The sequence below is a fragment of the Carica papaya genome, chromosome 2 (assembly GCF_054855325.1).
Source record: "Carica papaya isolate Zhongbai chromosome 2, ASM5485532v1, whole genome shotgun sequence".
Lineage (NCBI taxonomy): Eukaryota > Viridiplantae > Streptophyta > Magnoliopsida > Brassicales > Caricaceae > Carica > Carica papaya.
Window position 1 is genome coordinate 5,398,280 of NC_142310.1, and position 141,981 is coordinate 5,540,260.

General features: G+C 33.8%; 12 protein-coding genes, 1 long non-coding RNA gene and 2 other non-coding genes across 24 annotated transcripts; 5 read left to right on the forward strand and 10 right to left on the reverse strand.

Moving 5' to 3' along the window:
• Positions 1 to 3,614: 3,614 nt before the first annotated feature.
• Positions 3,615 to 5,479, forward strand: LOC110824164 (expansin-A4). The gene is made up of 3 exons (XM_022054727.2): positions 3,615 to 3,852; positions 4,255 to 4,573; positions 4,951 to 5,479. Exons 1-3 carry the CDS (start codon positions 3,702 to 3,704, stop codon positions 5,258 to 5,260), a joined length of 780 nt encoding a protein of 259 aa, XP_021910419.1. The 5' UTR covers positions 3,615 to 3,701; the 3' UTR covers positions 5,261 to 5,479.
• Positions 5,480 to 14,983: 9,504 nt separating this feature from the next.
• On the reverse strand, positions 14,984 to 22,658 carry LOC110824059 (protein INVOLVED IN DE NOVO 2-like). 2 transcript variants are annotated; one of them, XM_022054581.2, is made up of 8 exons: positions 22,180 to 22,658; positions 19,802 to 20,736; positions 19,411 to 19,592; positions 18,842 to 18,931; positions 18,457 to 18,744; positions 17,445 to 17,660; positions 16,345 to 16,589; positions 14,984 to 15,272 (listed from the first exon to the last, which is right to left on the reverse strand). In XM_022054581.2, exons 2-7 carry the CDS (start codon positions 20,721 to 20,723, stop codon positions 16,347 to 16,349), a joined length of 1,941 nt encoding a protein of 646 aa, XP_021910273.1. In that variant the 5' UTR covers positions 20,724 to 20,736; positions 22,180 to 22,658; the 3' UTR covers positions 14,984 to 15,272; positions 16,345 to 16,346. The 2 variants fall into 2 exon arrangements, with proteins under 2 accessions (XP_021910273.1, XP_021910274.1); XM_022054582.2 differs by having other exon boundaries at positions 19,802 to 21,947.
• Positions 22,659 to 24,372: 1,714 nt separating this feature from the next.
• Positions 24,373 to 50,030, forward strand: PAT2 (protein affected trafficking 2). 3 transcript variants are annotated; one of them, XR_015816853.1, is made up of 13 exons: positions 24,373 to 24,813; positions 25,412 to 25,488; positions 25,718 to 25,967; positions 26,657 to 27,280; positions 28,135 to 28,308; positions 28,573 to 28,699; positions 28,815 to 28,894; positions 30,345 to 30,545; positions 32,046 to 33,043; positions 40,251 to 40,520; positions 46,678 to 46,925; positions 48,149 to 48,321; positions 49,629 to 50,030. XR_015816853.1 is itself a non-coding variant. In XM_088212921.1 (12 exons), exons 1-12 carry the CDS (start codon positions 24,598 to 24,600, stop codon positions 49,655 to 49,657), a joined length of 3,294 nt encoding a protein of 1,097 aa, XP_088069047.1. In that variant the 5' UTR covers positions 24,373 to 24,597; the 3' UTR covers positions 49,658 to 50,030. The 3 variants fall into 3 exon arrangements, 2 of the variants coding, with proteins under 2 accessions (XP_088069047.1, XP_088069046.1); XM_088212921.1 differs by lacking the exon at positions 48,149 to 48,321; XM_088212920.1 differs by lacking the exons at positions 48,149 to 48,321; positions 49,629 to 50,030 and having other exon boundaries at positions 46,678 to 47,256.
• On the reverse strand, positions 47,762 to 51,903 carry LOC110823922 (ternary complex factor MIP1 leucine-zipper protein (Protein of unknown function, DUF547)). 3 transcript variants are annotated; one of them, XM_088212922.1, is made up of 9 exons: positions 51,295 to 51,902; positions 50,746 to 50,862; positions 50,361 to 50,664; positions 49,813 to 50,233; positions 49,616 to 49,715; positions 49,464 to 49,523; positions 49,140 to 49,223; positions 48,763 to 48,870; positions 47,762 to 48,274 (listed from the first exon to the last, which is right to left on the reverse strand). In XM_088212922.1, the coding sequence occupies exons 1-9, from the start codon at positions 51,373 to 51,375 to the stop codon at positions 47,966 to 47,968; spliced, it is 1,584 nt and encodes a 527-aa protein (XP_088069048.1). In that variant the 5' UTR covers positions 51,376 to 51,902; the 3' UTR covers positions 47,762 to 47,965. The 3 variants fall into 3 exon arrangements, with proteins under 3 accessions (XP_088069048.1, XP_088069049.1, XP_088069050.1); XM_088212924.1 differs by having other exon boundaries at positions 48,167 to 48,307; positions 51,295 to 51,900; XM_088212923.1 differs by lacking the exon at positions 50,746 to 50,862 and having other exon boundaries at positions 51,295 to 51,903.
• Positions 51,904 to 52,013: 110 nt separating this feature from the next.
• TRNAK-UUU (transfer RNA lysine (anticodon UUU)) lies at positions 52,014 to 52,086 on the reverse strand. Its single transcript has one exon. It is a non-coding gene; the product is annotated as a tRNA-Lys (tRNA).
• Positions 52,087 to 52,185: 99 nt separating this feature from the next.
• On the reverse strand, positions 52,186 to 52,258 carry TRNAK-UUU (transfer RNA lysine (anticodon UUU)). The gene has a single exon. It is a non-coding gene; the product is annotated as a tRNA-Lys (tRNA).
• Positions 52,259 to 54,622: 2,364 nt separating this feature from the next.
• LOC110824255 (16 kDa phloem protein 1-like) lies at positions 54,623 to 60,103 on the reverse strand. Its single transcript, XM_088212925.1, has 5 exons — positions 59,946 to 60,103; positions 56,135 to 56,224; positions 55,911 to 56,049; positions 55,547 to 55,679; positions 54,623 to 54,908 (listed from the first exon to the last, which is right to left on the reverse strand). Exons 1-5 carry the CDS (start codon positions 60,010 to 60,012, stop codon positions 54,852 to 54,854), a joined length of 486 nt encoding a protein of 161 aa, XP_088069051.1. The 5' UTR covers positions 60,013 to 60,103; the 3' UTR covers positions 54,623 to 54,851.
• A 1,278-nt stretch (positions 60,104 to 61,381) lies between these two features.
• Positions 61,382 to 63,277, reverse strand: LOC110824224 (16 kDa phloem protein 1). The gene is made up of 5 exons (XM_022054800.2): positions 63,073 to 63,277; positions 62,736 to 62,801; positions 62,304 to 62,442; positions 62,043 to 62,178; positions 61,382 to 61,648 (listed from the first exon to the last, which is right to left on the reverse strand). Exons 1-5 carry the CDS (start codon positions 63,137 to 63,139, stop codon positions 61,592 to 61,594), a joined length of 465 nt encoding a protein of 154 aa, XP_021910492.1. The 5' UTR covers positions 63,140 to 63,277; the 3' UTR covers positions 61,382 to 61,591.
• Positions 63,278 to 65,127: 1,850 nt separating this feature from the next.
• Positions 65,128 to 69,969, reverse strand: SCL30 (SC35-like splicing factor 30). Its single transcript, XM_022054624.2, has 8 exons — positions 69,850 to 69,969; positions 69,340 to 69,511; positions 69,147 to 69,224; positions 67,562 to 67,726; positions 67,429 to 67,469; positions 66,240 to 66,318; positions 65,973 to 66,158; positions 65,128 to 65,550 (listed from the first exon to the last, which is right to left on the reverse strand). The coding sequence occupies exons 2-8, from the start codon at positions 69,501 to 69,503 to the stop codon at positions 65,424 to 65,426; spliced, it is 840 nt and encodes a 279-aa protein (XP_021910316.2). The 5' UTR covers positions 69,504 to 69,511; positions 69,850 to 69,969; the 3' UTR covers positions 65,128 to 65,423.
• A 1,766-nt stretch (positions 69,970 to 71,735) lies between these two features.
• On the reverse strand, positions 71,736 to 76,104 carry LOC110824287 (Radical SAM superfamily protein). 3 transcript variants are annotated; one of them, XR_002541524.2, is made up of 11 exons: positions 75,779 to 76,104; positions 75,425 to 75,500; positions 75,242 to 75,339; positions 74,371 to 74,472; positions 74,109 to 74,195; positions 73,764 to 73,880; positions 73,123 to 73,226; positions 72,706 to 72,845; positions 72,498 to 72,634; positions 72,104 to 72,380; positions 71,736 to 72,006 (listed from the first exon to the last, which is right to left on the reverse strand). XR_002541524.2 is itself a non-coding variant. In XM_022054874.2 (10 exons), the coding sequence occupies exons 1-10, from the start codon at positions 75,998 to 76,000 to the stop codon at positions 72,204 to 72,206; spliced, it is 1,260 nt and encodes a 419-aa protein (XP_021910566.1). In that variant the 5' UTR covers positions 76,001 to 76,104; the 3' UTR covers positions 71,736 to 72,203. The 3 variants fall into 3 exon arrangements, 1 of the variants encoding a protein (XP_021910566.1); XR_002541523.2 differs by having other exon boundaries at positions 71,736 to 72,010; XM_022054874.2 differs by having other exon boundaries at positions 71,736 to 72,380.
• Positions 76,105 to 77,429: 1,325 nt separating this feature from the next.
• On the reverse strand, positions 77,430 to 80,874 carry LOC110824109 (serine/threonine-protein kinase BIK1-like). Its single transcript, XM_022054647.2, has 6 exons — positions 80,654 to 80,874; positions 79,230 to 79,549; positions 78,961 to 79,096; positions 78,712 to 78,854; positions 78,485 to 78,608; positions 77,430 to 78,078 (listed from the first exon to the last, which is right to left on the reverse strand). Exons 1-6 carry the CDS (start codon positions 80,703 to 80,705, stop codon positions 77,621 to 77,623), a joined length of 1,233 nt encoding a protein of 410 aa, XP_021910339.2. The 5' UTR covers positions 80,706 to 80,874; the 3' UTR covers positions 77,430 to 77,620.
• A 5,308-nt stretch (positions 80,875 to 86,182) lies between these two features.
• On the reverse strand, positions 86,183 to 91,515 carry TPI (triosephosphate isomerase). The gene is made up of 9 exons (XM_022054777.2): positions 91,356 to 91,515; positions 90,776 to 90,851; positions 90,192 to 90,315; positions 89,179 to 89,263; positions 88,896 to 89,028; positions 87,549 to 87,643; positions 86,921 to 86,999; positions 86,504 to 86,586; positions 86,183 to 86,418 (listed from the first exon to the last, which is right to left on the reverse strand). Exons 1-9 carry the CDS (start codon positions 91,392 to 91,394, stop codon positions 86,368 to 86,370), a joined length of 765 nt encoding a protein of 254 aa, XP_021910469.1. The 5' UTR covers positions 91,395 to 91,515; the 3' UTR covers positions 86,183 to 86,367.
• A 922-nt stretch (positions 91,516 to 92,437) lies between these two features.
• On the forward strand, positions 92,438 to 112,962 carry PSF2. Of its 3 annotated transcripts, XR_015816855.1 has the most exons (10): positions 92,438 to 92,753; positions 92,877 to 92,951; positions 93,062 to 93,176; positions 99,446 to 99,545; positions 99,644 to 99,674; positions 99,758 to 99,847; positions 101,414 to 101,563; positions 101,758 to 101,847; positions 111,874 to 111,975; positions 112,740 to 112,962. XR_015816855.1 is itself a non-coding variant. In XM_022054751.2 (8 exons), exons 1-8 carry the CDS (start codon positions 92,706 to 92,708, stop codon positions 101,776 to 101,778), a joined length of 630 nt encoding a protein of 209 aa, XP_021910443.2. In that variant the 5' UTR covers positions 92,438 to 92,705; the 3' UTR covers positions 101,779 to 102,035. The 3 variants fall into 3 exon arrangements, 1 of the variants encoding a protein (XP_021910443.2); XR_015816856.1 differs by lacking the exons at positions 111,874 to 111,975; positions 112,740 to 112,962 and adding an exon at positions 103,589 to 103,853; XM_022054751.2 differs by lacking the exons at positions 111,874 to 111,975; positions 112,740 to 112,962 and having other exon boundaries at positions 101,758 to 102,035.
• A 1,772-nt stretch (positions 112,963 to 114,734) lies between these two features.
• On the forward strand, positions 114,735 to 118,072 carry LOC110824190 (cruciferin (DUF506)). Its single transcript, XM_022054760.2, has 3 exons — positions 114,735 to 115,120; positions 116,147 to 116,363; positions 116,975 to 118,072. The coding sequence occupies exons 1-3, from the start codon at positions 114,881 to 114,883 to the stop codon at positions 117,448 to 117,450; spliced, it is 933 nt and encodes a 310-aa protein (XP_021910452.2). The 5' UTR covers positions 114,735 to 114,880; the 3' UTR covers positions 117,451 to 118,072.
• Positions 118,073 to 125,857: 7,785 nt separating this feature from the next.
• On the forward strand, positions 125,858 to 126,936 carry LOC148268693 (uncharacterized). Its single transcript, XR_015816708.1, has 3 exons — positions 125,858 to 126,157; positions 126,600 to 126,705; positions 126,822 to 126,936. It is a non-coding gene; the product is annotated as an uncharacterized LOC148268693 (long non-coding RNA).
• The last annotated feature ends 15,045 nt before the right edge of the window (positions 126,937 to 141,981 follow it).

Here is a 141,981-nt window from a genome sequence, read left to right on the forward strand (position 1 = left end):
CTAACAAATCCAAAGAATAGAAACTTATTAATTGCAATAATTATCTATTGTCTAATTGCCACTTCTTTTTTTATATACTTAAAAGTCAGATTTTAATATAAAGTATTGCTTAGCTTTGTTTAGTATACATAATATTTCAATTAATTATAATATCACATGCTAATCATTTTATTTATGCCTATTTGCAAAAGAAGGGAAATTAGACACACTAAAATTACTTTCTGAAGAGGATATTTTTTATTCAAGTATTTAATTGCCCATTTAAGCTTCCAATATATTTTTTTTTAGAAATTCAAGTTATAATGATTATGGTATATAAGATATAATAAATTTTATAGAGATTACTATACATCTTTTGTTACTTTAACTATTAATTTTGATATCTTATAAAATAATTTAGTTTTTTGAGTAATTACTTATTTAATTGCCATGATTAAGATTTTGTAACATTGAAATTTTATTTTATAAAAATATCTAAGTTGAGAGAGAGCATGTGTTGTGATCTCTTGTAAATTTGAAGATTTATTAAATTTTAATTAATATATTAAGTATTTTTTTTTTACATCAATGCATAATTATCATTTAAAAAAATATAAATAATCAATATAATTATTTAAACTGCGAATTTATAAATAGAATATAAAGAATCAAGTTTCACGTACATTCTATAAACTCAAAATATATTAATGGATAAAATTAAATCCTATAAATTATACTAATAATATGATTAAAGGATCGTATCATATATATATATAATAGTAATAAAGTAGTTATAGTATTTTTAAATCTAAATATTATATTATTTTATAAAAAAACTTATCTTTAGTAAATTATTTTGAAAGATAAACAATATATATATAGTAATTGATGTGACTTTGACGTTAATTTATTCCATAATAATAATTTAATAAGATAAGATTTATATATATAATGTTAATTGAATGTCACTCGCATTCTTATGGACTGTCGTAATAAAATAAACCAGCAGTGTAAATGTATGTGCATATTTGTATGTGTAAAAGACAACAAAAAAATAAAAATAAAAATTATGGGCCACCTTTTTTTGTTACTTAAAATAATATTTGTTTTTGGTAAAACACGGTTGTATGGGGATTAGGTTAGGAAAATAAAACACTACTTTATTAACTTTAAGAACATTAATCTTGACTTTATATTTCTTACCTAAACTATGATACAAAAAAATATTAAATTACTGTATTGCCCTATATAATTGACTTTATTATATAGTTTGAATTCTATATATTTTAAATTTATAAATTTTTACATGATATAATTGTAATTATCATTTAATATATTTATTTTTTATTTATCTATTAAATCTTATCCGTTTATTGATATGATCGATAATTAATGTGAATAAATAATAATTAATATAGTAAGAAATCTAATCAAATTTGACAAGCACTATAAATCTTTTTTTTTTTTTTTTGTAAAATTGTATTTCATTTCCCTTATAAAACAATATTAATTCGAGTTGAATTATTTATTTTATACATATATGTTAAACGATTTAATTATAATTAGTATACGCATATTAAATTATTAATTAAATAATAAATATCAATAACTTTTAAACAAAAAACTTAGGGTAAAAAATTATGAAAATTTATGGGATGTTTAGAACTCTAAAAACATATATATATATATATATACTATAAAAATTGAATAGTTGTTAAGAATAATAAAAAGGCAAATAGTAATTATTTACTTTAATTAATAAAAATTATAGAATTTAGATTGTAATAAAAGTAAATTACATAATTACATGACTAGTTGCATTCCCTGGAAAGGAAGCTTGAGGAGGTAAGGTGTCCGTTGAAAACCTTGACTACCAAGCTTTTCTTCAGGTATATAATATCGTACGGCTAATGCACGGCGCAATACGTGGACCGATGAATGCGGAGCTAGCTGGGCCCCGCTCTTCCTTCTAATTCTACGTTCGTGCTTTTTTCTTTTCTTCTCTCTTTTTTTTTTTTTTTAAATAAAAATTTAAATTTCGCGGGTTAAAATAATGGCGGCAAATCGGTCTTTTACTCGCGTGATCTAGTTTCCACTTCTCGAGAGAATAGCACCAAGGATGAGAGTACACGTTTAACTTATACTCTCTTCTTCTAATTGACAAGTGTCCGTCATATAATGAAATTCATTTATTAACGTCCTTTAATCTTTAATGAAGTCCGTTTATTTAATAATATTTTAAAGTCATTTTAAAATATATATTTTTAAAAGATAAATAACATAAAAGCTATTTTTTTGGTTGATAGTTAGTTTCAATTTTTATTATATGCAATTTTTTTTACACAATGCGTTATATTGAAAAAATATATAAAATTTTGGATGTAATTATAATTAATTATATTATTTATTAGCCAGATTAGCGGCTATAACTAATTAATTTTATTAAATTATAATATTTGTTAAAAATAAATAATAAATTAATTTTTTTAAAAATTATGTTCATAATTAAAGTACTTTTTATATGTAATAATCTACGTTATAATAGTTATTTTCAATAATGGATCAATAGTTACTATTTTTTATTTAGTATTATGATTTTATGTAACATAATCTATATTTTTATAAATGAAAAATCATACCAAATTTTATAATTTTTAAATTAAAATGCTGTTAATTTGTACTAATTTCATCCATAATTTACAAATTTAACATGATGTTAAAATAAATTGTGGTCGGTTAATATTTTAATCTCTTTATATATTTTTTGTCATAAATTTTATTAGTAATTTAACTTGTAAAATAATAATGTTTAAAGTATGATCTATTGAAAATTAATTTGAATTTAAATCCGAACGTGGTTAATTGCTAAATCAAAATCCATTAGATCAATAATGTTGTACGAATAGTTAAAGTTATGATTATTAAAACGTCATTATATTTTTTTCCTATTTATACAGAGTGTTTAAATGTATTCATGGTAAATGTAAATATACCCATATGTTTTAAAAGGGTATAACTTTAGTTCAATGTATCGAAAATATGAATGATTAAGATTGTGCATTTGCTTTATCGGATAATGAAATATATAGATGTACCTATACATATATATGTGTGTGTATATATATATATATATGTATATTAGCAACAGGAATTTCACGTTTATGGGTAGAATGAAGTAATATATTATCAATGCGATATGCACATTTTAAATGCATTATTTTTATCATACGATGAACTGTATAATAAAATTTATATAGTTCCAAAAATTAAATATTTTCAAAAGAAGTACAGAAAATTTCAGAAATTGAAATTAAAAGATTTCGTAACAAGCTTTCATATCTCATTATTCCCTTAAAACTATTCATAAATATGGTTTAACCCTGATGGGTAAATTCGTCTTTACACCAGGGAGAAAAGTAAATTTTACTTGGTTGGAATTAAATAAAATTACCGCCAAAACTAACAATAGCATTTTAGGGAGCTCCTTTTCTTTTTTTTTTTTTTTTTGTTTTTTAATTGCACACTATACACACAGAACAGAGCAGCACAAATCAAGGGTGATAATGGGATTTTCCAACTTTTTTGACAATCTTCTCTTTCCCCATCTCTCTGCCTCCATAAATACCAGACACCGCTCTTTCGTCTTCTCCACAATCATCCTCTTCTCCTCATAAAAAATAGTCTCATATTTCACATAGTCCTAAACAGAGCAGAGGGAAATTATGGGGATTCTTCAGATGTCAATTTGTTTGGTTTCTTTAATGGTGCTTTTGACTCTTGTTGATGCTAGAATTCCAGGAGTTTATCCTGGTGGCCCTTGGCAGAGTGCTCATGCTACTTTCTATGGTGGCAGTGATGCGTCTGGAACTATGGGTATTTTTCTTTGAACTCTCATTTCTCTATTTATTTTCATTAATTAGCTTTGTTTTTCTAGTTTTGGTTTGAATCAAAGATTACCCACGATTCTTTTAGTGTAAATTTGGCATCAAAATCGCCAAAAACTAAACTTGAAAACACACACTGTTTTTCCGAACTCTGTTTTCAATTTGCTCTACTCACTCCTCGTTTGATCCCCTGCTTTCGAAATGGATTATATGCATACCAAAACCAGTACACACCCGTTGCAAAATCTTTAATCCCTAACCAATTTGATCCATTTTCAACCCTTCTGAATCCAATTCCATGTCAGTACGGAAGGACCCGAACTGGAATTCTATAAATGTATGATTAAAACCAGAAACTCCCTTAACCCATTTTCTCTTTTCAAAATTTTAGGAGGAGCATGTGGCTACGGGAACCTATACAGCCAGGGGTATGGAGTAAACACTGCAGCGCTGAGCACGGCTCTGTTCAACAATGGGCTTAGCTGCGGTGCCTGTTTCGAGCTCAAGTGCGCTAATGATCCGCAATGGTGCCACTCCGGTAGCCCTTCCATCTTCATCACCGCCACCAATTTTTGCCCTCCCAACTATGCTCTGCCCAACGACAATGGCGGCTGGTGCAACCCGCCTCGCCCCCACTTCGATCTCGCCATGCCAATGTTCCTCAAGATTGCCGAGTACCGCGCTGGAATCGTCCCTGTTTCTTACCGAAGGTTAGTTAAACTGTTTAAAAAATTTTCAAATGTTAAGTTGGATTAAACAAAAGAAAAAAACTAAATGAGGGTTAAAATCTAATAAGTCTAAATTACGGGGACGAAATTGTAATTTAATGATTCTTATCTTTTTTATAGCCACAAATACTGAAAATTTTCGTAAAATCTCAACCGTTCGTTTTCATTCGATAAAGTGGGCCCCTAATTTCACAGATCTGATCAAATGGGTATCTGATCAAGGAATAATATTCCCTAGACGACTCCCAAGACAAAGGGAATCAAATAGAAGATAGAACCTTGTCACAGGATAACACAACTCTTTTCCTGAAAATCACTAAAACGTTTTTTTGATTTAGTTTATATTTTTTAATGTATAGAGTGCCGTGCCGCAAGAAGGGAGGGATCAGGTTCCAGATCAACGGTTTCCGTTACTTTAACTTGGTTTTGATCAGCAACGTCGCGGGTGCAGGGGATCTCGTGAAGGTGAGCGTTAAGGGTTCAAGGACTGGGTGGATGAGTATGAGTCGCAACTGGGGTCAAAATTGGCAGTCAAACGCGGTTCTGGTTGGTCAGTCACTCTCGTTCAGGGTCACAGCCAGTGACCGACGCAGCTCTACCTCCTGGAACATTGTACCCGCTAATTGGCAGTTCGGTCAAACTTTCACCGGCAAAAATTTCAGGGTCTAAAAAGTAAAAGAACATTAGCCCTTCTTTTTCGGGGGGTTTGTTTTTTCTTTTTTCCAAAAATTTTCTGGGAAAGTGGGCGAGAAACTGAAGGAAAGTTTGCTTAGTGGGTGATACTTTTTTGACTTCGTTAGGGGGTGATTTGTTTGTTTGTTTTTTTTTTTTTTTTTTTTAATTTCTTTGTCTATTTTAATTTTGGGGGTGAAAGTCAAAAGGGTAAAAGTGTCAAAGTAAAAAGTTAAAATGTAAGGAGTTGAAGTGGCTAACCAGAAGAGTAAAAAAGCCCGCAGCTCATTTTATTCACATAATTATACTTCTTTTAATGTTAATGATTAGCGTTTTACTTTAATTCTTATGTTCATTTCATGTGTGCCTTTTCTTTTTCTTTTTCTTTTTTTTTTTCAATTTTGAATTTTAAAGCTCAAAATATCATATCATTCATGCATCTTCACCAATCCCATCACTTTTATATTTTGAGTAGCAACATAACTGTCTTAATATAAAAATCATAATATTGAGAATTGTAATTTCTTTCTTTAATGAATTAAAAAGGTTATTAGGTTTTCAATATAATTATCCAAACTAAAAGAATTTAAATATAATATCGTTATAATTTAATTCAATTTGATCATTGTAATTTTATTAAAATATTAGAGAATTAAAATTTTAGTTTTAGTGAATTAAACATTATACATTGATCATTCTCAGTGTATAATATACTTATAAAGTTGAGACTTTTATGTTTTCAATGAAATTAAAACTCGTGATTTTTAAGATAACATAAATATTTTAATCACTAAACTCGATTCATGATTAACTTAAGTTGGTTACAAGCTAGCTAGGAATATGAATGACATATTAGTTTCGTTGTACTTTTTTATTATTGAATAGATTAACATATAATAACAATATAAATTCTATTAGGGAAGATTTCAATTAGTTTTTTTTTTTTTTAATCAAAAGAGGGTCATGTTCCATGCAAATTCTTGATGAACAAAGAAGAGTTAAATAAATTAAATCTTTTTGGACTCCGTCTTGTTTAGATTTTCTCTCCTCAAATCTCTCTCTCCTTCCATCTTTCTTTCTTTCCTATATTAGAGATTGTACAATTATTGTAAATCTTTTCTTATTTAGTTTAGAGCTAATTAGTCTCCTTATTTTTTCTTCCATTTTTACGTCCTAGTTTCTAGCTCAGTTGTATTATAAATTCTCTTTGTAGGTTGGTTGAATGATATATTTTTGAGAGGAATAAAACCTCTCTTTTCAAGTTGGTATCAGAGCCAAACCCTTTAAATTCTGAAAAAAAAGAAAGATGAGTGAGAAAGGTGTTACATCATCTGGAAATAAATCAATTCTTGTAATTGTGTAATCTGAAGGTGTTTTCAAAGTAAAAATAATTCTTGATGAATCGAACTATGATGTTTGGTCTTAGCTAATGAAGATGCATATTGCTGAAAGAGAAAAACTCTCTTATATTCGTGGCAAGATGAAACAACCAGTTGAATTTGACGATGGATATGAAAAATGGTACGATGAAAACTAAAAAGTGAAACGATGGTTATTAATGTCCATGAAGACTGAAATCATGAAAAGGTATTTACGTCTACCTACTGCTCATGAGCTATGGAATGCATTATTAAAAGCTTTTTATGATGGAAGTGATGAATTACAAGTATTTTCCTCGAACCAAAAGGCTTTTACATCCAAACAAAATGAGAAATCTCTCTCTGCATACTATGAAGAACTAGTTGAGATTTTTTGAGAATTGGACCATCGAGATAAAGTGGTCATGAAAGATCCTGATGATGTAATAGCATATCAAAAATCCATTGAACGATTACGAGTGCATATATTTCTTGATGGCTTGGACAGCGATTTTGAACAAGTTCGTGGGGAAATTTTGTGCAAAGAGCCAGTTCCAGATTTAGAAGACTGTTATTCATTAATTCGATGAGAAGCAGTACGTCGTGTGACATTGAACACCGAGATTGAAAACACTGAAGTTGCAGTAATGATGACTCGAAATCATCCTAAGACCACCAAAGGTACTAAAAATCTAAATACAAGTGTACGCATTACGATCAGACTGGACATACAAAGGAACGTTGCTATGAACTTGTGGGATACCCAGAATGATGGGATCATAGTAGAGCATCTCGGAGAAAGAACCCCAAGAAATCAGTTACTGCTGTTGCTGAAATTAATGATGATACTATTAAAGCAGGTTCGGTGTTGATTACAACTACTGACACTCATGGTAAGGCCTTAAATGTTTCTGCACCTGTTTTTAATAATGCGTAGATAATTGATTCAGGTGCTTCGGATCATGTGACGTTTGATTCAAGACAGATTACAAATCTTAGAACCTCTTTACAAAAAAATATTTTTAGTGCTAATAGTAATGAATCCTCAGTTATTGGAGAAGGTTCTTTATCACTCACTAACACTCTAAACCTTGAGTCTGTGTTGGTTGTTCCATCTTTGGATTATAACCATTATTATATGTTTCTCAAGTAACCAAAGCATTATCTTGTATTATCATTTTTTGGCCTGACTCTTGTGTGTTTAAGGACATCCAAACAAAACAGATGATTGGTTGTGGTGTTAGGCGAGGAAAATTGTACTACTAGGACTTGACATCGAAAACCTCTAACAAGTTGCATGAAGTTTTGGCAGTAGAAGGCAGTAAAGAGAAGAAAAATGAATCTGAAATTTGGCTCTGGCATCGAAGGTTGGGGCATCCATCTTTTGGGTACATTAAAATATTATTCCCTAGTTTGTTTGAACATGTTGATCTTTTTAAATTATGTTGTGATGTATGTGCACTTGCAAAAAGTTATCGCACTTCATTTCCATTGAGATTAAATAAAAGTCCTTTCCTGTTTATGGTTGTTCACTCTGATGTGTGGTGTCCATCCAAAATTCCAACCTTAGGTGGTTTACGTTGGTTTGTTACTTTTATTGATGACTGTACTCAGATGGCTTAGTTGTGATTAATGAAGTCTAAAAGTGAAGTAAACTTGTTATTTCAGAAATTTCATAAAATGATCAAAACTCAGTAAAATGGACATATTCAGGTTCTGCGAAGTGATAATGGAGGGGAGTATCAAAGTTATGAACTTCAACAATTTTTAGAAGTGCAAGGAATTGTTAACCAAACAACTTGTGCTAGTACCCCTCAACAAAACGGAGTTTCAGAGCGAAAAAATCGTCATTTAATAGAAGTTGTTCGAGTTGTTTTAATTGAAGTGCATATGCCATTGCCCTATTGGGGAGAAGCGCTCATGTTTGCAGTTCACTCAATTAATCGAACTCCTTCAAGCTCCATTAACTTCCACACACCATTTAAAATGCTTACTGATGTTGTGGTTACTCCAACAATTCCTGATTTACTTCCTCATGTTTTTGGGTGTGTTGTATTTGTCCATCTTCACAAACATCAGCAAAATAAATTAGACCCACGAGCTTTACGTTGCATTTTTCTCGGCTATGCCCTGCATCAGAAATGCTACAAGTGTTATCATCCTCCGATACAACGTATGTTTGTAATAATGGATGTTGTTTTTCATGAAGATTCAATGTATTTTTCTGCAGATTATGAACTTCAGGGGGAATGTTAGAAAGAAATTTAGAATCTTGATTATCCTAATAGCAATGATGTTGCTTTAGACTTAGAAGTTGTTGAATCACATAATACAGGTTCTCCAAGTGAAGAGATTGAAGTTCCTGCTGATACACCACACCAATCGCCTACCAAGGATGTTCCTATTCCTGAAGCTGAGTTACCCAGAAAATAACTACCAAATTGTATCAATAGAGGTATTCATAAACCCACATATGAACCCAAACTCTCTAGCAAAGTTAAATATCCTATGAGTCATTTTGTGTCTAACCAGAACCTATCTGAATTAAATCAGTCATTTGTGAATCAATTATCTGCTATATATATTCCTAACAGTGTGCAGGAAGCATTAGTTGATCCAAGATAGAAAGACACTACGAATGAGGAAATGAGTTCTTTGCAAAAGAATAAAACTTGGGATTTGGTTGATTGCCCAAAAGGAAAGAAACCAACGGGTTGTAGATCGATTTATACTGTGAAATATAAATCAGATGACACTGTTGAACGATTCAAAGTAAGATTGGTGGCAAAGGGATATACACAAGAGTATGGTATTGATTATACAGAAACTTTTGCACTGGTAGCTAAAATCAACACTGTACGAGTATTGTTGTCTCTAGCTGCAAACTTGGATTGACCACTGCAATAATTTTATGTCAAAAATGCATTTCTACATGGAGAATTATCTAAAGAAGTTTATATGGAACTTCCCTCAGGATGTATGATACCAGAAAGACATAGCAAAAGGGTGTACAGATTGAAGAAATCATTATATAGGCTTAAACAATCTCTAAGAGTATGGTTTAGAAGATTTACAAAGTCTATGAAAGCATTCGAATACCACCAATGCAACTCGAACCATACTTTATTTTTGAAGAAACAATAGGGTAAGATCACTGCCCTTATTGTATATGTAGATGACATGGTAGTAACATGAAATGATGCAGAAGAAAGAAAGGCATTATAGGAATACTTGTCAAAAGAATTTGAAATGAAAGACCTTGGATCCTTGAAATATTTTCTTGGAATTGAAGTCTCTAGATTTAAAAAAGGTATTTTCTTATCTTAGAGAAAATATGCATTAGATTTATTACAAGAAACCGGTATGTTAGCATGTCAACCAGCTAATTCTCCAGTAAAAGAAGGCTTGAAGTTATGTATTGAAACAGATCAAGTGCCAACTCACATAGGAAAATATTAGAGACTTGTAGGACGGTTGATGTACTTAGCACACACAAGACCAGATCTTGCCTATGCATTGAGTGTTGTAAGTCAATATATGCACAATACTGGTGAACAACATATGAATGTTGTCATGCGTATTTTGAGATATATAAAATCTGCTCCTAGAAAATGAACATTGTTCACCAAAACTACGAACTATCAAGATATTGTGGTATATACAGATGCTGATTGGACAGGAGCAATAGATGATAGGAGATCGACCTCAGGTTACTTCACATTTAAAAGAGGTAATCTAGTTATTTGGAGGAGTAAAAAACAAAAGTTTGTTGCTCACTCAAGTACAAAAGCTGAATATATGGGTATGGCATTTGGACTTTGTGAAGCTTTGTGGCTGAAGCTCCTTCTACAAGAGTTAGGTTATTCGACTCAGCGACCAATTCAATTGTACTGTGACAATAGAGCTGCATATGGCATTGCCCATAATTCAGTCCAACATGACCGAACAAAACATGTTGAGGTGGATAGATGTTCCATCAAGGAGAAGTTAGAAGATAAAATTTTGGAATTACCGAAGATTCGATCTGAAGATCAATTGGCCGATATTCTGATTAAGGCGGTCTCAATTAAAGTATTCTCAAAATATCTAGACAAGTTAGGCATGTATGATATCTATGCACCAGCTTGAGGAGGAGTGTTGAGATTTTCTTTCCTCAAATCTCTCTCTCCTTTCATCTTTCTTTCTTTCCTATATTAGAGATTGTACAATTATTATAATTCTTTTCTTATTTAGTTTAGAGCTAAGTAGTCTCTTTATTTTTTCTTTCATTTTTATCTCCTAGTTTCTAGCTCAATTGTATTATAAATTCTCTTTGTAGGCTGGTTGAATGATATATTTTTGAGAGGAATAAAACCTTCCTCTTTTCAAGTCATCTTCCCTCTTAAACATAAAAATGGTTTTCGTAATATCACATTCAATTAAAAAATTAAAATTGCAAATCTCTTTTAACAAGTTGATCTTTATAATTCTTTTTTTCTTTCAAAAAGAATCATTATAAAAGTAATAGATTTATGACCATACCACATTTTGAATATGTAGGATTCAAATATATGCCCTCTATGTAAATTTATTGTTATCATGATGTGCATGATCACACTAAGAAATGATGGAGAATTCATGTTCAATCTTTAAATTTAGCTTTTTGGTAAAAGTTTACAATAAAATTTCCATGCCCCTTAGTGATGCCTCGCTTTGAATGGTTAAATTTTAGTCTTATAATATTTTTTTCTAACTTGGTTATGATCATTCGGTAGCCTAAATTAATATGTCTATGTCGTCGAATGGGTGTTTCTGACTCTTGTTCTTTATTTTTTTGAACCTATATTCTTTTAAACATATATCAATACATTGTTTGGTGTCTAACTCTACCATAAATGGGTTAATGGGTATTCCCATCTTTTTGAAGAATAAATTTTATTTTTTGAGGAGTTTTGGTCCTTTGTTAACCATATTGTGTATAAAGGAGATAGATGGACTTGGATTATAGGGATTTTCAAAATTTTAATATGGTCTTACTAGTAAAACAAATATGGTAATTAGTGAACAAATCTTGCTCATGTTTTTTTTAAATATTTTACATGCTAAATATTTTAAGAATAATGATTTTTTTTTAATACTCAGTTGGACCTAAAACCAGCTAAACATGGAGAAGTTTATTGGTTGGGAGGACATTATCAAAATAAGGGCTTTGGTATTGCATTGACAATGGGTAAAACACACTCATATTTTTAGATATGTTGTCTCAATTCACCAAATGGTTAAGAATTTGATTTGAATAATATGTTAAGATATACCCCCTACAAAGATAATGCTTTAGGGTATTTAAGCATATATATATATATATCATATGCCATAAAGATAAAGAGATAGTGGATCATTTGTTTAAGTCTTGTATTTATCCTTTTGTACCTTATTCTTATTGGTTGACAAAAGGTATGTTTTCCCTTCATACTAAAGCTTGAGATTGGTTCGTGATTGTACTATGAGGGATTTGATGGTGTAGAAATCAATTGATATACCATAATAAACAAACACGTGTGATGATTGAAATGTTTCAGAAGTTATATTATGAGTTAAAAGGGAGCTTTAAAAAAGTAGACTACAATATAGCGACGAGCCTGGTTAAACAAAGATGGGCCATGCCAATAAAAAGTACGTATAAGATTAACTTTGGTGCCTCCATTTTTTTATGGCAACTATATAGGTATTAGAATTGTTTGTTGAGATTGGTAAAGGAGGGTGTCTTTATTAAGGATTCATCATATGTGGTCTTTTAAATTAGTGGGAGATAACAAAGTCACAGATCATACTATATGAACTCAGGGGACTTGAGAAATTTAAAGTATGAAAGCACCTCGCAGCCACTCATTGGTGCACTTAAGCATCAATTACATGTTTCTTTGGGGTGTAGATTATTGTTGGAAGTTATTAAATCTCTTTGTAATGTCTAGTCCTACTTTTTTTCCTCGAATTTCTGGACATTGTAATAAGGTTGTACACGTTTTTGTTAGAGAAGCAATTAATATACTTAATAGTGTAGGGTTTATCCAATTTTGACCTCTTAATGAGACAAAATGTTTTGACTTTTTTGTCTGATAGTTTAATATTTATTACCTTAAAAAATAATATAAAAAAAAGATGTATCTTCAAAATTTTTGATTGGATGAGACTTTTCAACTTTTCATTTATCTTTTCTTAATTTTCAGACAATTAATTAAAGTAAATATAAAAAGTTTGAAGAAAAATTCTGAAGTTTGGTTTCAACTTATATTTTGGTTGAGTAATTGGGCTTGTGTCCTAAGCCCATAAGGGGAAATGCTAAAAATTATGCTGGTCCCCAGGCATCTAAATAAGTCAGCCCACGCTTTACCGAAATGGGCTTTCGATATTTTGTTTAGAGGCCCAATATATGATGAAACCCTAACCTATTTTCTATCTTTGCCCAAGTAATATACCGAGAAGAAAAAGAATTATAAATTATATAAATATTTAATTATTTATTTTTCTTCACACAATTTTTTATTAAAGATTTTTTTATTAGCAAGTGAAATTTATTAATTGGTAATATAATTAGTTTGTAGTTGACGATACAAGCTTCTATAAATTAAAGAAAAAAAAAGGTGATGATTTAAATTTAATTTATAAAAAAAAACAAATAGTAAAAGGTTTACCAATGAAACATTATTCAATTGTCTACTTGCTAAAAAGTGAGTGAGGGATAACACAATATTACTTTGTAATAGTCAAAATACAGAACGATGAAAATGTAATTTGCTGATTTTTTTATTGTTTTAATTTATTTTAATCAGTAAAAAATTAGTTTAATCTTTAAATTGTATAGAGTCCAAAATTTTAATTTAATAGAATTAATTTTAAAAATTTTAAAATCTTGAATATGAAAAATGTGGGAAGGAATCAGTAGACTAAAGGGATGAATTAACCCCATCGTCTGTGGATACCATCTCTACGGTTGTCTGGCCGCTGCTCAATTACCATTTTACCCCTCTCAATGTTTTGATTTACAAAATCACTGAAAAGCAGTAGACTGATAATGGAGCCTTCAATCTACGCACCGTGTCTAAACGCAGAGAAAAAGAAGATACCTCTCTCCACAAAAATGAGCAGTGCGAAAAAATAAGATCACCCAAAAAATAATTTCTAAATTATTTAGATCGAAATTAAAATTTAAAATTTAAAATTTAAAATTAGAGCCCTGAAATAAAAATTAAATAGTTTCGAGGTAAAAATGAGGGCTCATATCAAGTGTAAAGAATTGGAAGATCTGTCATTGGGGGAAAAGAAACCAGAAAAACCCTAATCGAAAATGGGGAAACAAGAAGGAACTGTAGATGGAGTAGAAGTTTGGAGACACTAGAACTACCGCCATTGAAGAAGGTAACTAGCATCTTCTGTTTCTTCTCGATCTGTTTCCTTCAATTTCTTTGTTTCCTTCTGCAATTTCGATTCTGGTTTTCCTAGTTGCGTTCGGATCCCCACTCTAGCCCTCTCTCTTTGTAATCATTGCCCAAGAGCTAGAAGAAGAAGAAGAAGAAGAAGAAGAAGAAGAAACTGAGACGGAAAATTTGGAAGATAAACCCTAGCAGCAGCCTATAGGGGAGATTTGTGTTTATGCGGGTATATATAGTGGATGTGGGGTTAGGGTTTTTTTAGTATCAGGTATGGGCTAGGGTTTTGAAGCCCATTGCTCTCTCCCTCTCTCTTGATAAGATAATAATTTCTCTTTGTATTCATTGCTAAAAAGTATTCAGTTTTCATCTTTGTAATCATTTTCTGATTATTTTAATTAATTTTTAATTGCCAAATAGTATCATCAGATGTTAAATAAATGTAAAGCTTATTAATTTCTTTATATATTTGGCAAATATAGTGTATAAAATTGTTAATTACACCCAACCTAATAAGAAAACATCACCCTTGCCAAACTCATTTGCAAATTTATTATATTCATTTTAATAATAGTTAAGACTATATATTGAACTTCGTAGGTATTGAAATCATACATTATAAATTCTATCAATTTAATAAAATTTAAAATATATTATTCTACTTGTACATGAGCTTTAATATGATGCTGATTTTTTGTATTCTAATTGAAGTGTCAAATCACGAATATTTTATAATTTTATCTAAATAATTCTTTGAAAATTAATGTAGAAATATGAATTTTTCTTCTAGAAGGCACCACCATTCAACACTGGATTAGTAAGCCACAGAGTTTCCTTTAACCAATTTCTAATTATTAGCTACATAACCAAGCTATCTACGGTGAATAAAAAATGTCTGACTCTAATTAGGCAGTTGTTATGAGGATTCAAGATTCAGCCAAGAATGTGATAGAATCTTGTACAATAACTCGTAACCTGCATATTATTATGCCTTCTTCCTACACACAATCCAACAGCTAGTCATGTTACATGTTACATGTTAACATGATGTTCCAGGTTAACAAAAATGCAGTTTGATCCCAGAATAAATACCTAGGAAGAGATTCCCAAACATCAGAATTATTGTCAAAGAGAATTCGTGCCCTGAAAGCATCAAGCAGTAGTGTGTTCGAACTACTGCCAATAGGTTTCCTCCATTCCAAGAAGGTCTATTTTGCTCTGTTTAGAAACTGATACTTCATTCCCCTGTAACCAAAATTGAAGTTAGAAAATGCTACAATCCATCTATTTTCTCCCCTTTAATCAAAACATCAAAATTTTATGCATGTTGCTCTTGTCGGATAAGAAAAACTGGATTCACAGGATGACAATAAAAAGATGAGATGCATGATAAATCATTCTCAGTTTTAAGTATTCCTAATGGAGTGTTTGGTTTATTCCTCATCCAATTCCTTTAATAAACACCTTTTATTGGAAAATAAATGCTATTAATAGATAGAAGAAATAGTTACAAGAATAGATGCCCATAAAGGCCCCCCCCTTTAAGTAACGAATGGAAACCAAAGATAAAGAATTATCTTTAAAATAACCAAGTGCCTTATCCAATAATGAAGCCAAAAAGGTTAATCTCTCCCAAAGAAACTGAGGAAAATAATGATCCTTAAAGGATTCTATCATTCCCCTCCAACCATAAAAACAGTAGCCCTACAAAGTGCACCACCCTCCAAAGCATCCTAGCTTCCTTATTCAACCATCCCTTTTACCGAAGAACTTAAAAATTCATGATAGAGGGAAGGGAAACCCACATCAAACCAAAAACTTGCCATCTTACATTGAAATCTCCACTAGTAAGAATTTAATTCCCACCTTGTGAGGGGTGGAAAGTAAACTCTTCCCACCAAAGAATTCAAGTTTTGATGATGATAACTCAAAACAACAAATTATATTATAATTATGCATACCACGATTAATATAAAAACTATTATTAGGAGTTAACTAGTAACTAGATAAGCCTAATGTAATCTAAATGCTTTTTCCTTGTGCTTTCAAATTGAAAAAAACTTGAATTTTAGTGTTTTCTGGCACAATGCAATAGCCTCAAATCTGAACGAAACAAAAAATTTCTCCTGCAAAATAAAATACCTAAACTGCCACGACAAAAAAAGAATTGCTAATGCAGCTTCAAGTAATAATACACTCTTAATTTATTGTATCTTGTCATAATCCATATCCATTCGTTCCTCAAATTGAAATGTTGTCTATGAGTTAATAACAGATGTAGAAAATAATGTTAAAAAATAAAACATAATTCTCTAACCTTTAGGACATTCCCCTCTTGCGTTTAACTCTATTCCACCGGTCCAGTAAAAATGTAACTCCTTCCTGTAATGTGGCCTTTCTTCCTTCCTTATAGTTCCACAGTTCGGAGATTATATACCTGCCGCTTGGATTGTATTCATTTATTTCCATTAAAGCTGTAGCAACCGCCTTGTATGCTTCCTCACCCATTTCCTTCCTCAAGTCTTTCAATTTTTCATCTTCTTCATCTATTACTTCCTGAACCTGAAAAAGTGAACTTAATACTGAATGATCATATATTACAGAGAAACAATAACCATGAGTCAGCCAACAGAGTCTTAGAAGGAGGATAATAGAACAACTAAAATACAGTCGCAATTAAGATCAAGTATATGGTAATATTCAGAATTTGTACTTCATCAACTAAAATATAGGATTTCTGTTTATGAGTGCACAAAATCCAATTAACACACACACAACAAAAATCAATTGCAACTACCCCAAAGAGTACTATAATCACTGGCCAACACAGAGCGGCAAAGAACACTTACAGACAGAAAGAGCAGGGCACAGACTGAACTTAAAACATTTTATCACACAAGTACTTTTCTGAGAAGGTTATCAACAAATTACTTGCATGCCATATAGAAAACTATCCAGCAGACAAACTTGCATATACCTAACCAATACATAAAAACCAGCAGATTGTCCCCAAACTAAACCTTGCTAAACATAATAACACATATGCTCAGTGCCAATCCAGGATTCAAGCTGAAGAAGAGGGGAACCGTGCAAAGTAAATATTATTTTAATGTGTTTCTTTGCACTTAAAAACTGCGGAGAGAGAGAGAGAGAGAGAGAGAGAGAGAGAGAATATGTTGATCACATTGAGGCAAGTGGTATAGACTCCTGTCACATCGCGACAAGAGACTGTTTATGCTTGTAGCACCTTGGACCTTCTCTTCACTTGAGTTTCATTACAGTGTGACAGTCACAGACAAAAGGCAACATTAAGAGGGTTACATCATTACAAAATCAAGTTTTCCATCAAATAAAAGGAGAAAGCAATGAGAACAATAGCTAGCAAAGTGAAGCTTAAGATATTTATAAAAAGAGTACCTTCTCTGTCCCTTCCGTTTCACCCTTAATAACCTTGAAAGGATGCCAATCAGGATCTTTAAGATATTCCTCCCATAATGAGCACAGTTCTGATGCTCTTTCCTCTGCTTCTTCCTCATTATATTTCCTCTTCAATGCTATAAGGAACGGTTTGTTATCAAGTTCTCCCATTCTCTTAACACCAATATCAGCATTGCTTGATATTTCTTTCAAGCCCTACAGAGTAAAAACTATCAGGTCTTCACAATCAAGAAAGGGACCATAATACGTTCTCAAAAAAGAAATAAACATAATAGCTCAGTACACCCTCAACAAGGTTTTGGACTCGTATGAAATCATGAAAAATCATATCTCGTCAGTACCTGTAAATGCATTACGTTAAGAGAGAGAACCACAGATCTCTGTCTCTCTTTTTTTCTTGAGAAAAGAAGAAATATATCATCAAAAGGGAGGAAATGAAATACAAACTAAAGGAGGATAAGGCTATCCTCCAGAACGAAAAAAATCAAAGTAACAAAAGAAACAAAATAAAAGGACTACTAACGCATTGATAGCAACCCAATCCTTTTTTAAAGTAGATAAAGAAGTTCCCTTAAAGAAACCAAGGTCTTTAGCCCAAAGGGAAGCCTAGATGCTTCTTTTAACTTTGTAATTGGCTTCTTGATTAAAGTTTCAGAAGGAAGCAGCTAATGACTCATCATATCACCTCACAACTTCTAACTTCACCAAGAAATAATTATTTAACCATGTACAATAAAGTTTTTTGCTTCCCACTTCAAACCTATAGAAAGTCAACTAGTTAGCTTTGTTTTGTATTATCTTCAAGACACTCGAAACTATTGTTGTTGTCTTTAGCAGCACTAATTTGAGACACGATCTGAATTGCGGATGATAAAAAATTCATAACTTCACTGAAGTTGTAAGATTGTGTAAAATGGCAGATGTCCTCTCGGTTATAATGCAGAAGTTAAATGATCAAGTGGACATTTTAAAAGAAGTAAGAAATACTCACATTTATCAATTCTTTACGAGCCTCCTGCAGCTCATCATTGCTCTTCCGCTCTCTCACAATAAGAGTTTGATTCAATGCTTCCACGTCTTCAAGGTCCCCTTCCTTCTCTCTCAACTCTTTAAGAACAGACTCCGTCTTTTTTAAAATTTCTATATCATCATCATCCGCCATGTGCTTCATCACATTCAGTGACCCTCTCAACCGTTCAATTTCCAGTTCCAGTGTTTGCTTTGCATCCAGTTGTTTTTCTAGTTGAATTATTCTATTATGTAATTCCTGTTTTGCCCTCTGAATAAAGTAAAAGCTGTAGTGAATTAGGTTGCTCTTAATTTTTTTAACATGAAGAATTTTGGTCATTTTTTTAAAAACGAGAACAAAAACGAACCTGGTGATCTTCAGCCAGTTTCATTACTTTTTCGTCGGCCTTTTGTTGCTCCAAAGCAGCCAACTGAAGTGAGGTATTTTTAATGGCATTCTGAAAGAACACTAAATTGTGTTGTCAAGTAGACCATGAAGTCTTACCTATTCTGCAATGACAATTACAGTTAAGCACGGATTGCTTTTGAAATCTTTTTGTTATATCTTTCATTTCTCATAATTAAACTGAGAAATATCTTTAGCCCAAGCAGCTCATATAGAATTGATAATGTTTACACATATTTGGCCTTCTATCATATAATTATAGAATGGAAACCCCAACTAACTTCCATTTCATGTCCAGGATGTGATGCTTAATCATACAATTACAAACTAAGAAAATAGCAATACTTCTGCAACTGGATGCTTCCCAAATATCTTTGAGTAATTATCCACATATAGTTAAAGTATCTTCTCAATGATTTCAGACTATGTAAACAAAAGTGAACTCAAAGAACTTCTTTTCCAATCTCTAAATTAGATTAAAAAAGGGGTGCATGGAAATTAGAACTAAAACAAAGGAGTTATAAAAAAAACCTTTTCAAGCTCTTCAGAGAGCTTTTTCCTTTCACTTTCATTATGCGCCTCACGCTTCTCCAACTCCACCCCACGCAACTCAAGTTCTCCCTTCAGAGATCCCAGTTGCAGCTTGAGTTTTTCATGGTCATTAAAAATTCTCTGGAAATGATCCCTTGCACTTAGTTGTATTTTCTTTATCTCTGTGAATATAAACATAACAGAATAATCAATTTCACTATTACTTCATGACATCTAAGTTATAAGTATCAACGAACTATAAGCGAACTATCAGGACTGCTGGGCAGGGAATTGCTAAACATGTAACATAACTTTAGTTTCACACAAGGAACTTTCAGTCAAAACCTGATTAGAGTGCTTCAAAGAAGCTTAAGCTCAATATAATACGCACCTTCATTATAACCTTGAAGAAGCCTATCTTTCTCTTCAATCAGTATATTCAAGGAGCTTGACGTCTCTGTACATCTTTCCTCCATCTCCTTCAAGTGCTTATTCTTGACCTCAATGAGATTTGTTAGATTAGATACAAGCTTGTCCTGTTTTCGTGATTCTTCCTCCATAAGTTCAGAAATGGTCCTAAGGTCTCCGATCTTGCGCAAGTGGTCTCCAACAATATTGCTTGAATTGTAGTCATCAGCACGGGCAACCCATGCATAAAGACCAGATTTTTCGACATTCCTAGCACTCCAATGAACTTTTCCATGACCATCTGCTTCATAAGCCTTCTCAAATGACATGGCATTATGCAATCCCGGCCAATCTTTCTTGAATTCCACAACAGCACATCCTGAATGACCTCGATAGTTCCATAAAGGGTGAACTCTTAAGGGGTTGAACCCTCTCCTAATCAACTCATCCCTCAACTTAGATCCACTTTCGCCTACAGACCGCCCATTCTCCACTTTTCTAGTTGGTATATTGACTACAATACCTGTCCAAGGCCACACAAACTTCTCATCATGATTACACTCACTGAGAGGATCCCCTGAATCCATGGGTTTTGATGAGCTTGCAACATCCACAAGATCTTTTTCCAGGTACTTGACCAAGGCTATGTGATTTGCCTTCTCTTTGGCATTTCTTTTGTCTGAAGTGCTGTTACCCACCCCAGATGCATGCTGAAGGAGTTCCTTATACAGATAATCTCGCTTTTTTTTCTTTGGGCAATAGGGGCAAGTAAAAGTGTCATTTGCGATTTTTACTTGGTGATTTCCGCTCTTCAGTTCTTCATATGATTTTTCCTCATACTCATCCATTTCAGATTCACTAATATCGCTGTCTTCCATTGAGTCATCATCCATTATACTACCCATTTGACTCTCTTATCTTTAAGTTGAAACATCAAAATATATTAACAATGTTCATCCGACTATCTTGTTATGGATAAGAGTAGAAGTAGAGTTTTAATTCAAAATAAATAATAATAGGTCAACTTAGGATAAACATGATAGCAACAAATTCAGGTAACTGCACTAACAAGAAAATGTATGCCCACCAAAGGGGAGATAGAGAACTTTTCTGGTGCTATAAACTGATAAATGCCATATCAAATTGCAGATTGTAAGACTGTATCTAAACCAGGAAATCATCCCACCGATACTAACAAGTGCTTCTCCAACACATTCTGTATGTTGTATACAGTGAAATGTAGAAATCATCACTGCCAGCCATTACCTAGCATTAAGTCCTAAAGCTAGCAAAATGCACAAATTCAAAAATCAATGACTCTCAGGCCTCTCAAAAGCATTAAAAGACTAAATCTACTAAAAAATAGCAACAAGGTTTTACCTGGGCAGTTTAGCCCAATGGTCACTCATATGGCAAACCTTAGAATGCGGGGTTATAATCTTAGAAAGGGCTATGCTCTAAGCCAGAAAAAGGCGGCAACTAATATTTTTCCTTATAGATAAAATTAACCATCCGAACCCTAAAGCAAGAATAATAAATGATAGAAACAACTTACCAAAAATAAAGAAGTAACGCAATTAGATAATTCAAGGGTAAATTCCAGCAAAAAGTTCCAATTCATGTATCAGTGTCTTGGACTAGAATCCAAACTCTCACTGTATCCTCTAACTATGAACAGTTTTCAAATGTCTCGCAGTAGGACCAAGTACTCATTTTTCTGGTAAAACACACAGGAATTGACGCTCACGCATTCCACGTGTTTGGTAAATTACTTTAGCTATGAAATCAATTATTACAATAATTTCAGCTAGAAAATACGCTGGAAATTGCCTCTCACACATTTCACACATTTGTTAATTATCGAAAAAAAAAATAAGGGGAAAGCATGTATCAACAGAGGGCACAGACAACAAAAGCAATTGCTAAAAATAATAATATACAACAATGAAATTCTTCTAAAAGCAATATAAAGAATATAATAAAAGATAATGGAGGTTACAGAAATTTCTACAACAAATGGTAACTTGTTTCCTTCAACAGTTTCAGCTAATCCCTGCATATTGGTTGGCAATTCCACGAAAACATGACAGAACTAAACATTTCCCATTTCTTCACGATTCACCGTCTTTCTAGCCAACCAAACAGGCATAAAAGTTGGTAAAGATAAATTGACACGCACAAATCCAGGGCATAAAATCGAGCCAAAACAGAAAGTCAACTTTAAAAGAAGGAATAAACCATAATCAGACACTTAAATATAACAAATGCACTTCATACAAATTATCCAGACCAACTAAAAAAATCAGAGAAAAAACAAGAGCACTCATGGCCTTGGTTACTAGAAATGTACAGAAAAATTACCTAAAATTTGGAAATCACGCAATATCTACTTCACAAACTGGAGCTCCTTTGGATGATTATTAACTCTTGAGGTACAGATTTAAGAGCTCCAGTTTGTAATTGAGGATCAGTGAAGAAACAGGTTTACTAGGGTTTTGAATCTGGCAGCAAGATGACAAAGTTAAAACCTCTGTGGGTCTCTGTCGATTTCCGATGAGTCGTGACAGTACTTAGACGCGCCATGAAAGAGCGTGTACACAGTTAATGTACACAGGCCGGTGGGGCCAGTCTGCAGGCAGCTCCATTAACGAGTTTTACAGTGGATGAAAATGGGGAATTTGAAGTTTTGAAATATGGAGGTGATGGTGGGTGTGGGGTATCTCGATGGTAAAAGCAAGCACTCATCTTGCATAATCTTCAGCCTTTGCTTTCTGCTCTACCTGGTTCTGGATTCTCGGATTCGGACTGGAGAGACGCATTGTACTGTGGTTGACTGCTGACTGTGTAGTTACAAATTTATAAAATAAAATATATATTTGTTTCTAATCATATTGATTAAATGTTTTTTAAGAACGTAAAATGAATTATTATTATTATTATAAGAGAAAATTAATAATCGATTGCTTATGGTTGTGATTGAAGTTAAAAGGGTCTGATCTACATAATAAATATGATAAGATCACAAAGATATTTCTATAAAATTATGAATAATAGATGAGATGTTTCATATAAGTTGCAATAAATTTTTGGGCAAAAAATTAAGTTACTAAATATATTAAAAATTAAGTTACTATATGTTGTAATAAATATATATATTTTTTATTATTTCCTAAAAAAATATAATTATATTCTATATTTAAGTCCTACTCTCATGACCAATTAATTTACCGTGCTTTAATATGAAAATCACAGTGAGATTCTTTCTTTTGTCAGACTGATAGATTGGACATTGAGTGCACCATGTTCCGTCGTGAACTTTTACCCTACTCTATTGGTTCTCTATGCAATTTTCTTTCGTACGCCCACCTTCATCGAAACGACTTTAACATCTGAGTTTTGGTCGCATTCAAATTCAATAAATAAAATTTAAATTACATTATACATATTAAACATATGAATAAAATCATCAGTTTCTAATTCAATTCAATTCATGTTATGAGTTTTTTATAATTTATTTTTAAACAAGTTAACATATGAATTTATGATTATGCACAAATGTGTAAATTATAATTAAAATTCAAATAATAAATACTAAAAGTTATGAATAAAATAAAATTAACTTATATTTAAATTAAACGTAACATATGTTTGTGCTATAAAAATACTAATTATACTAACAATTGATTTAGATCACACTATTTTATTAGGGTATGACATGATTAAATACTCGTTTTTTAAATTTTATTTTTTAAATAAATTAATTATTAATTTATTATGACAATCCTAATTAATATAACTTCAACATAGCGGCACAATCACAATAATTTATTAAAATAATGTTTAATTTTTAAATCGTGATTTTATCAATACATTTAATAAAATTATAAGATATATATCATCAACAAATTTTAAACTTGTAATATTTAAATAAATATTAAATAATTAATCATTAATCTAATATACTAATGAGATGATAATATTTATTAAATTATAGTTTCGAATCCCTATATTATTTATTAATAAAAAACAAAAAAAATATTTCAAGTAAATTATTTTTTAATCTTAATCTTATTTTAACAAATATGTCTTTATAAATTTTTATTTATTTTTATAATAAATGTCGAGATATATATTACACATATTTTTAAAAAAATTAAAATATTAATCAATAATTTTAATTCATTATGGTTATTTCAATTAATAAAATATAATTATTATAAAATATTTTTTTGTTTAAATATATTATAATTTATTGAGATAGAATTCAATTTAATCATTATAATTTTATTATATTAATAAATTAAATTTTAATTCTGTTAAATTAAATATTATAAATTAATAACTGCAAATTAATGTTTGAATTTCTGACTTTGATGCAGGAAGAAAAAACACTATATTGTTTATATGTTTTATTAAAATTAAATAGAAAAATACCAAACAGCAAAATGAATTATTTGCCTAACCCTATATTAGTTAGTTCAAAATTTATGAATTACGTGGCACGCTAAAAAACTGTGTTCAAAATTTCAACTAGACCATTTATGCTCCGGATTAACTTAACCCCGCAGCCAAACGTAGTTACTGCTCAAATCAGAGTTCGTTATCGAAACGGGGGCCGATCTTCAGTTGCGAAGCGAAAAACTGAGCAAACTCCCGTTAAAGAACAGTTCACCTCCAAAAGGCGCAAAGTCCTTTTTCTTTTCTCTCTCGAACGCAACATGGAATGTAAAAATAAGAGAGAGTAAGAAGAGAACAGAGGAAGCTGAAAGAGAAGGGAGAATGTTTCCTCAATTCGGTGCAACGGCAGAGACGCTGAGCAAGGCGTCGACGCTGGTGTTCCGTATTGGCACGGACGCTCACCTGTACGATGATCCAGAGGACGTGAATATAGCGCCGCTTCTCGACAGCAAGTTTGATTCTGAGAAATGCGAGGCTCTGAAGCGCCTTCTCGCTCTCATCGCTCAGGGCTTCGATGTCTCCAATTTCTTCCCTCAGGTTTCCCACTCTCCATGTCCTCTGTCTCAGACTAGCAAGACACCCGCATCCAAATGCGCATTTGTGTATTTGGCGTAAGCGATTGGATTTGGACAGTAATCAGCTTGGTTGCTAAAAAAAGTGTGGGAAAGAAGAGAGATCGAGAGTTTAGCTGTCAATTGTGTCATCGATGTAGCTTAGTTTGTTTCAGTTCTTTAGATGCTAAAACGATGAGATAGGTTGATTGAAATTTTAGATGGCTTATTTTCATTGCCAAGACGTCCCAAGACCATCTTGGGGTATATGCCAGGAAAGATGTGAGATCGATTGCGTTAGCTGTTATTTCTTGCATGAATTTAGCTTAGTTTGGTATTTTCTGTAGTAAGAACGACGAGATGTGTTGACTCAAAATTAGATGACTTAAGTTCATTGTTAAGTAGTCGATTAGCTAATCTTGAGGAAAATGGCTATTATGTGGATTTAGTCAATACTTGCTATTGTTTTCTTTTCCCTTCTAGTATTTTTGCTTTCAGGATTTTGAATTACTAGAATATGTCACATGTTACTAATTTGAGTATTGGATGTTTCTTCTTGGTATTCCTTGTTGATGGAATTGCAGGTGGTAAAGAATGTTGCATCTCAGTCGCTGGAAGTAAAAAAGCTGGTTTATGTGTACCTGTTGCATTATGCTGAAAAGTATGTTACTTTAAGTCTATTCTTATTTGTTAATTTGTTTTGGACGAGTAGTGGGTTCTATGGTTGATTTATGCAATGTCCTTGAGAGAAGTTTAATTCAAACAGATGATCAGTGATAAATCTAAAACAAATCATAAAATGGGTGGGACAATTGGATGCTGTCCTATTGTGTTTGAGGATAGAGGTAGTAATTTTGAAATATCTATGTTGACTCTTGTTGGTTATATAGGCGTCCAAATGAAGCATTGCTATCAATTAATTGTTTCCAGAAGGACTTGGGGGATCCGAATCCATTGGTGAGGGCATGGGCACTGCGTACCATGGCAGGAATCCGTCTACACATAATTGCGCCTCTTGTCCTCGTAGCGATGGGAAAATGCGCGAGAGATCCATCCGTTTATGTCAGAAAATGTGCAGCAAATGCTCTTACCAAGTTGCATGACTTGCACCAAGAGGAACATACCTCTGCCATTGAGGAGGTTTGGTGGATCAACATTTTAGTTCATAGTAGCTCCTACATTTGAAATATTTTTCATTGGTCTGTTTTCTATTTTTCTGTGATGCAAATTATGCGATATATAGTTAAGTTGCCTTTCACAAATTTCATTGACGAGTGTACTAGCAGATTCCAACTTGTTTCTCCAATGGTAGAGATGTATGAATCTTCATTCTTTCTGTTACACGCACACATCCTTGATGCGTTTCTCCACTTTCTCTAGCTTTTTAGTTCTTTTGAGGAGTTTCTTGAAGCAAGGGATTTTTGCATAAAATCATATTGAAGTTCCCAAGTTCCTGTAGTGTATACAATTTTATTTTATTTTTTTTGAAATAATGTAGTGTGTACAATTATAAACACATGCATTTGTGAATATTAATTAAAATCACTTAAGAATTTCAGCACTGTGTTTTAATTATCAAAATATCTGTTGGAAGATCTGTCTTACTTTTCCTACTTGGACATGGTGATGAAGTTAGAAACACTTAAGGCATCTGCATTGTATAATTTGAAACCCTATGACTGCCTTTTTCTTACTGAAAACAATATGTTCCATGGTCTGAGCTTTGGAGACATTTTGCCTGTATTTATTTTATAATTTTAAAGGCCAGTATATGTTCTAGTAGGATATTTTCCAATGTCAAATTTATAAAATTTAAAAATGATCTGCAGCTTGTTGGAATCCTGTTAAATGACAATTCCCCTGGAGTAGTTGGAGCTGCGGCAGCGGCATTTGCTTCTGTATGCCCAAAGAATTTCCTTCTCATTGGAAGAAATTATAGAAGGTTATGTGAGATCCTTCCTGATGTGGAAGAGTGGGGTCAGATAGTCTTAATTGGGATCCTTTTGCGGTATGCCATAGCAAGGCATGGGCTTGCACAAGAATCAATTATGTTTTCTTTGCATTCTAAAACAAGTTCCCCTTCTGTTGAGGATGGTTCAGAAGAAAATTTTGTTGTAGAAGATACTGGGGACATAAGTGAGTCAATTAACTCTGTATTAGTCAATATGGTCTCCCGGTGTTATCTTGAAGGTCCAGATGAGTATTTATCACGGCCAAATTATGCCAATAAGGTTTCCTCTGAATTTAGTTTTGCACAATTTACATCTGCCAAAGATAATGATGATGTGAAGATCCTTCTTCAGTGTACGTCACCATTGTTATGGAGTAACAATAGTGCTGTTGTACTAGCAGCAGCTGGTGTTCACTGGATTATGGCAACAACTGAGGATCTGAAAAAAGTTGTTAAGCCGCTTTTATTTGTGCTCAGATCATCTACAGCCTCTAAATATGTGGTAATTTGCATTTCTCTTACTTCTTTATTTGGTGTGTGCCACTTCTACTCCTCTCCATCTATCCTCTTATATGCTGATATGTTATTATGTCCTCTTGCATCTGGTGTTCTAATTTATTGAAAAATTGGTCCCGTTCATTTCAAGTTACAATATACTCTTTCTCACATTGAATATACTGATGAAGTGTTTTCTAAGAACCTAGACAGACACATTTAGATACTCTTAAAATGGCGTTACTGAGCAGGTCCTGGAAAGAAGCTTGGTTAGTGTAAGTCTCTATATTAGGTCTTAATATCATCAACTTCAGAGTATCTAGAGGGGATGAATTAGAAGAGAGAAAACGGAGGAAAAAGATTCAAAATTTGAACTCTTATTATTTCTGATTGAGCAGATATGTTTCATCAGCAAATATGGTGTGTTGGAAAATTTTAATACGAATTTTCTTGTTAGATTTACTTGTTTGCTGAAATATCTTTATCAATTCATGGTCCATTTTGGATTATCTCTGTGTTGGTTTACCCACAGCATGGAAATGTTCATCTTAATTACTGCGAATCCAATTTGATATTGTCATTACTGGTCCTATAACCAGTCAACAGGGTGGGGATGGAACCTGTGAGGTCAAGGGTGGGGTAGGGCTGGTTGCACCTGTCCTACAACCTCATTGGCTGGTTTGAGCATACAAGTATTTGGTACTACCCCAGTTAAACCATCTAGTTTTTTATTTTTTATCCAGAATTTGTAATAGTTCTTTGTTGGCCATCATGTATTTGACTGCGCATCCAAGTTCAGAATTGGTTTACCTGCTTACATTTTACTATATTGTCAGCTGGGTTATGATTTCACAATTACAGGTTCTCTGCAATATTCAAATGTTTGCTAAAGCAATGCCTTCTCTATTTGCTCCCCACTTTGAAGACTTCTTCATATGTTCTTCGGATCCATATCAAATTAAAACTTTGAAGCTTGAGATACTTTCCTTCATTGCCACAGATTCATCCATTTCATCTATTTTCAGAGAGTTCCAGGTATGGTCACTGTCTCATTCTCTTTTGTCTTGTCCAAGGCACCATCTCATGCCAATTGTAAATAGATGTTCATTATTTGGAAGGTAGATTTTTCCTTTAGTCTTTGATTTTTCTTCCCATATTAAGTCCAAGTATTATATGAGAAGTAATTTTGCTCGTCTCTCATGCATGCTTGTTTGTATATTTACGATATCTACACTATTTGCATAATTGTCAATAAATTAAAGTGCATGAATCACGGCTTACCTCCTATTTTTCTGCTAGGATTATATTAGAGATCCAGACAGGAGATTTGCTGCTGATACTGTTGCCGCAATAGGTTTATGTGCAGAGAGACTTCCAAAGATGGCAAGTGCATGCATAGATGGACTGTTGGCTCTTACTAGACAGGGTCTGTTTCCTGCTATTTGTCGTATAGTGATTTTGTAGAAGACTTTCATCGTTTGTTTACTCTGAAGTAATTCCCACTATTGCAGAATTTTTGACTAGTGACTTTGAGTTTGCAGATGGGGAGGCAGGTGTTTTGGTTCAAGCAATATTGTCCATTAAAACAATTATAAAGCAAGATCCACTTGGTCATGAGAAGGTACCGTTCTTTCCCCATTTCCTCTTGAAGTGCTGCCATGTACTTCTCTGCTTTTGCTTTTCTTTTTAATTATAATTTTTTTTAGGTAGTATAGAGGTATGTTAGCCAAAGAAAAAAAAAAGAAAGAAAAGGAGAGAAAATAAAAAACAAGAACTTTAACAAATGGAAAAGAAATAAATAGCTCTAGAGTATTGACAAATTAAAGTCAGTACAAGGGTTGCATAGAATGTATTATAAATTTTGTTGCCTATTGTCTGAGTTGCATCCTAAATGAAGTTCGGCACTGTGTTTATTGTGATTTTATATTTGTTCTTATTTTCTTTTGTTGCCCAGTTGGATATCATGGAAACTGGAAATCAATTTTTTTTTTCACTCCTCTCCCTAAAAGAGAAAATAAATAAAAAGGAAGGGGGAAAGGATACCTGGGGAGGCCGTGCTTGCTTTTTTTTATTATTTTTTTTATTTTTATAATTCAGCTTTCTGTCTACTCTTCTGTCCTTCATATTCTGGGCGCACTCACTTACATATGGTGAGATTTTTGACACTGTTAATGAAAATTTTTTAACTGGTTTAACAATTGGATGCTTTGGTATTTGTTGCTACTGGTAAATGTGATTGCAGATTTCCTTTTTGTAACATGGGATTTCTGCAGTCATCATTGTCATTGCTTCTTTAATATATAGAAACCTATCAATGCTTATTTCAAAAAAAAAAAAAAAAAAACCTATCAATGCTGCAAAGTGGCAACGGTAACTTCTGTTATCTTGCTGAGAGTTTGTGTAGATATATAGAACAACTTGAACTACATTTATATTCCATGTTTAATGTTATTTTTTTCTGGCTAAATGCTAAACCTTAATGCTGTTACATGCAGTCCAGGAGTAAAAAAAATTTGCCACCTAGCCTCCTATTTTTCTTTTCCAATATATTTGATTATCTTTTTCAAGTTGTCTGTCATGCAATCTTTATGTTTGGAGGAATGCTTTAGTTTCGGATGGAGGAGGCTGCTTGGATGAATCTTTTTGCATTTAAAATGATATAACCACTTCCAGAGATTGGGAGAAAAACACAATGGTGTTTTTAATTATGTGGAATCAAACAGTATCTGCAAATTCTTGAAACATAAAAGTTATGAGGATTATTGTTACAATGGACATCTTTTGATGGTAGATATAGTTGGAACCAAGATAAGAATTTCTAGATGTTGAATACTACTGAGAAGTACTGTTTATCCTTGAAAACCTATTGTGCCCACAAGCTTCCGCATTAAGTTTACAAGCACATTATTTGAAGTCGAGGATATTTTAATTTTGAAGCTGAAATTAACACTTACAAGTTGGGGAACCAGTATTCATTTCTGGTGTTAGAAAAATTTTAAAGATTTCCTTGAAATATTTTGTTCTTTTCTTTTTGTTATTTGACACATGACCATTTTGTTTCTAATTTAAAGGTAATAGCATGGTTGGTTCGTAGTTTGGATTCAATCAAGGTGCCAGCAGCCCGGGCAATGATTATTTGGATGGTTGGAGAATACTGCTCTTTGAGTCCGATGATTACATGGATGTTAACCACGGTACTCAAATACCTAGCCTGGTGCTTTAAGTCAGAGGAATTAGAAACAAAGCTTCAGATTCTTAACACTACTGCTAAGGTACCATTGGCAGCTATGAAATTTGGTTTAATAAGTATCTTTTTTGGCACTACCATTTGTGTCCTTCTCCTGTAATTAAGTTTCTGAATTGTTCATTTAAGGACATGGACAATTTTTTCTCGTTTGGTTGTAAACTGTTGCTCAACAGATTCTATTCAGTTCACTCTTTTCAAGCTCTTTTTCTTTTGTTTTAGATTTGTAAAGCTCAGAAATTCTTAACTGCACTAATTCTTCCTTGTTTAATCTATCATCTTCATTTATTTCTGAAAAGGCTTGATTAATTTGCTTTATATCCCATTAAGGATGAGTGCTTTAGCTGTGGTTATTTCTGATCTTTTATTATTCCCTGACATTTTGCAACATGTAAAACCTCAATCTCATTATTAAAATGTAACTGGTATTCCTGGTTGAGTTATGTGTAAACTACAGCTTCTATAGCTGGCTGCTGCTTCAAAACATGTTCACTGAAACAAAATATGTAGATAGTAAACTAGAAGCATACCCCTTCGAAAGGAAAAAAAACTAGAAGCATGCCTAGTTTCATGGGCTTGTCTGAAGTCTGATTGGTGGTAACCTATGTTATTTCCTATTTGTATTCACTGCTTTTGGGAGAATGCGCTATTTTTATAACATCTTTAACCATAAAACCCTTTTTTGGGCTCGTATTAGGGGTTTCACTTTAATCTATTTTCCATCCGTAGGTGATTGTTTGCTTTTATATGGCAACTCACCAACTCAGTGATGTGAGTCCAAATCTTTCTAGATGTTATGCAAATATTTTTGGAGGTTGGAGAATCTATAGGCAATGGAAGTTCATTGTGGTTTATGTTTAAATGAGAACAACTATACTTGTTTTTAACTAGGATTTGTCTTTTAGAGGACATTAAGGTAAGATTTTGAAAATTAGCATTTCAGTCATGTGTGAAAGTTTGCTTCATAAAGTTATGCTTTGTTTCCGCACAAGGTAACAACTAGTAGATTCTTTTCTCCCTTGAGCAGTTGCTTTTTGTTTGATGATTCTCACCTTTTCCAAAGAGCAATTTTGGATGCCTTGGTTCAACCTCAGTATTGTTGCAAATTCTTTCATTTTTTTTACTATTAGTCTAGCTGCTAGTCTCTTTCCCTTTGTCTTCTTTTTTCCTAGACTTTTTAGTTTTATCACTTTGCTCATAAACCATGAATGAAGTTAGAATTCAAAGTCAGGTCTCTGGATAAGTTGCTGCAATGTTCAACAATGTCTTTTAGAAGCTTTTATGTTAAAATTGGAAACCATCTTTTGTCAAACATCGGATGTTAAATAGCTTTCTTTTGATCTAATTCTTTGATTTCCTCCTGCAGTCTGTTTTTAAGTGTTGATATTTACAGTGGACGTTGTTCCACATATCTTGTACATAATCTTCTTCTTGCAGACTGGAACAGTAGGATCATTTTTGCTATTTGAGTCTAATGCTTGATTGAAAATAATGAATTGTTCATTTCAACTGGCCTTTATGATAACAGGTCCTGTTATGCACAAAAGGCGAAGATCTGCAGACAACCAAGACAGTTTTAAGCTATGTACTTGAATTGGCTGAATGTGACGTGAACTATGATGTTCGTGACCGGGCTCGTCTCCTAAAGAAACTTCTCTCTTGCAATTTAAGTTCTCATACACTGGAGGGAGAAATGGATTTTCTACCACAAAGCGACAACATGCCATATGTTGTTGCAGAACACGTATTGGGGAGAAAATTGGAGCCAATTTCACAAGAACCTAGTAAATGTCGCTTTTATCTTCCTGGCTCTCTCTCACAGATAGTTCTTCATGCTGCCCCTGGCTATGAACCTCTTCCAAAGCCTTGTAGTTTAGTTGGTGATGACCTTGGCCAGTTCCTGCATGAAAGTAGATTAAGAGATGGAGCCAATGACAGTGACTTTGATGAGACAGATGATCATGATACATTATCTGGATCAGTGGATGAGGAAGGCTCTTCTGATTATGGTTCTCAACATTCTGTTACTGGGTCAAGCCACAGTGCTGGCAGTGATGAAACTGGTTCTAGAAGTGAAGCTGATGATACTGCTGATCCATTGATTCAGATTTCTGATGTTGCCGATGCTTGTGACAATGGAGTTTCTCACCCTAGCTCTGCTGGTTTGGATGGATTAATGTCACAAAGGGCTCTAGAGACATGGTTGGATGAGCATCCTGGTTTCTCAAACCCGAGCACATTGGAACATTGTCAAGTTCATAGCTCTTCAGCAAGAATATCCATTGGTGACATTGAAAGCCAAGTTAAACCAAAAAGCTATACTCTATTAGATCCAACCCACGGAAATGGCTTGAAGGTCGATTATTCGTTTTCATCTGAACTTTCAAGTTTTTCTCCTTTACTTGTTTGTTTGGAGGTTTTCTTTGAGAACTGTTCCTCAGAGCCCATCTCCAAAGTAAATGTAGCAGATGAGGAATCTACCAAAGCTTCTGATTCCGTTGAGCACGCAACGGCTGAAAATGAAAGGTTATCTCATTTATTATTTTAGTAGAGACATGTTATTATTAAAATTGATGTTTCTTTCTTCTTCTGAAGAAAGGCTGAAAATGAAAGGTCATCTTATTTTTTCTTTTGATAGAGAAAATGAGAGGTGATATTAATGTTTGCATGCATTTAAGATGCTTGTTTGTTTATGCCTTTTTGTTCACTTAATGATTTTGATTACTTAGTTGTTTGGAAAATTATGAATGTGCTGATTCTATGGTGCCAATATTCTTTCTTATGATATTGACTTCCTCATGGTGGGAGAGTTTAGACAGTTTATGCCCTGAAAATTTCTGTGCTGGCTGTCCTGCATATCTGTATGAAGTATGATTATGAATTATTTTAGTCATTACAGGGTGGAAAACCCAATGCCTATTAGCAGAAAGTTTTCTATGTGTTCAAGAAATTTATCATTATTTCCTTATGAAAAAGTCAATCACACAATTTTGATTGTATATGTTAAAATCCAGGTTTGATGTGATTTCTGGAAGTCTTAACATCTAGGGGGAAACCCTTGTACAGGATTATGTTACATTTCCAATTCTCAAGTTTTTAATTTATTTGCACGTATAGTGTTTTCGATCTTTCATCTTGATGTTATAGCTTCCATTTATCTACTTGTATTTTTGTTGTTTCAACATTTGAGTAATCTAACTCTTTTTTGAGAAAAAAATTAATTAGGTATTGTCTTACTATTCCATGGATTGAACTTGAGTATGTGATTTTTTGTTGTTTTATTATATTATGTGTAACATCCCGTTTTTTTTTTCCTTCTAATGGTATAAGATAAAGCACTCCTACGACTCGACATGCAAATCCCATATCATTCCAATTATGCATAAGAGAAATTTGTCCACATTCATTACTCCAAATCAATTGTACATACACCTCCACCTCTACATCACATGGTAACACATTATCATACATTTCCAGAAATTCAATACCCATACTAAGACACCTTTTACAAACTACTTTATGCCACAAACAAAACTTGTGCCCTATGGCACTACCGACTGGGCTCCGTTACCAGCCGCTCGGATCCCGACTCCGTTCTTACTCCACCTGTAAATGATGAGAAGTGAGTTCACATAACTCAATACGATAAAAAACAAGTTGTAGGTGCAGTATGCAGTGACAAGAATTTCAGAAATGTCTACATGCAGTTATCCTACCCAACCCAAAACAACTCATAACCCCCTCCCTACAACTAACCATCAAGGTCCTACCCCAAGGGAACAATACGGGCAAGCAACAGCACACACACAACAACCATCCATTAGCTCACGTCACCAACATCGGCGACTCATACTCTCTCTTCCACCGCCCGACCTCATGAGGCCACACACACACACAAGCACCTTCATTCCACGTTACCAATATCGGCGACTCACATCCACTCCTCCGCCTTTCGACCTAAATAGGCCACGCACACACACAAGTACCATCATCTCGCGTCACCAACATCGGCGACTCATACTCACTCCTCTAACTCTCGACCTCGTTAGGCCACGCACACACACACGCATTATCACCTCCCGTCACCAACACCGGCGACTCATACGCTCTCCTCCACCTCTCGACCTTGTTAGGCCACACACACACACAGGTATCATCACCTCACGTCACCAACACCGGTGACCCATATTCTCTCCTCCACCTCTCGACCTTATTAGGCCACACACACACACAGGTATCACCACCTCACGCCACCAACATCGGCGGCTCACACTACACCCCACCAACGTGCTCCAAATCTCCCATCCTAAACCACACGCTACCATCTACCCTTGCGCCATGCTAATCCCAAGTACTCTACACTCTCCGCCCCCCCCCCCCTAACTTACTAACCCCTACTGTTATATTACCCCTCTTCCCTCATCCGAACCCCATTAATCCCTGGTTCCTATATCCTAGTCCCCTCCACCGTACCATCCAGTACTCTTCCCTCTCCCACCGCCCTTACGCTCCACTTCCCCTATCCTTGTGCCTCCTCCCGCTTCCTCTATACTTTTGCTTCCCTAGGGCGGTTAAAACCTCTCGGCTTGCACCGTCTCAATCCGTACACACACCCTTACCACCGTGCGCTCAGTGAACACGTCGCCTCCTATTCGCGACTCCCTCCGCGCCTCCACCCACGCACACACCTCTTTCTGTCATCTCGGGTTTTTCTCCCATCCGCACTCACTAGATTGCTCTCTCACTCTTCCTCCCTCTGTCCTACACGCACAACCTCCATTTTTCCCCCATGGCTCCCCGTACGCCCGCAAACATCGCCATACTTTCGTTCCCCCCCCGGCCTCCTCTGCGAACGTGCGGAATAACCCCACACTTTACTGCCTACCTCCACCTCTCAACTCCGTCGCGCCAACTACAGACTCCGGAACCTGCAAACAAAATTCACAACTCACACCTCACCAAAGCAACTGAAATTTTCACCGTACCTCCCGTTTCCATCTTCCTTCCTTCTACCGGTATCGTCGTCCGTCCACGGCCTCCTTCCCTCTCCCTTCTCGCTCTCCTCCGCTCCGACCTTCTCCTCTCTCCTTCTGGAACTTTCCTTCCCTTCTTCTTCTCCGCTCTCTTCTTTCCCTCCTTTTCTCTCTTTTTTTTTCTTCTTTTCTCTTCTCCATTTCTTGACCTCCCTTTATACCCTACTAGCCTACCCAAAACGACGTCATTTTCCTTCATCCCAAAACGACGTCGTTTTTTCCCTTTTAAAACGACGTCGTTTTTCTCCTCTTTAAAACGGCGTCGTTTCCTACTTCTTGGGCCATATTGTGTTGAGAGATGGGGTATCAGTAGACCCAATGAACATAGAAGCAGTGGTAAAGTGGGAAAGACCAAAGACTGTCACAGAGATCAGGAGTTTTCTGGGTTTAGCAGGATATTACCGCCGGTTTGTGCGGGGGTTTTCTAGTATTGCAGCACCTTTTACCAAGCTGACAAAGAAGAATGTGAAGTTCGAATGGAATGAAAAGTGTGAGGATAGCTTTCAGGAATTGAAACATAGACTGACTACTACGCCAATATTGGCCATCCCATCGGGAGAGGGTAATTTTGCAGTGTATAGCGACGCATCTCATGTTGGGTTAGGCTGTGTATTAATGCAACAGGGGAAGGTTATAGCGTATGGGTCGCGACAATTGAGGACACATGAAAAGAATTATCCAACACACGATTTGGAACTAGCTGCAGTGGTCTATGCTTTAAAGCTGTGGCGACATTACTTATACGGGGAAACATTTGAAATTTATACAGATCACAAAAGTTTACAGTACTTGTTCACACAGCGGGAATTGAATATGCGGCAGAGGAGATGGATGGATCTGTTGAAAGATTTTGACTTCAGAATCAGGTACCACCCCGGACGGGGAAACGTTGTGGCAGATGCTCTCAGCCGTAAGAGTACTGGGATGTTATCTCACTTGATGGTGTCTGAATGGTGTGTACGGGAAGCCATGCAACGATTGGATATTCAAGAGGGGGACAATGGCAGATATGTGGCTAGTTTGAGGGCACAACCTACTTTGGTTCAGAAAATAAGAGAGGGACAATTGGGGGACACTGAAATGCAGAGGATCCGGGAGGGAGTGGAACAGGGTACAGTGGGAGATTTTGGGGTGGGGAACGATGGGATACTCAGATTTCAAACCAGAATGTGCGTTCCCAGTGATCGTACAATCCGAGAAGAGATACTCAGTGAGGCTCATGACACCAAATTTGCTATACACCCGGGAAGTACTAAGATGTACAAAAATTTGCAGAAAAGCTTCTGGTGGAGGGGCATGAAGAGGGATATGGCCGAGTATGTATCAAAGTGTTTGATATACCAGCAAGTCAAGGCGGAACACTAGCGGCCTGGGGGTTTGTTACAGCCCCTACCTATACCCGAGTGGAAGTGGGAACATGTCTCCATAGATTTTGTGACCGGGTTGCCAGGTAACCGTAAGAAACATGATAGTATTTGGGTGGTGGTTGATCGTCTAACTAAATCTTCCCATTTCTTGGCAATGAAAGTGACCGATCCAGTGGAGCGGTTGGCGAGACTGTATGTCAAAGAGGTAGTGAGATTACACGGCATTCCTGTGACAATTGTCTCCGACAGGGATTCCCGATTTACCTCCAGATTTTGGAGAGGGTTGCAACAGGCTTTGGGTACTAAATTGAGCTTTAGCACAGCTTTTCACCCACAAACGGACGGACAAACGGAGAGGACGATACAAGTATTGGAGGATATGTTGAGAGCCTATGTCATCGACACGGGAGGAGATTGGGAAGACATACACTACCCTTAATAGAATTTACATACAATAATAGTTATCACACCAGTATCAGCATGACTCCTTATGAAGCTCTGTATGGTCGACCCTGTAGGTCGCCGGTGTGTTGGAGCGAGGTGGGGGAAAGACAGTTGTTAGGGCCGGAGATGGTAGAGGAAACCACGGCTAAGGTGCGGGTGATACGACAGAATTTACAAGCTGCTCAGAGTAGATAGAAGGGGTACGCAGACAATCGTAGGAGAGAATTAAGCTTTGAGGTAGGGGATCATGTGTTCCTGAAAGTTTCTCCCATGAAAGGTTTATTGAGGTTTGGAAAGAAAGGGAAATTAAGTCCCCGGTTCATAGGGCCGTTTGAGATTTTGGAGAAGGTGGGAGTGGTTGCGTATAGGGTAGCGCTTCCTCCTCGGTACAGTTGGGTTCACAATGTATTTCACATATCACTACTACGAAAATACTGTCCGGATCCCAATCACGTTCTAAAGTATGAACCGTTGCCATTGGAGAAGGATTTGTCTTATAAGGAGGAGCCAATCCGAGTTCTCGAACTACAAGAAAGGAAGTTGAGGAGCAGAGTGATACCTATGGTGAAGATACAGTGGAGACATCATGCTAAGGAAGAGGCAACCTGGGAACGGGAAGACGAAATGAGACGGAATTATCCGAAATTATTTGGAGGTAAGGTAACAAAATTTGAGAGACCAAATTTTCTTTGTAGGGGGGGAGTGTATGTAATGACTAGAAACAAAAAAAAAAAGAAAAGAAAAAAAAAATATAAAAAGTAGGAAACGACGCCGTTTTAAAGAGGGAAAAAACGACGTCGTTTTGAAAGGGAAAAAACGACGTCGTTTTGGGTAGGCTAGTAGGGTATAAAGGGAGGTCAGGAAAGGGAGAAGAGAAAAGAAGAAAAAAAAAGAGAGAAAAGGAGGGAAAGAAGAGAGCGGAGAAGAAGAAGGGAAGGAAAGTTCCAGAAGGAGAGAGGAGAAGGTCGGAGCGGAGGAGAGCGAGAAGGAGGCCGTGGACGGACGACGATACCGGCAGAAGGAAGGAAGATGGAAACGGGAGGTACGGTGAAAATTTCAGTTGCTTTGGTGTGGTGTGAGTTGTGAATTTTGTTTGCAGGTTGCGGAGTCTGTAGCTGGCGCGACGGAGTTGAGAGGTGGAGGTAGGCAGTAAAGTGTGGGGTTATTCCGCACGTTCGCGGAGGAGGCCGGGGGGGAACGAAAGTATGGCGATGTTTGCGGGCGTACGGGGAGCCGTGGGGGAAAAATGGAGGTTGTGCGTGTAGGACAGAGGGAGGAAGAGTGAGAGAGCAATCTAATGAATGCGGGTGGGAGAAAAACCCGAGATGACGAAAAGAGGTGTGTGCGTGGGTGGAGGCGCGGAGGGAGTCGCGAATAGGAGGCAACGTGTTCACTGAGCGCACGGTGGTAAGGGTGTGTGTACGGATTGAGACGGTGCAAGCCGAGAGGTTTTAACCGCCCTAGGGAAGCAAAAGTATAGAGGAAGCGGGAGGAGGCACAAGGATAGGGGAAGTGGAGCGTAAGGGCGGTGGGAGAGGGAAGAGTACTGGATGGTACGGTGGAGGGGACTAGGATATAGGAACCAGGGATTGATGGGGTTCGGATGAGGGAAGAGGGGTAATATAACAGTAGGGGTTAGTAAGTTAGAGGGGGGGGCGGGGGGGCGAAGAGTGTAGAGTACTTGGGATTAGCATGGCGCAAGGGTAGATGGTAGCGTGCAGTTTAGGATGGGAGATTTGGAGCACGTTGGTGGGGTGTAGTGTGAGCCGTCGATGTTGGTGGCGTGAGGTGGTGATACCTGTGTGTGTGTGTGGCCTAATAAGGTCGAGAGGTGGAGGAGAGAGTATGGGTCACCGGTGTTGGTGACGTGAGGTGATGATACCTGTGTGTGTGTGTGGCCTAACAAGGTCGAGAGGTGGAGGAGAGCGTATGAGTCGCCTGTGTTGGTGACGGGAGGTGATAATGCGTGTGTGTGTGCGTGGCCTAACGAGGTCGAGAGTTGGAGGAGTGAGTATGAGTCGCCGATATTGGTGACGCGAGATGATGGTACTTGTGTGTGTGCGTGACCTATTTAGGTCGAGAGGCGGAGGAGTGGATGTGAGTCGCCGATATTGGTGACGTGGAATGAAGGTGCTTGTGTGTGTGTGTGGCCTCATGAGGTCGGGCGGTGGAAGAGAGAGTATGAGTCGCCGATGTTGGTGACGTGAGCTAATGGATGGTTGTTGTGTGTGTGCTGTTGCTTGCCCGTATTGTTCCCTTGGGGTAGGACCTTGATGGTTAGTTGTAGGGAGGGGGTTATGAGTTGTTTTGGGTTGGGTAGGATAACTGCATGTAGACATTTCTGAAATTCTTGTCACTGCATACTGCACCTACAACTTGATTTTTATCGTATTGAGTTATGTGAACTCACTTCTCATCATTTACAGGTGGAGTAAGAACAGAGTCAGGATCCGAGCGGCTGGTAACGGAGCCCAGTCGGTTGTGCCATAGAGCACAAGTTTTGTTTGTGGCATAAAGTAGTTTGTAAAAGGTGTCTTAGTATGGGTATTGAATTTCTGGAAATGTATGATAATGTGTTACCATGTGATGTAGAGGTGGAGGTGTATGTACAATTGATTTGGAGTAATGAATGTGGACAAGTTTCTCTTATGCATAATTGGAATGATATGGGATTTGCGTGTCGAGTCGTAGGAGTGCTTTATCTTATACTATTAGAAGGAAAAAAAAAAAACGGGGTGTTACATTATGTTTTTTGAACTAAAACACAAAGTCTTGATTGCAGGTTGTGCATGGTTTTGTCACTTAAGTTGCTGTTACCTTAATGTTACTTGTTTTTCTCATAAAGCAATTTTGTTTTTCTCCTAAATCAAGTATTTCATTATATTGCAGTTTACCAACATCTCATAGTAATGTGCCAACACTAGTTCCCATGGATGAGATTGCTTCTCTAGAACCTGGTCAGAAAGCAAAAAGAATTCTCCAGGTTCACTTTCATCACCATCTACTTCCTCTTAAGCTGGCCTTATACTATAATGGTCAGAAACTCCCTGTTAAGTTGCGGCCGGATATCGGATATTTTGTAAAGCCGCTTCCAATGAGCATTGATGTCTTCATCGAGAAAGAATCCCATCTGCCGGGAATGTTTGAGTATATTAGAAGGTAAATAAATGGACTTTCTTTCACTCCTTAACCTTTGTTTGATAGAATCATTCTGGAAAGCAGTCTTGCCTCATTGTTGATAAATTGGTCACAAGCTCTCCTCCTTGTGCTTGGAAAGGAAAGTGATAGTTATATTGGCACAATGTAAAATAAGAGAATTATTTGCAAAATGCCAATCATACTGCATTAACTCCAATAGTCAATTATTTTTTTTAAAAAAAACCAATAGTCAAGATGCACGTGTCCTCTCTCTTTTTCTTATATGTTCTTCTAAGTTTCTTATTTATGTTAAAGGGAAAACAATGAGGACAGACTAGGATATTGATTGCACTTCATGTCTTGATAGCACATTACTTCATAAGAGGGTTGTGAGTCAGAGAACGTAATTTTCCTTGGTAATTGTTGCCTATGTTTTAAGGCTGTAGAACTATTTATTTTAATTTGAGTCTGATGAGTCATGCTGGTAGTGTTGATAATTGTGAATGACAATACTGAGTAGAAACAAAAAAGATGTGATTAGTTGAGACTGACATTTGATTTAGAAGGCACTTCTAACATGTCACACTAAGAAGTTGGGGGGTGGGGGATAGCAGAGCTACTATTTTTTTTAGAAAAATTAATTGAAATGATGATATGTTGGATTCTCGCATCTTGACTAGCACACATTGCCATGGATTTATGCGGGACATAGGTGGATCTGTGAGTGACTGGGCTCAGCAGATCTGTGAATGACTGTGCTTCGCAGTTGCCGATGCTGTGAGTGGGTGAGTGGAAGTTAGAACAAAAAGAGTTGGATGGACGTAGGCTGCGCAGAACCGCACGGCGCAAGACATTTATCCTCAAATGATGATTGGATTAGTCGCCAATGACCAGAAATTTCTGGCTATAGAGAACAAGACTTTCGACATTGTTAGTGAAGGAAAGCAAGCGGAGGACTTGAGGTTGTGTGAGAATGGGAGGGGATTTAGAGTCTCAATATTGTTCTGGGAAGATAAGGTAGATTGGTTGTTCGATGCTTTTTAAGATTTTTACTGGAGTAAGGGAGGGAGATTCTGGGGTTGGAACATGAAGGGAAGATGACACAATTTGTGGGTGGCTCTTGGTAGAAACAGGAGTGGATGATTTTTGGTAATAACCGAGGAAAAAGGGGAGGTAGTAAGTAGAATATTCAGACTGGAAGGCACTGAGGCTGGTGGATGGTGGAGGATGATGGTCACAATGTTTAAAGTAGTGAGAAGGAATTGTCAGTTTTCGGTTAAGGTTGGACACTCCGACCACGAAGAAAACAGAGAAGAGATTGGAGGAGGGCTACAAATGTTCACTGTTGAAAGTGAAGGGAGAAAAGAGTTCTACTGATGCAGTGAAAGGGAGCTCGAGGCAGGGGAGTCGGTTAGGGAAGATAAGATCCAACATGGAAAGGGTCGGACGAGATTTAAAATTCAAAATCATGACAGTCAAAATGAGGAGAGAGTGCCGTTTTCATGAAACCCAAAACGCGGATAGCAAATTGCATTTTGGTCACCATTTTTATTGAACTGGGCTTCACAGCGGAGGACCCAATTTAAAGAGGTCGTATGGGTTGATAGGAAGAAGATTTTTATGGCCGAAAAGGATAAAGAGGTAAAATAGGTCGATCTGGGCTGTCGGGTTAAGAAGATGGGTCACAGGCTAAAATGGGTATGGTGATCCATGACCCGGAGGAAAGCGAAGGGACCTGCGACTGCCAGAAGGGGATGTCGGTTAAATGGTCGATCAGCAGTGGAGGAGCTGGTTTTTCAAATTCTAAGGGTGAAAAGAATAACAGAGGATGAGGAGGAACCAGGGGTGAGGGGGAGGGAGTGTCTTTAGGCAGCAAGGAAGAACAGGTAGAGGTTGTTTCTATGGTGCCACAAATGTAGGAGTGAGAATGGAGGACCTGATTGAAGAGGAAAGTTCTAGATGGAGTCTCCAAAATATCCAGTGAATCAACACCGTGTTAGGAGTTTCTTTTGACAGGCTTGAGGAGCGTGCAATGGAGCTCTTGAAGGAAATAGAGAAAAGAAGAGAGGAAAATGTGAAGAAAGAGAGATTAAAAGTGAAAGGGAAGAACAAACAGGGATAGAGGAATCTAGGGAATTGAAAAGATTACAATTTAGTATTTACTATAACAAATCAAGAAAATGAGGTAAGAGGGAAGGGGGGATTATGGGAGAGACCTAATCATGTTTGGTAGGATTCGTGGAATGTTAGAGACTCTATGAAGAGACAAATGATTAGGGATGTATGAGTAGATGGAAATTAGACGTGATTTGTTTGCAAGAAGAAAAATTTGACTCCATATTCGACCGGATCATCCGTAGCGTATTGAAGACAAAAGAGATAGAGTGGAAAGCCTAACTAGCTAGAGGACTATTTGGAGGAATTATAATTTTGTGGAAGGAGGGGTATCTCAAATACGAGGAGATAATGTTAGGGGAGTGTTCTTTATCATATCTATTCAAAGAATGTAAAAGTGGGAGGAAATGGGTGTGTACGGAGGTCTATAGCAAAGGGGAAGGGCGGGAGAGAAACTCACTTTGGAAAGATCTGGACGACTGTAAACAAACATGGTCTCTTCCGTGTGTTATAGGAGAATATTTTAACATAGTGCTAAGTAGATTTGAAAGATCCAGAGAACACTTTTCAATAGTGTGCCGATGAATTCAATGAGACTCTTGATAGCCTAGATTTAATGGGTTTACCTCTCACGGGAGATAAATGGACTTGGTATAATCAGTAGACTGAACCCATCCTGTTTACGGATTGATAGGTTCTTAGTGTTGGTTTCATGCTAAATTCAAATAATGGATATATGCCAAAGCTTCTACACCATACTATGTCAAACCATTTCCTAGTCTATGACGAAGTTGAGGGGATCGAGTGGAGTGCTTTTGCCCATTTAGATTTGAGGACAAATGGTTGAAGGATATTGCTTTCTGTGACAAGATTGGTAATTGTGGAGAGGATCTGCGGTGAATGGTAATATCAGCTTTAGAATTGCTTACAAGTTGAAGGCTGTAAAAACTTGAATCAAATTATGGTGTAAGGAGGAGAGAGAGAAGATACATACATGCAATATTTGTTAGAGGACATTGAGGTAATTGATGGAAAGAATGGAGAGAATGCTTTGTCTACTGAAGATTTGGCCCACAGGGAGTCGTTGAAGCCTGAATTGAGGAATAGAATGTAAATGGAAGAGATTTTTTGTAGATAGAAATTGAGAGCCAGGTGAATCAAGGAGGGGGGATAGAAATACTAAATTTTTTCACAATATGACAAATCACCATAGAAGGATCAATTCTGTGTAGGAGACAAATATTAATGATCAGATCGTGCAGGGCAATGCAGGGTTGAGACAAGGGGTCAGAGTTCTTTTGTGAGTTGTACAGGGAGGAGTTTAGAAGGACGAAGTTGGATGATCTTAATTTTAGAACCTTGGATGAAATGAGTCGTGTTTCGTTTGAGAGAGAATTTACAAAAGAGGAAATTTTGAAGGATTTATGTATTGGAACCTTGGACCTGATGGTTTTAACATGAATTTTATACAAAAATTTTGGCATGTTATGGAAGGAGGACATTTTAGAAGTTTTTAAAAAATTGCATGGTGCAGACATTTTGGTTAAATCTTTAAATTCCTCCTTTTTGGTTTTGATTACTAAGGTGGAGAAAACTATTAACATCAAAGATTTTAGGCTTATTAATCTTGTTGGGAGCATCTACAAGCTTCTTGGGAAGATGCTAACCAGAAGAATGGCCAAGATGATGTATAAAGTGGTAGGTGAATGTCAACATGCTTTTGTGGAAGGTAAGCAAATTATGGATGCGGCTTTTGTGGCTAATGAGGTGATGGATGAACTATTATCTCGAAATTGAGAATGGGTCCGCTGCAGACTTGACATGGCAAAAGAAAACTATTAACATCAAAGATTTTAGGCTTATTAATCTTGTTGGGAGCATCTACAAGCTTCTTGGGAAGATGCTCACCAGAAGAATGGCCAAGATGATGTATAAAGTGGTAGGTGAATGTCAACATGCTTTTGTGGAAGGTAAGCAAATTATGGATGCGGCTTTTGTGGCTAATGAGGTGATGGATGAACTATTATCTCGAAATTGAGAATGGGTCCGCTGCAGACTTGACATGGAAAAATTCTATGATTATGTCAATTGAGGATTTATTAAGTACATATTGAAGAGAATGGGATTTGGAGATTGAATGTGTAAGTGGATTAATTTCTGTATTGCTACAGCTTCTCTGGCAATCATGGTGAATGTGAGCCCATCTTCGTTTTTAAGGCTTGCAGAGGTCTTAGACAAGATATCCACTATCTCCACTACTTTTTATTGTCACCATGGAAGTATTGAACAAATTTTTAGTGAGGGCTAGGGAATTGAATTTGTTTAGAGGACTTAAAGTAGGAGTGGATAGACAGGTGGAGGAAATTACTCACTTTTTTTTTGCGTATGACACCTTAGTATTTTGCAAATCAGATGAAGGGGCACTACTCTATTTTAGATGTGTCTTGTTGTTCTTTCAAGCGATCTCTGATCTCAATATTAATTTGATTAAGTTTGAGTTAGTAAGAATGGGTGGCGAGGATGATGCTACTAGATTGACAAATGTTTTGGGTTACAAAAGAGTAGAGTTGTTGATCAAGTATCTGGGCTTGCATTTGGAGGCTAATTTAAAGATGTGAGGACGTAGGACTCGTTCATAGCAAGGTTTAAGAGGAGGTTAGTGGGATGGAAGAGAAATCTTCAATCTAAAGGTGGGCGGCTTACTCTAATTGAAAGTACATTGGCTAACTTTCCTATTTATTACATGTCTCTTTTGACAAGTCTAGTGGGTGTTGCAAAGAGATTGAAGTCACATTCATTGCAGGTTTATGTAAAGTGACTTGGAGGATAGAAGGGGATACAGAGTGGTTTGAGGTTAAGATCTTTAGTGGACATGAACTGGGGTAGGGTAAGTGACTTTGGCGGTTCATGAAAGAAAATGGTATTCCATAATTTCGTCAAGATCTTATGGGAAAGGGATGTGAAAAAGAATTTGTATAGGGAGGGATAAATTTCATGGATGCATCAAGTGAAAGGTTGGCAATGGGAAAAGAATCAGTTTCTGGATGGATCCTTAGGTCAGGGATGGAGTGCTTAGAGATCAGTTTCCATAGATTTTTACTACTGCACAATGCAAGGACATCACAGTCGGTGAGTCATTCAGAAACATTAGAGGGGCTCAGGAATGACATGTGGAGTTGATGAGAAACCTCAATTATCGGGAGGTTAATGAGTATGAGCCGCTTCTCAGGTCAATATCCACAGTCTATCTGGATAGAAGCAACAATCAATCAGCTTAGAGCCTCAAGGGTTTGGGGACATACATGGTGAAGTCTTTCTACAACTACTTGGCTAACAACAATTCCACTAAGATTAACTTTCTGTATAATCAAATTTGGAAGCTGGGTGATCCCACTAGAATTGCTTTTTTGTTTGAGAGGTAGGGAGGGAATGTATCCTCACTATTGACAAGCTAATGAATAGATGAAAGATTATGGTGAATGACTATTTCCTACTTAAGGGCGTGGAGGAATCTTGTAATCATGGCTTGCTGTATTGCCTACGAGTACATAAATTATGGATCATAGTGTATGGGCTATTGGGAATCAATTGGGTGATGACAGGTAATATGAGGGATGAAATTTGGATTTGGAAGAGTATTAATAGTGGGAAGAAACAAGTGGGTTTCATTCCTCTTGCTATTTTTTAGATTGTGGAGGAAGAAAGAAATAAGAGAGCTTTTGAGAGGATTGATGCCAATTTCGATAGAATTGGAGATGGATGGTTCCAAATCTTGAGTTCTTTGATCATGGATCATTCTTTGTATTCTATGGAGAGAATTTTGGGGATCTTATTGATATCTTACTTGAATTGTAAGTAATTTTGTACATGAGTTGACACCTTTTTGGTGCTTGTAACTAATGATACAGACTATATTTTTTATTTCATAAAAAAAATGTTGCCATGGATTTGGTAAAAAAATGTATTGCTTGTGAATTCTCCTTTATCCTTTGCATTCTGTTTTGGCCCCCTATTTTTGTTAACCTTTGTTCTAAACTGAATTTCCTTGTACCATCTACCACAGATGCACATTCACTGATCACATTGGAGTTCCAAATAAGGATGGTGTTGATGAATTGTTAAACAAAGACAAATTTCTTGTTATTTGTGAGTGCATAGCATTAAAAATGCTGAGTAATGCACATCTCTTTCTTGTATCTGTGGATATGCCTGTTGCTGCAAACCTTGATGATGCATCTGGCTTGCGCTTGCGATTCAGCAGTGAGATCTTGAGCAACTCGCTTACTTGTTTAATTACCATTATGATTGAAGGTAAATGTTCTGAACCGTTGAATGTGTGTGTAAAAGTAAATTGTGAAGAAACTGTTTTTGGCTTAAATTTGTTGAATAGAATTGTGAACTTCCTGGCAGAGCCATCGTTAAGCGATGTGTGATTGTTAAGAGTGGTAAAAATTCATTGCCTTGGAAGAAATTGATGGAAATCTGAAGAATGTAAAGTTGACATCATTATTCAACATGTGTTGATGCATTGTTTAGCTTAATCTATTCCTTTGTCTAAACATTCCAGAGGATTGTATAAATGTTCCAGATGTCCCTTTATGCTTTCAGTGTAGTAAAGTTGTCAATGGAAGTTTCTAAAGCATATACATGTTATTGGAAGATGACCTTTTATGTGTTTTCTGTATGCAACTTTTTCTTATAGAACGCTATGCAATTTCTCTGTTAGCTTATAGAAGATGGATGCTTATATGTTGCATTTGCTAGGCAATGTCGCATCTCTCTTTGATGGATTTATCAGAATTTAATTTTGAGCTGCTTAGATTGCAGGATGCTTAATAATGGAAATGAACTGTTTTCCTGTATATGCATAGACAATGTCCATATATGAGTCTTATATTACTGAGTTGTAATTTCTAAACCGCATCAAGTACTTTACCCTGTTATCTTGAGGCTGAGTTCTTATATCCTTCAGTTAATGATGTCCTGTTTCTTTTATCGAAATGGAACATAAAAATTATGCAATTCAGATATTTATAGCATGTTGACTAAAACATTCAATAGACCTTGTAGTCTTTATTTTTTGGAAGAAAAAGAAAAGAAGGCCTTGGCACCTTGGTAAAGAAGCATTTAACAATCAGGACGTGAGATAGCTTCTTGCAATAGTTCTGTGTTATTTCACTGCTGTTCAGGAAGATGTTTTGCCTATTTATTAGTTCTGGTGTCTAGTATCATCAGTTATTCTGTGTGATTTTACCTTGTATTTATATGTATCAGTACAAATATATTTCGCACTGCTGGGGGCAGGGTGGTGGGGGAAGGGGGATACGGTTGGAGGTGGGTCCATTTTTCACTTACAAAGGCAGTAGGTAACGGAACTCAGATTCATATGGTTGAATTTCTACCAATTTTCTTATAGGAGATCTCGTTTCCCCATTTAGGCACTCCATTATCATTCTTCTCAGCAATCTAGATTGTGGCAATTGGCTATAAATCCATTCCACTAGTGATTCCATATCATCTGCAAAATCGTGCAGGTGCCATTGCAGGAGCTTGGGTACTACAATCTTTCTCTTGCTTGTAACTCCTATTGAAGCTTCCAGATATTCTACTCTTGCTCTCCCCAATTCATTGACTACATTCTCTGGAGTATAAACTCTTAACTGCAGTCCAGTTCATCTTTAATCAATGTGCAGCTGAAGTCAAAAGGGTGAATTACAAAATTACCTGAATATCTCAATTTATAAAATATACTTAAAATTGCAATTCTGTTAGAACTTTCAGGTTTTCTTTGGAAACCTGAAAGTGAAGTCCTAATATAAGATCTTTAAGGTTTTAAATGTCTTATATTAGGACTTGCTCGTCACTTTTATGGTAGAACATACCAAAATTGACTTTTACACACTTCAAACATCTAATTAAGTGGTTTAAAGATCTCATTAATTGTGATAGTCAATATCTAACTTGCTTTATCAGAAAGAAAATGATTGGCATGTTCTAATCTGGGACATCTAAAAAATCATAGGTTTCAAAATGATGCAATTGAAAGTGTAGGTCATAGTTTAAGATATTTATAAAAGTAGATAGAACTTTTAAGTAACCTATCCAAGTAGGTGAGTGACAGGGTACATATAAAAGAATATATACTTACTGCAGGTGAGGACCACGTTCCTCGGCAAAGGGCAAACGTTATATTGGGTTCTGGAAAACCCAAACCATAGGCATGCCTTAGTAGCGTTTCCTTCTCTTCCATTGGGCCCTTTTCAGTGAGTCAGAAAATTGAGAAGACATGTTATTACATGGTATTAAATTTGATCATAATATTTGTTTTTGTCCTGGTTGAGATGGAATTTTAAAACTTTATAAAATAACCTTGGTGATGAGAAATTGTAAAATTCCTGCAACAAACAGTTTGAACTGTGTATGCTAATTGGTTGTTTAGAATCTGTTTAGAACTTTAGATGGCCGGCAGCCACAAGATCTTGAAAATATTCAAGGCCAAGTTATTAGTAGGTTAGATTCACTCACATATTCTGATTCACATGGATGCCGTAGGATAAAATGTTCAATGGCCAGAGCATTTAGCACTATACCGCCTACATTCATTGCAGCCTGGAAGGCAAAATAGTCATGTAATGTCAGAAGTTGAAATAGTTTATTCATTGTTGTGTTGCATTATTATGCTAAAATCAGTTGTGTTTCTAAACGGTAATTGGCCTGTCGATAAGTTGTGATTATCCTGAAAGCAGACAACATAATTTCAGACTTGGTAAGATCTAGAACCATTGTAAATATAGATGAGTGAGTTTTGGGCTGCTTATGATTTCTTTAGTATGGATGGCAACAACATACCTTGTTCATCAAGTCCAGCAGTTTATCCTGTGTTGAAGGTAGTCCATGCTCAAGAAATGCCTGAAATTTGATAGAAATGGGCTAAGTTTTATATTTTGCTACATTTGATGCTCATCTTGTTTTCCTTGATAGCTTGATATGTCTTACAGTACATGCATTATGCAGGCATTGTAGATATTGATCCAAAATGCTAGCTTCTGCTTGTAGGGTAGGAAACTTAAGTCAACGCTACATAATTTCTCCATCAAAACCCTGAAATTTTATGGTAAGCACATGATCGTGTAAGATGGCTCTGTTGTTAGTAGCATTGTGAATAATCATTTGTATGATGAGGAACTTGAGAGGAAACCTCAGCTTATCAATGGATGATGAACACTCTGTAAAACGATTGACATCTAATGAACATCGTGTGATGTGGATGAAGTTCTTGTACGGGCCAATGTCCCTGATCGTGCCATGTATATCTGGCAAGACGCCATAAGGATCAAAATTTGATGCATTGTAGTAGAAAGAAAACTGGGTTGCTTTACAGTTCAATGAGGTCTTGGCTATTAAGCCTTTAGAATTTGCGGATGGAAGACCAAGCTTTGGCACAACTGTTGATCTTTCTCTTTCCGGTAATGCTCCATTTAATTCCAAAAATATGCTTATCAGGCATTTAATCAGTTCTTCAGAGATCAAATTAGGGTTCTCCATGCCAGTTCCATTGATGATTTGGAAGTGGTTTTGGATTCTGGTGGCATGCCTCCTTGACCTTTCTTGCATTTCTTCTGTTCAGCACCCACAGAAACACACAGAAAATTACACTCATGCATGTTTATTTAGCTTGAAATTCTTCAGAACTGGTGTGTTCATAGTTCATACTCATAGTTACTGTTTAGTCAGAGCTTAGCTTACCAGTTGATTCTCTGGAAAACATCTTTAAGAAATCTGCCGCAGAGCCTAAAGAGGCTCTTCTGTTACTTCTCAGTTTCTGTTTTCTAAATTCATCATAGTTTTGTGACCGTGATGGTGGTTGAATATCATCACTAAGCAATGATCGACTGCTGGTTATAGGCGGTGAGGTCTTCCTCTGTTGTATTTGCCAATTGTCATTTTGTTTCCTCTCATGGTATAGTCTTAATTTTAGCCCGTCAACTTTTCTCTCTAGCAGAAGTATCTCTTCCTCCACGGTCGCCAGCTCCATAAATAGCATTCGCACCTGTATTTAGAATATCACGTGAGGTGGATGCAGATTAAGTATTTGTAGTTACTAGACAAGTTGTTTTGTACTGTTTATTGCCTGTGGTGGAAGCAATGAGAGAAGGCAAGGGTGAGATGACACAGGCCCCTGCAGTGCGCACTGCAAGACCCTGTTTACTTCTTGTGCGCGATCTAGTTCTGCTTGCAGTTTCACAACCTGTACCTTATAGTGACAAGGTTATTAAATTGCTCATGGTGCCACTACTAAGACGGATTTTCATGCTCTAAATAGTAGTGTTTGAGAGTATGGTTATGAAGCTTGATGTTTTTAATTTTTCGTTTTGAGGTTCAAGTTCTCAATTAATACAAAGGACATTAAGATTAAATTTTCTTTAACCTATCGGTAAGAAGGTAAGTTTTGATAAAGGTTAAATTTGAGCACGTATTGGAATTAAAAAAATGAATTTTTTATTTGTATTTTTAATATTATATCATGAGATATATATTAAGACAAAATAGTTATTCACATATTTATAAATTTAAAAGTAATGTTGAAATATATTGGTTTAGCTATGTTACAATTGAATAAAAATGTAAATAAATATATCAAAAACCCAGATGAAAGTAAGGGTATAATATTTTTCCAAACCTCCTCGTCAAGATCACCATCATGAGTGGTGTGTTGTTGCTGATCCTCGCTTCCTTCCATGAGGTAATCTTCAAATTTCATATTCTCTGGATTAAGGCAGGAGCAACCGACACATAAATGTGAGAGCTACTCCGGTTCCAATTCCAGTTCCAGTTCCAGTTCCAGTTCCAACGGAAGAATTTATATCATACAAAGCACAAATAACAGAATTTGAGATAAAGATATAAGCAACATATATACATGGAGAGAGAGAGAGACAGAGTACGTGGGTGCCACTAAAGGAAAGGTAGTAAACAGAAGAAAATGGAAGGGTTGAATCAGCATGATATTCAAGAGAGAAACCGATGAAAAGTGAAAAAGTGGTATAGAGAGAGAGAGAGAGAGAGAGAGAGAGAGAGAGAGTGTGGAGAACGGTGAGCGGTTAGTGAGATATTAGGGTTAATGGCTTGCATGGCAATCACATGAAGTTGATAGAAAAGCAAGGTCACATTTAATATTTTAATTGGAACCGTGGGCGACTGGGCGGTGGTGGAGATGACGTGACTTCCATGAACAGTTTACTTCTATATCATTCCTCATTTTCTTTTTTTCACATCTGATGAAATGGGGGGGGACTAAAATGTGGAAGCTGTTGCTGCCTACTCCTTCTAACAGCTTCCTTTTCCCCTTTGTTTTCAGAACAACAATTTGCTGTGCTAAATAATTAATAAAAAGTAAGTCGCCGTCTGTGGGAATCGAACCCACGACCACATGGTTAAAAGCCATGCGCTCTACCAGCTGAGCTAAGACGGCGATGATAACAGGGTAATAAATTATTTCTTTGATGGTTCCAAATGAGAATAAACAATTCGCCATCTGTGGGACAGAAGTCCAAAAGTGGGAGAATAAATACGCCGTCTGTGGGAATCGAACCCACGACCACATGGTTAAAAGCCATGCGCTCTACCGGCTGAGCTAAGACGGCTTTGCTGTTGTAGGTTCCAAGAAAAAATACTCTTCCTGAACAACAATGTTAAGTTGAAGCAGAAAAGTGTTTTGCAGCAAGAGAAATAGTTTTGAACTCTGTAAATTATCTCAATGGAGGTAGTGACGGAAGGACTCCAATTGGTAGAAAAAAAACTTATAACTTCTTAGATTTATCCTGCACTTGGAAGAAGAAGTAAAAAATGTAATAAATATAATGATAATTTAATTCTTCATTGCCATAATAAATAATTTATTGAGAAAAATAGATAAATTTAATACAAAGGTGTTAAAAGAAATAATAATAACTTGATCTTAGGCATAGACCATTATACCCACAATGATCGGACATACTATTGCTATTCATAACAGAGTCGGAGACTTGCATGTTTATATAACAAATTGTATAGAAGGACATAAATTGAGAGAATTTGTATTTACTATAAATTTCCGTAGACATGTAAAAAATAATAATAAATATCGTTATTAATAAAATAAATATAGATTTATTAGTAAGAGATAAACTTTATGATAAGTAAAAAAAAAATAAATCAAATATAAAAATATACGCTTTAGGTCAACATATACGCATATCTGTCCATAAAGTATGAAGAATAATTGATTAGATTCGTGGATGTTTTTATGAAGAAACACTTATGATATAAGAACTCATGTCTTATCTAGTATGTTGTCCCATGTTTAAATTACTTTATTCGACAACAATAAACATTAGTCATAATATGAGTTTCAATGAAACGAATTTAGTTATTAGTAAAGTCGAAGTAAACGAGAGTATTCCTCCTGAAATAAAAAGATCAAAACTTTCTATATTCCATAATAGATTTACGAATTATGTCTTTTTGGTTAGTCCATAAAGGTCAGACACCCATATTTTAAGACTATATAATCCTGTTATATAAAATATGTTAAACTCAACACAAGTCACTCAATGAAAGAAATTAATGAATTCCAAAGATCTTGGATCAAACTCAAAAAAAAAATTTATATACGTTCATCACAAAATATTTTTAAATCCCAATACCATATAGCTTCTAAGATGAAGCACATAACACACAATCTTCTTTTTTTTAGAAAAAAAAAAAAAATCACAAGCATTTGAGTAGTTGACCTAATAAGTAGTTTTGAAGAATTAATTGGGAAAGAAAAAAATGTTTGTTTGCCCAGTTTTATCTTTATTTTTAAACCTTTTTAAAGACTCATCTTTTTAAGGGGCAAATTTCTTTTAATTTTCCGTTTAATAATCATTATTTTGAAATTAAATAATCTCAAGCACTTAATTTACTAATTATTTTATGCAGGGAATAATTGAAGATGCCGCCTAATCTCAACAAATCTCAAAGCATATAATATTCATATAATAATCCATAAATGAAATTAAAATTTACTGTACCATACTATTAGTTTTTCTTCACCAAACTTATATAATACTTTAGACTTCGATTATATTTTAGCCTCATCATTAATTCTATAAATGATATATGTTATATTTTATATATATATACATCACTACGAATTTGATCATATATTATGGGTGATAATATAATGAGGTCGTCATGTTATATAAAGCTAGTAAAGTTAATCTTATTTTCCTTTTTCCTCTTAACAATTATTCTTATTCAACTATTTTAGTCAACCACCAAATATTTTCGACTTTATTGGAAATGGTGGTGACTGATGAAAAAGTATACACACACACACATATATATATATATATGGAAGAAAATAATATTAATACGCAGAACCTATGGTAGATAAGAAGAGGAATTCCAAAATAAAGGGGAATATCAGAATTATTTTCGAGATAATTTGTCCAATTGCTTAAGTTCTTTATGTATATATATATATATATATATATATATACAAACACATGTATCTTACTACATGTTGACATAGTTAGTTTAAGGATAAGTGTCCTTGAATTTTAGGTTTATTAATTTAGAAAATTATATTTATGTTTTGATCAACGAATTACTAAAATCAACATTAACATACAATTATTCTTTTTCTTTTTCTTTTTCTCTCTCCCATAGGAAGACGTACGAAAAATTTATTTAAAAAAATACATAAAATGTTGGAAAAAAATTTGAAGAATCGTCACCAAAATTCGAGAAATAATTTTTTTTTCTTTAATTTTTATCGAGATTTTTCATTTTATATAAAATTTATGTATTTTATTTTGTAAAAAAATTATTATGTATTCTTAAAAAAAAAAAAAAGAAACAATTCGTATTGACAATAATTTTAATATCTACAATACTTTATTAGGTTGAGATTTGAGATATAATGTTTGTTTTTTAAAAAATATTTTAAAAAACTTACATAAAAAGAGAAAGAATCAAACAAGTGAAAATTGCACACCATCAATTGGATTGAACATGAAGAAGAATCACATGTACATAATTCTTTTGAGGGAAACGCATCCAACTCAATTTGAAGCTCCCTTCAGCATTTAATTTTTCACACAACTTAAAAATATATTATATAATGTTTATAAATATATAAATAGATGCATAGATACACACACCCACATACAGAGAGTTGAAAATTTGAGAATGTGATAGTAATGAGATAAATTACTCTTGGCTCTCCTTCCAGCCTCCCAAGTCTTCTTCATTAATATCACCTTCCACCTATAAAATTTAGTACATAATGAAATTGTTCATCAACATTAATAAACACAACTAGTGTTTTACAAACAAGATTTTAATTTTGATTTTGGCATCTATATGCAATTAATTAGAAATTACAAACATAGATATATATATATATATATATATATGTACACACAAAATAAGTAAATTGGTCCAAAGTTATAACTCTGATATATATTTTTTTAGAAAACATGTACTTACATGGTCTTTGTTTTAAGAGATTTATTTGTCAATTAAATCAAATTCCTCGATAGATGTTAAATAGTGATTCAATATGTGTTACGTGATAATTAAATGATCAAAAACTAATAATATAATAAAATAATTTTATTTAAAGATACAAAAAGAGTTGTAATTTCAACTAGTACAATAAAGAAAAAATAGTAATAAAAGTATATTAAAAAAATACAAAATGTGTATATGAACTATTTTTTTTTTCCAAAGTTTTTGTAATGATAAAGTGATGAAAATATTATAATTAATTTTCTTTGTACATATATATATATATATATAAGAAGCTAGTTATAATTTTATCCAAACTTTAAAGAATTCGACATAAATATATTTATATAACTAAAATAAAAAGAAAGAAAAGAATAAAATTAGGAGAAAAATACCTTTGTAAATTTTAAACCAACTTGAAGCTCACCACAGTAAGTTCCATCTTCAAGAACTACTCTGTATATGGCACGGTGCAATTCATAACTTCCTTTCTCCACTCCCAAGGCCAATAGATCCTCCACATATATCCTATTTTTTCTAACATTAATGAGATCACTTCTTTCTTTCTTACTTATCAAAATGTATGATATTGTATGTACATATATTTATATCCTTGTAGAAAAAGAACTAAGAAATTAAATAACATGTTATAATTTTCATTATATAAGATTTAAAGCATAAATAAGGTGGTGATTAATTATATGGTTTCTATGTAATAATATAGTCTAAGCAATGAAGCAATTAAAAGAAAGATCTTACGAAGTCGTTCCTATAAAATCATCTTCAGTTAAACGGTCTTCGTCGTAAACTTTTAAAACAATTTTGTAGTCATCGTTTTCACTTGGAAATTCTGCCTTGAGTTTGAATTTCTCATTCCATACTGGATACGTACCCTTACCTGCAATTATTATAAATTCATACAATATATATATATATATATATAGTTCAATAATTAGCGTTAACATATATATATATATACATACCTCTAAGCACAGTGCTTTTTCTCATTTGGCCTTTGTAGTGAATCGTAACATAAGGATCTATACGATTAATACAATCAAAACCAAGACATCCTTAAAAAAAAAAAAAGAGAAAAAAAAGTTTATTAGCACAAATAAAAAGAATGTTAGATAAAATAATGATTTTAAGTAAATATTATTATAAATTTAATAACTAAAATAATAAACGAGCACAACTAGAGTTATTACTCTAGTGCTTTGGCTAAGTTTGCAAATTCTATATGTAATTTTGAGGATCTATGACATATTTTGAGTTAAGTATATGAAAAGTATTTGGAGTTCTATCAAAGAATTTGACATGTGGAGCATAGGAAACAAGATGATTAGAGATGCATGAGCGTGTAGTTATGCGTGTGTAAAAATATATATGGCATGTGTATATATATATATATATATATATTAATGCAAATAATGTCAGTTTGCTTTTATATTTAATATAAAGATTTGATTTGGCGCGGGTGAAGAGTATGTGCACATCTTTTATCTTTATACAAATATTCATTTTCTGAAATAAGAAGAGAGAAAAATAAATTTCGAGGCGGCCGATTTAAGGTTTTGTTCTCTTAAAGCCCTCGTCTTCTTCCTTGTCTGTTGATTATTTTCGGTTATATATGTTTATAATTTGTATAGTTTCTTGTCAAGATGTGATGCATGAGATCTTTTATGATATTAGAGTCTATATGAAGAATAAAAACTCTAACACACGTACAATTGAAAATTTATTTTTATCAACCTGAGTAGTCCATAATTCTTCACGTCCAAGTAATCCATATTATATCAAAGCTAACCAAAACTTTGGAGCGCTGCTTGTCACGTAGTTTTTAAACTTTAATAACTACCATATTTGTGAACAAACAGTGTCAGTGAGTAAACATTCATGGCCAGGCAAGAAAATACTAAAAAAAAAAAAAAACTAATCCCTATATCTTTTTATGTTAGTTATGACAAACTTAATTGTTGATACCAAAATTTTGTGTTTATTGTTAGTTCTCAAAAAGACCCAATTCTTATAAGGAATTCTATAGAGATATAAAATGGGTCAATGTTATGAAGAATGAGATTGATACTTTGAAAAAGAGTAAAACTTGGATAGTCATAAATCTACCACCTAACAAGAAGGCAATATGATATAAGTTGGTGTATAAAATCAAATTCAATATAGATGATATGATAGAGAATTTTAAAGCCAGACTGATAGTTAAAGAATTAAGACAAAATTTTTTTTGGATTATTATAAAATTTTTTCCCTAGTAAAACAAATTACCAGTGTGAGACTGATTCTTTCCTTGGTAGTTTTTAAGAGGTTGTACCTTAGACAATTTGATGTTAGTAATTCCTTTTTGCTTAGAGACTTGAATGAAGAGATGTACATGGAATTCCTACCTAGATACCCAAACAAAGAATGATCAAAGGTATGCAAATAAAAGACAAACATATATGGGTTCACTTAGGCTTCATGTTAAGGTATGCAAAATTCTCAATGTTCATCTTGTAATAGGGTTTCGAATAATTAAGAGTTGACTACAATTTATTTGTAGTGAGAAATAAAAAGAATTTTACTGTTCTTTTTTATTTATGTAAATGATATAATTGTGATGAAAGATGATTCAAATTCAATAAAGTTTTTGAGATTTGTCAAGAACGAGAAATTCAAGATCAAGTACTTGAGAAATTTCAAATATTTCTTGAAAATTAAAGTTGATCGATGCAAAGATGGAATCTATATATGTCAGAGGAAGTATTCTATAGATCTATTAATGAAGTTAAAATGTCAGATGCAAAATCTTCAAAAATACTATTGTACCAAAATATAAAGTTGCCAACATATGCAGGTAAATTACACTTATAGATCATGCAATGTACAATAGACTTGTAAGGAGATTATTATACCTAACTCTCACAAGACTAAATCTATCATACTCAACTCAACTCATTAGCCAATTCATGGAGCAGTCTCGTGATCAACACCTATATGTTGCTTAAAAAGTTCTTAAGTATGTCAGGGGACCACAAGTATTAAGTTCATAGGTATATATTAAGGCATACTGGGGTAACAACTAGGGAGCTTGTCCTGACATAAAAAGATTAGTTGCAGGATACTGTATTTTCTTTGAGGAGTCCTTAATTTTATATAGATAAAAGAAATAGTACATAGTAGAATGTTTATTTGCAAAAGTTGAATACTAGTCTATAGCAGTAAAGAGTTGCGAGATAGTGTGGTTGAAGTATTTGTTGATAGATATGAAAAGTAACCACATGCCAACAATAAATTTGTATCGTGATAACAAGATTGCATTGCATATTTCAGTTAATTCGGTGAATCATGAGAAAACAAAATACATATAGTTAGATTATTACTTGATTCGTAAAAAAATATAAAAAGAAATTTTAAGAAACACGACGCATCAAGAATATTGACTAAGTTGTTGATGCCCTCACAAAGCCTTACCCACCACATTGTTGCACTTACATACGTCTAAGGTGAGAGTGAAAAATATCTATTTCTATTTTGTAGTATAATGGGGGTGTTAAAGAGTATGACACGAGGAGCGCGAGAAACAAAATAAGTGAAGATGTCTGAGTGTGCAGTCATGCGTGTGTAAATATATATGTGGCCTATGTATGTATATATGTATTAATGCAAATTATGACGTTTGTACTTAGGGTTAGTATACAGATATAATTTGGTGCGAGTGAAAAAAAAAAAATAGTTTCATGCTAAGATTTAGTACAGAAATTTTTTTGAATTCAGGAGTTAGATTTGAACAGAAAAAAAAAAATTAAGGCTTAAATTATTTAATTTTGGTTAAGTTTAATCGGACTTTGAGAATAAATATGAAAACTAATATATTTATACATATCATGAACTATGCGTGTGTAAAACATATAACAAATGCACGCACCATGATACCAACCAATATCGAGAAAAAAATGAACATTTTACTATACATATAAAAATAGTTTATTAATTATTATATGTACAATGAGAATATATACGTATATACATAGGACATATTACTTAATTACACACCATTCACTTTCCACTGTTTTAATACCCATCCCTTTTTTCATAAATGTCCTAATAATACTTATATTAAAATTACATCTTATTTGTTTAATATTATTTAATAATTTTTATATACAACTTTTTAGATGTTTTTAATTAAAATATTCATTAAAAATTAAGTTGTTAGGTTAAATTTTTTAAATTATGTATTTTCCAGTTAAAATATATAAAATATTACAAAAATACTTCAAAAAAATTAGATAATATTATAATAATAAGTTGTTAGGAGTGACTTTCGACAAAAATCCAAATAATCAGAAAAGATTAGATAGATGAACAAATTAGGTCTATTGTTTAAGGAATTGACTTTTAATATGACTAAAACCTAATTAAGATATCCTTAATTTAAATAAAATGTGTTAACAAATTCTGAAAAACTCCTAATCTTTCTATTAATTAACTACAAGAAAAAAAGAAAGAAACTTATAAGAAAGAAAATTGAAAGTTGAAGAAAGAATTCCACCCAACAGTTTTCATGAAACCAAAAAAATTATGTCTACTTGTCAACATTTAATACGTAATGAAATATGTATATTATATATTAAAAATATGCATTTTCTGTGAAGGGTGTATCATCTAATCGGTTCTATATATACGTATAAGAAAATAAACATCTGCATACACACACACATGCATATGAAAAGTAAAGATGCAGAAGGCACGTAAAATATGTATATATAATATACATGCACATTTATGTATAAATACCTAAAAAGTCACTACTTTTAAGGCCTTTTCCTTTCACCAGATGAACCTCCAAGATCCCAATAGCCATCTCTAGCTCTTCTCAGTGTATCTATATGTGTGCGTGTGTGCTAGAAATTTTCTTTTTGAAATATTTCTAGTCATTACCATGAGCATTACAAAAGATAATTTATATGGAAGAAATGAAGCACGCGTGTTATATACAAGTGAGTGACGTGTAATATGATAATTATATGTATGTTGGCGATCATTAGTTAAATTGATGTCTTAAAATGAATTTAAGAAATTTATATATATATATATATATATATATATATATATACACATATACATACATGTTTTACACATGCAGTTCATTGTATCCTAATAATTTGGTGTGATTTTAACTCTCACTCTTTATGTTTTGATTAGATAAGACACGAAGTAGGGTAATCACAATTACTAATGTATATTTATTTTAAAATACAAGCAATTATGTTCGCATTTATATATTTATTGCAATACACTACAGAAAGTAACTATTACCAACTTTAAACTTTGACTTATTTTAATTAAATAGACCAATTCTGACCAATAATGACTTTTAACTTTTAGCCCAACTGATTAGATTAGCTAAGAAAACATGTAAAAGTAATAGTGTAATTTAAAATTAAAATATCAAAAGACATAATAGCTAACAATTATAGTATATTAATTAATTTAAATTTGATATAATTAGAGATATTATATTATATCTATTACATACATTGAATATAGATCAGCTTTTTTAAATTCATAATCAACACATTAAATTATACTAATTGTCTGTTACCTTTACAGATTACATAATGATTAAAAGTTTATTTTGAAAAGCAAAAATATATTGTGAATATTTTATTAGATGCATGTACTGCCACCGGTTAATTTTATTAAGCATAAAAAAAGAAATGACAAAATATTATTCTACTTATAAAAATATTTAAATTTATATAATTGTAAAGATTTTGATTAGAGTTAAAAAATTATATTAAGCAAACATAACTTAGTTAAAATTAATCAAAATAATTAATTTAAGTAATACTGATAAAAATGTTCTCAGAGAAATAGTAAATCAATTTCAGTAAGATGAAAAGCAGATGAAAAAAGAGAGACAAAAGAGGGAGAGACAAGGAAGAAAAAGAAGGTAAAATAAGCAGAGATGGGCGAGGAGAAACCCTAATAAGGTTGCTTTTTTTTTTTTTTTGGTTCTCTTGAATATTCTGTTTTTCCAAAGAGAGAAAGCGAATGCTTATACATGTATAGAGAAGAGGTTGACGTACACCTCTGAAACACACGATTATTTTTCTGTACTCTAAAATACCTATACGTATACATGTACATGTAGATACAGGCACTATGTGGATCTTTCATGGAGCTATGCGTTCCCGTTATTTTCTCAAGTTCTTATTAAAGAAGAAACGTAGAGTGAAGTTGGAATATAATTATTGAAGAGTTTATAAAGTTGTTTATTATTTATTAACCACGCAGTAAATGTAATTCCCATTTAATGAAAATCAAACATAAAATTACATTCAATGACTAATCTTTTACAGCTTCCTCTAGAATTTTTTTTTATTTTTTTTTTTGGTCATACAAATAAAAGCAAATGGCGGGGTAATGAGCTTGAGATCTTAAAAATGGCTGCTCTTCCATCCTCCCAACACTTCTTCATTAATCTTATCTTCTTCCTACAGAATCCAATATAAGAACAATCAAAATTATAATAATAAAAAAATAAATTCAACAAAATTTTATAATATTTCACACTATTTACGTTCTTAAATATTTTAAAAAATTTAATAAATATCATTATTTTACAAAATTATTATTTATTTCTAATGGATACTGGAGTAATGTTGATTAATATATATCAGAAAATTTTCTACTGGCAGAAGGGAATTAATATTGTGAAGTGGGATATAAAGTAATTTCGTAATTAATTGTTAAATATTATATAATTGTAGTAAATTATATTACAAGTAAATTAAGGAAGAACGATTAAATAATAGTGATATATATATATATATATCTAATTCTTATGTACATATATATATATATGCAGAAAAAAGATATATAAATTACCCAAGTGGTGAAAGTGACATCAACATGAATCTCTCCACGGTAACTTCGATCTTGAAGAACTACTCTGTGAATGTTGGTTTGCATTTCAGCAGTTCCACTCTCTACTCCTAGTGCTAATAGATCCCTCACATATATCCTGTATATACAATATTAATCTGTTAAAAATGATCAAGTAAATATGTACGTGTGTGTATATATATATATATATATATATATATATGTTAGAGAATTATATATTAAAGCATAGAGTAATAAACTCACGTAGCAGTTCCTATGTAGTCGTCCGCTTTAAGGAGGTCTCTGTCAAAGATTTTGAGAATGAGGTTGTAGTCATCGCCTGAACCAGGATATTCTGCCCTCAATTTGAATTTCTCATTCCATACTGGATTTTTGCCCTCACCTGTTCCATTCATAGACACCACTTCACCATTACATATATGTATATACATATATGTGTGTGTATATATATGTGTGTGTGTGTATATATTCACTTCAATGGACATATTGTCATAGACTTTCCCCTGCATGAATTTCATAATTAATCACAGCCGCCGGCTAAGACTTTTCTTCTGTTTTTTATCAATAATTCATAGTATATCTTTAGATCAAGTTATGCTACCAACTATATATATATATATATATATGAATAATTTTTAATTTGTTTCGTTCAAAAATAAAAATAAAATTGCATACTTCTGGCGACGCTGCTTTTGCGCACTTGTCCTTTGTATTGAATCACAACATAAGGATCCATACGACCTGCATTCATCACAGCAATAAGTTAATTCCACCATATTTTTCATATAATAAACACATATTTACTTAGGTAAAACCCATATATATGTATATATATATATATGTCGTGAGTAATACGCCCATGAAACACATATATACACATATATACGTATGTACGTCTATATATATTGTGTTATATCAAAAGAAAAAAAAAAAAAAGAAGCAGACCGAGATGGCCATGCATCAAGGTATAATATACGTATGTACGTATATATGTATGTATATGTATTCATACCAAAAAAATCAGCATCTTTAAGGCCTTTTGCTTTGATTAGGAAAACCTCCATTATCCCAATTGCCATCTTCTCTCTCTCTCTCTCTCTCTATATATATATATATATATGTATGTATATCTTGGATTCTTTGGAAAGATGAATGTCTCTGCTTACTATGTCTAGCTATGAATATGGTTTATAAACAAGAAATAAGTCGGGTGTGTTTTGTGCGTACATATGTTGTGCATATATATATAGACAGAGGCGAGCGATATATATATATATATATATATAATTGAAAGTTGGTCAAGATTGAACCAAAGAAATAAATAACGAGGAGAAAGAAACAAACCAAGTTAAGAGTTGACTTGTTCAGCTCAAAGACTTGTCTTAATCTGCCCCGTAATTTGTAAGCATTCAGAAGACTGAAATTAAAAATCTTTAATTAGGTCAGGTCGTTACTATTAATAGAGGAATTTATTAAACCCAACTTGTTAGGTGTTAAAGTGATGTAGATCAAGAATCTTTCGTGTTAATTTAATTTAGTAGCAATTTCTTTTTTTTTTTTATTTTAATATAGTCCCCTCCATAAAAGTTAGTCTAGAGGGCAATTATTGATAATATAAATTTTCTTATTATAGCTAATCATTCTTTTTTTCTCTCTCCTTTTTCCAGTATACGGTGTTGAAGTCATGAATTTTCATTATAAAATTACGTTATATTTGTTTTCTTTCATTGGGACATTGGGTTGTATTAAAGTGTCATTACCACTTAATTAATTAAATATATAAAATTTTAATAAAAAATTTCTTCTATAATATTTTTTTATTAAAATTTCATTAAAAGAAATCTCCTAAGAGAGAGAGTATAGATATTTATAAGTTCGTTCCTGCGCAGGACAGTTTCCCTTTAAAAAAAAGTGATTTATGCTAATAAATCAAAAAAAAAAATTTGTACACTTCATTTAAAATAAAAAAAAAATCATGTATTTAATGTTAATTATTACTTAAAGTTTTAATTACAGTAGTTTTTTTTTTTTTTAATAAAGTTTTTATTGCAGGAATTAAACAGATGATATATGTCTTTATTATAAGCAAAATGTCACTCGTTAATCATTTGTTTAAATTAATTAACGTTCTCCAAACGTAATTTGATGTGGTGGCTGGCTGCTAAGCGATATGAACGACATTGATTTCCATGGATTTACCGAGTCTTGTCTTAAGGAGCTGCATGTAGACACCGTGTTTCGTCTAAGACAATTGATTAAAATCATTTATGCGTGCGGACTACCATAATGACTAAGAATATGACATGCATAAAATATTTATATATATATAAAATTTTCATTTGGTAAGAGCTAAAATACTCTTAGACCTTCCTGAATATTACCAACTGCAGCATAAAAGTGAGGTATTTGAAAAGGATGAATACTTGGAAATACCAAACAAAGTACAAGATCGATAGAAATATATATATATATATACACATATGTAGAAGTTGCCTGCCTAGTGCCTACCCTCCCCTCTTCACCAAATTGCTTCTCTCTCTCTCTCTCTCTCTCTATATATATATATATATATTAATACACGAGTAACTAAAAAGTATACCATGCCTGAATATTTTTTACCTTGAAACATCCACCACCATTGCTCTCCTTCCTCTCTATTTCTTTCAACAAACTAAAACATTAAGAGAAGTTCCCCTTACGATTGCGGCAACCAAAACTACGATACTATATATGGAGGCAACAACGTAGAGAAGGTTTTCCCGGGGAGAAAAAAAGGTCAACAATAGCTTTAACACCTATCACATCACTGAATTGAGTTACATTCAAACTACCAGGACTCTCTCTCTAGCTTAGCAGATTCATATTACCATCAACAAGTCCGTCCTATCATCCCACTGGTGTCCTAGAAAATATTATTACTTTAAAATTCAATGCCAAAATAAAATTCTTCTGAGCTCACTACCGTGTAACTTCTAATTTTGAGTTGTACTAAGGTTACCGAATTTCACTCAGCCACATAGTACCTTAATCTATCTTCCGTTTTTCGTCTCCAAAAGAAGAAACCATCTGAAACTGATTGAACTTTACTTGACATGCACAGAACAGATAGATATAAACTTCAGTTGATTGCGTTATCACAACAAACGAGCAAAACTAAAATCCTTTATGCAAGCCAAAGCATGAAGATGAAATCAATCTGTTAAGTTATGATATCAAGCCAACACCTACAGGCTCCTACCATCTGCAAGATTGAGCCAATTACCTCTAGATAACTACACCACCTGCTTCGATGACCTGACAATTGTACAAACTTGACAAAGGGAGTAACATCTCCACCTTCTTTCCCCAAATTTTCTCTGCTCATCAGCTCAGCCTAGGTGACAAATCAGCAGATCTAGACCTTGATCCAGATGGAGACCTTGATGCTGCTCTACCAGGCGCTGATCTCCAATGATCTCCCCCTCTTTCTTCAGAACCATAAGCAGATTTCCTGCAACAAATTTGATATGAGCATACCCAATCACTGGAAAAGAGAGAATTATTATGAAACCATTAAGCCAGTATAATAGAAATGCAAAGATGCTAATCAAATCCAGTCACATGCTCCATCTCTCTGAATTAATACAATGGTCCACCCCTCTGCCTTTAGGAATACAGCTTCCTACCAAACACATGCTTGGAAGACAGTGTGTATCCCTAGCATTAGAGCAAGAATGTAAAACAGTTCCTTGGCACAAACCCCAACTTACCAGGAAAAAAATAAACCAAATTGTATTTCAATAACATATGATTAATGTGCAGGCATAATATGATAATTCATGGAAAAAAATATAAAAATAATGCTAATGCTACTATAAGAACCAATGAATATCACAGTCACCAATATAACACAAATGGCAGGCTTGAACTCACTCAGCATAACCACTTCCATTTTGGTTCTGTTCAACACCATTTTCATAACCTGGAGAATACGATCTGTGATTGTAATCACCATCCTGTTCTCGTGGAGCATCCCTCGACTGTCTTGGGTAGTCAGCATGCTTTCTACTTGGGGAAATAGAGTAGTCATCCCTTCGTCTGGGGACAGGAGAATATGACCTACAAAGGTTAGATATGCAAATTTATTAACTAGCTCTGGCAACACGGAGAGACAATAGCAGTTTACATCACTGAACTAACCTTGAACGATATCGACTTCTAGAACCTGAAGGACGGCGGGGAGAGCGCGAATGAGATATTGAACGAGAACGTGAACGTCCTGATGTATATTATGCACAAAAGAAATTTGGAATTTTATTTTAAAAGCAAAAAAGGTGATGGGAGTCCAGTCAGAAATTTTATATTTCCAAAAATTTATGGAGATCAAATTCCATTAGCCATATGTTCTGCATAAACTTGAACACATCAGAAACAGGCTCCCTACAATCCATCTGTTTAGGATGAACTATGTAACTTACATGGTTTCTTTAGCTTCAACCTCAATCAACAACTTCATTAAGCATGGACATTAGATTTGAGAAGGAGAGAGTCAAAACGCTAGGAGAGTAAACCTAGGTCCAACAAAACTACACTGGAGACATCCCTAAAGAGTTTACACCCAAGTTTTGGCCAAAAAGGCCATCATTATACCATAAAAAAGACAGCAAGTTATATGAATTATTTGTAGGATCACCATTAAGGAAATTAATGCCCTTATTCTCAAGGGCGGATGATTCATGAAAATATTATATAGCAACAACATGGTAACCATAAGCATTGATATTGCAACCAGCTTAACATTCAAAACAACAAAAGAGAAGCAAACAAGAATGCTTATGCTAAAGCTATAACAGCTCTTTCCTGCTAAGCCATTCGTTCACAAACTATTTAATTTGGGAGCACGACAGTAGTACTAAATCTAGGACCAATCCTTTGAGACCTGAATCAATCAAATCTCTGCATTGATCAGGAATATATAAATACACAGAAAGAGCCCTGTAACATAGCATGACACAAAGTGACAAAAGCAAACTTTAAATTCTGAGTTCATTTTTTTAAAATTTCTATAGCCTGTGACAACTTTAAATATTAAAATGTAAATCAAGGGAAATTTTAAATGTTTTAAAGATGAAACAAGGTCCTGAAGACAGGCACACTCCTAAAAAACATTGTTCTCATCATAACTCTTAAACATGACACCAATTGACTGCATAACAACAATGTAAAGAACTCCCAAGCAAAAGGTACATCTTTGAACTACATGGAGACCAGGTAAAATAAACTTCACAATGTATTCAAAACCTGTGAGTCCTAAACATAACAGTTCTCATACTGCAAGTCCACTAAAGGTCCCAAAGAAAAAATCAAAATAAAAAAAAAAACAGCATACCATAATAAGATGATGGTCGTCCTTCATAGCTTGACGGCTCCCTGCAGAAAACAAATCAAAATTATCTCTTTCTTAATTGTCCAAAAGAATAGGAAAAATATGTATAAGCATACAGAAGAAACAGAGAAATTACCTAACTCTAGCTCTAGCACGCATCTCCTCAGGCCTTTTCCTTGTCTCTGCAGCAACTACCACAGATATCTCTCTCCCAGCAAATGTTCTTCCATTCATACTGCGCTGAGCTTCAATGGCCTCATAAGAATCCACAAACTGCACAAATGCAAATCCTCGAGGTTCTCTGTATATACAGCAAATTCTTCATTCAGATTTGAAACTTTGGCATGACCAAACACTAGACATTCAAGGACAAAGGTTTGATAAAAATTGCACACCACATCACTCGGGCAAAGCCATGACTTAACTGTACCTTTGTTTACCATCTAAACATCAGCTCCAGGGCACTTCCACAAATGTGGATACTGAGTTTACATAAGCAACGCTTAGTAGCTCACCTTTCTTTAACGGTCAAGAACATGCAACTTCAAAAGAGGAAAGTGACTTGCAAATTCTTCACATGCTTGTAAATATAAGTAGAACTTGATCCGAAACTTAAAATCTCCTCAAATAGTCTTCAATTGGACAAGGATCAATCTTCTTCCTCATCAAACTTCTATAGATTGTGTAATTATATAGTATCTCTTCATAAGGGAACATTCTTCATTTGAAGATTACTCTTAACATCCTTGCAACCAATATGTTAAGCAATGAAAAAGAGTAGGCCTTCATCAATTGTGGGGCCTTGGGCTTGTTTTAACTTCAAACCAATATACCCCCTGACAAACCAGTTCAAAATTTAATTCACTATGAAAAACCAAAAAAAAAGTACCTTGACATACAGTTTAACATGTAATTTAACTTCCAGCTTTTCCATCCCCACTTAAAAGTAAGGCAAGGAAGTAGACGTGGACAGACCTAATAGAACTAACTATATAAGCATTTTTTAAGCCTGATATGGTCCTCAGGAAAACAAGTAAAATTACCTAAAATGACATCAACTACAAAATAAGAACAAATTGAAGTGTGCTTATGTTTTCTGAACTGGTTTATAATCATTCAGGTTCATATAGTGAATCCTAACCAAACTGCCAGACTCATTCTGTTTGTAATCATTCAGGTTCATGTAGGAACCCTAACCAAACTGCCAGACTCATTCTTCATCGAAAAATACACAACTCAAAATCCATTCCAAGCTTAGTTTCCCAAAGTTCACTCCAGTAAATGGAAAAATGATTACGACATGTCCTACCACTCATAAAGAATGTTTGCGGAAGGACTCATCAAACATAAATTGACAACCAATATATCATGTTTTTTTTAGACAACAAAACCAATATATAAATATATAATGTTGTGGATGAGAAACAAAGAACACATTCAAAAAGGTGTCAACTGCCACTCATTTGCACTGGATAAGTTAAGACTCTCAAACTGTTCAAACTGATTGAATGGGAAATAAACCAATAAATGACTGGCTGAGCTCAGAGGTTAGGTCCTCACTATTTCTGAGTTCAAGTTTAAGTTTTGCTGTTCAAAACTTCATGCAGCCAATATACATTTGCATTTGAAAGTGGCATCCATATAGCATTATCGGGAAATATAAAATAACAAAGTTATCATTAGAAAGATAGTAGTGACCAAATTTCTGGGGGAATGCTCACCCTGTGTAATAGTCCTTAGGAATATACACATCCCTGACAAGCCCAAATCTCTCAAAAGGGATCCGAAGTTCTTCTGGTCTGCAACCGATAACCACCATTAAACAAGAAGAGAAAAGTAAACCCAAATATTCAAATACGAGTTTCAGCTGCACCACTGTAGAACGTAAAAGAATCAGAACAAGCAAAAATATACCTGCAATCCAGAGGAATGTTGCGAACCAACAGACTCCCATGGTTCGGGCCCTTGCGTCTCTCATACCCACCACCTCCACCATATCCCCTCCTCGGAGGAGTCCTTCCCCGACCACCATACCCTCTCCTTGGAGGACTATAATATTCCGGACTGTACCTCCTCATAGTATTTCCTACCACCGTATCCGCAATTTATTCTCAATCACATCAAACAGCTCAAAAAACAATTTTAAGAAAAACAGAAAATCCGACAACTTAATCGCAAGATACACACTAAAGGCAAGAAATAAACAACTGAAACTACTCATCGAAATATATCCGTACATTCCATTAAAGAAATTCTATCAACCCCATAAAGATTAAGAATCATGATAAAATCACATCGAACTGATTGCTGAAAGTTCGGACTTCGTATTTAAATTTAGGGTTTTCGATTTCTTCTTTTAGGGATCAATTGCAAAGGCATAGATACGAACAAGAGAGAAGAAGAAGGTAACAAACGGTTTACTACCTGCTCAACGATACTCTCAGACAGAAACAACGAAGCCTGACTTCGATCTGAAGTAAATCACCCTGCTGTTACGTATTTTGCGTTAAGTACGTCTAACTCTTGAGGAAAACAAACGTCGGTTTGGGGGAAAACATTATATAACTAGAATTCGGATCCAAAACGAGCGGGTTGACCCGTTTTGAATGGTTAAATCCAGATCACTTTTAATTAAAACTTTTTAAAAAATCACTTTATTGTATGGTATAATATAAATTATGTATGAGAATATATAAATATTGATGTAGATGATTTAAAAGTATCAAAATATAAAATTTGGATCATATAAATATTCTTTAAGGAAAATAAATATAAATTTTCCAATCAAATTTTATTTTTAAACTTTTATGAATCGTAATTTATTATTTTTATTTTTTATTATAGATTCAAAAAAAAAATCACAAAATCTTTCATAATCATAAATAACTTAATATAACAAATTTTTTAATAAATAAATTATTACATTTTATAGTTATATAAAGAAAAAAATTATGATGTTAAAATTATTAGTTTGATTGGTTAAAATGATAAAAGATCTGTAAATATTAGAAATAAATTTTTTACGTTTGTTCTCATTGTATTTTTTATATATTTTAGATAACATATGTAAATTTTCATTCACGTCTTAAAATTGGATCTTGGTACAATTTTTAATCCAATATGATTTTCGGTTTTCAGATAAGAAGATCTAAAAAATTGATTTGATCTCGATCATAACTAGTAAGGAAAAAAATTTTCTAAAATTAGAAATGAATACCTTAACTTAATATGTATGTTATTAATTTTCTCTCCTGCACTCATTTGCTTATGCTAAGGCTTTTCTTAGCTCCAATCTCACATTTTCTACGTGCATAGCACTCACACCCTACTCACGCTCATGTAGTGCACTCATGCTCAGGACTGCCTCGACTCTAATTGATGCTATATGTAACTTGCTCACACTTATGCTTCAAGTTCAAGGTATTTCATATGATGTTCTCATAGAGTCTAACGTGATGATAAATTTATTATTAGTATTGCATATAATCCAGTGCAATATGATTGTTGAGCACGTTGAAGTGAATAGACACGTCATAAAGAAAAAAGCTACGAGTCTTTATAAATTGAAAAAAAAAAGTTTTTAGTTTTCCTTCTTTTGTGACCTACTTTGTTTAAAAGCTTGGAGTTGTTGCAGAAAGTGTAAAAATATTTAAGAATTCTATATACTTTAATAACTTCTTAATAATTTTATTTGTATCTTATATTTAAATAAAATAACTTTTAAATAGCATTTCAAACATGAAATAGTTATACAATAACCATTCTAAATATAAAATGACATATAAAAAATAAAATTAATATAAAATATAACAATTATTTATTAGTCTCTTTTATTTTTCTTTTTACACGAATAAATTCTAAATGAATCTTACTTGTAAGATGATATTTTTGCTTCCTTAAGAACATTGGAATGAATTTATTACTTTGGCATTTCATGGATGAATTTTTATTAGTGGAGGTAAATAACTTTTTGTTATATTTTCATTACCATTTTTTTATATTTCATTATCTTATTTGCTATCTTTATTATCATCTTGACTAATAAGTACAAAGTTAAAAATCGATAATAACAAATTATAGTCAACATGATAATAAAATTTTTCAAAATGGTACAAAGTTATAGCCAAATTGGTAAATTGGTATCTTTACCCTAACCGATTGACGCATTGGAGTTGGAGGCTATAGGCTAGAGCTAAGACCTGATTGGTTGAGTCGCTGCTGGAGCTAGAGAACGAGAGCCCAAGAGTGAAGAGGTATTTACCTGACCACCTAAGTCCTGAAGGAATCACATACATCATAGCTTCATAAACTATCAAGAACAAAATTCTCATTAACTCAACAAAATTCTATGTACAGATGCCTTTTTGAAGTGCCTGTCTCATATAGAGACTTAACAACCATCAGGATTATTTGCCTAACATTATCAAGAATATAACTATAACAAACTTCCCTTCTCACAAAACAAAAAAATCCAAGGGATCCCTGATCTTACACGTCGTTTGCAAGTTGTGGGTGATCTAGTTTGGTAACTCAGCTACATGAAACCATCTAAAATCAATTCCTCAATCCTCCCCTGCCACTCTGCCTTTCGCACAAAAGAAACTCAGTCAAAAAGTGTAGTGCAACAGTTTCAACTTACATACTCAATGTAGCTAGCTGGGGCAGTGATCAGTTATACCATATGCCTTATCTGGCAAAACTTCAGTGAGCTTCATATATTAAAGAGGATGGTACATGACAAAGTAGGTATAAGAACGTGCATCCATCTGTGTTCATAATCAACATTCAACTGCTATGCCTGGTTGAGATTGTAGGTTGTCTGACTCCAGGAGCAAAGGATTTTTCTGGAACTGGTTTCTTAGTTGACCGCAAGCTGCACTTGCATCCAGCCCTCTCGTCTGGCGTATGCTAACTGTTATTTTTTTGGACTCCAGAGTAGAAGCAAATGCTAGCACCTGTCAAAATAAAATGATAGAAGAGTGACCAACAAAATAAATGTATCAAATTTTAATAAACTGATTATTCATATACTGAGAGAAACTAAAGAGAAGGACAGATGTTCATTGACATACTGCTTTTTTGTATGGACGCTGATACTCAGAGCCTTCAATTGGATTGAAAGGTATCAGGTTTACATGATAACCCCGTCCCCATTCATGAAGCAACTCTGCAAGTTCAATTGCATGCTCTATTGCATCATTGACACCAGCTGCCAAAACATACACCTGTTGTTAGATGCTCGATACAAGGAAAAAATGTAAGTTTTCCAAGTGCAAATACCTAAAAGGGCATATTCAAATGACACTCGCCGACTGGTCTCATGGAAGTAATCCCTGCAGTCCTTCATAATTGCCTCCAAGGGATAGGCTTTTGCACTAGGCACAATTTTTTCCCTAAGTTTCTGGTTCGGTGCATGTAAACTAGTGCACAATAAAAAGAAGAAAATGTTTATTGAAAGGAACAAGTATACATCCATAAAAATGAAATTAAGTATACAAACATTGACCAACCAATATATCAGCACAACAAAATTACAGGGTAATTAAATATGGTGACCAAGTATTCATCTTCATAAACTAAAGAACAAGTGTACTTCAAAAAAATAAAAATGTGGAACTTAAATTTCAAATGATGCATGGTTTCCTGGTCAACTTAACACACCCAATTTACAGAAAGGGAGTATTCAATAAAACACACCTGACAGCCAAAGTTGACTGGAGTTTACAAGCAGCCAGACTTTTAATTGTGTTTGGAACCCCCACAGTAGAAATTGTTATCATTCTTTGCCCAATTTGAATGTCCTGAAAAAGCAAACCTCAAGCTATCATGAATTATTCAAACGACAACTTGACACTCCTGCTTCAATACTAAGTAAGCAAGGGAATTCCAGCTTAATAACTAGCTTTATGAAAGCCACCATAATTATCCAAGATTTTTTTTCCAAACTACCACCCAAGGATATGAATCTCTGCTAATTGCCGCAAATAATGTCTCAAGTAAATATAGTATGAAATAATAGTTATTAGAAATCAGTTTTATGAAAAAGAGAGAAAGGAAAGAAGCATATTATAAGAGAGCTAATAACCTAACGTTCCGACATCAAGAGCTTTCTTCTATCTTCAATCCCTGTCTGTTCTCTTAGAGAGTAAATAGCATATTTTATGGTAATGTGCATCTCATTGGGACAAGCATTCATTTACTTCACTCAATATCTATTATAGCCTCAATCCACTTTTATCTTATTAACTAAAGCTCGATGACAAATAAGCATATAGCAAAAACAAGCAAAACAAATGAAGCATCTAGATAACATATAACAAGATGCAGTAAAAAGGTACCTTATTCAGGCAGCGATGTGCCTCAAGTACTGACTTCAGGTTCAACATTGGCTCACCCATTCCCATGAAAACTACATTTGTTACCCTGTGCTTGAATATCTCCTCAATAGCCAATATCTGCATGTGTCCAATTCATGTAGATATATAGGACACTATGTGAAACAATTCAAAATTTACTTTGATGCATGTATGTCTTGATGGATACAGCCATATCAGCATGCACTTTCAAAAGGAAAAAAAGAACATTTGATCTAATCCCTCGTGTCAAATGTAAATAGTAAACATTCAGGAAGTGCGACAAGCCTATCAACATTACTGAATGAAAATGAGGGGCAAAACACAGACCTGCTCGACAATTTCATGCCTCTGAAGATTCCTTGAAAACCCTCCCTTTCCAGTGGCACAAAATGAGCAGCGCAATGGGCAGCCAACCTGAATTTCAAAAACCCAAAAAAAAGAGAAAAATTATTGAAATTATTACCACAGAAACCTGACATCAACAAGTAGTAGGGAAAAATTGCTATCAAAGAGGAACAAGAGAAAATTCATGAAGAAATAGAAGAAAGCTGCAACAGAATAGGCAGTTTCCCCAATGTCAGATGCTCACCTGTGATGAGACACAAGCAGTAAGGCGCATCGACCCCTTTCCATCTTCAACAGGTATCCCGACAGTCTCAATCAATCTGTTATCCGCCAGCTTTATCAATAACTGCAAAATTATTTACATGAATGAAGATTAAAAAAAATACAGCGGGAAAAATCTTGGGAAAGAAACAAATCTATATATTTGGGACTGAAACTACCATATTTCTGTACTGTGATTCCCCCACTGGTGTTGAATCAGGTATTACAACTATTTCTATCCACCCATTGCACGATAATGTTCTCACAAAAGGGCCAACAATTTATTAGTGTAAGACCACCAAGTCATCCAGTTACGCTCTGTTGGTTCAAGGTTATTCTGTTCTCATTTTATTTCTCAATCTTCATTATTTAATATGTAGAATTTAATTATAATTTAACTTCACTAATATATTAAACTTCAAACATATACATTTGTACTATTTCTTACCAAGGGAATTGTTGAAAAGACATAACTTGAATTGAATATGAAATGAAATTGAAACTAGAGTTCTATTTTTATAAAAATCTTTGTCTCATTCATAATGTATATCTGCTCATATTCAACATAATAAATTTAAATCAAACGCAATCTCAAAGTACCACTGAGAGTAACTTCCTGAACAAATTTTCATTGAAAAACTCCCATTACAAGTATTAATGTGGGATCCATATTATTTAAAAAAAAAAATGTGGGATCCATACTGAAATTAAGAAGACCAAAAATATGGTAAGACAACTACGAGTGGCTCAACCAGTGACTTCCATCAAAACTTCACAATACAAGTACGACTTCCTAAAACTATACCAAAATGAAATTTCAAACAAAAAACCAATAAATATAATTTGTTCTTTACCTTGATAGTACCATCAGCTGCAGTAACAGTTTTGTAAATTGGCGACCTCCCCACCTTAAACCCAGCTTCTTGAAGATCATTCCTAAATGCTAGTGGCACTGTTAAGCCAAAAGAATCATACCACATAAGCTCACATGCATTGACTAACTTAAAATATACTGAAAAAAAGAGAAAAATACCCACAGTGACTGAAATCTTGAATCTCTTTAACTTTCCTCTTGTAAATGAGATGGTGTAACTGCTTCCCTCTATAGCTTTGCTGTACACAAATTTCCACATCATATATACATACATACATACATACATACATATATATATAAAAACGTAAAAAACATCCCTCTATAGCTTTGCTGTACACAAATTTCCACATCATATATACATACATACATACATATATATATAAAAACGTAAAAAACAATCAAGAAGATGAAAATGCGCTCTCCACATGATTCAATCCAAAGAAAAGAGTAAGCATCAAATTTTAATTTTATGAGAAACCCAAAAAAAAGTATAAGATTTATTATGCATAATCAGTACCTGGCCAAAGTTGCTGGCCAGCTGCTGAAGCTCCTGCTCCGACATGCCGAGGAGTACGTGCGCGTCTACGCGTGGGGCACGTGCGGGAGATGCGGCGGAAGGGATGGGAGCGGGGACGGTAACAGTGGTGGTAGCTCCGGTGGTTAAGGAGCGCGGCCGAGCCGCACGTGCGAGAGGGGCGGAGCATACGTGCTGGAGGAGAGACATAGCAGTAGCTATCATAATTATATCTCTGCTATGCTCTGTGTTTGAGCAAAGAGAATGGAGAAGACGATGGAGTTACAAGTAAGCCACCGTGGAAAACCTCTAGCTTGAAATTTAATCCATTCTTGCTCTGGATTTTTGGCTAAAACCTCAGGTTTGAGTGTAAAGACGAAAATACCCTTAGATTATTTTGGATTTATTTGTTTTTATTTTTTTAATGGCTAAAAGAATTATTTGTTCTATATATTATTAATTTTTAATTCAAATTAATTTGTATGTTAATTTCGATTAAATTATGTGCTCTACTGAAAATCTGAGCATTTTGTTATCATGTGTCTTTAAACGTGAATTCCATTAATTGATAATTTAATGTCCGTATTTATTTAAATTATTTAGTTTATGTATTATTAATTTTTATTCATATTAGTTTATACTCTTAATTTTGGATTAAATTAATTTTTGTTTTACTGATAATGTAAGAATTTTATTATCATGTGCCTTTAAATGTGAATATGTGTTGTGCGTTTAATAACCAAATATTAATTAGACACTTCTCATTTGTGTCTAAATAATTACTACTTATCATCAATTAATAATTAAATATTATTTACCAATTTCTAAATGTATAAATTAACAACTAAATTTTATAGGATCATATTAGTATATTTTTATTTCTTCAAAATAGTTTTATTTTTAGATGAAATAAAACTTTTAAACTAGTAAAATAATATTAAAGTAAGATCTTACTTCAATGTGATTGTTATTTAGAATTTTAAAATTAATATGATCATATTTTATTAAATAATTAAAATTAAATTTGAAAAAATAAACGTATCTAAATTTATAGTAGAAGAAATATATTTGTTGTGCCGTAAATCTTTTAAATTAATATTCTGGTTATTTAAATTTTTTATATTTTCTCTATTATGGTAATATAATAATAGAATAGAAAAATATCTATCATATAATTTGAGAACCGTAACTGTTTATTTATATTTTTAAAATTTTTGTTATTTCTAATTTTATATATCATAAAATTAAAATTTACATTTTTGATCTCTGTATATAAAATAAAGTCTCATTCTAATTTAATGCAATAAGAATCAAAATATATTTAATCATATCATTTTACTTAAATGAATTTATTAAATTTAATTGTCTTTTATGCATAATAAATACACATATGAACTTACACGATTGATCAAAATTTATAGTATATTAGGAATAGAGTTTTCACAAAGAGAATGTGTTTAAAATTGTCTATGGAGGAATTTCCTCTTCGAAGCTGGGCCAGAAAATGCTGAAACGGAAAAAGATGAAAAAACATCCTGTTCCAATGAGAAAAATTTTCCGTTCCACTCTTTGTTATAATCTATATAAAGTGCTGAAAGAAATTGGAGAGTCCCAAGACTTGAATTTTGATCATAAATGAGGCACAGAAAGAAAATGAGAGAATGAAAAATGATTTTCAAACACTATGGAAATCCAGAACTGTACAATAATCGTCTCTCATAATACATACTCTAGTTCAAAAACACAAACCATTCGTTATATCATCTGTACCTTTTCTTGTTTTTTTTTTTTCTTTTTCAATTCCATAACCGGAAAAAAATGCATGTATGAATTCAATTTCGTGTTCTATGTACGAAGTGGGGAAGCCGAGGGCCTAGAACAAGCTGCAACTTTTCCAATGCAGACTCCATTAGCACTTCTCTGGTGATTCTTGTCACCAGTTCTTGACTGGCAGTTGGTTTTCCGGACAGGGTCGGATCGCATCAAGTCTGCATTCATGGAGTCCTGGATTTGCTCTAAGACTCTTACCACTTGATCCATGCTTGGCCTGAGCTTTGGCTCATTTGACAGGCATTGGATAGCTATGCTAGCCACCTTGAGAGCTTGCTGCAGTGTGTACTGGCCCTCGATACGGGAGTCCAAGACCTGTAAGATTTTTCGCTTGCTGGTAAGGTAAGGTTTTGCCCATTCAACCAAATTTTGTTCTCTGCTTGGCCTGTTTCTGTCAAGTGCTCGCTTGCCTGATAACATTTCGAGTAGAACAACCCCGTAACTGTACACGTCGCTTTTTGCAGTTAGGTGACCTTCATGGAAAGAGAAAAAAGGGTAAGAACACAAAAATGCAGATCAACTATTGACTTTTGGAGGATGGCAACTGAGAAAATGAATTGAAAACCAAATAGATATGAAGAATGTCATAGAGTTGATGCGTTTAAAATACTTAAGTTTATAGAAAATGACACAATTTACTATTTTTCTTATTAATTAACATATAACGAACTAGCAAACTTGTTAGGCTTAAAGAGTAGATTAAATATAGACAGCCCAAGTTTAATTATAAATCTTTAACTCTAATACTCTGTTAAATGCTAGGATTGAATTGATTTTCTTAAAATTTTAAACTAATAGAAAAGAGCTCAAACTACTATTTATATACAATCCACAGTCAAATAAGAACATTTATGAAAATATATTTACTGATATATATACCTGTGGCCATATATTCAGGAGCTGCGTAGCCATAGGTCCCCATGACCCTTGTAGAGACATGACTTCTATCACCCGTTGGTCCATCCTTCGCCAAACCAAAATCAGATAGCTTTGCGTTGTAGTTCTGTTTAACAATGGACAGGATGAAAGTGATCAAAAGAGTTAAGTTCTGATTCATTCTTTGACATAGACCATATAATTCACAAGGGTAAACCTTGTTTACATACCGAATCAAGCAAGATATTCGAAGTTTTGAAATCCCGATATATCACTTTTGCCTCATCGCTATGCAGAAAAGCTAGTCCCTTTGCAGCACCAAAGGCAACCTTTATCCGAAGATTCCAGGAAAGTGGTTGAAAGTAAGAAGCTCCTATCAAAGCAGCATCAACATTTCCAGGTAAGTTCTTTATTACACTTCTCAAGTAAGCAAATTGGATTAATAGAGATTAGTACTTTTTGACATATAAGGAACTTACTTCTAAACAGATGGTTCTCCAAACTGCCCTTTGGCATAAATTCATACACCAAGAGCCGGTGCTCGTCCTCTAGGCAGTAACCAATCAATTTGACTAGGTTAGGATGATACAGCTGCCCCAAGTAGTTAATTTCTGTCTGCAGTAAGAATAGAATTCTGAAATCAATTTATCTTAAAATTTGCAGGGATCTTTTGGCAATTGAAAGAAAAATGCATATAAGTTTGTGCTCTATATAGAAATATATTTAGGTAGATTGTGATAATACTAACCAGCCATTCATGGTGACCCTGAAAACCTTCTTGATTAAGCCTCTTCACTGCGATAACCAGGCCAGTGCCAGGCCTAGTAGCTGCAAATGAATGCTCATCGATCCAGCCCTTGAAGACACAACCAAATCCACCTTCTCCTAACACACTATCTGGCCGGAAGTTCCTAGTGGCTGTTTTTAGCTCATTAAAGGTGAAGCTCTTCAAATTGGATGACTTCAAGATCTCACCCTCTGTCCTATTAGAGAGCGAGACTGATGACACCTTGCTGCTTAAAACACTTACGCCGTTCCCATTTGGGCTATCATATCTTGAATCTGTTCCTGCACATAATCAACAATATGTATCTTGTAAAAATTCGCCCACTAAATTAAACCAGAAAAAAATGAATCTCCAGTTTGATTTTTTTTCAAAGATTAATAAAGCTACAAAAGGAGAAGCATAGAAATAAAGCTTTCCAAATCTGTCCTACATTTCTCCAACAAATTTTCTAAAACATCACTTATCAAGCTTAAATCAATCAAACAAAATGATGGAGTAAGCATATTTCAGGAAGTACTCTATCCTCGGTTATAAAGCGGCACCATCCAAATTCATAGGAAAAATCAAAACATACCATGGTTTATATAAGCTTAATGTGCAAGATCTCAAAATAGAATTATTATTAGCATATACTTCAAGAGAAGAAATGGGTTTTGCTAAAAAGATTCTATTTCATTATTTCAACAGTCTTCTCGTTTGCAATTAATGAACCCTCTAGGAAGCCTAAGATTGGTCGGTCTTCAAAATTGGTTCAAGGACCCGGGACTCTAGGTCATAAGATGCCTCCTTATCAGTCGAGTGACATAAAGAACCAGACTATCCATTCCTGGCCCACATAGCTAGCTGTCCGCCCCGATGGCGACCCAATATAGGATAGATAGAGGATGCAACAGATTCTCATATCGATGCGGAAATAATTTCCCTAATAGGCCACTAACCTTGAAAGCAACCGAGACAAAATGGAAAGCAACTTAGTTTTCTTTTCTTCTAAATTTTGTATAGGTTGCTGTTTGTCTCCCAATGGTTAGCTTCAAATGAACTAGATCAAGTAAATATCTCTACTAAAAACTTAACTAGAGAATGGTACCATATTGAGTATAACCCAAATGTGCAGCTAAAAATCAAACTTTTTGCCAATCTCCCTTCTTTTGCCACCTTTTCTCACCAACCAAACAGGCCTCCCACCAAAATCAAACCCAGCAAACGCACAGAACAAACAAAGTCAAGAAATTTCAAGAAAATAAGTCCGACCCATCTACACCTATTGTTCATCAATCAAACAAAACCACCTGAAACTCCAGCAAAATCCCAGAAAAGTAGTAAACGATTTTCAATCAATCTAAAGCTCAAATAAGGAACGAGTAGATGAAAATTAGAAAACATACCATTGTGAAGAGGACTCTCAGCTTTGACTCTGGAGCTAAGGCAAGAACCCATAAGCACATAAACACAAAGCTCAAGTCTCTTCACTTTTTCACCAAACAACCAGAAAAAAAAAGTCCCTGCTGATATAGAAACAGAGCCAGCACAAAAATGGAAAGTTGAAAACTCAAATCCCAGAAAGAAAAGTTTACACAGAGCAAAAACCAGAGTCGTGAGACGAGAATGAGCTAGAGACCTGGGGTGTGAGAACGGAGGCTTTATACGTAAGGTTAGCTGTCAGCCATAATCGCAACCGTAGGATTGAATACTTTGACTGGTAAAAGGATATTATTAAAACAGGTGGGAAACGAAGAAATAGAGAGCCAAAAGCATATGGGTTTTTTCTTTTTTATTATTACTTTTTTGGTAGAGCGTGTGTGTTTTGTTTGGCTTCTGCGAAAGTTCTTAGCTTCGCAAAGGACGAAAGTGGAAGGGTTGACTCGCCCTTCAGTTTAAATTATTATAAATCTTGATCAAGTTGGGGATCACCCGAAGAATCTTCACCCTGGAAGGAAGCGTATAGATGAAAGATAATTATTTATATGAACGTGTTTATGCATTTCACTGGCGTAATTATTTGAGGAAGGAAAAGTGCATTCTAGAGGAAGAAGGTGGTGAAAATAGAATTATCCATTTGATCTATGGTTGTCGGCTCCTTTTTGAGTGGCATTTTAATTGCGCGGTGATTATGAGGATATTAAAAGGAAAAGACAAGCACCCGTGGTAGCCATGATATATATATATATATAGAGAGAGACATTAACCACAAGTAGAATTATAATATTTATTTATTTTAAAAATTAATTATGATATTCTTTATTTTATATATATATATCATTGTAACGAAAAATCTTATTTTATAATTCTTATATATTTTAAATTTACTTGTAAATTGTTTGTATATTATTTTGATTTATTACAACATACAAAAAAAAATCTGTATTAATGGAAAATTAAAGGTAAACAGTTTTAAATTAAAAAAAAAAAAAAAAACTTACAAATTTACAAGATAAAAAATCCTTTTATTCTAAAAGTACATTAAAAGTAGATAACAATATTATGATAATATTAAAAGTACTAATTAAAAATAATAATGATATTAAAAATGACGAGTTCTAATCTCACTGAAAATATAAAATTCGTTACTTTATACGTGTATTACAAATTTATGGTGATCGATTTAGATATTTAGTTCAATAAAATTAATAGTTTAACTTATTAATATACTGATAGAATTAAGATGATAAAATTTAATATAATTCTAGAGACTCGTAACGTATTAAAGTGAAATAGATATTTTGTAATAATTAAATTTTTTATTTAATTTAGATTTAAAAATATAATTTAACATTTTTTATAAAAATAATGTAAGAATATGCTTTGGAACAAATAAATAAATTTGAATTATTTTCGCAATTATATAATGTAACAAGATGTCATCTTCTTGTTGATGATAGTCACGAGGAGGACTGATAAATCTGTGTGCAATTAATTAAGAGGGTTTTCAAATTCAAGTTGACCAACCGGACAAAATTGAATGAATACATTAAAAAAGATTGGTATAAGTCAACTAATGGCTTTTGGCATGTTATGGCGTGGGTGATGCATGCAATACTATTTCAAGTTGATGAGTAAAGCCAAACATTTTCATGTGATCATTTTGTTTGTGACCTAAAATGGGAATTGTTCGAGGATTATGAATCAAGTGAAATTTAATTTTTATGAATGCCTAAATGATATTTACTAAATTCATTATTAATGGATTGTTGATTCATATTTATATATATATATATATTTATTTATTTATTAAAATATGTTAAAAATTTGCTTTTGAAGAATAATTAAACACATATAAAAATGGTTTAACATTTTAAAATTTTTAATATCTTAAATCGATTTTTAATTTCAAACATTTGAGATAAATATGACGATGGTACTTTAAAAAAAATTATTAATTTGCCAAAAGGTTTTCATATAATGAGCTCATATATATATATAAATATTTTTTTAAAAAAGTATTTGAATCCCTTCTACTTCTAAATTTAGTTAATTGGGTTTTTGTTCTTACTTTCTCAAATAAGAATGAAATAAATCATCAAAAAGAATTCAAACTGTGAGCAAATAAAGTCATTTAAAATTCATTTCTATTATATGTTATTTTTATATGCATCAAGAATATATTAACAATCAAATATTATATATTTTAATGTAAAATTAAAATAGACAGACGACCTATGTATACGTATACATCCACTAATTTTTCATTAAGTATATTATATTGCTTAATTAATTAACGAAAAGAAGAATTAAGGGAATGGATTATTAGGCCAAGAAAGGAAAAAAATAAAAAAAAAAACAAAATAGGAATTGGTTAAATGATTGTAACCATAAAAGAGATAATAATGAAAACTCGTCAAAACAATGAAACATTCTTTTCGGCAGCTTAATTTTGAAAATCGGAATTGGAAGTTTTCATGTCCTCCTCTCGTAGGAAAAATATTTTAAAAAATAATAATTAATAAAAAAAAATATATTTAAAGGGAAAGTCTCGTGAGTTCTATTGACTTTTCTAGCTTGTAATTCTTGACTTTTAATAAGTTGTGGGTAGATGTATAATAATGATGATATATACGTAATAGTATTATATTAAGCTAACAAATACGTGTGTTAATTATTTCTTTTGGTATTTTTTTGACCCTTTGTTCTACTGTATTTCTCTCATTGGATTAACCCTCTTCAATTTTGATTTGAATGAACTTTTGCAATAATTCTTGGTAGATGTATAATAATGATGATATATACGTAATAGTATTATATTAAGCTAACAAATACGTGTGTTAATTATCACTTTTGGTTTTTTTTTTTTTGACCCTTTGTTCTACTATGTTTATCTTACCGGATTAACCCTCTTCAATTTTGATTTAAAAATGAACTTTTGCAATAATTTTGATCTTAATCTTTTCAATTGGATAAACCCTCTTCAATTTGACTAAATTATTATTTCTCATCATTCAAAATCTCTAATAGTTAGAATCAATGTTTGAAGTATAATAACTTTTTCACAATTATAATATTAGGCTTTGCAATTGATTTTGTAAATTTGAGTTGGAAGTAGAATTACTAAGAATTAGTTAAATTAGAAATAAGTTTTGACTTTGTAAATTGGATTCAAAGTAAAATTTAATTTATTCTAAAACTAAATTGTATTTTTGTTTGGAAAATAATTTTTTATTAATTGAAATGGAGATTAATTTAATGATAATGCAAAAATTATTAAACAAACAAGAATGAGAGAATCCCATCAAGATGCTTAGCAATCGGAATGATGAAGCCGTTGAAAATGAAGCAATTGAAAATTCACATGTGTGGTTTAATTAGTAGCAAGTAGCCATTAAATCCAGGAGACCCACCAGAAAATTGCATGTGATCATGTTAAATTTTATTTCTCAACTTCCATTTTACATGCAAATTAAATACCGTCCTCTCTTGCCTTCAACATTTATTTATTTTTTCCCACTCCAAGATAAGCTAAGATTGGTCAAATAGATGAAATCACAGATCCGTCATAATGACATAATAAAAAGTAAATTCTTAAAAATTTCTGATCATGTTAAATTATCATCTATTAGATTAGCCTGGCTATCTAAATAAATAATTATCTTGTTTTGTAATTAAAAATAATGTGTTTGATAAAAATAATTTTTGAAATTTTATATATAATTTTTTTATTAAAAATAAAAATTATTTTATAAAATCTACAAACTGAAATTTTTATATTTAAATATATCACAAACATATTTTAATACTAGTTTTGTTTAATCGTAAAAATATTTCTAAAATTTAAAAATTTAGACGGAAAGCCGCCCTAAATGCCCTCTAAATTATTTTCGCAAGGAACCAACCAATTGAAACATATGAATAAATATTTAATGGCTGGTTCTCTTGTTGACTCTCGAAGTTCACATAACCAATAGCCTATTTCTTTCATCATCAACCATCTGTCGATACTGTTTGATAGTAACTAACGTGAGGCTTCTGGCATTAAATTTAGAGTTTCAGTGTAATTGCAGATTACACGAATCAACTACCGTGAAGTAGTCGAGAGATATCTGTGACTCATATTTCCAAAGAAAATTTGAATAAGATAATCATCCAAAACTAAAATTTAAAAATTTTATCAATAGTTATTCAAATTAAACAATTTTGATTGGTTTTTTAAATAAAAATTTATTTAGAAGATTTGATTAGAGTAAGTGTTATATTTTAGAGGGAGACTCACTCAAAGACACATACAAAACTTAAAACGAAAATCCCACATCGTTCTCATACTCACATTATCGGATTAATAGTCCATTCTCATATTATTGGAAAAAAATATTACTCTGAGTATTCAATTAAAAGAAGAATATAAAATTAATAGGAAATCCAAATTGACATCCGATATCGGAAGGGAAAAGATTTCAACGACCTTATGTCTTTTAATACAAATTTCGAGTAGTCATGCTTGGCTGAATCTTATCCTATTATCAAATAATGCAATAATGTAAACATCAAAATCACATTTCTTATATTATTTTTTCTCACTTCAGTCTATCACATAATGCAATTTACCAAACGCACTCAAGAGTTTTATCTTAATGCACAAAAGGAATAAAACGGCTAAAAATAAAACATATACTCCATCTAACCGACAACTTATTTAGTTAATAATTGTTGTTTACCCATGCGCTTGATTTTCATCCCTGTTTTGAAAAATAATTCAACCAGAGTAATCAAATAAAGTATAGAGAAGCAGGCGTCTTAATCTAAGGCAAAACCCAAATTCGATTTGCTAATCTAACACTGGACTTCTAGAATTCTATCATTTGCTCATCTGCTGACTGGAGCAGTCAGTCAAAACTCGTGGCAGCAAAAAGCGACCAGAAATAAATTTACGAGGAGAAAAGAGAAAAACTAGTCAAATATTAGCTTCTTGCGCATCAACCCCTTTGCGCAAACGTAACCTTTTTGTCAGAGAATAGCAGTCATAAACGGAAGGGCTTTCCCCCTATAAAAGGATAGTATTGGACCGTTCTATTTTTTGGTTTGCTTCAGATATCCGAGTGTCTAAATGTCTCAACCTGAAGGTGATTATGGATAGCAATATATGAAATCATCCTATGAATTTGATTGATCCACTATAAAATGATAGTTTCCTTTGGCACAAATTTAAAGTAGATCAGTCACATCTGGAAAGTGTTCCAGTTTATCATGCTCCAAAACGTCTAATGTGTTTTTTCTCACAACGTTGTTGTTACTAAAGTTAAACTGTGCTACTCTGAATATAGATAGGTATTGCACAGGGAGGTAAATTACGCAACATGATTACCAGTCTCCTCCCAAGTTGACAAAAGGCGGAGATATATACAAAAAGATGCCTCAAAGCGATGTCACCCATGACAGATAGAACAATATAAAAAGCATGGTCATACAACAGTATAAAGAAGCATTGGTTTGGAGAGAAATGGTGAAAATATTTATTGATACATAAACAGAGTTCTGAGATGCTGATCGAAATACAAAAAGTGCAAACTTATTTCTCTCTAAAATAAAGCATGACTACAGTTTTACAGGGATGGATGTTACACCTCCTTGAACAAAACCGCAAAAGATTCACTTAAAGTGCTCAACATCAAGGTCAGGCACTCCTCTTCACCTCGGCCGACTTAATAATATCAATGAACTCGGGCTGGGAAAAATAGCAAACAACCCATGTAGAGGCTTGATAACAAAAAGACTGAATAATTTTGAAAACCAAGTAACATAGTCATTACCTTTAGGGAAGCTCCACCAACCAAAAACCCATCAACATCAGGCTTAGCAGCCAGCTCCTTGCAGTTTGCAGCTGTGACAGACCCTGAAAAATAGATGTACATCAATAATGAAACATAAAGAAAACTAGAAGACTGATAGATCTACTGGATTATTAGTTCATGTTATCAATTTAACATTCTAGAGCACTAGCTTTCATCTCTCAGGAGTCGTCGAAGTTTAATGCCTTTTACTTTCATGGTGATAAAAGATAGAATTGTCAAAGGACATCATATAACAAAGGAATAGCAGATAAATGTTTCCCTTTTCTTTGAGAACAAAAATTATTCAGCTCCTCAAAACATGTCCTTGCAGCTTTAACAAAAATGGGATCCAGAAGTCATGGCAATAAGATGAGCATGTGTCATAAATATATTTACCTCCATATATAATCCTGGTTGTTGAAGCAACTTCCGGACTGGTGTTTGCACTAAGCCATTTCCGCAGTTCAGAGTGAACCTGTTACATTTCAGAGCGAACCTGTTATAATACCTAGAGAAGTTTGGAGCAGAAGCTCAAAGAACCATTAAGTCTACATTAAGTACATGTTAGTCACAATCAGGTGTCTGAACCTTCAAATTTGTTTCAAACAAGTATTTTCGGTATTAAATTAGTCCTTAAATATGAGTTGAAATAAGTATGCTGTGCATCAATTTAAGAACTTGATCTTATTTAAAGAAAAAAACGGTCATTAGTTTGTATCAGAAAAATTAATTTTTGGAGACAATGAGAATCAGCCTTAGTTCTAAAAAGCATTTCATTTCATACATTTAAACCCATCAAACTATTTAATTTTATTATATCATATCCCCTTTTTCCTATATAAGAAAGGGCTTTCACTGTTCCATACTGCTAATGATCACACTATCAACTTTCTTTCGAGCATTGCCCAGGCTCAAGCCCCTATATACTCTCCAGGGTACAAATTTACCACATAAATCACCATATTGACTGCGAGTCTCAAAAAAACTAAAACAAAAATTTCATTAACAAAGTTGCCTGACTTACCTCCTGTGCCTGGGCTGGAGTTGCAACCTTCCCAGTTCCAATGGCCCACACGGGTTCATAGGCTATAACAATATCAGCCCAACTTGACACTCGTTCTGGCATTAAGAGGTGAAAAGAGTCAGGGCACATTTAGCTCACAAGTTGATGCACACAAATTTGTTAGCATGCTTAAAATAAACTTCAAATTTCTGAGATGAATTGATTAAAAAGTCAACTGAAACTCCTAAAATAATATACTGACTGACTTATGTAGATTTTTTCTAGCAACATCATGAAAATATTTATATACTTAAAGCACAGACAAAAAAGCAGAAATTGAGAGATCCTTTTATACAAATTAGAAGGACTACAATCAAAGTGATATAAATACTAGTGCAGTCTGATTTCTCAAAGTTATTAATTGCAATCTTTCTGTATTTCAAAACAAAATTAATCGCAATCTTAACACTCAAGAACGTATCAATATTTTTCCCTAAAATTAATAGTAAGCATTGGTTTCAATCCCAGTGGCTTAAATGAGAACTTCATTCCAACAGGCCGATGAAGATGAATGAAATGAGCACCACTGGCTTTTTAAGGGTCAAGTTGGGAGGGGAAAATAGGGATGAAATGAGCATTATTAAGTCCTCAGAGCAAAATATGAGGTAAACATGAACCAAAATTATTAAGACTTGCATTTTACCAAATTACCCTCACAGCTCCACCTCTTTCATGCAAATGAACCCTAAGGGAAGACCACTTTTGTCTTTAAAAATTGAATGTAAAAAGTTCTTTAAGCCAAACCAAATTAGTATTGGCGAGGGATAAATGAAAAAGAAACAAAAAGGCAAGAGACCAATATGCTCCAATCTCCATCTGTTTTAATGGTAGAAACATTGGTGAGAAATGTTTTCCCAAAATTACTCCTTTGATGGAAAGGACACACAGATAACTTTCCAAAGACAATATCAGGATGCAAGGACACTTTTTTTTTCTGCAGTTTTATCCATCTATTTTTCAGAATTCATACAATGTAGACACTAGAGGAAGAAACGATATGTGTAAAATCCACTTGGTAAGGGGGAAATGGAGAGAGGGAAGAAGAAAATAATAATTCGCCCTAGCAACAAAAGATCTATCAGGGAATAGTGCAGTAAATAGAAATATCCCACCACAAAAAACTAAAAACCTACAATGAGGTACTAAATTAACCCATTCCTTTCGCTCCAACCCCTCCTTTTCTACCATCCTAAACACCCTTGATGCATAACAACTACCATAACGACAGAAATGAATAACAGTCTCAACAAGAAATTTATTAGCACCAAATGAACCATAAATTTCTAGAAAGAGTTTGCATCTATATACCTGCAATTGCTTTAGTCTGTGCAGAAACAACATCCACAGTAGATCCTGCTTCACGCTGCTCAAGAGTCTCACCAACACAAGCTATCACCTTCAAACCTTGAGAAAGTGCATATGCAACCTTATCTCCAACAAACTATAATATACAGAAAGATCAATTCTTAGTCCTTGCTCATTAGGAAATTTCAGGAGTACCCTCAGAAGAGAAAAGTTAGTGAGAGGGGCATCATGAAGGAAGCCTACGTTGCCCGATATAATTCAGTGCTTGACTGTTGAAATAGCTTACCTCATTTGATTCACCTAAGAGTTGCCGCCTTTCAGAATGACCAAGAATGACCCATGGAACACCCAAATTGGAAAGCATCTCAGCACTGCACATAAATAAGACACAAATTCACCAAAAGACAGTGGTAGAATCAGCATAACTTTTCTTATGGGAGACCAAAGTATATTTCAACTATTGTACGACTCAAGAGGGTTGGGGGTCATGGGCAAAGCCATTGCAATATGATAAATTCCAGTTACATATATATTTTTGAGATAAAAATACATAATTTTTTTTCCTTTTAGCCACCACTTAAATATTTCATTATTTGTACTCTACTAAGAAAAACGAACAAAATGCGTTTGAATCTTGATTCAGAGTGCTGATGGACTTTTCTGTCTTTCCTGTTTTATTGTCTTCTGTATTTCTTGCTGGATTTCTTGCTTATATTACCCATGCACAATCTACATATTTTTATACAAAATAAACCTTTTATATTTACAGGTAAAATATCACAAGCCATATTCATTACAATTCAAACTCAGAATGTATCTTGTCCATGTAGAAAAATGCAAGACAATGTAAGAACATGCAAATGACAAATAAAATAAAATAACGGCTATAGGGTCGAGCCAAGACAAGTCCAACTAAAATTGAATTAAAAGAAACTCTGAAGAGAAAACAATCCTATGCCATTGCAACCAGCCTAAAGCACTTGTCTGTGGTAAAAGGCACTTTTATGTATATTGAAAAACATAACTGATGTCGCCGTACATGTTTCCTTCAGTAAAATACCTCACCATCCTTTCCTTGCATCAATTAAATTTAATTTCTCATTGGTTTTTTAATAGAATAATTTCTCAATAAATTTAAAATAACAAGTTAAATTCAAGTAGAATGCCCCATCTGACTCCAAGAATAAGTTAGCTTTGAAAAGTTTCCTCTGAAAAAAGTCATTTTGAAAAGGACATGTCAAATGTTTTGATTAACCTATGTCACAAAGAGATACTATTAACAGAAAAATTATAACATACCTAACCTCACCGGTGAAAGCACCACCTTTCTTGACCCAACAATTTTGAGCTGCAACATGAAAATTCGGCCTCAACAAGTCCTTCACCAGTGGAAGAAACACAAATGGCGGGCTTATCACAACTTCTGCAGAAGAATTAAGTCTTTAGTATGTCAATGCGTCAACAATCCATGGGCATCAGTGCCTTTTTCGGCATGATAAGAATAAACAAAATGATGATTAACTGACAATCATGGAGAAGAATAACAAAGAGATACAAGAAATAGATTATGCCTTGAGCTATCAAAAGAATATTCAACATACAGGAATCTTTTAGTAGAATAAAAACAGACAAATTGACCAAAGCCCTGCAACAGTTTAGAGGGTTCAAATTCTACCAAGTTCTAAATGCAGCATGGAAATTTTAACTAGGGGTAGACACAATCAGATCATTATACAATGAAACAAGTTGCCAGTGAATAACTTCCGACTTACCTCTTCTATTAGTTATAACTAATCAAAGTCAATATTGTTTTAAACTCTAGTGGTGTAAGAAAAATAAGGACGCATACGGGAAATATAACTAAGTTAAAACGATTCACTTACCAACAACATCTTGTGATGGCACTTCACCTTCATTGAGTTTGTTCACTATCTTCTTCACCTCCTCCGTAGTTCCATTCTACATGCAAAGCATATTCAGCCAAATCCAACTTTAAATTTCACGAATTAAACGTATAACACACCAAATAACATATAACTAGGCTATGATTAGAGAAGCAATAGGAAAATAAATGAAGCCAGCATGCATGCACATCGAAATACCTTCGCCATTAAAGTCAAAAAGATAACAAGAAGAAATGATCAAGGCATGAATATCAAGACCAATCCACATTCAATCTCCGTTGCAAAAAGAAAAAATTAAAACAAAAGTCATTCCTAGATCTAACGGCAAAATATCTTACTGATCTACACTAACAGAGTACTTCGATAACAAAAAGCGATCTGACAAGGAAACCGGCTTAGATCAATTGACTGTTAAGAGTCAAACAGCAAAATAAAACGTCCAAGTTCCATTTTCTCTTCCAATTCTCCTTAGATTTGCCGATAGACAAACAGATCCGATAATCAATTATCAACTAAAGAGAATATTAACATCAAACACTATAATAGAACTGAAACTCACGCATTTCCAGTTGCCGCCGACGAAGAACTTCCTCCCCATGTTTCTGACGATGATCGCGATGAACAGCACAATGCAAAGCCGAGGAAAATATTGGAGCGACAAGGGAGTGGCTACTGGTTTTTCTATGAGAGCTCACAGTTAGACCCTACTTATAAAGCAAATTTCCCTGGATTATTAAATTACAATTGTGTACACATACATGCGAATATTCTCATGGGAGAATGAGGGTATTTATGTAAATACAGTTAAAAGTGGCATGGAGCAGCTGGTTTTTATATTTGTGGCCTGTTGTTTGTGGCCCACCGGGTTCGTGCGTCCTACGAAGCGGGTGGTGAATGAGCGGATCAGGTGTCGTTTTGGTTCTTTGGTCGAAACGGCTGAAGCCACGTCAGCTTTAGCTTTCCTATGCACCACTCGTGCTATCATGCTTCAGGGCCCATGCTTGTCTCGTGTTGCTGTTTTTTTTAATAATTAAAAAATATTACTCCTGGATTAAATTAATGGTAATGTCAAAAATTAAAAGTCAAATTAAAATAATATTTCAATTCTAAATTCTAATATTTTCCATTAAAATAATTTTTAGTAAATATAGTTTTATCTGAAATCAATTATATGTAAATTTTTATTTTTGTATCTTATTTTATAATTTACTTGAGGACCAAATGATTAAAATTTGAGTTATATTCAAAATATTGTTTAAAAAATTGAATATTTTAATTTATTTGTTAATAAGTAATATTATAAATTTATTATTATTGAACTCAAAATATAACTAAAGTTAATTTAAATATATATTGAAACTAAATGTAAACTTAAAAAAATATCTAAGCTATAAAATAAAACTCAACATAAATATTATGTAAAATTAAGTAGATTAAGATTAAATAAAAGTAGATAAATTTTGAAAGGAATTTCATAATTTTGAGAAAAAACCTAAGATTTCCTTTGATTATATGACGATTTAGTTAAATCTTATGATATTCCAAATTTCATATTTTATTACAAAGGTAGAGTTTTTATTATTAAATTGAAAATTATTGTTTGTCTTTCCAATTAAAACTTTTTTTTTAAAGGTCCAAAGAGGACCCCGATTCCCGCGCATTTATCAACAGGCTCCCATGTATAAGCGGGAAGGGGTAAGCACCTCGCTTCCTTTCCCGCCTTCATATACGCACGGTAGTTTAGGGTTCACGTGATCGGCAACCGCAAACCTTCTGGATTCCATCTCAATAGAAGTAATCAAAGTTCCTACCTCTGTAGCTGCAAGATAATCGCGGCCTTCTTTTATTTCAAATCAAAATTAACATCCATTTTTGGAATCATAAACCCTATATTCTCTACCCTATACTCATGGCCGGTCAATCTGATCCTCACGTCTCGCTCTTCTCTGCTCAAGAGGTAATTTATCTTTCCCTGGGATGGTAGGCGCATACATACATATATATACATTCATCGGCGTACTTACGAATGAGAATATTTTCTCTCAGTTGTTTGAAATTGAGTGGAATTTTTGGTGTTCAGGTCGAGTTCATGGCGGAGGATGAATTAATAGAGATTGTTCCAAATATGAGAATGGATCCACTTAATTTCATCTGTGTATCGTCGATTTTGCCCTAGCTCTATCAACATGAATCACATTTTATTTGATCTGTTAATATCCTAATGTATTCTTTTTGAACATATTTTGTGATTTTATTCGGTTTCAGGGAGATTTTGGTCCGTTTCTTCCGCAGATACCCACTCAGGTGCCACTCTGGCTTGCGGTGGCACTGAAAAAGAGAGGCAAATGTGCAATTCGGCCTCCCCAGTGGATGTCTATTGGTGAGTTTTTCAATATGTACTCGGGATTCAGCATATGTTTTTCAGTACTCGAGGGTTTAAGGGGGCATAAATTACTTGTTGGTTATTGATATGGATCCTCTGCAATGGTTGGTGTTTAACCATAATAATATCGAAAAGTCTCATACACAGTAGAAATATGGAAAGAATTGACTGCTCATCTTTAAAATTATTCCCGCATATTTTTAAGATTTATTATTGCAGATTTTTAGGAGTTATTATTACATATTTAATGATTTATTGCTGTAATTTTTAGGAGATATTGCTATTGATTATATAGTTATTTATTCCTAAAATTAGGAAGAGCAAATATGGATATAAAACTCTATAAATTCAGCATTTTGTACCTGCTGAAAATAACAAAAAATAAATAAGAAAAAAACTTCTTTTTCTTGTTTGCGTTCATGATATCAGAGCCAGGTTGGCTAGCTTGGCCTGAATAAATTTTCAATTTTAAATCCTTCTCTTTTTATCAGTTTTTTTTTGTGATGGTGCAAATAGTCATGCCTTGAACAGTGAGGATAAGTGACATTAGTTCCACTGCCACATCTTCTGGAAATAACTCCGGGACGTTGTTATCGTCGGGATCTGCAATCCCCAACGGAATTGAAAATTCCCCAATACAATTAACCGTTTACAAATTGAACGGAAAAAATTACCTGGAATAGGCGCAATCTATTAAATTGGTAGTCGATGACAAAGGCAAACTTGGCTAGCTTACCGGTGAGACAAAGGAGCCAGAAAATACAGATCCAACATGGCGGATTTGGAAGTCAGAAAACTCCCTTGTAATGGCCTGGTTGATCAATTCAATGGAGGCTTCAATTGGGAAAACATACTTGTTTCTTCCCACTGCGAAAGATGTGTGGGATGTTGTCCGAAAAATGTATTCAAATCTCGAAAATTTTTCACAGACTTTTGAGTTGAAAACAAGGCTTTGACAGACGACGCAAGGTGATCGTGAGGTTTCTGAGTATTACAACGAGATGAAGGCATTATGGCAGGAACTTGATCTCTGCTATGAGGATATAATTGGGCGTGTGCAATAGATACTGCATGTTATTTGAAAAGAATGGAGAATGACCGTGTTTTTGAGTTATTGACATGATTGAATGAAAGTTTGGACGAAATTTGAGACTGGATTCTTGGCAAATCTCCACTACCATCAATCCGGGAAGTGTTTGCAGAAGTGCGACAAGAAGAAGGTCGACGTCGAGTTATGCTAGGGGAAAAAAACTCATTTACCTTAGAAGTTTCAACCCTTGTGACCAAAAGCAATCACAATAATTCTCCATTCCAGGCACGGGCAAATAAGAAAGGAGAAAAAGTATGGTGTGATCATTGCCATAAAGCACGTCATACTGGAGAAATTTGTTGGGAGTTAAATGGGAAACCCCTTAATTGGAAGCCAAGGATTCCCAATCAACCAAATTGTGACCTAAAGGCCTTTCACTCCACCACCGAGCAAAATGGGAGCATAGAATCTGCTGTTGTAACATCTTTATTCAGTAAGGAACAGTTAGAACAACTGTATAGACTTTTTCAATCCACACAATTCTCTAATCCTGTACATTCCTCTTGTTTCTTAACCCAGAAAGGCAACTACCTTCAATCTGTCGTTTTTAATATGTCAACTATTTCTCTTTGCCTATGGATAATAGATTCAGGTGCCATGGACCACATAACAGATTGTTCTAAATTGTTTTCTTCTTATAGTTGTGCAGATAATCAAAAAATAAAAATTGCCGATGGCTCACTCTCAGCAATTGTTAGGAAATGGTAAATTATTATCTCTAACACTCTTGTTCTTCACAATGTTCTTCACGTTCCAAATCTTTCTTGTAATCTTTTGTTTGTCAGTAAAATAACTCGGAACTTAAGATGTGCTAAATTTTTTCCAAACTATTGTAAATTTCAGGATCAGGATACGAGGATGATGATTGGCAATGCTAGGAAACATGAAGGTCTCTATTACTTTGATGATGAAAATTCGTTGGGTTAGCAACCAAAATCCTCAAATCTTGGAGTATGCTTTAATTCTACTAGTGATGAAATAATGGTATTGCACTATAGGTTTGGTCATCCTAGTTTTCAATATTTAAAATATTTATTTTCAAACTTGTTTCATAGTAAAGATTTAACATTATTGCAACGTAAAATTTGCCACTTAGCTAAACACCATCGTATATCATTCCCTACTCAACCATATAAACCATCTATGCATTTTTCTCTTATTCATAATGATGTGTGGGGACCCTCTAGAGCATTAACCAACTCTGGAAAAGAATGGTTTATAACATTTATTGATGATCATACACGTCTAAGTTAGGTTTATTCACTTAAAGAAAAATTTGAAGCAAAATATATTTTTAAAAAGTTTTATACATGGTTGAAACCCAATTTTAAACAAAAATTCAAGTGTTTCGGAGTGATAATGGAAAGTAATATTTCAATGAAAATTTAGGGTCGGTTTTCTTAGAAAAAGAAATTGTTCATCATAGCTCTTGCAATAATACTTCTCAACAAAATGGGGTAGTAGAAAGAAAAAATAAGCAAATTCTAGAAGTAGCTAGATCTTTAATATTTACCAATAATGTACCTAAATACTTATGGGGGGAAGCAATTCTTACTGTTACATATCTAATTAACAGGATGCCATCAAGAGTTTTGAACTTTCAGACACCTTTAACAGTTTTCAAAAAATCATTCCCAATGTCTCGATTGACTTCAGATTTACCATTAAGGGTTTTTGTATGTGTTGCATTCGTTTATACACATAATCGTAACAGAGATAAATTAGATTCACGAGCAATAAAATGTGCTTTTTTAGGGTATTCTCCCACACAAAAAAGGTATAAATGTCTTGATCCTATCAGAAAAAAATATTTTGTCACGATGGATGTTACATTCCTTGAATCATAAAGCTTTTTTAGTCTTCATCTCCAAGGAGAGAAAGAAAATGAAGACTCGGTGTTTGAAAAAGAAAATATTTCTGATAGTTACAAAAGTAATGAAACTGCAATATTTAATTTTGATATTTTGGATAAGGAAAACATGAGACCAACCTTAGTGCCTGAACACAAAAAAGACACTAGCGAAATGGATTATACATGCTTCGATGATGAGAGGTTGTTCGGAAAAACTTACACTAAAAGAAATTCGATTCAAAGTAAGAAAGATGCAACTATGTCTCCTCAAAATCAAGAATTTAATCCGATATCAGGATATGAAGAATCAGGTACAATCTCTAAATCTTTAGAACCTAAGTTTTTTCCTATTGAACAAGTACATTCTGACCCTCTAGACCTCCCTATTGCTCTTAGAAAATGAATTTGATCATGTACTCAACACCCTTTATCAAATTTTGTATCTTGTAAGAACCTGTTATCTTCTTATCATACTTTTGTCTCACAGTTATCAAGTGTGGATATACCTAAATATATACAGGAAGCACTAAGGATTCCTGAATGGAAGAAGGTTGTTCTTGAAGAAATGGAGACTCTAGAGAAGAATGGTACGTGGGAGATGACTAGTTTGCCTAAAGGAAACTGATTGTTGGGTGTAAGTGGGTTTTCACCGTAAAGTCCTACTCAGATGGATCATTGGAACGTTATAAAGAAAGGTTAGTAGCAAAAGGATTTACGCAGACATATGGAGTTGACTATCAGGAGACTTTTGTCCCTGTGCCTAAGTTAAATACTATTAGAGTGTTATTCTCTGTAGCTGTGAATTTAGAGTGTTATTCTCTGTAGCTGTGAATTTAGAGTGGTCACTATTTCAATTGGATGTTAAAAATGCATTCCTCAATGGAGAGGTATAAGAGAAAGTCTATATGGATCCGCCTTTGGCTTTGAAGAGAAGTTTAAAGGAAAAATTTGTAAGCTGAAAAAATCATTATATGGACTAAAACAGTCTCCCCAAGATTGGTTTGAGACATTTACTAGATTTGTTAAAAAAGAAGGGTATCATCAAGGACAATTTAATCATACAATATTTGTGAAACACACTGGTGATGGAAGGATGACTATTTTGATTGTATACGTGGATGATATAATACTTATCGGGAATGATGATGATGAGATATGTACATTGAAGAAACATCTTGCCTCAGAATTTGAAATTAAGGATTTGAGGCCTTTACACTACTTCCTGAGTATGAAAATTGTAAGGTCAAAGATGAGAATTTATGTATTATAAATACAATATGTTCTTGATTTATTATAGGAGATGGGCATGAGTGGTTGCAAACCAACTGACACCTATGGATCCTAATCAGAAGTTGGGAGATGCTCTTAATGGAATCTCAGTTGATAAAGGTAGATATCAACGTCTTGTAGGAAAACTCATTTATTTGTCTCATACAAGATCTGATATCGCCTTTGCAATTAGTGTCGCGAGTCAAAATATGTACTCACCTTATGAGAAACATTTGGGAGCTGTATACAAGATTATCAAGTATTTAAAGAGTATACTTGGAAGAGAGTTGTTGTTCAAGAAAAATATTAATAGGAGTATAGAAGTCTTCACATATGCAGACTGGACAGGTTCAGTTTCAGATAGACGATCCACCTCTGGCTATTGTACGTTTGTGTGGGAAAATTTGGTTACTTGGCGAAATAAGAAGCAAAGTGTGGTTGCTAGAAGTAGTACAGAAGCTGAGTATAAAGCTCTGGCAAATGGAGTTTGTGAGGTGCTATAGATTAAAAGAATTCTTGAAGAACCGAGATTAGATGCAAAAGCACCTATGAAATTATTTTGTGATAACAAATCAGTTATAAGCATTGCACACAATTCAGTTCAACATGATCATACGAAACATATTGAGATTGATAGGCATTTCATTAAAGAGAAGTTGGAAAATGGAGTTATTTGTACGCTCTTTGTGACTTCTGAGCAACAAACAACTGATGTTTTCACCAAGGGGTATTTCACACTAAAGTTTGAATCATTCATTGATAAGTTGGACATGATCAATATCTACGCACCAATTTGAGGGGAGGTGTAGAAATATGGAAAAAATTGACCGCACATCTTTAAAATTATTACTGCATATTTTTAGAATTTATTGCAGATTTTTAGGAGTTATTATTGCATATTTTTATGATTTATTGCTGTAATTTTTAGGAGTTATTGTTATTGATTATATAGTTATTTAGTCCTAAAATTAAGAAGACTAAATATGGTTGTAAAACTTTATAAATTCAGCATTTTGTACCTACTGAAAATAATAGAAAATAAAGAAGAAAAAAAATTTCTTTTTCTTGTCTGCGTTCATACACTAATATAGGATTTTTAGTAGAATAAATCTATTGAAAAGCATCACAATCTAATGTGCTCACTTCAGAGTGCTAGTGGATTAACTACAGAGTTTCTTTATTGTGGAGAGAATGGAAATATGGAGGTATTCATGCAGTGAAAACTGAATTGGTGGGTAATATTCTGTTAGATTTAATATTTAATCCTGGAACCAAAGATTGGAAGTCTGTTCTGTTGCTGGGAATTGCTGCTTTGCAAGTCAGATAAAGATGCCTGTTGTTAGTGGATTATAAGTTGCAAATATCAATTCTGGAATGTGAAAGAGCTTTCGTATTATGCCAGTTGCTTAAATTGGACGAAATTCATTTATATGCTCAACATATCACAAGATCAGTTGAATTTTATTTTGGGAGGGGGGTGTTTGGGTTTGGCCACGTGAACAAAGATTCGTCAATGTCTGATATAGCTTTGAGACTGCCAACATTTGTTGAAGTTCATATGGTATAATAGATACACTAGTCTTGGGAATCTTCCGCTCATTCAAGGAATTGTAAGTAATAGCCACTAGTGGCATTAGCTGAGAAAGCATGCTTCACATGAATTGGTTTCAGTGTCCTTAATCTGCCAAATATATATACATGTATTTTTTCTATTTTTCAATTTCTTTTTCTGAAAATGTTTATCTACTTTGCTTGTTTTAGTTATTGAGGTACTCTTTCATCGGTTTTTTCTTCTAGCGACATCCAGCTAGTTTAATGCTTTCAGTGGATTTTAGTAATTAAGCTGGCCTAGAAGCTTGATCCTCCCTGGTTTTCAATGATTAATTTTCATTATCTGTACACTTGGGTTATGTGTTTGTTTTTGGGGACTTCAACTGCCTTAAGTGTATCTAGTAACATTTGTTTAAGTTCACGATTTTGTTCTGCAAATAAGTAAGAAAAGAAGAAATAGATTGTATTTTATTATTCTTATTATTTTCTATTTATGCGTGCTAGAAAATTTGACCAACATTTTGGAAGGGGAACGAGAATCCCAAGTAACATTTCAGGCACTACCATTTCATTATGTGGAGATATCGAGACTTCTTTTTGATCAGTAGGTGCTCCTACATTTTCTTATAGTCTTATTTTTTCCTTGTTTACTGGGTGTATTACCACTTGAATACAGTGACATAAACTGTAAACATATGGCAGTGCTCGTGATGACATTCCTGACATATATATGGTGAGTTTGGAGATTCTTGGAGACATGTTTGGTTAAGCCTTTTGCACGTTTGAGTTTGTAAAACTTGTGTATTTGTTTTATAGGTAAGGTCTCTTGTCGAAGATATCAGGGATGTACGGCTTCATAAAATCGAGACCAACTTAGAGACATTCAGTGGTACATCTGCAGTGAAGGTGAATCTTTTATTTGTGATGAATTTACGGGCATCTGTTGATGGTTCTTTAAAGGATGGGGCATCAATTTGAATTTAGAAATACCAACGGGAATATTTTTAGTGAAAACAAGAGGTGAAAAAAGAGATATGGTTTTTCTGGAAAGAAGGGTGTTCTCCATCTGTATTTGAATGTGTAGCACGTATAGGAGTTTGATGGACAGCTGTTCTTTCGTTCAGTCAATGCATGGGATATCCAAAAAACACTCCTTAATGGTTTTTGGAGGATGGGAGTATCATGTTCAATCTAGAAATATAAATGGGAATTTTTTTCCTCTGCATCATTCGAAGAACAACCTGTCTGCTGAGCAAAATCTAATTGAGATTTTACTACTAATTTTACTATTTGGCAGTTGATGAATTAGTGAATCATGAGGGATAATGTTGATCTTCTCGCAGAGGCTCCTTGCAGAACATGCATAGATGTGAAAAGGAAACATGAATAATTTGAGACTGTTGTCTTACTTCCATGCCTTTGATAAATGTGATAAACATGCCTTATATCTTATACCTTTGGCAAGGAATGGTCTCCTGTCTGCAGACAATGAAAAATTGTAAAGATGAATTAATAAACTTGTGGGATAATGTTGATCTTCTTGCAGAGGCTCCTTACAGAACATGCATAGATGTGAAAAATGAAATATGAATAATTTGAGACTGTTATCTTACTTCTATGCCTTTGATAAACATACCTTATATCTCATAAGGAATGGTCTCCTGTCAGCAGCCACTGGAACGTTGTCAAGATGAACTAATAAACTTGGGATCTGCTATTATTTGTTGTACCTTGAAGCAGAATTATAAGCTGAAAGATGAATAATCTCTCATGACATTGTGTGGATGATATAACTAAGGATTGTTGTCATGGACTCTCAGTTAGTGACTGAGGAAAGTAAGCCAAAATGATTCAATTAAGAGGCCAAGTTAATGGCTTTTAACACATGGCTGCAAGAAGGGAGAACTACTGGGAACCTGATGATTATTTCTTCTTTTCAGTATTCCTGTCAGTTTATTTCTAGTTGTTCAGAATGTTCTCTTTCTAGTCTGTGTCAGTTAGTGCTTGCACTTTATTGGTAGTTACTATTCTGTAATGGGACAGTTTTGCGGTGCTCTTGCAACCAGATGTGTGTTTTGTGCAGAAAAGGAGCATTTCTTTCTTAACTCTAGAGATTGCTAGTCTTAAGATAGGTCATAGGGGAAGAAGATTGTAGAAACTGGGCCCTGTAACAACTACAAGAGTATCTTCTTTAATTTGTTTTTTGTTGTTTCAGTAGATTATTTATTTGCTTCTGCACTTATCCATATTCTATAGCATGTCTTCTGTCATTGTATACTGTCATGCTGTTGTGTAGATTGCATATTATCTGGATCATGCTTATGATCTGAGAGAGAGAGACAGGTAGATGCAATGGTTGGTCTGACATTCTAAGTTTTTCAATATACTAGTTATTTGATTAAGTGTCTATAATGGCAATTATATTGTCTACCTATTGAAACTTACTCTAATTTCACAAGTTTAAAAATTCAGGTTGCTAATCTATCTGCAATGGAAGTGAATATAGTTCGCCCATTTGTTAGAAGAGCTTTACAAGCATTTTATAAACATGATAAGCCGGAGCCAACTTTGGATAGAAATGAAAGGCCTCAAAGACGACAAGAAGCTAGTAACGAGCCTAGGGTATGGCCATTTATATTTTATCATTTTACTTCTTTTCTATTGTTTATTATTTTTTTTAAAGCCATTTCTTTAGTGGTTGTAGATTTTATTTTAAAGTTTTGGCTGTGAATGAGAATTGCAATTGGCATCAAGTGTTCTAAGCCATCACTCAGTTTTTACTACATTGGTTGTTTAATCTATTTTCTTTTTTCCAGCGGCATCTGAGGCAAAGGTAGTTGGTGCTCTCTTTCCAATTGTCATCTTAGTGACCTTCAGAAACAAACTTCAAGTACCTTATAGTGAAGGTATGTCAAATGAACTTGTTATCCTTGAAGAAGTGTAATTTTTTCTTTCGTTTTGTCCGTGTAGTTATGACATAGATATTCTTTATGGAGGACATCCATATTGAGCTATGTTACTGTATTTTCTATATTTCTTTTTCTTTGGCTGAGAAAAAGCATAATACTTAATATAAATCACATTATCCACAATATTTTTGTAGCAATCTCAAGCTCTGCAGTGTTAAGTTTTTGGTTGGATGATATTTATGGGTGCAAGCATTTGCATACATCTTGATGTGAGCAAAATGTTTTATATGTTAAGGAGTCGAGGATTTAAAATGAGGATATTGATGCGATCTACTAATCAAGCTAAGGTCAAGAGTGAAATAAGCGTCTTTAAGATGTTGTACATGTGGTAGATTAATCTGTCTCTATATTTAATTGAGTGACAGATGTCTACTGGTCCTAGGTCTCTTTCATTTTATGTCAGTTTTTTTTCCTTATTATTGATTTAATTAGTGGTGGGGGTGTGCTTAAAATAGAATCATAACCCTTGTTGAAGCTCACCAAAACTTAATCAAAACTAAGGTAATGCAGAACGATGATAGGTTAATATAGAAGATTTTTAGTGATAGAATATATCTTTGTAATGATTGTTTCTATTTAGTTTTTAATTTATTCAGGCTATTGAGGTAGTTAATGGATTTTGAGTTTGATTTAGATTTGAAAGTTTTGATATTATCACTGTGGATATAGTATCCAAATCTTATTAGTAGTATTTGGCTAACTTAAATGTTAGATTATGATGCTTATTTAAAAAAAGAAATGTTAGATTATAATGCATTGATAATTTTCTAATCTAGTATTATTCCCAAACTTTGTTCTGCTATTCCAGTGTCTTCTCTGTTTGGTTCACCTTCATCTCAGATTTCCTCCCCTTTATTCTCATACTAGATCTAAAATCTCTCCCTCATTCTCTGTTCTGTGCATGTATAAGCACAAAATACTTGACACAATACGTCCTCTATGGTAAGATAGATTACATAGATAAAAATTGTAAGTAAAAGTTGTTAGCATTCCACGTTAAATCTGTCATCTTTTTCCCCCTTATTTTAATTTCATCTCTTCCCCCTTATTTTAGTTCAGTACATTCTTTTATTTTTTTTTTAGAAAAAAAGTTAGATAGAACTTGTACTGCTGTATGGCTCGAGAACAGCTTAAACTCAGGCAAGATGATTTGCTCAAAAGTAGCTTGGAACTGGTCAGTACAGCTTGAAAATGCTTGGCTTAACTCTTAGGCTTGGATTGGAAGGCTTGGCTCCTTGTCTTGACAACTTTCATTTACCTCGAATGATACAACAGATCTACATCCTAATCCAATTAAAGATCTACCAATCTACTAAAATGGCAGAACAAATTAAGGTAAATATTACATAAACTTTTTTAGAAACAAATAAATTTAAAAATAATAAAATTTCTATCCCTAAAGATACCCCATTTCAACTTTTCATTATTGTTATGTCTGCATCATATAGTCCACTGGTTTCTATCATAAGGGTTCTATTGAAGTTATATTGAATGTTTTCTGATCATGTGATTTTTCGCTCGATTGTGTTGGAAGCTGTGGTTATTAAATGTTGAGTATATATATTTCTTTTATGCATTTAGTTGGGAGTTATAGGCCAACTGTGTTTCCCATTCGCCTTGCAAGAACAAATATGAAGTCCTGCTGAGAATGACATTTTCCATCATATCATTAACGCAGGTTTTCCATGGATCAGAATAAGCTTTCTTGATATTTAGGCTACCATGGCCTGTAATTATAATTCCTTGGGGACTGCTTTTAAATTTTGGTTTTAGGCTTTGGGATTATTGAGCTTGGTGAAGTGCATCTTCATTTTTTTTTGTCTACAACAAGTCCATGTTTGTGTGTGTCTTTTTTCTAGGATAAATTTATGCAAGATGAAATTGGAGACTTCTGTGGACCAGAAAAGGCGAAAAAAGAAAGTAAAAATGTGATTGAACCTTTTGATTTTGCGACTAGATTTACTTTTCATCATTTTGAAAGTTACATTTTATTTTAATAAAGTGTCTTTTCTATCTATTTCTTGTTACTTCTTTTAGGTTCTAGGTTTGCTTTGGAAAACTTGCCTGTTTTTTGAATTTTTTTACTTTTTAGTGCCATTCAGTGATTCTCATAAGGGATTCGGCTTTGCCTTGTGGATTTTCTTTCAATACGTTTTGATAAACTTTTGATTTATGGAAATTTTGATTGAATGGCTGAATGTTCTTTCTTTCTAATTCTCATTCAACATGTAGAAGAATACACAATAGTCAAAGGCTAATTTCTCTAAATACAGATGGACTGATTTCTCACTAATTATGATAAGCTGATTTTAGACTGATTTCTCAGTAATTACGATAAGCTGATTCGAGCTGATTTCTTTCTGATTATGATAGAGTAATTTCTCTCAAAATAAAGCTATGCAGTCACATTAGGGAAAGGTAATACATATGCAAAATAAATAGGCTGTACAAATAAGTGATTGACATATATGTCAATATCTGCCCTCAAATTGATTATGGTTGATTGAGAAGTATCAACTTATCAACAACTCAAATTGATTATGGTTGATTGAGAAGTATCAACTTATCAACAAGAAATTGATGATGTTGTTGAATAAGAGATTTGGTAAGCACATAAGCAATTTGTAAAGTTGTAGAAATATGCGGAAGAGAAACGATAAGAGTATATATAGTTTTGTGAATGTAATAACAATACACTTCAATATGTTTGGTTTGCTCATAATAGACTGTATTAGTAACACTTTAAACAACACTTGTGTTATTTGCATGGAGAGAAGTGTGATCAAATCGAGGAAAACTAAATTCAGTCAACAACCCTCGAAGTTAAGTGATCTTAGAGCATAAAACAGACATTGCATGATATTCAGATTCAATGGAGGATTTAAAACTCTAGTCTTGCTTCTTACTCTTTCATGATATTAAAAAATTCCTGAGAAACATGCATCAACCAATGATAGAGTGACGAGTATTGAGACAACAACCCAAATCTGTATTGCTAAAAGTTCTAAGTTGTATAGAAGACTCTTATGGATGCAAATATAGGATAGTAAGTAGAAAATTGACATTCAACTAAATATGGAATCCTAATTAGTATTAAATTTCTAAATAATATATATATTTTTCATTAGTACTTCATTTTTAAATCGTGTAGGATTTCCAATATTTTAATAGAGTACTTCTAATTAGATTTTAGATTTCAAATTAGATTAACATTTCTAAATAAGAATTATAACCTCTATATAAAAGGATATGTTTGATATTAATAAAGATAAGTCAGAATATTATTTTTAATTATAAGATTGGAGCTCTCTTTAACGAGATCTAAGGTAGCAGTTTCCTTTAATGACTTGTAATTTATTTTCACAAAATAGGTCGGTCTCGCAATAAGAACAAATGTATTAACCCTTTACTAGAAAACAACTTTGTTGTTAACCGCCTGGTGACTTGATCCTTAATTAGGGAACATAATAATTTGATATCAGAGTAAGGTACCATGGGCAACCAAAGTTTATGCGAAGAGTTGCGGAATCTATAATCTCGGATGACAGCTTCTGAAACTACAACAAAAGAGAGTTTGCACCAAATCACACAACAATTAGAACTTTTTCTCAGCCAAACCGCCCAAGTTCAAGAAAAAGAGGAAGTTGATGACGTAGAAACTAACAACAGTGGTTCAAATCAGAATCAGAAAGGGGAAAGTGGCACACTAAACCAGGTCGTGAAAAATCCAACATAGGTTCTCATAACAACGGATGAATTTATCGTTATACAAAACTTGATTTTTCCACCTACGATGGATCGAACGACCTGTTGGCTTGCCTCCATCGTTGCGAACAATTTTTTATTAATCAAATGACAACTAACAACGACAAGATTAGATTGATAGTCTTCCACTTATTAGGTGATGCTCAACTTTGGTATTACAAATTGCAACAAGAGCAGACAGGGATGTCACGGGGCCAATTTGTTGAACTCTGCACATTGCGGTTTGGTTCGTCCCTGCATAACAATTCATTAGGAGAGCTAATCAACCTAAAACAAACAAGTACAGTGGAGGACTATATATGGCAGTTTCAGAGACTTTTGGCCCGTGCTCATAAAGTACGGCAAGACTAACAAGTTGACATATTTACTGCGGGTCTAATAGATTCAATCAGGCTGGAAATCGATATGCAATCACCTACCATTCTTATACAAGCAATGAGCGTAACCAAAGTTTTTAAAAGAAACAACAGTTGTAGGATATGACCGAGTACAATTATAATGATCATTTTCAATCCATTACCAAGCTCAACAATTCAGTTCAGAAAACATTATAGGGCAGCAACTTCACGACACAATCTTGTAACTCTTATTCTCCATTTATAAAAAAACTAACAATAGCAGAGATGAACGAAAGGAGATTGAATGGATTGTTTTGTAACTGCGATGAGCCGTTTGTCAAGGGTCATCAATGCATACAACTGTTTTGGCTCGAGATTGAGTGCGACCCTGGTCCTGAGCAATAAGAAAAGACCAACAAGTCAGCTATATTCACAATTCAAGCTTGAAAACTAAGGGGAAGAAATGTTATGGATGCAAATATAAAAGGTGCAGTAAGTACAAAATTGACGTTCAATTAAATATAAAATTCTAATTTGTATTAGATTCATAAATAGTTGGAATGTTAATCAGTACTAAATTCTTAAATAATATATATATTTTTCATTAGTACTTGATTTATAAATAGTGTAGAATTTTTAATATTTTAGTAGAGTATTTCTAATTAGATTTTAGATTTCAAATTAAATTAACATTTCTAAATAAAAATTGTAATCTTTATATAAAAGAGTATGTTTGATATTAATAAAAATAAGTTATAATATTATTTTAAAGTATAAGATTGAAATTCTCTTTAACGAGATCAAAGGTAGCAGTTTTCTTTGATGAACTGTAATTTATTTTCACAAAATAGGTCGATCTCGCAACAAGAATAAGGGTATTAATCTTTTTCTAGAAGATAATTTTGTTGTTAACTGTTCGGTGACTTGATCCTTAATCAGGAAACATAACAAAGATCGACTAAGAAAGAATAAACCCCAATAAGGAATACTCAAGAGATATTAAATGATGTGATGAATCACAATCAAGTGAAGATGGTGTGGGGAGTGCATGAATTGGCTAACCTGCTTACAAATATTAGGTCTAGTAATAATCAAGTAATTTAAGGTACTTGCTAATTGTAGATATGATGACTGATCAAAAAGTAGCTCTCCCTCTTCAATATGGTACCTGACATTCATTTCGAGAGGAATATCAATTGATGAAAAATCTTAGAAGCTAGCTAAAGTCATCAAATCTTGAGTATATTATGTTAGTGTAAGAATATACCAAAAGAGTACGTGCGAACCTCTAATCTCAAAATGTAAGTAAGATTACCAAGATCGTTCATATGAAATGATTCTCAAGATGCTACTTAAGCGGAGTAATCAATAAGGAATTTGTTCTCATTATAACAATTTTATTAACATAAACTAGAAGAAAAATAATTCTAAGAAGAGTCATATTGACTTTTCAAGAATTGAAATTGAAGCAAGATAGATTAGAATTTTCAAACCATGCTCGAAGAGGTTGTTTTAAACCATACAATTAATGATTCAACTTACTCTGAAGTTTAAGAAGAAAACAAACTACAACGTGTCATGAATATATCCTTTTTGAGAACTCCATGGAGAAAAGTATTTTTTACATCAATAAGTTGAAGTGGCCAAACCCATACGATAAAATGCCAAGAACTGTTTGAACATAGTCATTTTAGCCACTAGAGCAAATGTCTCTCAAAATCCACCCCATATTCTTGTAGGTTACTGAGGGTAACTCATACTCTTGTAAGTTACTGAGAAAACTCATTTGCACCTAATAAGCTTGACTTTTGGAGGATATGGAACAATGTCTCGAGTGTGATTATCATGAAGAGCCCGAAGTTCCTTTTGCATTGTTTGCTACTGACATTCATGTTTCATTGTTTGTGTTTAAGGAGATGGAACTGAAATAGAAAACAAAGTAACATTAAATGATGTGTGATTAGAGTTAAACCAATTGGGAGGACGGGAGACTTTGGTAGATCGTCTTAGGACAAGTGGAGCAAAATTAAATGGTGAATCTGGATCAAGTAGGGGAAATTGTGAAGGACATCGTTGATACACAAATCCATTGCTTGAACCATTTACTAGAGAAAGACAATTAATCATATTAGGAATAACAGTAGCACCAGAATATGATCGATTTATAAGTTAGAAAAATTGAGAAAACAACATTTCGGGAGGCATGTAGTTTCTTAGATCAAGGATCATAACAAACAAAACCTTTGTAACAAGTGTTATATCCATAAATGCATATTTAACAGATAGAGCAGAAAGCTTGTAATGTTTATGATGTTGGAAATGAACAGAATAAACACAACCAAATATATACAGATGTCTATAGATATTAGTAGAGTTTGAGAAGGTACTTGATTAATAAGATAAACTATTGCAGGTAAAGCTTCAAGTAACAAAATATGAGCAACTTTTAAGAGGTGACGAGTCTTCCACTCTGGCACACCATTTTCTTGAGTATATTGACAAGAAGTTGTGATAGAGTACCTAGTTTTAAAAAGATTATGAAATGCATTAGACTTGTACGATCCACCAGAATGAGGTTAAAGAACTTAATAATTTGACATATGCAACTAAAGTCGTGAAGATTTAAAAAAACTAAGATTTTGGATAAAAAAATTAATCAAGATAAATAGACTAGTCATCAATAATTGTTACAAGATATTTATAATTTTTATGAAAAATGACCGGTATAATTCCCTATACATCACTATGAATAACATCAAAGTGTTTTCCTGAACGGCTACCGACAAGAAGAAAAGAAATAGTTTTACTTTTCTCTAATTTATAAGTTGAACAATCAAAAGAAAGACTTAAAGAAATAGTTTGATCATTATCGTCCAATAAAACGAGTTCACCAAATAAGATAATATATTAGAATTTGGGTAGCTTAAATGTTTTTGCCACACTTCACTTTATTAACAACTGTAGAACAAGGTAAAAATAGTGTTATTAGGCATCAGGATATTTAGTGGAAATAGATGTCTTACTTTAGACCCCTTCACGATTATAGTCCCTACCACTTGATCCTGTGCGCAACAACCATCATGAGAAAAATGGACACTATAGTTATTCTCTACTAATTGTCCAACTAAAAGAAGATTATTAGAGACTCTAGGTAGTATAAAAGCATTGGTGAAAGTTAGAGTAATATCAACAATAGTAATGGATAAATTGTTTTCATTTTTAAGCAAGTTGGCTGAACTAGTCGTATAATTTGGTTCACCATCAAAATGTCAAGACTTAAATGAAGAATTACCATTACCTTGAGGCCCCAAAGTTGACAAGAATGAACTATCATTTGCTACATTATTTGAAGAGTAAGTACAGTTGGTTGAACATTTTGATTGATCATTGACAAAGTTGAGGTCTTAGCTTGAATCTGACTAGTAGAAGAATTACCAACATATGCTCGAAATACATTGATCTGGCAATTTTGGGGTGAATTGGACAATATTTGATTATGTACCCTGTCTTTCTGCAAGAATTACAAAATTTTTCGATAACAATTTGGAGCAATAGGCCTATAATTCTTATAATTAAAAACTGAATCTTACTCATATCTCTACCTTTGCCCTTTCCATGAGCCAAAGTACTATGGATATTGTCAATTTCTCCTGATCAAGAGTGGCCTGTGTAAGAAGATATTGTTCTTTATGAATCATTTCACTGAAACATACATCTAAGGCAGGAGGAGGAGGATGATTCGTAAAATTCACACGAATATTTTCATAATCTTACTGTAGCTTCATCAAAAACTGATCATGCTTGCTAATCTCTTCAACAACAAACACATTAGCAAGAAATCTTTGAACACTATAGCACAAACTATATCATAGAGTTCAGCCCTATAAATCTTGGAAACGATAAAAATACTCCTGAATAAATACTCCTCTAATCTCATTATAACTATACAATCACATTATGCGTACAAAATAAATAGGCTGTACAAATAAATAATTGCCATATATGACCACACTTTTCACTTTGTTTTCTAAATCACTCTTTTTCAAAGTGCAAATTTTGTGCTCTTTACTGGCTTCATCATCCTTTCTTATAATCTTGATGGGGGATGCTCGTCCTAGTGTAGGACTAGCTCACCCATAAAATCTTCTGTTAACTAACGAATGTCTTGAATGTTGCTCTTCACAACTTCTTGATCTTTTTCATGATTTTAGGAAATCCAAGAGGAATTAATATTTTTAACCTCTGATGACAAGCATTTTTCTCTCTTTCTCTCTCTTCTTTTTTAATTACATTCCCATCAGTATCTTTGCAAATTTTCATTTTATTTATTGTGAACTTATGATAAATCTCTTTCCATATACTTGCTCACTGTTACTATTCAAACCACTCATGGGCAGTACAACTTCCCAGCTACAGGAAGGCATTGACAAGTGATAGTTACTAGTTAATCCTTCCTTTCTTATTTTTATAACGTTAGATGATAATGGTCCAAAAGCATGTAATCTCCCTGCTTATCTTATTGCGCCAAATGTCCATCTTATATGCCAGAAGTCCTTAGAAGAATCCATCTAGCTTTTAAAAATAAGTGATAGCGTGGGGTGCTTGGATATTCCCTTAAGAGCCAGTAGAAGGAAGCTGTCTAGCATGCCCCTTGTTCCCTCATCTGCCTCCAGCTTTTAACTTGTGGAGCTACTAAAATAGTCCTTGTTTGCACATGCAGCGGGCCCTCTACGCTTCTTGTGGCTATTGCATATTCTACGTGTACTAATCACTTGAAGCTTTTCTTGGACACAACACGACAGTTTTATTCAGATGGATAATATCCTATCCAACGAAGCCAGCTACTCTTTAAAAAATGGAAATGAATATAAAACATGATCTTTTCAATTATATCTATCCAATCATTCTTTTAACATTAATATATTATAGTTTCAATCATATTAAATATTCATTGTATTCTGAAAAAATATCTACAATAATTCTTTGCAAATTGTGTTACTATAATCGACCCAAAATACATGTATGATGCATTCGCAATCTTAAATTGGGTTTTAAACAAACAAATATATTTACTTTGTGACTTTAAATGCAATGTATTATTTTAAGCCCTTATAATTTAGAAAATTGAAGAATTGTTTGTTAAATTTTCATAGTTGTCTTAATTCTATTTACGTGTCTCACTAGTAAATTTAATAGATAGTAGTTAGAAGTAGAAAATAATACATATTAATACAGAAAAAGGTTATATTGTAGATATCGTGAAAATATAAGTTGTGGTAAAATTTTGAACTATAATAATATATAATCTTATACAGATAAAATATAACAGTCAATTGTTGAGGTTTGTCCTAATGGTTATCAGAATTTTTTTACGATGGAGATTTAGTTTTTGGTTCTTGTGTAGCACAAGAATAATATATATTATGCTATATTAAGAAAACAACAAATTATAACATATAAATAGAGATAAGGATAAATGTGCTTTTTATTAATTTCTGAATAAATATATGTATATTGCTCTCCAGTTGTCAATAACTTTTGTAATTATCTTTCTTAGATGTTTGGAAATTGACTTATCATTAAGTTTAAATAAACAAGCAAGTTATGTAAATATTAAGTTGACCTTTCTTCTGATTGTTCCTCAAATGATATTTTGCTTCGCTCTTACTTTCTTATATATATTTGTCGATGATTAAGTATTCTTTTTAATCTTTCACGTTGTTACTTGGAGTTTGCTTGATATATAAAGTGGCAGTTGGCTTCTCAGTTTCCCTTTCTTTTCATTTCTTTTAAACAATCAACAATTATTAGATTCCCATTTATGTTTTTTTTTTTTTTTTTTTTTTGTCACAATCATTAGATTCCCTTTACAGAGACAGCCAACCCCTGCAGCAATTATGCCAACATTGGCATGAGTCGGTGGCTTGTAGTCTTGGATGAGATACCAAATGCGATCTCTAAGGTTGGCAAGTTATAATTGTATATATTTAAATTGATAATTTACTTCATACTAAAATAAACATGAGCCTTCTGATAATACTATAGAGCCATTTGGTTCAATTTGGCACTAGTTCTCTTAAAATCGGCTAAAGAAAATAAGTCTGAATTCTCGTCACTTCTGTCCAAGAGAAAGAGACCAGCAGCAAAAATTTACTTAACTAATTCTACTTAAATTTATATATTAACACAAATAAGATTTATTAATCATGAATATAAAAGAGATTTTAAAAAAATGAACAAATGTGATATAACACAATCTGTAACAGGCAAAGACGCATTCGAAGATATGAATGCACATTATAGCATTGGATTAAATATTACTTTATTATGGGAAACGAAGCACGTGGTGAGATGTTGGAAGTGAAGCCTGGGTGAGTGCTCTTTTTTTTTTTCTTTTCTTTTTAGGAAAACTTTATCAAGTGATTAGTTTAGTTTTATCAATAAATTGTAATATTTAGAATCTTCATGTGTCTGTCTAGATTCATCATTGCTAAAGGTGATAAGGATAACTATAGGAATGATTTTAGGATGGCGTTACTTCTTTAAACGTAATTGTAAACTATAATTTGACAATTATTAATTTTCAATTAATATTTACAGTAAGTATTATGAGTTCAATTTACTGTAACCATATCTGTGTCTTTTGTGTATGGATAGGCGGATGGTGCGTATTCAAGTTTAAATTAATTAATTTGACTAATTTAATTATTTGTTAATATTATGCAGTTGAGAGTGGGTCTTGGATTGGTTTATATCTGCTCGAACTAAGGGACGACACTCGGCGCGTTTCTCCACGTGAAGGTAAATGAGAGTGGGTCTTGGATTGGCATTATTTCTAAAAGTTGACAGCCGAAGCTTATAAAGACTTCTAATATTTTATCCAGCCTGAATTGGCCGACCACGACCGAAACTTTTAATAAAAAACACGTGCTAGTTTGGGTCAACTTTATGGCTCCCGATTAAAACTGCAGCGGCGTGTACAGAGTCTGTGGTCCCACTGTTGCAGTTAGGCGCGTCTCTCTGATAATCATATTATCATAATTTCATATAATACACATTTATTTATTCAAAAAATTAATTTAAATTTTAATTATAAAAGTATCGTTCTAACAATAATGTTTTTAAATATTGGCAAAAGATAAAATTTTTTAAATGTACAGAGAATTCCTATGCTGTATATTCTTTTTCACCGGGAGGTAAATTTTTTATACGACAAAAACATTAATACCTCATGAAGTGCTACAACATTTTTTTTCAATTCTGTTAATATAGAGTGTATGCTTAAATTTTTGTATAAAAATATTGAATTAGGTGATATAATATAAAATTTAAAAGGTTAGATGTTATTTTAACAAATTAGAACCTATCAATTGCTGGGTATATGCATAAGAGTACAACGCTGAATAAATCTAATATAATTTAGAAATCAAATAAACTTTTATAGCTAATTTGTTAAAATTGTGATTTATAAATTCTAGTTTTTAAAAGGTGAAGTAACTTAAACTAAAAAAATCTGATTTAACAAACTAAGTTGGTCCCACCACCCACATTCCGCGATAACAGTAATCGTTAGAAGGAATGTTGTTAGGCGTTGTGAGGAGGAGTTATAAAACTCTTGGGTCCGGGTTCTGGTTAGCTGGAGAAATGTGAGACAGTACAGACAACTCAACTCCATTCCTTTTTTTCCGTTTAAATCATGATTTTTGTGTACGAAAACGGTGACGTAACACAAAGGGTCCCCTTCTAGCTCACGTCATCTTCCAGTTTTATTCCCTGTTTAATTTATAAAAAAAATAAATATTATTTAAAATTTACACGCAAGTTGCATGGTGACTTGGTCCCCAAGATAAAAAGAGAAATTATATTTTTCGCTCCTGGATGTAATTACCTTTTTGCCCATCACGGCATGTTTGTTGTTCGGCAACTTCTGTAAGAAAATTTACAAGAAACTTCCGCGAGTTATTCTTTTTTTCTTCTAATGTTTATTAATTATATATTTGAATTTTTGGTAATTATATTGAATAAATTTGAAAAAAAAAAAAAAGCAGAAAAAGAATAAATATCTAAATTTTTTTTTTTTTTAATTTTTTTTAAAATAAAAAGAAAATAATATTGGGCATTAAAAAAAAAAAAAAAAAAAGAATATGCTCCTTCTTGGCGTTTCTCGTAATCCATTTTCAGCTTATATTTCGGTAACAGCGAGCGAGGAAGGCGACTTACTTAGTCATCAAGGAAAGCTTGCAAGCACCTTTTCGTCATTTCACTCTTACACCTCCAACCTTCTTCTTCCCAAAACTTTTATTATTTATGATCATCCCCTTTTCCTCCTCTTCCCTTCCATTGCTTTCGACTTCCGTCCTTTTCGGTATTTCTCTGCACAAAGCCTTCTCTTATTCTCTCTCGCAAAAACCCTCTTGCGTCACCTAATGGAAGACTCTTCTTCCCTTGTTTCAAACTGGATAATCTTCTTCTGAATCATTTTCACCCAGAAAAGAAAGATTGCAAGCAATTTCAAGAAAAGATACACTTTGAATTTCTCTTGTTCAATTTTCTTGACTAGGACAAGAGAAATGAATGACACAGACAGAAAGGAGAATAATATTAGTTTTATGTGAATACAATTTGTACAACCAAAGTTTTAGAGATTTCTTTGTTCTTCCTTGTCTTTTTCTGGGCTTGTTTTTCTTCTTTTTGTTCTTTTTCTTGTAAATGGGACGTAAGTATCGTGCAATCGTCTTTGACACGGATCACGAGGAGGGTTCCCCGCGATTGTGAATCGTGGTGTAGAGAGAAAATAAATAAAAAAAGCTTTTGTTGGGGGGGTTAGGCGGAAGGAGGCGCAGGGAGGGACGGCGTTGTTTGGTCGGATGGGGATGGAGTGCAGGGCCCTGGCTCCGCCGGCGGCTGTGGCTGCAGCCAAGGGGGAGTGGTGGGCTAGGGAGGTGGGACAGATCGCGGGAGGGTTTAGCCATGAGAGCGAGCATGACCTGGCTCTTATGGTCAGTGATTTTTTGGAGAGCGGTGATAGCACAGGCCCTGATTCTTGGTGCAGCAGCGATAGCGACTCTGGCTTTTCTGATCTTCCTCGCCTCGCGGAGAAAATTCAGGTGCCTCTTCATATTATTATTATTATTATTACTATTTATTATTGTTATATTATTGTACACTGTACATGCAATTGTCGTTTCTTTCATCTTATGAGTTTGAATTTGAAAGGAAATTTTGGGTTTTAGGGGGCTAGTTGGTATAGAAATGAGAGGTCTTGCTTTCTGGGATGAAGCTAATACATACATATATATAATTCGAGAATTATTTATAAATTTTCAGTTGCTCGGTAGAAAATAATGAAGGGTTTAAAGGATGGATTAAATCATTCAAACAAGACTTATGGTGGGAGAATGCGTGTTTAAGAAAGTTTGTTGAGATGATTGTATGAGATTAGAGGGTAAACTAGAACATGGGTTTTGATTGTTTGTTGGTGCGGCTTTGGGTTTTATTGAAATGGGAAAAAAGAAACTGCAATCCCTTATTTACTTGAGATGGTTGTGTGCGACGTTAATTTCTTAGTGCTTTTGCCTTGTTTAACTCGTACCTAGTATATCAAATTGCATTGATTACTTATCTATGCGTAGACTTCTGGGTATTATGAGGATTTGCTGATTTCAAATATTGGCCATGCTGGAGATCAAACAATGCACGATTAGCATTCAATGATGATCTCACATGTGGATCGAACTGGTGGGTAGACTTTTGACCAAGAGTTGGTGAGGGTGAAAACATAATAGAAGAAATGTATAAGGAATCAAAGGAAGGGGGAGGGTGCTCTTCTTTGGCTACAGTCTAAAAGGGTGTCAGCTCAGAAAAAGTATTCCGTCAAGTTGGCTTTATTGGATTCCATTTAAATCATGGTCATATGTTTCTAGCACTTAACAACTTCTTTCTGATGATTTCCTTTTTTCCCCACTTGAAGAGTATCTTGCAGCTGCCACAATATCATATTCTTGAATCTTAATCATCTAACTTAATTAGTTTGAAATGTGATGTGTTTCTGTAATCAGTTCTGTTGATTTATTCTGATGCTTTATTTTCTAAAAGTGGATTTTAATAATGTTGCTATATCTGTTGTACTGCAGTTCTATAAACACTCAATGGCTGAGTATGAGAGTGATTTGCTCTCCATTGTTCATTCTCTGATACTATCTATCAGTGAGAAAGACCTTCACTTTGTCAAGTCTGCTCCGTGTAATGCCAGCTGCATCAGATTTTCTTTAGTAAAGCTTTTGAGGGTTTCTGGTTATGATGCTGCTGTTTGTGCCTCAAGATGGCAGGGTACTGGCAAGGTTCCTGGAGGTAAGCCCCAAACTTTCATAATTTGTCCTTTCTTTGGACTGTTAATTGATTGGTTAATTTCTAGTGGGAGGGAAGAAAAGTACTTATTTTTATCCATCCTAAATGTTGACCATTATGTGATAAAAGAATTCTGAAGTGAAGAGGGAAGGAGCCTTTAGAGAGCAATAATCAGGCTTTGTGTCAAATTTCTGGAGAAAACATAGTATTCTCACATTTCTTTCATGTGTCTTTTAGCTGCCTTCCTTCTGTGGTTGAAAATAGTTATCATTAGGATCTTCAGGACCAATTCTAGTCCTCAAGCTGCTTCTTTTAGTCACTCAAATGATTGGGTTTTGGGTTTTGTTCTTACCATGATTCCTCTAATGACATAAACAGTCATTGCTGTTCGGAGAAACAAAATTGCCAAAGTTTTTATGTGAGGCTGCTTGCGATGAAGATACATTTGAAACTTTTTTTTTGACAGTTTAGTAACTCTTACCTAACATATGTTTACATTTTGGTTTCGATGTTCTGATGACACAAGCATTAGGCATATAAGCATGGCTCTTCTTCACGATTAGAATGGTTTCTAAGTTGAGCCCTGAATATGTTTCTGTTTTATGTGATGGCAGGGGATCATGAATATATTGATGTCATCAACTGCAATGGCGTAGGAAGCAATGAGCGGTTGATAATCGATATTGACTTCAGAAGCCATTTCGAAATAGCCAGACCAGTTGATTCTTATTATAGAATATTGAATTGTCTCCCCGTTATTTATGTTGGCACATTGACTAGGTTGAAACAGTTCCTTCCAGTTATGGTTGAAGCTGCTAGATACTCTCTGAAGCAAAATTCCATGCCACTTCCTCCATGGAGATCGCTTGCATATATGCAAGCTAAGTGGCACTCACCCTACCAGAGACAGATTAATCCTATTGAACAGAATGCCCTTGGCATCTGCTCATCAGACCATAAACAGTGTAGTGGACATTTAAAGAGGCTGCAGTCTGCTCTACAATCCGAACTAGAAGTAGAGAGACTTTTGAAGCCTAAGATCAGCGACAATCGGAGGACGAAACTGGAAAGGTGGAGACAAGTTCGGTGAGAGCACTTTGAGTTGTATAGATTGTGGCCTGGAAGATGCAAATTCCTTTTGAGAGAGTTTTGACTAATCTGCGACTTTACTTTAAGTGATTTTTTTTCCTGGATACGAATAAGTCTGAACCAGAGCAAATGGTGGGTTCGCATTATATTGCTTCGGATACCAATAATGGTGGAGATATCAACAAATTTTTGTCATCAACTCAGGAAACTATACATTACTCATTCTTTTTTGGCGCTACACAGGCAACTGATGCTATTCGGTCAGTGGTGCTGCCGCATTTTTTTTCATATCCTTGCTACCCCTCTGCAGTTGGAACCAGTGGATACTTGATTCACCGAGGTGCATCACTATAGGCGACATATTTTTTTTGTTGGTATTATCTCAAATATATTCCTTAATTGCCTCCTATTTATTTGGCAGAGGAATTTTGTTTTTTGTTTTTGTTCTTTTTAATCTTTGAACATGTTTCAACTTGAATTTTGGGAGCAGTCCTGAGTGACTGAAGGAATGTTACAATACATAATCCTGGTTCCACGAACTTGTTAGATACTGTATGAGTTGGCTTCATGCTCTGGTTTGGTTTTGTCTTCTCATATTATTGGATTTTCTTGAATTGAATGTACTCATCCATCTCTGAATGAAAAATACTTGATTGATTTGGGAGAGTTTGTAGATGAAAACTATTTTTTAATTATGTTTTTCAAGTTTATATATATTTTTTATATAAAATTATATAAGTTAATCAATTCACTTAATATAAAAGAGACTAAGTAGTGATTATATCCAAATAATAGGCTTAATGAGCTTTTAACATTATTAACATAAGATGGGCTTGGGTTTTTAGTTTAAAGATTGGCGATATGAGCTACATAGAATACTACGTAAGTCTTTTTTATATGCTTAGTTTAGGTTTGTGGTATGGATGACAATAGGAAGGATAATATGCACAAGTTTTGAAAAAACCTAAACCTAACTAAAATTCTAATATAAGTAAAAAAAAAAAACGTATATTGAATCTGATGTCGATTTAACAAATTTAAAATTATAAATTATGAATCATCACCGATCTTATTAAAAATTAAATCAAAAATTAAAATATACAATAATTAAAATCAAATATTTAAAAATTTAAAATAGTACAGATTATGAACGCGTGAGTTATGACATAAATTAAATAAGTAAATTAATTTTATGTATATATTTATTAATCTTTTATTTATAATATAAGTGTGTGATAGTGATTATTTATATTTAATTTTTTATTTATACAAATTACAAATCAAAGGAGGGAAAAGGGGTTTAAAAGCCATCCAAATAAAAATTAAGAAGGAAAGTGAATTACAAGAGATTTTTTGGGTTTTAAATTTACTATGTGGGCTTAATGTGTAAATTACTATACATAAAAAATTATCAAATTAAGTGAGTTCGATTAAAAGTAATCTGATGCGGTCAAATATATTTTGAGTCATAACGCATTAAATTAAAATATAAACTTTATTTTTTATGTGTAGAAATTAAATCTGTAATTTTTAATTTTATGATTGATCAAATTAAGAATATAAAAAATTCACATGCATAGTTTGCCTATAAATAGATAATTATGATCCCAATTTATGCGTAAAATTTTTTTATTCTGATATCTCATCATTAAAAATAGAAAGAATGAGAGAATTCAAAAGCTACATGTTAATTTGAAAGATTTACCGCATGACGTGCATATTTATTCTGTTTTGGATTCAAATGTACTTCTGTTCTAAATCAAATCTCTTTAATTTGATATGAGCTAAATATATCTAATTTTTGAAATCCTATATGTAACATTTAGTTAAGAAATGTTCATAATATGAGTATATTTGCTCTAATAAATCCTAATTGACTATTTCACCAAAAATTACCTTCTAAATCCTAATACAGAAAAGCCAGAACCTGGACAGAGTCGCCATCACTAAATTTTTTTGGCGAGGTGAGGAAGATCAGAAAAACTAGAGTCGGTATCGCAGTTGCACCAAGAATCAGGGCCTGTGCTATTTTTTTTTTTTTTGTTTTTTGCCGTTGTTATTTTTTCTGTAAATTAAAACTTTTTTGAGAAGGAAAAATAAGGAATAACAAATCCCACTCATATAATTATAAGGTAATGTAATTATTTCCCGAAAAAATCTTTAAAATTTTTAAATTATTAAAAAATTCTTATTAATGGCATAAATTTTATTAATTTATTTAATATAATTACCAAAAATTCAAAAATATAATTAATAAACATTAGAAGAAAAAAGAATAACTTGTGGAAGTTTCTTGTAAATTCCTTTTACAGAAGTTGACGAACAACAAATATACCATGATGAGCAAAAAGGTAATTACACCCAGGAGCGGAAAATATAAATTTACTTTTTATCTTGAGGATCAAGTCGCCATGCAAAAGATTTGAGATACATCAAGTTTTCACCTTTTTAAAAACTATAGAAATTCGTAATAATCTTATATGCTATCATACATACACCCACGAGCTGATAAGTTTTACGAAAAGAATTAAGTGTAAAAAAAGGGGAAAAAATTGAAAAAAAATAGACAGGTGGACTGCCCATATCAAAACCCTAAAATGAAGAGTCAAGATTTTTTTTTTTGTTTTAAAATTGGTTACTATTGGGGATAGCTAGTGGTCTCAGTAGATTCTAAAGACCACATTCTCCATTTTTCTTTTACTTTCCTGCATTTGTATAAATTCCCAGTACCTCCACACAATAAACTATGCAGAAAATTAAAGAGTATTAAATACTCCAAATTCATCTGGTTAGGTTTTTTTTCCATGGTATCAGAGCAGTGCCTGTGACAAACACTAATTTCTTTGATTTCTACACTACACTATTACTGTACTACTCAATGATAAATCCTAATACAGATGTGTTGATACTCTTAAACTCGAATCAGTCTAGAATGCAACTTGTCACAACCACCCTTGATGGCTCCAACTACTTGTCTTAGAGCTGAGCCATGGTGATTGCGTTGAGAGCCAAGGACAAGCTCGCTTTCGTTGATGGCAGATGCAAAAAGCCCGAACATGATGCAGCTGAATATGAACAATATGACACAAAACAGATAGTATGGTGGTATCTTGGATCCTAAACTCGATGAACAAAGAGCTCACTAGCGCTTTTCTGTTCACCACATCAGCAAAAAACCCGTGGGATGAAATAAAAGAGAGATATGGTAAAAGCAACGGGCCTCTATTGTATCAATTAAAAAGTGAAATAAGTTCCATCACGCAATCTAACCTTTCTGTCACAGCCTATTATATAAAACTCAAAAGATTATGGGATAAGTTAACTCACCTAAGGCCTTTACCTGCTTGCACTTGCCATGCTGCAACATAACATAACACAATGAAATAGACAATATCGGTAACCTGATCCAATTTCTAATGGGTCTTAATGACTCATACGACCATGTCAGAAACTAAATATTGATCATAGAACCCTTACTCGGTGTGAATAGAGCTTATTCCATGGTGATTGGTGTTGAAAAATAAAGAGAAGTACACAATATCAACTTACCTGAAGGCATGCCTGCTGCATTTTACAACAAACTGAAAGACAATTAAAAATTTCCAAACCAAAAAAAGGAAAAAAAATAACAGGACATGCACTTATTGTAGAAACACAGGGGGCACAAACGACACATACTTCAAGCTCTATGGCTACACAGAATGGTTTGCAGAACTCAAAGGGAAAAGGAACAAAGAAAAAGTCAATGCAGTGACAAACAATGCCCCCGATGGCACCAAAATAGAAGCATCCAATACAAACTAGGGCATATAAATGGCTACACTCATACAACAAAAGATCAACAAGTACATGAAAAACCAAGGAGCAAACACGACAGAATCGGCAGGATGTGTGGGCTACTCTGGCCTCGCTGGTAAGCAACCTAAATGCTATTTTTTACATGCCTATAATGATATAGGAACTTGGATAATAGACACATATGTCACATCACACATATGACATGATTTTAAAATGCTTTCAAAACCCATAAAACTAGAATCTATAGTGTCTGTCTCGCTACCAGACGGAACCACAAGTCATTCAACCCAAAAAGAAACCATAAAACTGTGTGATAACTTAATTATGCAGGATGTCCTCTATATACCAAAATTCACTTGTAACTTTATTTCTGTCAAAAAACTAACCCAAGCTTCAAAAAACTAACCCAAGCTTCAAATACCCAAGCTTCATCCCAACTATTGTTTTGTGCAGGATTTGACAACTAACAAAATATTAAGGAAGGGAATAATAATGTACACCCAGAGTGAAGACATAGAATCTAACAAAGTATGCATCAACCACACCTAAGAAAACAACCTATAACTATGGCACAAAAGACTCGGCTACACATCCACAAAAAAATTGATCCACATCCCCAGTCTAAAGTTACTAGGTAGTGCAGCTTTACATGATTGTGAAATATGCCCATTGGCAAAACAGTAGCGTTTGTTTTTACCTAAAAGTTTCATCAATACTAGTGACATTTTTAGTTTAATATATGTTGATCTTTGGGGACCATACCCAGTCAATTATATTTCTGATGTACTCTATTTTTTAATCATAGTTGATGATTTTTCAAGAGCCACTTGAACTTATTTATTAAAAGAGAAAATGAGTGTACCAAATATCTTAAAATATTTTTGCAATCTAATACAAAACTAATTTCAGAAGACAATCAAAACAGTTAGGATAAACAATGGCACTGAGTTCATAAACACCTCATGCAAAACTATTTTTCAAGAAAGGAGAATCATGCATAAAAAAACCTGTACATATACACCACAACAAAATGGTGTGGTGGAAAGAAAACATAAACACCTGCTGCAAATTGCTAGGGCATTGATGTTTGAATCAAAATTACCAAAAAATTTTTGGGACGAAGCCATACTCATAGCCACACACATAATAAACGTTTTGCCAAGCTCTGTTTTAAAGTAGAAAACTCCTTATGAAATTTTGTACAAAAAATAGCCAGATTACTCAAACCTAAAAGTCTTTAATTGTCTATGTTTTGCTACAAATATTAACCCCCAAAAGGACAAGTTTGAACGTAGGGCTTTGAAATGTATTTTCTTAGGATATGCACCCGATGCTAAGAAAAATAATAAACAGAAAAATAATTTTGTCAAGGGATGTCATATTCCATGAACATATTCTCCCATACCAAATACAATACTCTAAACCAGACTACCATGACATACCACTGCCAATACCAAGCATCGACATAGCAGCCACACCTGAAAACCAGTTACAAAGAAGAGAAGAAATTTCCTTACCAAACATCATTCCCGAAGAGTTTGAAATGAGGAGGAGCATCAGGATGAGAAGCAGACATACTTGGATGGAAGACTTTGTCACCCATACCACCGAACAACCTGTGCCCGAACCTCCCTTCCTCATATCCCCCTCATCTGCATACAATCATGACTATATTAATTTCATTGCACAAGTGTCTATTATGAAAGAACTAATGTCATACAGGGATGCTATAAAGGACAACAAATGGGTTGAGGCCATGCAAGCCGAGCTGTCCGCACTAGAAGAAAATAACACTTGGGAACTAACTGCACTACCAAAATGGAAGAAAACAATTAACTCAATATGGGTGTATAGAATAAAATATAATGTCGATGGATCAATTGATAAATACAAAGCAAGACTCGTGGCTAAAGGTTACAATCAAGAGTTTGGCATAGATTATCATGATAGCTTCTCACCAGTGGCCAAAATGGTCACGGTTCGACTACTTTTAGGCATGGCAGCCATAAGCGACTAGCCAGTATATTAGTTAAACATCAATCATGCGTACCTATATGGGTTTGTAGAAGAGGAGCTATACCTAAACCCCCAGAGGGCTACTTCAAGGCCAGTGAAGGGCAAGTCTACTATTTAATTAAGAGCCTGTATGGCCTGAAACAAGTGGGTCGCCAGTGGAACAATGAGCTTACTTCAAAGCTCCAATCCATCGGCTTCACCAAGTTAGAAGCCGATCACTGTCTATTCAAAAAAGGAACAAAAGAAAACTACGTTGCAGTTATGATATATGTGGATGACTTACTTGTTACGGGTCCTAACGAAAAAGAGATTTGTGAAGTCAAAAGTGCCATAAATGAAGCCTTCACGGTTAAGGACCTCGGCCAAGCAAGATACTTCTTTGGAGTCGAGATAGCTAGGTCAAAAGAAAGGATCTACATCAGCCAGAGAAAATACATTAAAGACATTTTACAAGATACAAAGATGAAAGATGCAAAAGGAAGCCACTTTCCCCTGCCTTCTGGACTAAAACTAAATGCAGAAGAATGAGAAATCTTACCAGATCTGGAAAGGTACAGACGTCTAATCGGCTGCTTGCTCTACCTCAACTTTACCAGACCCAACATAACATACTCTACCCAATAACTCAGTTAGTTCATGTAACCACCCAGACGACTGCATCTCGATGCCGCACTACATGTTGTCATGTACCTAAAGTAATATCCGGAGCAAGGCATCTTCTTCCCAAGAACGAATACCTTAAAGTTCAATCCTTTTGTGACTCGGACTGGGCATCATGTCCGATTACCCGCAAATCCCTCACAGGCTTTTGTATCTTCCTCGGGCCTGCACTAATCTCCTAAAAAATAAAGAAATAAACTACGGTGAGCAAGTCTTCTGCAGAAGCTGAGTACAGAAGTATGTCATCCACAGTATGTGAAGTTCAGTGGATAACCTATCTCCTTCGAGATTTTTAAATAGTACCTCACTTAACCGTAATACTGAACTGCGACAATAATGTCGTCAAGCATATCGCAACAAATCCCATCTTTCACTAATGAACGAAGTACCACGACATCGATTGCCACATAGTTTGCAACCAAGTTCAAAAAGGCTTCGTCAAAACGAAACCCGTCACCTCGAGAGAACAGCTTGCCGATCTGCTCACGAAACCTTTAGAAACCTCAGCACATCACCGACTTCTGTTCAAGATGAAGCACCTGCAACAAAAAAGCACAAAGGGTTAAAGAAGTGGTGGTGAGGAACTTGAAGAGTTGAAAGTGAACAGGCTTCATCTCGAGGACCGGGTGAAAAGAATTAAATGTAAAAAAAGGGGGGAAAGGTTAAAAGGAAATGGACAGGTGGATCGTCCAGATCGAAATCATAAAATGAAGAGTCAAGATTTTTTTTGTTTTAAAATTGATTACTGTTAGGGACAGCTGGTGGTCTCAGTAGATTCTAGAGACCACCTTCCCCCTTTTTTTTTTATTCTCCTTCATGTGTATAAATTCTCAATGCCTCCACACAATAAACTATGCAGAAAATTAAAGAGTATTAAATACTCCACATTCACCCGGTTGAGTTTTTTTCCATTTTAATTTGTTAAAATAACATTTGATGTTCTGAATTTTACATTTAAACACGCACTTTATATTAATAAAATTGAAGAAAATATTATAATACTTTATGAGGGATTAATGTTACCTTTTTATAGAATTTCATTTCTTAAAATGAAAAGGAATATACAGCGTAGGAATTCTCTGTATATTTAAAAGATCTTTTTACCAATATTTAAAAATATTATTGTTAGAATGTAACTTTTACAACTAACATTTAAATTAATTTGTGAAAAATTATGTATTCTAACATCCCACCCCCATAGATTTCTTCATTGCTAACGGTTTGATGTTATATTTCCATTTAAATCATTTAGAGTCAGTGGTCCAACGGGCTTAATTAAACTCAGCAGTGGGCTTCTTTTTATTTCTGGCCCAAGAAAATATAATTTGGCCCAAATCACTAACATATTTTGCCCAGTGTTTTTCAACCCTAACAGATTAAAAAGTTACCAATGTTAAATAAATATATAATATAAGAACATTTAGCGCCAAATAATAGTTGTACTTCAAATCTGATCCTCAATTCTATATGTATTTCTGCACATACATTATCCTAGTTATGAAATTTTTTGGAAGATAAATTCTATCTCAATATAACAAACATATATTATCCTAAATCTGAATTTTTTTGGCAAATAATATTTTATATATAGTACAATATCTTGTATTAAAATGGTTAGTGATTTGGTATTTAATAGCATCAGATTCACTACCAAAAATATTTTTCCTAAACATGAACTTTTTTGACAAGGTAGCATTTATATATGATACAATATCCTTTATTAAATTGGTCAATGATTTGATATTTATTAGTATCAGATTCATTACCAAAAATACTTCATAAATCTGAACTTTTTTGGCAGGTAATAATTATGTGTTTGTTGACTATAGACATATTACATATATGTATTAATTTAATTTTACCAAGATACCCCTGGTTTGTCTATAAAATGCTTTGCCACCCACCATTTCATTCCCACAAATTAAAGACAACTTCTTTTATACCTTCTCCAAGCAATTCATTGTTATTCCTCATCCCCAACAATGGAGCCCAATGCAGCCGCACCAGCAAACGAAGCTCAACCAAACAATAATGAAAGATTGGTGCTTCACTCAACCTTCCCCCCATCATTGGAAACATTGGCAAGAATCGAGCAAAGACGTTTGACTCGACAATATAGAAGGCAACCTGGGACTACGAGCACATTTTTTGACATGACGAACCCGCCATATGGTTGGCTACTCCCTGGTTGGTTAGTAGAAGAGAGGAGGATGGTCAATGGACAGATCTGCAGGGTAAATATATATATACATTTAATTATATCTGTTATTTTAATCTATTTTTATTTTATTTTATTATCTTTTATTCACTAATAAAATATTATAGTAACTGCGTGTATGTTTGTGTATATACACACATATATATATATATATATATATTCTCTAAGAGCGTATGTGTATATATTTGTATATATCTTCTCTAAAAATGGTTAGGCAATTTTTAACTTATTTCTTTTAGGTTAAATAATTAAATTGATTATCAAACTAACAGATCTCTAATATTTTATAATTTGATATTATGAAAATTAACTCATCTATACTATCTAAGCTCTTCTTTCTAATAGTTATTATATATATATATATATATATATTGTTTGAAAAGTTAGAAAACTTTGTTAATTTTATAATAACTATTTAATATCTTATAAATTAAGTTCTTTTACGTTAATATATGCAGTATTATTACGATATAAATGCGAGAATGTACCATAATAAGTACGATGTGATACATACTTGGGATCAGGCGGGACTGATTCTCATTGATGATAGGGATGAGGAGTAAGGTATACATCTTTAAATTTTAATATACAAGTTTAATACTGCCATTATTTGTGGATATATATATACACATCATATATCTATCATAATTAATTAATACAATTTACTTTTTCTATCGCAGGAACAATGAATCGTCAAGTCGCTTAACATTCATCGAATGACTTGACTTTTAAAAGGGAACAATTTGTGTACATATTATTTTGTTTTTGAGATTATGAACTTAAATAAGTAGATCCTTATATATATATATGAGTTAATATTGAATTAATAGCATATTAGTCGAGAATTTTATATTGAATTTTCTTTATAACTTCATATATATATCAATAATAAAAAATGAGATATTATTTGAACATTGTTTATATAATAATTTGAGGTCGATTGAACATCTCTCAACTATCTATATATATATATAAGTATTTATTAAAGAATATGAGAAAATCATAACTTTCAGTGAGAAAGTTATTCTTTTAAAATTCTTTTGAAATAAAAAGAGAGACAAAATCACGAAAAAATATCTTATAAATTTTGAAACAAATGTTACATGTAACAACCTGGAATCGTAAGTTCTTGGAATTCAAAATAGAACTCAAAATGTAAAAAATATATGTACAAATTTAATACAAAAATATATATAATTAATAATTAAATAATAATAAAATATATAATAATGATAATAATAATAATGATAATAATAATAATAATAGATAAATAAATTTCAATGTATCTTAAAATGGGACCACAAATTGCGATGAATTCCAAAAATTAAATTTTGGGAGAAAAATTAAATGACAGAAATTTAATTTAACCTAGAAAAGGTATAAATTTTCTCAATAAATAATTTTAAATTTTCAAAAATTACAAAAAGCACGAAAAATATTGCATAAAGATCAAATGGAGAAAGATTTAGAAAATTAAGAAAAATTTGTTAATTTAAAAAGGACCCAAATGAAAAAGATTTCTAAAAGTTGGGGTAAAACTACAACGTTTGGAAGTTCCAGCACCTTAGCGGTTGATGTGTCTCGAAGGACCAATTAGGGCAAGCTACGCGATGGGCCACATGACATGTAGGAAGGTAATTTGAATGAACCTAATCTTGCCACACAGATTTTGGGTGGTAAATCATAAGCATGGGAGTTAAGCAAAAAATTAACGGTCCTAATTTTGCCACGCCGAAAAACATCAAGAGATTGGACGGTGGATATTCACTCTTGCTGGACGACCATGTGAAAAGATGATTTTGCCCTTGATTGACCATAAAATGAATGGCTCAGATTCAATATTTGAAAATCAACGGTCCAATATCATCGCGCCCTACATACAAGGTTTCTTTCACCTAGAGAAACCCTGAGAGAGAGAGAGAGAGAGAGAGAGAGAGAGAGAGAGAGAGAGAGAGAGAGAGAGTGAGAGAGTGAGCGAAGGAGGAATGAAAATCGTGAGCTCTCCGACATCATGAGTTGCCCAAACCCTAGATCTGGGGGTAAGAATGGCGTAGTCCCCAAGCTTAGATTCCATGTTTTATTTGCTATTTATATTTATTTATCCTATTTAATGCATTTGAGTGATTATTTTAAATGTTAGTGTTTCTTGGGTGTTTGTTTGCACGATAGGAATATTAGGGTCTTTTAGAATCCTAGGGTAATGATCGAAGCTCACTAATATGTTTAGTTTCATCAAAAATCTAGTATGTCTAAGGGGTCAAGGCCGATATTAATTTGTTTGATGCGTTCTGGTTTAAAGTTACAATTGGTTCCTGCTAGATGATGATTTTAGGGATGTATATAGACATATTTCTAGGAAATTTTCTATTTTTTCTTTATTTCACTTATTTATTCTTTGTGAAGATATTTATTAATTATTTGAATATGATTGAACAACTTAGACCAAATAGGAATTCTACTTTCATGAATTACCTTAGATGCATAAGATTATGTCTCGGTTAGGTTTTCATTTTTCTATTTACTTTTATTCTTCAGGTATTTTAGGGATATGATCATTGATTTCTGATTCTTTTACCGGTCTTAATCCTTCAATTGGCTTAATTTGTTTAGGGTTAGGGCATGAACTTTTAAAGGATGAAATGGACTTATGTTAGCTAAATAATAATTGGGCAATGGTAAAATGGTAAACTCAATATTAATAATTGAAAATGGGCAATTTGGTATTTACTAATTATCACACGAGGAAGAAGAAATTAAAAAAAAAAGGAAAATTGGTAAAATTAGTAATATATAAATAAATTTAAAGTCAAACTTTAAAAATGCTAACATACAACTAGTAGAATTGTTGAAATAATGAATTAAATAAAATCGATATGAAATTGGAATGTTATAAAATAATAGGATAACTACATAAATTATTGTACGTATTTAATTCAATTATAATATATTAAATAAGATTTAGGACTCAATCTTCTAAGGTCTTTAAGAAATAGATAATGATTAATGAGAAAGCATTGAAATGACTCTGGGTCTATTTAAAATTCAACCTTGCTAATTATAATTATTCAAAAATAATATTGGTAAAATATTGGTAAGGAGGATTAATCTTAATGATTTTAGGGGATCGATTGATCATTACCAGTGTTACTGAGAGGTAACTAAATTTGAAATAATCTTATTCCTCTCAGTGTCAACGTTTAAGGCAAGAAAGAATTAATAAATATAACAGAATGATTTAGGACACAATTACCATATAGATTTGATTCTAGGTAAATATGGAGAGTAAAGAAATCAATGTTATTATAGCTAATTAAACCATGCCACTATTAAAGAATTATAAACAAATTTTCATATGAATCCAAATAGGGAATTGAACGATGAAGAAATTATCTAATTTGAATTAAGTACATATTTTAAGGGGTAAGCCCAAAATACTGGTGTCACGAAAAATAATAATTACAGGGTAGTAATAGAGCACATAAACAACACTATTTATTATTTATTTTGAGCATGTAATTGAGCTGCTTACTTTGTAATTTAGATGATTTTGTCTGTTTTGATGTAGGTAGAAGAGCCAGAGCTCAATTTAGGGAAAGAGGTCTCGTGGAAGTAGATTTCATGTAGAAGCAACCATCAATACTGGTATAAGCCTTGGGCAAGTCTTATAACCCAACAAAGGCAGTAGGTGTCAATCTAGAAACCTTGGATAAAGCTTGTGCACTCACGACAACAAGAAATGTTGGTCAGTACATGGATAGCCCTTGGGCAAGGCTAACACTTTGGTAATCACATAAATTACCAAGTCACACACAGATAAACCTTGACCAAGGCTTAGGCTCTAGCAGCAGTAGATTTAAAACCCGACACGCCTTTAAATTCAAACAAGAAATCCTGTTGCATCTGAAAGGCGAGAAGCTGAGAATCAAGGAAGAGACTATTTGAAAAGCAAGATGAACGCTGAATTGACCGCAAGGAAACCCTATCTTGGCGAAAAGATGCAATATACCCCATCGATATTTAAATAGAGAAGAAAAAGAAGAAGAACACACATCCGAAGGGCTACAAGAAACTTTCAACTTTCCAAATTATTTTCTTTATGTAAAAAACTCTAAAACAATACTTCTATGCATTTGGCTCAACATGAGCAGCTGAAGAACTCTTTTCCAGTTACTGATTTAGTGAGATTCCAGTTTGCATTGTGAGATTAACCGTTTGAACAGGATTTGTTCGGCACGTAACACAGTAGTATATTACCATTAGAACATCCTGAATCTGTAATTATTTGGGTTTGTTTGATTATTAGTGGTGCATTAGTTTTATACTAAGTTAATATGCAATATGATTAGATGGTTCGTGCATTTGAGTCCATCAACTAGAATCGGGTCCTTTTAGTTCATTGCTAAAAAAAACTTTTCCTAAATCTAAACTTTTTTAGTATATAATTTTTATATATAGCACAATATTTGTGTTAAAATAGTTATTAGGTAGGTATTTAATAATATCAAATTCATTGCCAAACTGACTTTTTCTAAATCTAAATTTTTTTGGTAGGTAATATTTATATATAACACAATATTTTTATTAAAATGGTTAGTAACTTGACACTTAATAGTATCGGTTTACTACCAAAAATTCTTTTTGAACACAGCTCATTTATATAAATATATTTATTTAAAATATAGATCCTTAAGTTTATCAATATTATGAAGAAGTCACTAACTAAGTTTAATGAAGTAAAATTTTTAAGATTCATTAAAAAAAATAGAGATTATCCATTAAAAATAATCTTTTTTTACTAATTTTTTTTTTTATTTTTTATCTAATATTAATACATATGACGTCACAAAAAAGATAGTATTACAAAATTTACAAGGTTATTTTGTAATACCCTTAATTAATTTTAAAGAAATTTAAAATTAATGTATAAACTTTAATTTTTTAATTTATAAATTTTTATATAATGTAAAAATTAGGAAAAAATAGGCGGAGGATGAAATTGAAAATAATTTTGAAAAAAAATGGTGAAAATTTGGGTTATGGGGATGTTTTTGAAAGAAAAATCGAAAATTGGGGGTCAAAACGTAATTTAGAAAAAATGTACCACGTAGGATCGCCCAGTCAGCATACCCGACGAACTGGAGCGCGCCACGTGGCAAGGCATGCTGACGCGGTGCCATGCGGGAGGTCGCGCTGGCGATCCGCGTGCTCGCGATCGGACAGTCTAGATTTGTTCTCGCGCGCGTGGATGGTCCGGATCCGTTCCCTCTTTAGGTGCAATCGGACGGTCATGATTAAACGTGATGAACGGTACATATTTATTTCTTCTTTAAACGTGATCGAACGGTCCAGATTAAATCGCGATGAACGGTCCAGATTTATTTCCTATTTAAATATGATCGGACGGTTCAGATTAAACACGATGGACAATCCAGATTAGAAGGAGACAGATATAAATATCTCACTTCACACCAAAATCTAACCCTAGCTGCTAGCCCCCCTCCCTACCGGAGAAAAAGAACCAGTCGTCGGGAAGGGAGCTGACTGCCGCCCGCCGCTGTGTTGGAGCCACCTCCGACTGTAAAAAAAGATAAGAATTCTCTCAGTCACTCGAAATTTGATTTTAAACATCCCCATGGCCAAATTGGAGTAAAAGGACTGGCGAATGAGCCGAAAACTGTGGTTAAAGCTCAGCGGCCCCGCCGTAGGAAAAATAAAAAATTGTCTCCAATGAGACCCTTTCCGATTCCCATTTTGTGCAATTTTTCTACCATTGTATTTATCATTTTGTTTCCTACAGGTTGACCGAAGAAAAATGCCCAACCATGAAGTACTAGAATTGGTATGATGATTCGTTTGTGTCCCTTGATGCATGTATTGCTTGTTTTGCATGGTTCACAGTTAAATTAGAAAACTGAAAAATTAAATGTAAACGAAAAAATTGTTTGATTAACTAAATGGATGAATGGTAGCTTTACTGGATATTCTAGGAGATGGTGGACGGATCGGGTACATAGGAAACTCTACCGTGAACGTTGTCTTATACTGGACAGGGTATCGAAGATTGGTATTTTGGCGCTCATATCGGACGGGGTGCGGAGATGGCCCGTTTTATTCTTATGCTAGACGAGGTATTGAGGGATGGTATTTTTGGCGTTCATACCGGACGGGGTATGGGGACGGTCGGTCGATTGAAAATATTGAATAAGGGTTCACGCGTAATGGGGACATCCTTATGGACTCCCATTGATACCAGTAGGCTGGTTGAAAAAGAAAGTTGTTCTTTTGATTAATTGAATATGAAATTATGATATTGTTGTATTATCGTCTCCATTAGTCAGTTTTGGAAATTTCGCTACGGTAAGTGTACAATAAATGATTTTATTTGTAATAAATGAATTTATTTAAATTAAGAGCTCTATTAATTATTTTCATGATTTTTACTAACCTTCATTTTTGTATCGGTGAGTAGTGTGACATTTTTACTGGGTTAGTGTAGCTCACTTTTTCATTACCATTTCAGATCAAGAGGACTAAGATCCAGATTCTGATCCACAAGAGAGTTGCGAATAGGATGGTCAATTATTTACTTTCTAGTTATTTCTTTGATTTTTTTGTTGTTCTTTTAGAAGGGTCATTCTCGTACCCCTATTGGGTATTCTGAATTATTGTATAAGGAATGTAAACCCTAACACTATTATTTTACTTTCTCAATCGATTTATAATTTATTTCTTTTTAAGTTCCGGACTGTTTCAGTTAGTATCAGAGCTGCGTTTCTCAGAACCATTCCTTACACAAAGACTTAAAAACACCAAATCCGAACTATCGCCCAACCTTTTCTTTTAAAAAATAAGTACAAAGACACAAGAAGATGAGATCTTTTGTTGAGTAGGGAAGTCCAAGACAGGTCACTTCGAGAGGATATCGATCAGCTTTTCGAGGTTTTAGAGAGACTCACCTCTGCCCAGTGGGCCAAGGAAGTGAGGAGGGAACTATCTGACCCTCCACCATTTCAATACTATGAGCCACCCCTACAACGAAAGGATTTAACGCCACCTCGATGCAACCCTGCTCCTCCATCGTATCATCTGACACCGTCACAATATAATTTGGAGTCCCTATCGTATCATCCGACACCGTTACAGGATCACCCGGTCCCTCCCCAGTAACATCTGACCTCTCTTCCACGGGACTCGGTTTCACCCATGATGTATTTTCAAAAATGAACTGGTTAGTGACGTATCACGCCACCGCGGATTATTTTCACGATATAAATTATATTTGAGCCTCCTAACAAAGAGTCATTTACAAGCTAATAAAGGTTTTGAATATTATTCTCTCATAACAAATTCCTTAGTACATAACACTTTAACTCGATTGTTTTCTCTACAATATACAAACTTAAGAAAGAAATCTATATTCAAGAGATCTTGGTAGTCTGAAACTTTCCAGATGTGTTTCCTGATGAACCTCCCAGACCACTAGTGGACAGGGAAGTTACATAGACCTTTAGTCTGGCATGCTGTCTATCTCAGTTTTCCCTTATCGAAAGAGTCATATAGAAATGGAAGAGTTGAGGAAATAGATCAAGAAACTGTAGGACAGTGGGTTCATTCAACACCATGTTTCTCCTTGGAGTCCCACTTGCAAGGAATGAGAGATAGGACGTTAAGGTTATGTATTGACTACAGGGGATTGAACAGAGTCATGATCAAGAACAAGTACCCCCTCTAAGATCGATGACCTTTTTGATCAGTTGTAGGGTGCCCAGCTCTTCTCCAAAATAGATATGCGTTTACATTACCATCAGGTAAAGATCAAGGCAGAAGACATCCCTAAAACGACTTTTTGAACGAAATACGGACACTATGAGTTCCTGGTCATACCATTTGGACTAAACAATGCACCAACAATATTTACGAATTTGATGAACAAGGTTTTCAGTCAATTCTTTGATCAGTTCATCATTGTATTTATCGATGATATCTTGGTCTATTCAAAAAGTAGAGAGGAACACGCTCATAATCTGATTTAGGTTTTACAGGTTCTTAGAGAAAAGAAGTTGTATGCAAAGGTGAGTAAGTGTGGGTTCTAGCTCGAGCAGACTACCTTCATAAGACACATCATATAAAGGGATGAAGTGTCAATGAACCCCGAAAAAGTTGAGGCAGTGCTCGGCTGGAAAAAATTAACCTCGATCAAGGAGATTTGTAGCTTTATGAGAATGACAGGTTATTATTGTAAGTTTGTGGAAGGATTTTCTAGTTTAGCTGCTCTTTTACTCGGCTCACAAAGAAGAACATCAAGTTTGAGTGAAATGAAGACTGTGAAAGGAGTTTTTTAGAACTAAAGAAACAGTTGACTCTGCACTTTTGTTGGACTTGCCGAGCGAGACAGGTGGATATACAGTTTATAGTGATGCCTCCTACCTAGGTTGGGTTGTGTTCTGATGCAGCACAGAAAGGTCATAACCTATGGGTCCAGGAAGTTGAAGATTTATGAGAAAAACTACCACACCCATGACTTAGAACTTGCCGCAATTATCCACGCCTTAAAGACTTAGCGCCATTACTTGCATGGGGAGACCTTTCAGATCTATACCGACCATAAGAGCTTGAAATACATATTCACTGAAAATGATCTTAACATGCATAAGAGAAGATGGATAGAATTCTTCAAGAACTATGATTGCAATATCTTGTATCACTCGGGTAAGAGCAACATGATAGTCGATGCACTCAACAGAAAAGTGCAAGTACATCAGCTCACTTGATAGTTTCAGAATGCAGAGTAATAGGGGTCGTACAACAGGTACGACTTCAAGACCTGAAGAGAGTCACATGTTGGCCCACCTTACTGTTCAACCTGAGTTGATTTGGAGAATAAATGAAGCCCAATCCGCCGATTCCACCTTAGCAGCCCTGAAGAAAGATGCAGAATAGGGAGTTAATTCAGGATTTTGAGTCTTTGTCAATGGACTGCTTAGATTTCAGGACATGGTGTGTGTTTCAGGTGACAGTAAGCTGAAAATGGACATCATGACAGAGGTCTATAACTCAAAGTTTGCCATGCATCTCGTAAGCACTAAGATGTATCACAGTATGCGACTCCGATTTTTGTGGAACGGGATGAAAAGAGATGTGGCCGACTTTATTTTCAAGTGTTTGGTATGTCAGCAAGTCAAGGCAGACCATCAATGCTCAGGCAAGCTACTTCAGCTATTACCAATTCCAGAATGGAAGTACAATAGATTTCATGACAAGATTGTCTAGGGCATACTCAGGACATGATGTCATTTGGGTAATTGTTGATCGACTCACCAAGTCTTCCCACTTCTTGGCCATCAAGACGACCAATCTCTTGGAGAAGCTAGTAAGAATGTATATTTGGGAGATAGTTAGATTACATGGAGTGCCAGTGATAGTAGTGTCCGACAGGGACCCCAAGTTCACTTCTTAGTTCTGGTCTAGTTTTCAGCAAGCTATGAAAATAAAACTGTCCCTTAGTACTGCATTCCACCCTCAGACCGATGGACAATCAGGAAGGACAATCCGCACACTGGAGGATATACTCCGATCTTGTGTTCTTGACTTTGGGGGCCATTAAAATGATCATTTGCCCCTAATAGAGTTCATCTATAATAACAACTATCAAATAAGTATCGGTATGATTCCGTACGAGGCGTTGTATGACCGTCTATGCAGATCGTCGATCTGTTGGGAAGAAGTGGGTGATAAAAAATTGTTCGGCTTAAATCTTGTAGAAAAACTACAGCCAAAATAGTTAAGATAAAAAAGAACATTCAGACGACTCAGAGCAGGCAGAAAGTTATGCGGATATCTAAAGGAGGGATTTAAAATTTGAGAAAGGTGATTGGGTTTTCCTTAAGATATTTCTTAAGGTCACTCTTTTCAAGAGAATTAGTAGGTTTGGCAGGAGGGAAAAACTAAATCCTCAGTTTATTGGGTCATTTAAAATCTTAGACAGAATTGGCACCGCAGCCTATAGACTGACGCTACCTCCAGAACTATTCAGGGTTTATAATGTATTTCATGTGTTCATGCTACGCAAGTACAACCCGGACCTATCTCATGTCTTGGCCCACGAGCCTTTTTCACTCCAAGAGGATCTGTCCTACGAGAGGACACCGATTAGTATTGTGGACTGAAAGAGTAAAGTACTCCGCAACTGGAAAATTTCCTTCGTTAAAGTCCTATAGCAAAATCACACGCAGGGAGAGGTCATATGGAAGCTAGAATCAGATTTCATGACCCAGTATCTCCAACTGTTTGATTGAGTGAGAAAGAGACAAATTTGAGGGACCAAATTTTTTTTAAGGGTGGGAGAGTTGTAATACCCTTAATTAATTTTTTTAAAAAAATTTAAAATTAATGTATAAAATTTTATTTTTTAATTTATGAATTTTTATTTAATGTAAAAATTAGGAAAAAATAGGTGGAAAATAAAAATGAAAATAAATTTGGAAAAAAATATGAAAATTTGGGTTCTATGGGTGTTTTTGAAAGAAAAATAAAAAACTAAGAGTCAAAACGTAATTTAGGATAAATGTACCACGTAGGACCGCCCAGTTAGCATGCCCGACGAACTAGAGTGTACTGCGTGGCAAGGCATGTTGACACGGTGCTACACGGGAGGCCGCACTGGCGATCCACGTGCTCGCGATTGGACGGTATAGATTTGTTCTTGCGCGCGTGGACGGTTCAAATATGTTCCATCCTCAGGCGCGATCAGACGGTCGCGATTAAACATGATGAACGGTACAGATTTATTCTCTCTTTAAATGCTATCGTACGGTACAGATCAAATTGCGATAAACGGTCCAGATTTATTTCTTATTTAAACGCGATCGGACAGTCTAGATCAAATGCGATGGATGACCCAGATTAAAAAGAAATAGATATAAATACCTCACTTCACACCAAACCCTAACCCTAGCCGCCATCCCCACCTCCCCCCAGTCGGAGGAGAAGAATCAGTTGCTGGAAAGGGAGCCGACCGCCACGCCGAAGCCATCTCTGACCGCCAAAAGGGGTAAAAATTCTCCCAGTCGCTCGAAATTTCATTTTGAACATCTTTATGGCCAAATCAGAGCGAAAGCGTCGGTGGATGAGCCAAAAATCGCAGGTAAAGCCTAGTGGCATTACCGCAGAAAAAATTAAAAACTTCCTCCCATGAGGCCTTTCTCAATTTCTGTTTTGTGCAATTTTCTACTATTGTATTCACCATTTTGTTTTCCATAGGTTGACTGAAGAAAAGCACCCAACTGCGAAAGTGAGCCGGGGGAGCTGCCGCACCGGAAACCCCGCCGTCGGTAAGCCTCTATTTTTGGACTTTTTTTGGCCAACCGAGTCCCTTTAACGTGTTTTTTCGCAGGGATAAGTACAAAATTGGCCGAAATCGGCTAAAAACGGTTAGCCCACAGTGGCGGTGCCGCCGCCGTGTCGGAATTCTATAATTGGCTGAAAAAGATTTCTAACACTGATTTTAGATTTTTTGGGATATTTGTAGGTATTTGGAGCGTGTTTTAATCCTCGAATGAAAATTCAGGGAACCCGGGGATTGTTAGTAGGCGCAGCTGAAAGTTTAGCGTTTCAAACATCGATTCAAGTAAGAATATCTCACCTTAGTTCCTATTATGACATTGAAGTCTAATTATAAATAATACATTATTTTGCATGATTTAAAAATATCGATAATTAAAGGTTATTAATGGAGTCTGAACCGGTTATTTATTACTATTTATCATGTTTTAATTGATTAATTGATTTTATTATTTCAAATGTATGATAATATACTGGAATCGGTATGATGATTCGTTTGTGTCACTTGATGCATGTATTGCTTGTTTTGCATGGTTCACAGTTAAATTGGAAAATTAGAAAATTAAATGTAAACGAAAAATTGCTTGATTAACTGAATGGATGAATGATAGCCTTACTAGATATCGTGGGAGATGGTGGACGGATTGAGTACATAGGGAACCCTACCGTGAATGTTGCCTCATACCAGACGAGATATCGAAGATTGGTATTTTTGCGCTCATATCGGGCGGGGTATGGGAATGGTCCGTTTTACCCTCATACTGATTGGAGTATTGAGGGATGGTATTTTTGGCACTCATATCGGACGGGGTGTGGGGATGACCGATTAATTGAAAATATTGAATAAAGGTTCACGCGTAGTGAAGATATCCCTATGGACCCCCATGGATACCAATATGTTGGTTAAACAGAAAAGTTATTTTTTTGATTAATTGAATATGAGATTATGATATTGTTGTGTTATCGCCTCCATAGGTTAGTTTTGAAAATTTTACTACGATATGTGTACAATAAATAATTTTATTTATGATAAATGAATTTACTTAAATTAAGAGCTTCATTAGTTGTTTTCATGATTTTTACTAACTTTCATTTCTGTATCGGTGAGTAGTATGACATTCTTACTGGGTTAGTGTAGCTCACTCTTTCATTACCATTTCAGATCAAGAGGACCAAGATCTAGATCCTGATCCACAAGAGGGTTGCGAATAGGATGTTCAATTATTTACTTTCCAGTTATTTCTTTGATTTTTCGTTGTTCTTTTAGAAGGGTCATTCCAGTAGCCCTATTGGGTATTCTGAATTATTGTGTAAAGAATGTAAACTCTAACGTTATTATTTCACTTTTGCAATCGATTTATAATTTATTTTTTTTTAAGTTCCGAACTGTTTCATATTTAGCCAAAACAAAAAAAAATTCAAGCTAATTAGATAATATTATGAAGAAGCCAAAAACTTATTTCAAGAAACCATTTTATACTCCTCAACATAATTAATTCTTAATCCCAAAATTTTTGGGTTAACTTCTCGAGATAATTAAAAGATAAGGATATTAAGGTAGAAAAATTTTAAAATGATTAATTCTAAATCTATAAAAAGAATTATTAGTTAAATACTAACTCAATTAACCACAATTGCTCTACTAAAAGGGCAAACATTAACTTTTTTTTACTTATTTTTGATACACAAATATAACTTGAAAAAATATTCTTACAGGTAAAGAATAGAAACGAAATAAAAGACTTTTGATGAATAAATGCTTCATTATTAATGGATATTTAAATTAAAGGTAAAATAAGGGCAACACTGAAGATGTTCTTGAGAGTTGGGGGTGTGAAATAGAAAATAAAGAAAGGTTGTGATATTTGCAAATTTCAAAGTTATCAAGACCTTTTTAACTTTCTATAAACTAAAGACATATTACATTTACATATGTGTATCAATTTGATTTTACCAAGTTACCCCTAATTTTTCCTATAAAAAGCTAGGTCACCCACTATTTCATTCACATATATTAAAAACAACTACTTGTATTCCTTCTCTAAATAATTCATTGTTATTTCTCCAATACCAACTTTCTCATCCCCAACAATGGATCCCAAGGTAGCTGCACCAGCAAATGAAGCCCAAGCAAACAATAACGAAAGGTTGGTGCTTCACTCAACCTTTCCACCATTGCTGGAAACATTGGCCAAAATGGAGCAAAAAACGATTGACTCACCAACATAGAAGCCAACATGGGGCTACCAGCATATTTTTTGACATGATGAACCAGTGATGTAGTTGGCTACTCCCATGTGGGTTAGTAGAAGAGAGGAGAATGGTCAGGTCAGTAAATGGATCTACTGGGTAAACATATATACCTTTAATCATATATGCTACTTTAATTTAATTTTTTTAATTTTATTGTTCTTTATTCAATAATTAAATGTTATAATCACTTCGTGTATGTTTATATATATATATATATATATATATCTTCTCTAAGAGCTTATGCGCATATGCTATATATATATTCTTAAAAAGTAGTTACCTAATTATTAATTTACTTCTTTCACCCAAAATAATTAAACTAATATATTTCTATTATTCGATAATTTAAAATTATGATAACTAACTCATAAATAGCATCCAAACTCTTCTTATTAATAGTTATTATATATATTTTTTTAAAAATTAAATTTTTTTATTAATTTTGGAATAGCTATTGATATCTTATAAATTAAGTTCATTTACGTTAATTAATGCAATATTATTATGATTTAAATGCGACATAATACATGCTTGGGATAAGGTGAGAATGATTCTCATTAATGACAGGAACAATGAAGTATGTATATATATTTAAATTTTAATATATATATATATAACGACTCCGTAAATTTCAAATGAAATAAATTATAAATTTAGTGCGGATAAATAGTTAGGGTTTACATTCCTTACATAATAACTGAAAGTACCAAATAGGATTTAGAATAACCCTTCTAAAAAAACAACTAATAATTAAGTAAATAAATTAAAAGTAAACAAACTGAACGTTCTACTTGCAATCCTCTTGTGGATCGGGCTCTAGATCCTGATCATCTTGATCTATAATGGTTAATGAAAGAATGAGCCACACTAACCCAGTAAAAATATTACACTACTCACTGACACAGATATGAAGGTTGGTAGAAATCATAAAATTAACTAATTGAGCTCTTAATTAAGCAAAATCGTTTATCATAAATGAAATCATTTACCGTCTATTTACCGTAGCGAGATTTACAAAAAAACTTATAGAGGCAATAATATAACACATATCATAATTTTATATACATTCAATTGGAACAATAATTTTCTCTTTTATTAGCATACTGGTATCCATGGAGGTCCATAGGGATGTCCCTACAACGCGTGAACCATTTCATTTAACATTTTTAATTAACGGACCGTCCCCATACCCCGTCCGGTATGAACGCTAAATTACTAAACCTCGATATCTCGTTCGGTATAAGGGTAAAACGGGTCGTTTCCATACTCTGTCCGGTATGAATGTCAAATTACCAAACCTTGATACCCTGTTCGGTATGAGGCAACGTTCACGGTAAGGTTTCTATGTACCCGGTCCGTCCACCATCTCCCAGAATTTCCAATAAGGTTGTTGTTTCATCCATTCACTTAATCAAACAGTTTTTCGATTTTCTTTAACTTCCAGTTTCTCAATTCAACCATAATCACATGAAGTAAAGCAATACATGCATTCAAACTATAAGATCCATCAATTAGATATTATCATACATTCAAACTGTAAAATAAATCAATAGAATCAACAATGAATAATTTCTGGTTCTGACTCTATTAGTGACATGTAATTAATTATAGATATTTTTTACACTGTCCAAAACACCATATTATTGTTATTAATTAGACTTTAATTCCATAACAGAGAATAAGGTGAGGGATTCTTATGCAAATTGATGTTCGTTAAACTTTTGGCTACGCCTACTAGTGGTCCCCGGATTCCCTAAATTTTTTTTAGGATTAAAATGCGTTTTAAGTACCTAAAAAATCCCAAAAAATCCAAATCAGCATTAGAAAACCTTTTTGGCCAATTATAAAAATTCAGCACGGCGACAGTTTGCCTCGGGTTAGTCATTTTTGGCCAATTCGACTGATTTTGTACCAATTCTTGCAAAAAAACATGTTAAGGCGGTAGATTTCTCCGGTGCAGCGGCTCCGCCAGCTCACCTTTGTGGTTGAGTGTTTTACTTTGGTCAACTTGTAGAGAAGAAAATAATGATTACAATGGTGGAAGAATTATGTAGAACGAAAATCGGGAAGGACCTCATCGGAAGCGGTTCTTGTAATTTCCTGCGGCGGTGCCGCCAGATTTTATATGCGGTTTTCGGCCAATCCACCGGTCCTTTTGTTCTAATTTGGCCATGGGGATGTTTAAAATCGAATTCTGAGTAAAAATATGTCTTTTTACATATTTTGGCGGTCGGAAGTGGCTTCGGT

Excerpts from the sequence above, each read along its gene's own strand:
- LOC110824164 (XM_022054727.2), top strand. The coding sequence starts at position 3,702 with ATGGGGATTCTTCAGATGTCAATTTGTTTGGTTTCTTTAATGGTGCTT. Across the intron at positions 3,853-4,254 it reads TGATGCGTCTGGAACTATGG|GAGGAGCATGTGGCTACGGG; the intron begins GTATTTTTCTTT and ends TCAAAATTTTAG. Across the intron at positions 4,574-4,950 it reads GTCCCTGTTTCTTACCGAAG|AGTGCCGTGCCGCAAGAAGG; the intron begins GTTAGTTAAACT and ends TTTAATGTATAG.
- LOC110824059 (XM_022054581.2), bottom strand. The coding sequence starts at position 20,723 with ATGGGTAGTATAATGGATGATGACTCAATGGAAGACAGCGATATTAGT. Across the intron at positions 19,593-19,801 it reads TCTTCAAGGTTATAATGAAG|AGATAAAGAAAATACAACTA; the intron begins GTGCGTATTATA and ends TTATATTCACAG. Across the intron at positions 17,661-18,456 it reads CTCGTAAAGAATTGATAAAT|GGCTTGAAAGAAATATCAAG; the intron begins GTGAGTATTTCT and ends TTTACTCTGTAG.
- PAT2 (XM_088212920.1), top strand. The coding sequence starts at position 24,598 with ATGTTTCCTCAATTCGGTGCAACGGCAGAGACGCTGAGCAAGGCGTCG. Across the intron at positions 27,281-28,134 it reads CTACAGCCTCTAAATATGTG|GTTCTCTGCAATATTCAAAT; the intron begins GTAATTTGCATT and ends TCACAATTACAG. Across the intron at positions 33,044-40,250 it reads GCAACGGCTGAAAATGAAAG|TTTACCAACATCTCATAGTA; the intron begins GTTATCTCATTT and ends ATTATATTGCAG.
- LOC110823922 (XM_088212922.1), bottom strand. The coding sequence starts at position 51,375 with ATGAAATTTGAAGATTACCTCATGGAAGGAAGCGAGGATCAGCAACAA. Across the intron at positions 50,665-50,745 it reads TCTCATTGCTTCCACCACAG|GTGCGAATGCTATTTATGGA; the intron begins GCAATAAACAGT and ends TTCTAAATACAG. Across the intron at positions 50,234-50,360 it reads GTTTTCCAGAGAATCAACTG|AAGAAATGCAAGAAAGGTCA; the intron begins GTAAGCTAAGCT and ends GGTGCTGAACAG.
- LOC110824255 (XM_088212925.1), bottom strand. The coding sequence starts at position 60,012 with ATGGCTATTGGGATCTTGGAGGTTCATCTGGTGAAAGGAAAAGGCCTT. Across the intron at positions 56,225-59,945 it reads TAAAAGTAGTGACTTTTTAG|GATGTCTTGGTTTTGATTGT; the intron begins GTATTTATACAT and ends TTTTTTTTTAAG. Across the intron at positions 54,909-55,546 it reads TTGGTTTAAAATTTACAAAG|GTGGAAGGTGATATTAATGA; the intron begins GTATTTTTCTCC and ends TAAATTTTATAG.
- LOC110824224 (XM_022054800.2), bottom strand. The coding sequence starts at position 63,139 with ATGGCAATTGGGATAATGGAGGTTTTCCTAATCAAAGCAAAAGGCCTT. Across the intron at positions 62,179-62,303 it reads GACTACATAGGAACTGCTAC|GATATATGTGAGGGATCTAT; the intron begins GTGAGTTTATTA and ends TTGTATATACAG. Across the intron at positions 61,649-62,042 it reads ATGTCACTTTCACCACTTGG|GAAGAAGATAAGATTAATGA; the intron begins GTAATTTATATA and ends TGGATTCTGTAG.
- SCL30 (XM_022054624.2), bottom strand. The coding sequence starts at position 69,503 with ATGAGGAGGTACAGTCCGGAATATTATAGTCCTCCAAGGAGAGGGTAT. Across the intron at positions 69,225-69,339 it reads AACATTCCTCTGGATTGCAG|ACCAGAAGAACTTCGGATCC; the intron begins GTATATTTTTGC and ends TATCGGTTGCAG. Across the intron at positions 65,551-65,972 it reads AATGGAAGTGGTTATGCTGA|GAAATCTGCTTATGGTTCTG; the intron begins GTGAGTTCAAGC and ends AATTTGTTGCAG.
- LOC110824287 (XM_022054874.2), bottom strand. The coding sequence starts at position 76,000 with ATGATAGCTACTGCTATGTCTCTCCTCCAGCACGTATGCTCCGCCCCT. Across the intron at positions 73,881-74,108 it reads GGCATGAAATTGTCGAGCAG|ATATTGGCTATTGAGGAGAT; the intron begins GTCTGTGTTTTG and ends GGACACATGCAG. Across the intron at positions 72,635-72,705 it reads ATTTGAATATGCCCTTTTAG|CTGGTGTCAATGATGCAATA; the intron begins GTATTTGCACTT and ends ATGTTTTGGCAG.
- LOC110824109 (XM_022054647.2), bottom strand. The coding sequence starts at position 80,705 with ATGGGTTCTTGCCTTAGCTCCAGAGTCAAAGCTGAGAGTCCTCTTCAC. Across the intron at positions 79,550-80,653 it reads TGAGAGTCCTCTTCACAATG|GAACAGATTCAAGATATGAT; the intron begins GTATGTTTTCTA and ends GATTATGTGCAG. Across the intron at positions 78,079-78,484 it reads TCCTGAATATATGGCCACAG|GTCACCTAACTGCAAAAAGC; the intron begins GTATATATATCA and ends CTTTCCATGAAG.
- TPI (XM_022054777.2), bottom strand. The coding sequence starts at position 91,394 with ATGGGGAGGAAGTTCTTCGTCGGCGGCAACTGGAAATGC. Across the intron at positions 90,852-91,355 it reads TCGGCGGCAACTGGAAATGC|AATGGAACTACGGAGGAGGT; the intron begins GTGAGTTTCAGT and ends CTTTGCATGTAG. Across the intron at positions 87,000-87,548 it reads CTCCAGCCCAGGCACAGGAG|GTTCACTCTGAACTGCGGAA; the intron begins GTAAGTCAGGCA and ends GAAATGTAACAG.
- PSF2 (XM_022054751.2), top strand. The coding sequence starts at position 92,706 with ATGGCCGGTCAATCTGATCCTCACGTCTCGCTCTTCTCTGCTCAAGAG. Across the intron at positions 92,952-93,061 it reads ATCCACTTAATTTCATCTGT|GGAGATTTTGGTCCGTTTCT; the intron begins GTATCGTCGATT and ends ATTCGGTTTCAG. Across the intron at positions 93,177-99,445 it reads TCCCCAGTGGATGTCTATTG|AAAATTTGACCAACATTTTG; the intron begins GTGAGTTTTTCA and ends TATGCGTGCTAG.
- LOC110824190 (XM_022054760.2), top strand. The coding sequence starts at position 114,881 with ATGGGGATGGAGTGCAGGGCCCTGGCTCCGCCGGCGGCTGTGGCTGCA. Across the intron at positions 115,121-116,146 it reads GCCTCGCGGAGAAAATTCAG|TTCTATAAACACTCAATGGC; the intron begins GTGCCTCTTCAT and ends GTTGTACTGCAG. Across the intron at positions 116,364-116,974 it reads TACTGGCAAGGTTCCTGGAG|GGGATCATGAATATATTGAT; the intron begins GTAAGCCCCAAA and ends ATGTGATGGCAG.